The following is a 144179-nucleotide window of genomic DNA, read 5'->3' as shown; positions in this document are numbered from 1 at the left end:
AAGAAAGCTTTGAGTTGCCCGAGCAGGTTGAGTATTGATAGATAGTGTGTGTGTTTGAATAAAAGTTAAACTTAGTTTAAAATGAATTAGACAATGGTTTGTAATAAAGAGAGTTTGTGAGATTTTGAATGTTGGTTTATAATAAAAGTAGTTAGTGGTTCTTGTTTTCATACTTCAACCTAAAAAGATCCTGGTTAGTGTTAAAGGGGTTTAATTTCATTTCTTTATTAATTATTAATCAGATTGTACAGGTTTGGTGATTAGCTAGTAACCCCCAGACTTATACCCCGGGTCAGGAGGGCGTTACAGGTTTGGCATCAGAGCTGTAGGTTTGGTCCCTGAAAACAAGAACATTAGGATTAAGATAGGATAGGGAGATCACATAAGATAGGGATGGTCCAATTAGGAAGAATAGTGTTAGGATTTAGGTCAGATTAGAATAGGGAAGTATAAAATCTTAGGATTGTTAGTGACCTTTTCTTTTCTTTGGTACATTATCAGATGGCATCTTCTGGTTATTCTGCGTCTTCCGAGAGGACAGTCACTGGGCCAGCATCACCAGTTATACCTCCAGTATCTGAGTATATGTTTCCTCCTCTACCACCTCCACCACCATTGCCACAGAAGTCAGTACCACCAGTATAGGGGATAGTTCATGACCCCATAGAGATGTTTGATCCATTTGAGTTCCTTGAGCCGATGGTTCCTTTACAGTTGAGCATCAGTTTATACCGGGTATTGAGAAGGAGTTACCACCACCACCATTGTTACCTCCTATACCAGTGTATGCCCCATAGCCGGACATAGTTCAGATGATTCCAGTCGAGGGGATGGAAGAGCATAATGTGGATCTACCGTTAGGTTTACCACGATAGGGTGTAGGTATACCGAGGGTTCCTTCACAGGAGTCAGTAGGTCAGATTGTTCAGCCGTATATGGTACCATACCATGAGTATAGAGTTATGAAGGATGATGTGGAGTATTGGCGGGCACAGTGTCGAGAGATCATGCATCTGTTTGATCAGAGGGACAGAGGACCGTTAGCGGCCCTACAGCCGGATTACTATATGAGACAGCGATTACAGTCAGTGTTGATGAGTGCTACTTGGGAGCTTGATGATTTGACCCATGATGGACCACCTTCTTTCAAAGAGTTTTACAGGATATTCCGATTGGCACAGACTTTGGTCCAGGCACTTAGAGAGGAGCTTAGGCGTATTCCGCCTGGGTTTTGAGGCAGTGATAGTTTGAGACAGTGACTCCAGAGTACATGTGTATATAGAGGCATTATAGTATAACCTAGTGAGTAGTGTGTATGCGTGTATCAGTAGTTTAACTTGTAGTAGTAGTTTAACTTGTAGCGATAGTGTGACATGTAGTCGTAGTGATTACCAGTAGCCCGAGACTTTTTGTATCAAGCATTTACACCTGAAGCTGGTGTCACATATATATAAGATGAATTTTTTCAATTCCTTTTATTTAAATTTCAGTCTTTACAGTTTTACAGCATTTACTTTCATTTTATTGTTTTACAGCTTTTCATATTATAATTCTTGTTGAAAAAAAACAATCATTTTATTTAACTGTTTACATTTCCAGTTTTTATATTCAGTAACTGTTTTCTTTATATAAATCATGTTATTAATACAGGATAAATCATTTTACTTACATATTGTCAATTGTTCATTAAACTGTAAAGAAATATCACCTGTTTTATTATCAGAAGAAGATGGCACCAAAGAGAAAGACTAGGGCTGAGACCTCTAACAGCAATTCCGAACACCAGACTAATGAGACCATGAACCAAATGTTCCATCTGATGCAACAACAGATGGTAATGATGCAGCAGCAGATGCAGCATCAACAACAGCAGATACAATAATAAATGTTACAACAGCCACCTCGTCCTGAGCCCCAATTACCACAAGTATTACCTGTTGTTACTTTTAAGCAGCTTCAGTCAGTTAAACCTCCGGAATTTGAAGGGTCTACTGATCCTATTAAAGCTACCACCTGGTTAAAAAAGATAGAGAAAGCGTTTGCACTAGTGAAGATAGGTGAGGACCAGAAGACTGATTTTGCTAGTTATTTGTTGAAAGGAGAGGCCAATTATTGGTGGGAATCTAAAAAGGCTTTAGAGGGTGAAGATGTTATTGTGTGGGATAGGTTTAAAGAGTTGTTTTTAGAAAAGCATTTTCCTCGCTATGTGAAGAACCAAATGCAGATTAAGTTTCTAGAACTGAAGCAGGGAAATATGTCCGTGGCAGAATATGAAACCAAATTTACTGAGTTGGCTAGGTTTGTTCCAGAACAGGTTGACACTGAAGAGAAGCTAGTTCAAAGGTTTCAAGAAGGGTTACGACCATGGATTCGTGGCCAAGTTGCAGTTTTCGAATTGACAACGTATACCACCGTAGTTCAGAAAGCTCTCATTATAGAAGGGGAAAGTGAAAGATCTCAGCAAGACAAAGGACAGGGAAGTTTCCAAGATCGCTCCAGCAGAAAGCCGGGATTCCAAGCCCGGGCAAATTTGAATTTTAAAAGGATAGGACAAGGTCCACAGAAAGCAGGTAATCATTTCCAAACCTCCAGTCAGCAGGGAATGGTCAGAATTCCAGTGCCGTACTGCAAGATATGTAATCGAAAGCATACTGGTGTATGTATAAAAAGGGATGTAACGTGTTATTGGTGTAAACAGAAAGGGCATTATTCTAATGAAAGTCCAACCGGTAGAACAGCGGAAATAACTTGTTTCCAGTGTGGAAAGAAAGGATACATCGCCAGAAATTGCAAAGGACCAGCTATGGCAGCCAGTATTTCCAAGAGTGTTGGCTTTACCTCCGCCGCCGCCTAATCAACCCAAAGCAAGGACTTTTAACATGACAATAAAAGAAGCAGTGCAGGTCCAAGTGTGATTGCAGGTACGCTTTTGGTAAATTCTGTAAGTTCAAAAGTATTAATTAATTCTGGAGCTACTCGTTCATTTATTTCTGAAAAATTTCTTGATAAGTTACATTGTGGAATCGAATGGTTGGGCGAGACGTTAATTGTAAAATTAGCGAATGACAACCAAGTTCCAGTGGATCGAGTATGTCTTGCGTGTGATATAGAAATAGCCGGACACCATTTTTTGGTAGATTTAATTCATTTTAAGTTAGGAGAATTTGATGTCATTTTGGGAATGGATTGTTTAGCTTGTCATAATGCTCAGATAGATTGCGCGAATAAGAAAGTCAAATTGCGAACTGCGGAAAATGCAACGGTAATATTCAAAGGCGAAAAACAGCGGAAGAAATTTCTCACTGTGATGCAGACTAAACGATTGCTTCGACAAGGATGTGAGGCGTACATAACTTACGTGTTAGATACTGAAAAAGGAAGTCCTAGAATAGAAGACATTCCAGTGGTATGCGAGTTTCAAAACGTCTTTCCAGACGAGCTTCCAGGGTTACCGCCAGATCGAGAAAACGAGTTCACGATTGATCTAGCACCAGGCACAGAACCAGTTTCGAAAGCTCCATATCGAATGACTCCAGTTGAAATGAAGGAATTGTCCACACAACTGCAAGATCTTCTAGAACGAGGCATCATACGACCTAGTGTATCCTAATGGGGTGCACCAGTGTTATTCATAAAGAAGAAGGATGGCAGCATGTGATTGTGCATCGACTATCGGGAATTGAATAAGCTCACTATTAAGAACAATTATCCTTTACCGAGAATCGACGATTTGTTTGATCAGCTAAAGGGAGCAGCATGGTTTTCTAAGATAGATTTACGATCAGGCTATCATCAATTGAAGATTAAAGCTGAAGATATTCCCAAGACTGCGTTTCGCACGCGATATGGACATTACGAGTTTTTGGTAATGGCATTTGGTTTGACAAATGCGCCAACAGCATTCATGGATCTAATGAACATTGTATTCAAGAGATACTTGGACAAATTCGTAATTGTATTCATTGATGACATCTTGATTTATTCCAAGACGGAAGAAGTGCATGCGGAACACTTGAGGATAGCTTTGGAAATTCTGAGGAAAGAGCAACTATACGCAAAATTTTTGAAATGTGAATTCTGGTTAAGGGAAGTACAATTTCTAGGGCATATCATCAGTAGAGAAGGCATCCAAGTTGATCCAGCAAAGATTGAGGCTGTGTTAAATTGGGAAAGACCAAGGACGCCGACAGAAGTTCGAAGTTTCTTGGGATTGGCATGATACTATCGAAGGTTTGTCAAAGATTTTGCGAAAATAGCAACGCCGCTGACCAAGTTAACTCGAAAAAGTGAAAAGTTTGAATGGAATGATAAATATGAGGAAAGTTTTCAAGAGCTGAAGAATCGGTTAGTAACCGCACCGGTACTTGTATTACCAGACGAATATGGAAATTTCATCATTTACAGCGATGCTTCGTATCACGGGCTAGGATGTGTATTGATGCAACACGGTAACGTCATCGTATATGCTTCGAGAAAACTTAAACCTCATGAACAGAAATATCCCACTCATGACCTGGAATTAACAACGGTCGTATTTGCGTTGAAGCTTTGGAGACATTATCACTACGGTTAAAAATGTGAAATCTACACAGATCATAAAAGTCTGAAGTATATCTTTACGCAAAAGGAGCTGAACATGCGACAACGTCGATGGATGGAATTGATAAAGGATTACGATGTCATGATCAGTTATCATCCAGGAAAAGCAAATGTTGTAGCAGATGCGCTGAGCAGGAAAGAAAGATTGAATCGGTTAACTTCATATGAAGAATTAACCAAGGAATTCGACAAATTGGAAATCGAGATTCGTATTCCCAATGAATCTGCAGAAGCTATCTACGTTATGAGTTTCCAACCAGAGTTGCTCGAGAAGATTCGCCGCTATCAGGAAGAAGTAATGAGTCAAGATGATGACCTAACGGGAGAAGAGATCACCACTCAGAAAGATAATGAAGGAATTTTACGCTTTGCGTCGAGAATCTGGATCCCTAATGTGGCAGAATTAAAAGAAGAAATATTGCGAGATGCGCACAGTTCAAAGTATTCCATTCATCCAGGAAGCACAAAAATGTATCGAGGTTTGAAGGAAAACTTCTGGTGGCCGAACATGAAGAAGGAAATAGCAGAATGGGTGAGTAAATGCTACACATGGCAGTAAGTTAAGGCAGAACATCAACATCCGAGCGGATTATTACAACCGTTAGACATTCCAAAATGGAAATGGGAACATCTAGCAATGGATTTTGTAGTAGGACTACCGAGGACTAGGGAAAATCATGATGCGATATGGGTAATCATTGACAGACTCACAAAGTCAGCACATTTTCTACCAATTAATGAAAGATTTTCACTCGACAAACTAGTGCATCTATATCTCAAGGAAATTGTGATGCGACATGGAGTTCCAATATCTATCGTGTCTGATCGAGATCCTCGTTTCAACTCAAGATTTTGGAGACAATTTCAAGAATGTCTTGGAACTAAATTGAACATGAGTACCGCTTATCATCCGCAAACCGATGGGCAAAGTGAAAGAACTATCCAAACGATTGAAGACATGCTACGAGTTTGTGCGATCGATTTTGAAGGCAGTTGGGATGAACATCTACCTCTGGTGGAATTTTCTTATAATAACAGCTATCACGCCAGCATTGGAATGCCACCGTATGAAGCACTATACGGGAGAAAATTCAGATCACCAGTATATTGGGATGAAGTTGGAGAACGCAAAATTTTGGGTCCAGAATTAATTCAACAGACGAAAGAAAAGATTGAACTCATTCGAAAACGACTCAATGCAGCACAAGACAGGCACCGCAAATATGCAGATCAAGCCAGGAAAGATATGGACTATCAGGAAGGAGAAAATGTACTACTTAAAATATCGCCATGGAAAGGATTGACCATATTTGGCAATAAGAGTAAATTGAAACCACGATACGTCGGACCATTTGAAATTTTGAAGAAAGTGGGAAAAGTTGCGTACGAATTAGCTTTACCGCCTCATATGCAACATATTCATAAGGTGTTTCACGTGTCAATGCTTAAGTGATATAATCCTGATTTAGGCATGTAATAGAGTATGAGCCGATAGAAATCCAAGCTGATTTGTCTTTTGTAGAGTAGCCGGTAAGAATTTTAGATCGGCGAGAAAAAGTGTTGAGAAATAAGTCTGTATATTTAGTGTGAGTGTTGTGGAGAAATCCTATGGTTGAAGAATCAACCTGGGAACTTGAGAGCGAGATGTTAGAAAAATACCCTCATTTATTTTCATAGAAGATTCTGAGGACAGAATCCTATTAAGGGGGGAAGGATGTAACGACTGGGAAATTTACGTTTATATTATATCGGAATCATAATAAATAAGGTGTGTTAATATGTCATTTATGTGTGATTATCTGTTAAACCCTGTTTGTTATGTGTTACGTGCATTTTGTGTCATTTCTGTATTTTTAAGGTATTTTTCAGATATTTTATTATGCATTCATCGTTTTCATTTCAAACGTTTTATGACCCAAACAATGATTTTAAAGCCAGTATTTCAAATAAAATAATGGGCCTTATTTTTCATCAAATGGCTTTTACAATCGCATTATTCTGAACATCTAGATATTTTATAAATTTTCTCGTTTTACGAAAAATGACTTTTCCGGGCCCCATTGGGTGTCAAAAACCCCACAAAAATCATATTTTTATTTTTATAAAATTATAGGACTTTCATTTATATTATTTCTTTGCATTTTTGCATTATTCACAATTTTTGGGAAATTTTGGCATATATATTGTATATATAAAATATTTATAAATTAAATTTTAATACTCAAAAATTATAAAATTAGGGGCCTATTAATTTTAAAAAGTGTAGAATTAGGGCCTTAATTTTAATTAGGAGTATTATTTTTACTACTATAAATAGCCTAATTTTTATTTAATTAATTATAATTAATCATTAAAATCTGCAAAATTAACAAAATTCTCTGAAATCGGGTCGGGAAGAACCAAGTCGGGTCGAAGAATCAAACCGTGATTTCCAGCTGATTTCTGCATCAAATCTTGTGATTCGAGTATCCAAATTGAAGGTTTTGATCTGTTCTTTCCGTTTTTAGCATCAATTTCATGTTTTAATGCATCGTTTTTGATTTTCGATTTCTACGGTTTATGCTCGAATTATGACTTTTTGATTTTGGGGTTATTATGATGTTTTGATGATTGATATAGCTTTGTTAGATGATTTACAGTCGATTCATGGTATTTAATTGATCAGACGATACTCATATAGCAAAGTATGATTTCTAGGGTTTATACCGAATTTTTAAAACACAACTCGATGATTTCTGTGAATCTTTGGTTCCTGAAAGTTTAGGGCTTTGATTGTATGTATTCATAGCTTTAATTTGCACTATTAAACGTTAAGTTTCATGTACAAATGAATGATTTCATATTTTGGCCGGAGTTGAAGTCGGTTTTGACCGGAGATGGTGATTCCGTGATGTTTGTGGTTTGTTTTGGCCTGAGTCAGATTGGGGAAGTTGTTTTGAGTTGAAACCCTGTAAAAATCAGTACAAACAGTACTGATTTTGGCCTGAATCGTGGTTGCCGGAGTCCGGGGAACCCACCGGAATCTGGAAAATTTCCGGTGTGTTCATCCCGACCCGGATTGTTCTTGGCAACCCGGTTTCTGACCCAATTTCAACCCGCCTTTGTTACGTTTCTGACAGATTCTGGTTTTTGACAAATGTTTCTATAATTTATTTTATTTTTATTTTAATTATAAAATCTGTTTTATTTATTTTAGAAATTAATTAATTAATTGTTTAATTAATTGATTTATATTATAAATAATTCTGAATTATTTTCTAAAAATCAGATTATATTATTTTCTTAATTATTTATTATTTATTTATTATTTATTAATTATTTAAAAATGAGTAATTATTTTGATAATTAATCAAATAATTTTTAATAAATCATAATAAATTCATTTTAATTCCAAAAATTATGGAAAAATCATTTTAAATTCTGATTTTCTTAAATAATTATTTAAAAATTATTTTTGAGTTTTAAAAATTAGTAATAATTATTTATAGTGAATAATAATTGGAATTATCAGTGTTTAATTGATAATAATTCAACCGTTAGTCCGATTCGAGTGAAACGAAAGCCTGTTGACTCAGAAAAATGAATTCTCTTCATTAAAAATAATATCAAAGCTTAATTTCTTCTAAAAATTAGTTGATTTTGTTACTTGTTTGATTATCAGTCGTAATGCGTGCCGAGACGAGTCCGAAAAATTCCAGAAAAATAGGAAATGAGTCAGATAATGATCAGTTGAGCGATTAGCGAGTCGATTTTGGTTTCAAAAATTATTTTAACTATAAAAATGATTATGTGCCTATGTACTTATGTGTATTATGTGGTTAATTAAGTCTTAATTGCTAGTAAGTAATATATGAGTCAGTCATAAGCGCATGGGTAGATGTTAGGAACGGTGTGAAGTCGATTCAAGATACAAATGAAGTACGACGTGACTTAACCAGTCTGTTTTGCCAACAGAAGCTATGCCAGCCAGGCAAGTTGAGTCGGTATTAGTCCAAGGTGATAGACGAAAGTGATCTAATTGCAGTGAGTCGCGCAGAAGGCAAGTTTTTCCCCTATTCTATTTTCAGAATAGTGATATTGATTCCAATGCTTATCACATTTGCACTCTTTTGATTATTGTTCTTAATCACTGATACATACTTGCTATTCCTTTGTTCATATTTCATTTCGATTCTTGATTTCTCCATTTATTTGGATACTTGGTTCATATTCCATTGATGATATATTGAGATTGATATATTCTGGTGATTAGAATATGTCAAAGCATACCGATTGTTCCGGTTGCTAAGCGATGGACTGGATAATGATATTTTGGGATTGAGTGTGTCTTAATCCTGAGGACTGGGATGACTGGTGCCTCAACGTGGGCCGTAGTGCCTGGGTACCCGACTGGATCTATATATTGAGATATAGATCTGCATTATATTCTAACTGATCAGCAGAATATATATGCGAACTTGTGTCCAGTTTAACTCATTTGTACTCTCCAGTAATGGCCTTCTTTCTATTCTCGTGGGGTTATATCTTTGCAGATATACCTGGGATGACAGATTCATTTAAAATGCTTTAACACTGTTTATATTTTGTGGACTTGTTGAGCAATTTTTGGCTCACCCCTTTTGTTGTTATTCACCTTATTGTTTTCAGTTAAGAAGGAATATGAAACCCATCAGGACTCGAGTGGTAAAGAAGCGGGTCAAGCCTCGGGATCCTCTCATACCCAAGGTGTTGATCCCAATCCAGGAAGAAAGCTTTGAGTTGCCCGAGCAGGTGGAGTGTTGATAGATAGTGTGTGTGTTTGAATAAAAGTTGAACTTAGTTTAAAATGAATTAGACAATGGTTTGTAATGAAGAGAGTTTGTGAGATTTTGAATGTTGGTTTGTAATCAAAGTAGTTAGTGGTTCTTGTTTTCATACGTCAACCTAAAAAGATCCTGGTTAGTGTTAAAGGGGTTTAATTTCATTTCTTTATTAATTATTAATCAGATTGTACAGGTTTGGTGATTAGCTAGTAACCCCCAGACTTATACCCCGGGTCTGGAGGGCATTACAGGTTCAATGATAGGTGACACATGAGGAGTAGGCACTCTGTCTTGAGTAGTTTCTGGTTGAGCTGAAGGAAGTAATTCAATAACAATTGGTTCTGTTGGGATCAAAGATTCCTGACCCCCTTCCTTAGCTGCTTCCTTATCTTCTGATCCTGACTCAATTGTGTCCCTGTAAGCTCTTTGCTTTTTCTTTTTCTTCAAGGGTGGAGACATTGTAGGAGCTTTATCCCAGTTACAGTATCTTTCTGAGAAGAGATCTTCTCAGCTTCTACTCCAACAGGTTCAGACATGGGAACCTGTTCCTTAGTGTCTGACTTATCTCTCAGAACAAGTTTCCTTCTCTTCAGTTGAGTCTTAGGTACTATCTTAGTCCTCTTGGGTTTGGAAGATGAAGGCTTCACAGGATGTGCTAAAGGTTGAGATTGAGATGACTGTGATGGTTTGAAATATGTCCTGATTGAGGGTTGAGTAGGTTAAGGTTGAGAAGTTTGAGGTGTTTGTGTAGACGTGGTATGTTCTGATGGCTATTGTGGTGGCTAGGATGTGGGTTGAACATCAGGGTAAACAGATGTGTAGGTTTGAGGATCAGCATTTACCAGTATCTGTTTCACTAATTGAGGTATTTGTAAAGGTCTAACAATTTATTTCTTAATGTCAGCATTTAACAAATCATTAAAAGCCCTTTTTGCAAGCTTAAAGGGTGGAATTAAATCAGTGGTAGGTTGGGGTTCATCAGCACAACAAAAAGTATATATAAGCTGACAGAATCTAGAAAAGTACACTACATTCCTATCCTCTGCCATCCTATCCCCTATGAAACCTAGCACAACACTTGCAAAATGAAAGTGAGTTTGATGAATAAGAGCATACCCGATTTGCTGACTCATGATTGGAATAGCGTCAAAGTTGGAGCATTTATTGGCGAATGCCTTAGTGATGCAATCAAAAAAAAATTCCATTCTTTCCTGATATTTGCTCTTTTCAGCTGTCCAAGCTTTCCCAAACTTTTCTCATAACCCAAACTGGCCATAAGCTGCTGTAGAACAGGGTCCTCCACTGTTGAGAATGTACAGCCTTTTGGTAAGTGGAGAGCTTTGCGAACTGCCCCAGGAGTAACTACATGTTCAACATCATTTACTTTAAATACGATACTTGGAGTACCAGTAGAACCACCATCATCAAAAATCTCAGTTCGCCAAAACGTCAGTACTTGTTGGCTTGAAATGAGTTGAGGTTGGGTCAAAGCATACCCAATCTCACTATTTGCTAAGAAATCTTGCACAAAGTGCAAATCTGATGGAGCTTCAGCCTTGTTCAAGATTGCAGCATAGTTATTTGGTACAAACTTCGCTCCATCAATAATTAAATCCTTGGGCGCCATCAGAAATTAGTGAGAAACTTGTTTGCCTGAAAGGTGTTTGTTGAAATGTCTGTAGAGTGAACCGTCAGAAAATATGAGAGAATAAGAAAAGAGAGAGTGAAATAGAATTAAAAATATGAATAAAAGATTTAAAAATCTTTTATCTCTTTTACTTAGACAACCCACGTTACAGCAGTTAATGAGTAGTGGAACAGACCTTTACACCTGTCAAACATGCAGCAGTTAAGGCAAAAGTTAATGGGCACGGTAAATAAGCAATTATGACTTTGCACGTTCAGTTTTTTTAAAAAAACTGTTCCCACTAAACAAATGATTATTACTGCTTTATCTCACATAAACCAATATTCTAAAAAAAATGTGACCGTAGAGGTAATGACCAAAAATAAACCAAGTAAATAAGTACTGCCACGTCAGCATCAGAACTTGATTATTATCAAATTTTAAAAGTCATCAGAATATGGCTTCTTAACTCGAAAAGTGAATGTTTATTCCTGTAATTCTTCACACAAATACTGATATGGGTACATCAGAACTTAATCAATAGAAATTCCATCAGAACTTGTCCTCATAATTTATGCAACTAACACTTAAACAGTTCATCCAAAATAACATTTATCACCACAATAATTTTCATCATTCATATGGAGTGTATGTGTGTGCATTAAGCTAAATATCAGACAAAGAGTAAAGTCTGATTTACTTCAGTACATCTTAGAAATAAGGCATAACTAAGAACTTTGCTTAAAACCTGTCATTATTCTGAAGTCTACTATAGAATGAGTTCATGCATGAGTCCACCTCAACTGTTTTGTGCTCATTTTATGCATCTTTTGAAATTCCTTTTTTACAGTGTCTTCTCAGTGTAAGTGAGTCACAACTGTTTATCAGAATTTATACTATTATCAGAGTATTTTTCCAGTAATCATAGAGTGTGAAAAGTCACCAAGAAAATTTTATGTTGCTTTTCTAATGCATATAACTTAATACCAGCAATGCACTTGGGTCTTCCCTTCCACATTTTTACTCTAGATCTCAAAGGAGTACCTGATTTTTATTTCTTTTCTTTTTCTTTTGATAAGTGAGGCTTATCAGCACTTAGTTCATTCACCAGATTTACTAACATCAGAACTTAACAAATAAGAAGCACTAGTCTAGTTTTTGACTTAGTAATAAGATACACAAAGTAAACTTAACTAAGCTCAATATAAGAATTTACTTGTGTTAAGAGATTTCCACATAAACAATTACTTCAGACACGGGATCTTTAGTATATTAAAGACTACTAGTTCAACATCTAGCACAATTATCCTTATTGGATGAATAGTCACAGAAACATTCATATCACTATCAGAGTTTAGAGATTCACATCAGACAATAATCAGCATTTAAGAAAATTTTCAATTAAGGCACAGAATTCACAAAGATAGTAATATCTGTAAATACTGATCATAAAGTCTGATGTATCAGAACATAAACTAAGCAGATTTAGAAAAAGAACCTGAAACCATTCCAAGTTCATTTACCAATCTTGTAAAGGTTGCTTCACATAGTGGTTTTGTGAAGATATCTGCTAGTTGTTGATCTGTTGGAACAAAATGCAATTCCATTGTACCTTCATCCACATGTTCCCTGATGAAGTGGTACCTAATGCTAATGTGCTTTGTCATTGAGTGTTGAGCTGGATTACCTGTCATAGCAATAGCACTTTGATTATCACAGTAAATAGGAATTTTAGAATATGTTAACCCATAATCCAGTAACTGATTCTTCATCCAAAGAATCTATGCACAACAGCTTCCTGCAGCAATGTACTCTGCTTCTGCAGTTAATGTGGAAATTGACTTCTGTTTCTTACTAAACCAAGAAACTAATCTACCTCCAAGAAATTGGCAGCTTTCACTTGTGCTTTTCCTGTCAATTTTGCATCCTGCAAAATCTGTATATGAGTAACCAATTAGCTTAAAGTCTGATTCTCTAGGATACCACAATCCCAGATCAGCTGTACCCTTAAGGTATTTGAAAATTCTTTTCACAGCTGTTAAGTGAGGTTCTCTTGGATCTTCTTGAAATCTTGCACAAAGACAGGTAGCATATATGATATCAGGTCTACTTGCAGTTAGATACAGTAGTGAGCCAATCATACCTCTGTAATCAGTAATATCTACTGATGTACCAGTATCCTTATTCAATTTTGTTGCAGTGGCTATAGGAGTGGATGCACTTGAACAATCTTGCATTCCAAATTTCTTCAACAAATTTCTGGTGTACTTAATTGACAAATAAAAGTTCCTTCTTCATTCTTCTTGACTTGAAGGCCCAGAAAATAGCTAAGTTCTCCCATCATACTCATTTGATATCTTGACTGCATTAGCTTGGCAAACTTTTTACAAAGTCTGTCATTTGTAGAACCAAAAATGATATCATCAACATATATCTGCACTAAAAGTAAGTCCTTTCCATGGTTGAGATAAAACAGTGTTTTGTTAATAGTCCCTCTGTTAAATCCACTTTCTAGAAGAAACTGAGCTAATGTCTCATACCATGCTCTTGGAGCTTGCTTAAGGCCATAAAGTTCTTTGTCATGTCTGTAGACATGATTAGGAAATTTTGAATCTACAAAACCTGAAGGTTGTTCAACATATACTTTTTCTTCCAATTCTCCATTAAGAAAAGCACTTTTTACATCCATTTGAAAGACTGTAAACTTTTTGTGAGCAGCATAAGCCAAAAATATCCTTATGGCTTCCAATCTAGCAACTGGTGCAAATGTTTCATCATAATCAATTCCCTCTTGTTGAGAATATCCTTTTGCAACCAGGCTTGCTTTATTCCTTGTAATTATGCCATCACTATCAGTTTTATTTCTGAACACCCACTTTGTACCAACAACAGATCTGTTCTTTGGTCTTGGCACTAGGGTCCAAACTTTATTTCTTTCAAATTCATTTAACTCTTCCTGCATTGCTTGCACCCAATCAGCATCTTGAAGAGCTTCTTTCACTTTCTTTGGTTCAGTCTGAGAAAGAAAAGAGTGATAGAGACATTCATTTGATGTAGCTGTTCTAGTTCTGACACCTGCATCAGGATTTCCAATAATTAAGTCAGGTGTATGTGATTTAGTCCACTTCCTTGCAGATGGAAGATTTTCTCTAGAACTGGATGCTTCCCCATGATCCATGCTGTCTTCATCAACATTTTCTAATGCTCCCCCTGAAATTATGCTCTCTGAGTTGGATCCTTCAGAATTTGAGTTTCCAGAATTATCAGAACTTGGCCCATCAAAACTTGATGAATTAGAACTTGAAGAGCCTGTTGTAGGTTCTGATGCTTCTTGAGATGTGGTTGTATCTTCCGTATGCTCCCCCTGCACAGGTGCATCTTCCTTTGGCATAGTCACCACAATTTCAATAACATCAGAGTTTAATCCATCAGAATTTGCAGTATTAGGATTTAGACTGTCAGGATTTAGGCCGTCAGGATTTACAGTATCAGAATTTAAAACTTTATTCTGAAATCTCAATTGATCATGATCATTGAAATCTTCAAGTCCTGTAATCTTCTTATCATCAAAAGAGACATTGATAGATTCCATGACAACCCTTGTTCTTAAATTGTAGACTCTGAAGGCTTTTGTGGAAAGTGGATATCCAACAAAAATTCCTTCATCAGCTTTTAGATCAAATTTGGATAGCTGTTCAGGACGAGTCTTAAGAACAAAACACTTGCATCCAAATACATGAAAATACTTCAGATTTGGCTTCTTTTTCTTTACCATCTCATATGGTGTCTTTCCATGCTTGTTAATAAGTGTTGCATTTTGAGTAAAACAAGCAATCTGCACAGCTTCAGCCCAAAAATAGGTTGGTAACTTTGCTTCATCAAGCATAGTTCGTGCAGCTTTAATAAGAGTTCTATTCTTTCTTTCAACAACTCCATTTTGTTGTGGAGTTCCAGGAGCAGAAAATTCCTGCTTTATTCCATGGTCTTTGCAGAACTCTTCCATGATAAAATTCTTGAACTCAGTGCCATTATCACTTCTTATGATCTTCACAGAATCTTTGACCAATTTATCCAGTTGCTTGACATGATCAATCAAAATAGATGCAGTTTCACTTTTTGTGTGCAAGAAATACACCCATGTGTATCTGGTGAATTCATCCACTATGATATTCCTTACAAGTATATTTCTTCTTTGCAATAGACATGACATGACATTCACTGGACCAAATAGACATGACATTCACTAGACCAAATATATCAACATGTAGTAGGTGATAAGGCTCAAGAATTGAAGATTCAGTCTTGCTCTTGAATGAAGATTTTCTTTGTTTTGCCTTTTGACAGGAATCACAAAGGCCATCAGGAGAAAATACTAATTTTGGAAAACCTCTCACAAGATCTTTCTTGACTAGTTCATTTATATTGTTGAAATTTAAATGAGAGAGTTTCTTGTACCAATTCCAGCTTTCTTCAATTGATGCTCTACTTAACAGACAGATTGCAGAACCATCAGTACTTGTTGAAAGCTTGGCTTCATAAATGTTACCATGCCTGTATTCTTTCAGAACAACTTTGCCTGTAGATTTGCTTACAACTTAACAGTGTTCTTCATAGAAATCCACATGATAACCTCTATCACAGATTTGACTAACACTCAGCAAATTGTGTTTAAGTCCTGAGACTAGAGCTACTTTTTTAATGATGACATTCCCCAGATTGATATTGCCATATCCCAAAGTTTTTCCCATGTTGCCATCTCCATAAGAAACACTTGGGCCAGCTTTCTCCACAAAGTCTGATAGCAGGGCTTTATTTCCAGTCATATGTCCTGAACATCCACTGTCCAGAACTAGGATATTTTTCCTGTTGCCCTGCAATCACAAAGACCACTAATGATTAGTTTTAAGGACCCAGACTTGCTTGGATCCTTTGGCCTTATTAAGTTTGTTAACATTTGCAGCGGATTTAGCATCGTAATTTATGTTAACAGTTTTCTTATCAACATTTACAGTATCAGACGTTGCATCAGAACTTACACTAGAAGGAATAATGCTAACTTTCTTTAAAGAAGGTTTTATTTGATAATAATCATAGTACAAACTATGATATTCCTTACAAGTATAAATGGAATGCCATAAACTACCACAATGAAAACAAGGATTTTATGGCCTATATCTAACAGACTGACTCTTAACTCCTGACTTTGAAGGTAAGGAGTTTATGTTCTTATTTTTCCTGCAAAAAGAAGCCAGATGGTTAGAATTTCCACAGTTATAACATTTCTTTCTAGGAGCATTAGGAAAAGGCTTATAATCATTACTTTTATTCACACCTTCCTTTACATTCCTGTTTTTCCTAGGTGGCTTTACCCTGTTTACATTCTTAACATCTTCCAGCTTATGCTTAAGCTGCTTCTTTGTCATTAAGCCTATGTTTACTTCAGTTGGCTTACCCTGTTTTGGTTTGTCAGAAGTTAATTTCTCTTTAACTTCTGATTTATCAATATCAGACTTTACAGCTACAAACTTAACATGATTTACCTTTGGCTTTTGTTTAACAACTATAGGTCAATCTCTACAGTTCCCTTATCATTCTTATCATCTCCATAACCTAAGCCCTCTTTCCAGTTTCCACTACTAAGAATATCCTGAGTTGCTTTACCAGAGTTAGTCAAAGTCCTGATAATCTCTCTTTCCATTTCTAACTCAGTTTTAAGAGATTCATTCATTTTAAGTACTTCATCCCTAACATAGAAAGCATCATCTCTATCTTTCTGAGTTTGATGGAACATGACTAACTCTTTTTCTAAATAATCATTCCTCTTTTTATAAGCAAGATTTTCAGAAGTTAATCTTTTACATTTTAAAGTTTGATCTCTATAACTGATGAACATGGTTTTAAGATATCTTCTCAACTCAGTAATATCATCAGTATGAAAGGCATAAGTAGTTTGAGGTACCTTTAACTCAGCATTATCATAAATGCTATCAGCATTTGCCATCAGGGCATAGTTCACCTCACTTTCAGAATCTGAAATGGTTGTCCATCTTTTCTTCTTTGTGACAAGAGCCTTGCCTTTTTCACTCTTCACTTTCTTACAATCAGGAGATATGTGGCCTTTCTCACCACAGTTGTAGCATTTAACATTTGTGTATTCTCCTCTGTCAGACTTTCCTCCTTTGCCTTTAGATTTTCTGAAACTCTTCTTATCAGAACTTGCACCTTTCCTGGAAAACTTCTTTCCCATTCTGAATTTCCTGTATGCAATCCTTGTGATTCCTTTCACCATAAGAGCACATAGCTTCATCATCTCTTCATCAGGATCCATCTCAGGTAAGCTTTCAGTTTCTGAGTCATCATCGGTATCAGAACTTAATGATTCAGTATCAAACTTTGTGATGAGAGCTTTTCCCTTGCCTTTCCTTGAGGCAGCTGCTTTGGGGGATTCCTCATCAGCCTTAAGAGCAACTGTCCTTGACTTTCTTCCATTCCTCTTGCTTCTTTGTTTCATCTCAAGTTCATGAGTCTTGAGCATCCCATAAATTTCATCAAGAGTTATTTCTTTAAGAGCATAGTTGTCTCTTATAGTGGTGGCCTTCAAATCCCAACATTCAGGAAGAGCTAACAGGAATTTAAGATTTGAATCTTCAAGATCATATTCCTTGTCAACTAGTGATAAATCATTCAAGAGTTTGACAAATCTGTCATATAAACCAGTTAATGACTCATCGGGCTTTGAGTCAAAGTGTTCATACTCTTGAGTGAGTATAGTCTTCCTATTTTTCTTAATTGAATCAGTTCCCTGGCATCTTGTCTCCAAGGCATCCCATATCTCATTTGCAGTCTTGCAGTTAATTACCCTATTTGACATGACATTATCAATGGTACTATGCAGCAAGTGTCGTACCTTAGCATCCTTGGCAATCGATGAGATATCTTCAGCAGTGTAATCACTCTTCTCCTTTGAAACAGACTTTCCTGGTTCATTTGCAACTACAACAGAGAGTTTGGTTGGCTTGTATGGTCCTTCATTAATTCTGTCAAGGTATTTTGGATCTGTATCTTCCAGAAACATAGACATCCTCACCTTCCATATGGGATCTTCAGATGGTTTCAGTATGGCAACTCTAATAGTCTCATATCGACTATGGATTTGAGTCTTTGGAGGTTCTTCAATTTTGGTGGGCTTGGTTGGAGTTTGTTCTTCTTCAGACATGATTGTTTTTGGATCTTAAATTGTTGGTGTGTTAACAGATCTGCTCTGATACCACTTATTAGGTCACACATACTGTAGAAGGGGGTTGAATACAGTGTTCATCACAATCAAATCGAATATAAGAACACAAGCAACAGAAAACAGATTTTATTCAACACAATAAACTCTGTTACAATATGGAACTATCCTCTCTCAGTGATGAAGAACTTATCACGAGAGCTGCTAGGGTTATAATAAATAATAACTTCGATTATGATAACACATATAGTGTAAACCCTATTTCTGTGTTTATATACTACACAGTTACAAGATAAATTCTAATTGATATAGAATATGATTCTGCTTCCTAAAATATATCAACAAGTTATCTTTTCTTCCAAGTATTCTATTCTTCATAGAATTCCTTCTTCATGCATATCTCTTCTTGCGTTTTTCTTGATCTTCTTTCCTTTCAATCAGCCGCCTTCCTTATCTGAAAGTCTCCTTAAGTCCTGATATTATCTCCTGATAAATATCTCCTGATAACTTAAGTTCTGACAACTTAAGTTCTGATATCTTAAATTCTGACTTCAGTATAAGTACTGATTTCCAGTTAAGTACTAATTTGTCCTGTTAAGTAAGATCTGAAAAACTAAACATAAATCATATTAGTCATGACATTAGCAAATATATCTAACATTAAATTTATAGGTACCCCTTTGTCTTGAGGGTCATGGGGTTAGTACATCATATATAATATTTGATTTATGAAGGAATCTAGGCATGGTATAATCATCATTAGGCATATAAACATTTCTAGATGCATAAGGCCTAGTTTGAGGTTGATAATACCTAGAGCTATCATGAAATCTTGATGGAGCATGATAAACATTATATCTATTATTAGCATGTAAGTAGCATAAGCATTTCTACTAAGAGTTTGTTTTCTTCTAAATGCATTACCATTTACATGATATTGTGTGTTTCTATTTTGAAACATAGTTGGTTGATGAGACCATTGTTGCCTTGGATTCTTATATTCCATATTTTTATAAGGCACACGTTTATCATCTTTCTTGTATGATTCCTTACGAATCCATACATGCTTCCCCTTAATTTCACCATTCTTGAATTTGCAATATTTAATATTATGTCCCATTTTATTGCAAAAAGAGCATTTATAAGATGGTGATACGGGTGAAGTCTTTATTGGTGATACAAATCTCCGAGTGTTTCCTTTAGGAGGAGAGTTCTTATTATATCCCAAACATTCATGATTATATGAGGTTTTTGTATGCACCATTTGATCCAACATCTTATTGCCTTTTGTAAATCTTTGAATGACTTCTTCAAGATTTTCATTTTCTTTCTTTAAAGCATCAATCTTGTTGTTAAGGATTCTTTCTTGATCCTTAATTTGAGATATGAGTTTATAATTTTCTTCTTTTAGCCTTAGAGCTTCACATTTAAGCTCATTGGTTTCTAATAGCTCATTTTCTTTATCAAGATTGTTTTTATAAGATGTTTCTATATCTTGAACATTTGATTCATTTAGAATCTTTAAATTCAATAGATCAATGTGAAGTTTACAAATATTATCATTCAATTGTATCTTTCACGTTCCATCTCTTCGTCTTTGAGAATTAATGATATATTCTCTGTTTCAAGGTTGATTATATTTTCTTGAAGTTTATTTACTTCAACCTTGATGAGATGGTTTTGATCTTTTAGAGATGTAATCTCTTTTTCATCTTGGACTCTTGAGTCCATCATCCGAGTATACTCTTGATTTTGAGTATGATGTATTTCTTCTATTTTCATTTTCTCGGACCATACTAAGTGAAGCCTTTGATCAACATCTTTGTATTTACTTTTATATTCTACCACAAGTATAATTAAATCATGCTTATTCATGTCCATGAGTGATGAATTACATTCATCCAATAATGATTTAATTGAGACGTAGTTAGATGTTACCTCTTCATTTATATAGGAGATTTCCCTAGATATAGTTTCTTCTCCGAGAGCCATCAAGCATAGATTCACCACTTATTCACTAGCTTCCAGAGCTTCTTCATCTTCACTTAGTTCCCAACCATTTTCGGCCACGAGACTTCATCCCTTTGAAAGTTTATGACATTCTCTTTTATAATGACCGGGTTGTTTACACTCGAAACACACATCTTGTTTTTCCTCCGGAGATGGATCTTTAGGTTTTAGAGGAGTGTAAACAGGATGGTTTGTAGAGGCATTGGCACTACTATAGGTATTTATATTTTGATTGCCTTTGCCTTTATTGTAACTCGTTGATGGATAATTACTCTTATAGTTGGAAGAATAATTTTGAGAGTAATTTGGCCTTCCGTTAGAGTTAAAAACTCTTTGTTGATTATTTGATTTTAGGAAGCCTTTTCCGTATCTTTGAGCTTTGCTTTGAAGCACACGACGAAGTTGTCTCGTGAGTAGAGCAATTTCACTCTCATTGAGATTTTAGAGTTCCTCGTTTAACTCCTCGTCGTTTTCATCTTCATCAATTAATATGGCCTTTAGAGCCATATTTTTCTTTTTATCCTCCACCTTTGGAGCAACCTTTTCCGGAACATTATCTTCTTCGTAAGCACGAAGATTTCCAAATAGGTTATCAATCTTATACTCATTTAAGTTGTGCATCTCTTTTATAGTAGTGACTTTAACCTTCCAACTAGGAGGTAGAGATTTGAGCACTCTTCTATTCTTTTCATTTTGAATATAATTATTTCCATGTTGAGATAACTCATCGATAATACGAGTAAATCTTGTTTCCATATCGATGATATTTTCTCCTTCTTGGAGTTTAAAGTTCTCGTATTCTTGGATCAATGTATCCATCCGAGAGTCTTTTATATCAGTGGTTCCTTCATAGGTTACCACTAATTTGTTCCACGTTTCTTGTGCCGACTTGCAATTATTTACTCTTTTATATTCTTTTTCTGCAAGTGCACTTGTGAGAACCATTTCTGCCTTTGCGGCTATATTCATTGTGGCTTCTTCCTCTAAGTTGTATTCACTAACCTTTTTTTCGACGATGATGTCATCGATAGTTTTGGTAGGAATGCGAACACCGTCTTCGATAGCCATCCAAATTTTAACTCCTTGAGATCTGGCATTAATGCAAAACCTCATTTTCCATGTTGCAAAGTTGGTGCCATCAAATAGAGGAGGTCGTGAGCTAGATAGACCTTCACCACATCCAACGGGATTAATATACGACATTCCGGATCACTTTTTGTTATGCCTATAAATCTACAAATCACTTAACAAACACGTTAAAAAGCACTGCTCTGATACCAATTGTAAGGTCCCGTAAGAGGGCTATTTTAAGCTAGAAGGGGGGTTGAATAGCTTAATTACCAATTTCAAAAATTGTTGTGGCGTTTTAAAAATATTTTATCCCTTTTTAAAACTTTACCGAGTGGTTATGCAGTTTATATGTGCGGAAGATAAAGTGCCAGGAAAGAAAATACCACACGGTGATTTTATCCTGGTTCACGATGGCGCAACCTCTAATAGATTCGCTCACCCCTACTCCAGTCCCCGAGCTCCTCTCCCGGACTCGGGATTTTCCCTTATAATAAACTCGCTCCTTTAGTAGGCAAAGAAGCCTTTACACCCTTTACAAGTATTTATCTTGGTACGTAACACAAGGGTCACCACCTCAAAATAAATGTATTACCTATACAACTTATCTTAGGCAATAACTCCCTACTATTTCTTCAAAGTTATAGAGCCTTTGTGTGGACTTGGCTTCCTTAGATTTTGCCGGTCTTGGATCTTAGTGATCCGGTCTTGGGTATTTCCTCTTCTTCACGGTGCGAAGACTACTAACTTCCCGTTAGTACGTCTAGGACTTGGGTGTTAGAACGAGAATCACCTCACGTCACTTCACCTCACTACAAAACTAATAAGACAATCCACGAAATAAAACAAGTAGGAAAAGATTTGTTTTGAAGTAGTATGTTACTGTACTAGCCCACAAGTAGTATAATATCCAAATAAGAATATTAAAACTAATTAGTTATACTTGACTTAAAATAATACAAGATGGTCAAGTATATTTATAATTACTCCTTTATAGATTTAATAGAGTTGTGGAGTAATATGAGAAGTCCCTTTTTATATTAAGCACTATGGCTTATGACTTCTTTAGTATTCTTCTTCTTTCGATTAAGTATTTATGGATCGAAGAATACTTTAATTACAACCTCGGAGTTGTAATTTTACCTTTAAGTATATCAACTTAAGGTTTTAAGGTATACTTGTATATTGACGATTATTAGGTCACAGTATACTCTTTTAACTTCAAGCACGTTTATAAGATTTATGAGTCTTAGCCAAGATCCAATTAAATAAGTGCAAGTAATTGGCTTAAGATTGTGCTTTCGAAGTTTGGACGAATAATTACGAGTATTTTATAGATATCGTAGTATAACCCCACGGAACACTGAAAGATGTTAGAAGAGGCTTATACGATATGACTCGTAATTGTTTATATACACGATATGTGTTAGCCAAGATCCAATTAAATAGCGTAACTTAATTGGATAACTCGTGGATTTGATTCGTCCTTAATTTTAACGGATGATTACGAAGTAGTTTATATGGAACAAGCTATAATCCCCCGAAACATTAAAGATGTTAGAAGGGATTACACTTTTACTTCGTAATATTTTATATGTACGTTATTAGTTAGACAAGATCAAATTAAAGAGCGTTAAGTAATTATCTAACTCGTACGATCCGTTTTAAGATTTGACAAATTACGAAGTGTTTATATGAGACAAGTAATAATCCTCCGGAGAGCACTGAAGATGCTAGAAATGATTACACTTAAACTTCGTAATTATTTTATGAGCACGAATTAATGTTAGCCAAGATCCAATTAAAGTGCAAGAAATAATTGGCTAACTCGTACTTGTGTCAAATATAACCTCCCCTTGGAGATAAAGTACTTTTCTTTTTAGATCTTCTCGTTGGAATGATTTATGTGAAGATCAAGTACTTATTCGAATTCCGAGTTCGAATCTAAGTTCTCCCCGAAAACTTCCTTTATAAGAGAGCTTATATTAGAGCTTAAGATAAAGTAGACAAGTTAAGTACAAAGCTTAGTTACAAAGAACTCAAATAAGAAGCTAAAACTAACCACTTTTGAAAAACGGTCGGAAAAGTTTGCCGGAAAAATTCGCCGGAGGTTCGGCCGGATTTTGGCACTTTGGTCGAACTTGGGCAGCCCTTCGGGAGGCTGGGAAGTGGTAGTGGATGAGCTCACTTGGTGGGATAAAGCTTGGTTGGGTGAAGCTAAGCTTGGGTTTCAAAAACCTTGTATATATGTAAGTATATAGAAGAGAGAGAAGGTTTTTGAGAAGAAGTGTGTGTATAGAATTTGAAAGAGATGAAGAGAAGCACTTCTTGAAAAAATCCCAGCAACTTTATGGCTCTTTATCTTGAAGAAAATGGGTTGGGGTGGGGGTTTATTTATAGGAGAAGTTGGGTGGAATGAATGGTGGAGATTTAAGGAAAATGGATGGTGGATGGTGTATGTCACATGGATTGATGACATGGCAAGTAGGTTGTGTTTCTTTGCAAGTGGAAAGGAAGCACAAGCTAGTATTCATTCAAATCTTAGCTGATATATATATATATATATATATTAAATATATATTTTTCTTTTCTTTTAATCATTCTTTAATTACTTTAATTAAGGATTAAGCACCATTAATTATGACCACCCCAAAAACTCTTAAATAAATATCATAAAAAATATAATAATTACCTAAATATTATAAAATGATGTCCTGCAATTTTTGGTCAACTTTAGTCAATGGTAACTAGGTCAAACGTGGTCAACTGTGGGACCAACTGCCTCGATTTTTGTGCCAGGACAAAAATTCTTTAAATGCTACGAAATTTTTACCATACTTAAAAAATACCATTTAAATGATCCATACCAAATTTGAAGTCATTCTAGCATGTGGAAGTATTTTATCTAAAAATGAAACTGTTTTGTCAGCCTTTCTTCCGAGTAAAAATACCATTGGTCTTGAAATAAAGGAGATGGATCTTTTGACCAAATTTTTGACTTTTATAAATACTTAAAATATATTTCCTAATATATAAAATATATTTGGGTTATAGGAAATGTGTTTTAGTATTTTTGAATAATTTTCTCCGAGAAAAGCTGATTTACGAAACGAGAGAAAATTACTGTAAGTAGACAGGAATGAGTTGCAGAACTGGATATTAATATTCCAATCATGAATATTAATAATATTTGAATAAAAAATCTTTTGATATATGTAGAGATAAATTTTGGAGCGAAGAGTTAAATATTTTTGATATAGCACGAGACCTCTAAAGAATATTTCCGATATATTCCTTATTCGAGCTTACTGCCATATTCCTGTTGCAACACAGATCTAAGAAATATCATATCTTGATGTTTCTTCTTTGATCATATAGCCTTTAGAGATACATTCCATAAAGATATAGTTTAAAAATGGAATATCTCTTTTATCTGTTTAAAAGACACGATTTTGCTAGTTTGACTTTTTGACTCTTATTTGGATCAATAAATTCATGTCCTAATGGAGAGGATCTACGTGTTCTTAATTTTATGTTTAATCGTACAAATACCAAAATAAATAATATATCGAAGATATCCTTTCACTGTCCTCTCAGATGAACCTGAATATCCTGACGATGCCATCTGATAATATGCCAAAGAAAAGAAAGGTCATTAAATCATTCCTAGAACTAATAAATTCATATCATAATCTTATCTAAATCCTAACACTACTCTTCCTAGTTAACTATTCCTATCTTATGTGATCTCCCTATCTTATCCCAATCCTAATGTTCTTATTTTCAGGGACGAAACCTACAGCTCTGATGCGAAACCTGTAACGCCCTCCAGATCCGGGGTATAAGTCTGGGGGTTACTAGCTAATTACCAAACCTGTACAATCTGAATAACAATAATAATGAAATATATCTAAACCCCTTTAATACTAACCATGATCTTTTTAGGTTGAAGTATGAAAACAAGAACCACTAACTACTTTATTACAAACAACCTTAAAATCTTACACACTCTCTTCATTACAAACCATTGTCTAACCAGTTTTAAACTAATTTCATCTTTTATACAAGCACACATACTAACTATCTACACGCGACCTGCTTGGGCAACTCAAAGCTTTCTTCCTGGATTGGGATCAACACCTTGGGTATGAGAGGATCCCGAGGCTTAACCCGCTTCTTTACCACTCGAGTCCTGATGGATTTCATATTCCTTCTTAACTGAAAATAATAAGGTGAATAACAACAAAAAGGGGTGAGCCAAAAATTGCTCAACAAGTCCGTAAAATATAAACAGTATTAAAGCAGTTTAAATGAATCGGTAATTTGGGTACATCTGCAAAGATGTCACCCTGCGAGAATAGAAAGAAGGTCACTGCTGGCGAGTACAAATGAACTAAACTGGACACAAGTTCGCACCTATATCCTGCTGATCAGCCAGGATACAGTGCAGATCTATATCTCCCTATATAGATCCAGTCAGGTACCCAGGCCATACGACCCATCTCAAGAATCCGGTTATGTCCCGGTCCTTAGGATTAAGTAACACTTAATCCTCAAGATATCACTATCCAGTCCATGAAGTAGCAACCAGAAAAATCGGTATGCTTTGATACATTCTAATCACCAGAATATACCAATATGTGTGTGTAACAATTGGAATATAAATAAGGAATTCAAAGAAAAAAGAGAAATCAAGAATCGAAATGAAATATGAACAAGAGAATAACAAGTGTATATCAGTGTTTATGAACAAGAATCAAAAGAGTGCAAGCGTGATATGAATCTAAAGAAATATCACTATTCTAAAATTAGAATAGGGGAAAAACTTACCTTTTGCGCGACTCACTTCAAATATGTCACCTTCGTCTATCACCGGCTCAATCTGCCTCGCTGGCTTAACTTCTATTAGAGAAATAGACTGGTTTAGTCATTTCGTACTTCAATTGTGTCTTGAATCGACTTTACATCGTTCCTATTGCTTACCTATACGCTTATTATTGACTCACTTATTATTTATTGACAAGAAAGACTCGATTAACCATATAATACACATAAGTGCATAAGCCACATAATCATTTTTATAGTTAAAAATAATTTTTAGAATCAAAATCGACTCGCTGATCGCTTAACTGATCATTATCTGACTCGTTTCCTATTTTCTAGGATTTATCAGACTCGACTCGGCACGCGATTCGGCTTATACTAAAATAAATAACAAAGGTCAACTAATTTCTAGAATAAATTAGGTTTTAATATTATTTTTAATGAAAATAATTCATTTTTCTGAGTCTAAGGGCTTTGATTTCGCTCGAATCGGACTAACGGTCTAATTAATATCAAAAAAATACAGATAAATCAATCTATTATTCAATATAAATAATTATTACTAATTTTTAAACCCTAAAATAATTTTGATATAATTATTTAAGAAAAATCAGAACTAAAAAATAATTTTACCTTAATTTTTGGAATTGAAATGAATTTATTATGATTTATTGAAAATTATTTGATTAATTAATAATTAATTATAAATAATTAATCATAACTAAATAAACCTTAATTATATTTTAAATAATTATTTAAAATTCGTTGTATTTTAAATAATTAATCCTTAATTATTAGAATTAATTACAATTAATCACAATTTATTACTAATTATACAACTAAATTGATCATTTACGAATAATTATTCAATACGAATAACTATTACGACATTCTTTAAATAAATAGGCTAACGCTCGGATAATAATCCAATTTATCGGTCAACCACTTGTATAAATACGAGTTACTCATATTATTCGACTAATTATCGAATCATTAATCCTATTATTCAGTATATTTTTAACCTTATTTATTAATTAATTATTTAATTTTTGAATAATAAATAAATAAATAAATACATAAATACATAAATAAATAATTAAAAAAATTATCAATTTTTAATTTCTAAATTAATAAGATAATTTAGAAATTAATTATAATAATTTTCAGGATTTAAAACTAATTTTTATTTGATTTTTAGAATTAATAAAACTGATTTTCAATTTTATAAAATATAATTTAATAAAAAAAATCCAGAAACAGAAACATGAAACTGATTTGGGGCTTTTCAGGATCAAACCCGGGTCGTTTCCCGGGTCGACTCGGGTCGATGAAGAACAGGCCGGCTGGCTGCCCAGAACCCGGCACCGGCGGCTTTTCCGGCCAAAAATCGGGCGACCGAATTCCCCTCAGTCTTTCACAGTTTCGATCCTCCCTTCCACAATACCCCCATCAACACAACCTCTTTTTTCCCGTCGTTGCAACCGTAACTACGTCCAGGTGCTGCTCTAGCTTCTCCGGCCAATCGACGGCCCGCCGGCGGCGTTTTCCCGGCCAAACAACAATTTACCAACATCGTACACCAAACTTCAATATTAATACACCAAAACGCAGCTCGTAACCTGGGCAATCTAACCCCTATCGTATAACAAACCAACAATCAATCAACATACCACAACAATTAACATAAAATTCATGAAAACTTTGCTATTCGAATTACACTATACGGGTATCATTCGATGCTAATTCCAGTTGTAATCTACTATAACAATCCTCAGGAAACTATATCAAGTATCAAATTCAAGCAACAATCACAGGAATCAAAATACCTAAATTCGGGTATAAACCCTAAAAATTAAATTGAAAAATGATGCAATTAAACATGAAATTGATAGCAAAATCAGAGAATAGAGTTCAAGAGCTTTCGATTGACTACTTACATGAACGATTTGAGTAACAGAATCACGATGAAATCGCTGCTTGAATCCACGAACTCAAGAACCCTAATTCTAGAAATTTGGGAAAATTTCTGAATTTTTTTGATTTTTAATTAATTAATTAATAATAATCATGCTATTTATAGTAGTAAAATTAATAATCCTAATTAAAATTAAAGCCCTAATTCTACATCATTTAAAATTAATTGGCCCCTAATTTTATAATTTTTGAGTATTAAAATTTAATTTATAAATATTACATATATACAATATATATGCCAAAATTTCCGAAAAATTGTGAATAATGCAAAAATACAAAGAAATAGTATAAATGAAAGTCCTATAATTTTATAAAAATAAAAATGTGATTTTTGTGGGGTTTTTAAAATCCAATGGGGCCCGGAAAAGTCATTTTTCACAAAACGAGAAAATTTATAAAATAACTAGATGTTCAGAATAATGCGATGGTAAAAACCGTTTGATAAAAAATAAGGTCCATTATTTTATTGGAAATATCAGCTATAAAATCATGATTCGGGTCGTGTAACTTTTGATATGAAAGATATAAATGTAAAATAAAATATCTTAAAAATATCTTAAAAATACCTGGACGACACAGAGTCGCGTAACACATAGCAATTAGGGTTTTACAGCTAATTACACATAAATGACACATTAACACACATAATTTATTATAATTATGATATAATACAGACGTAATTTTCCCAAACGTTATAAGAAGTGTGGAAAATGTGGTTCTACAAATCATAACTCACCTTTGTAAAAAGGGTGTTAGTAAGCCAACAGAAGGAGCTTGCAAATACAATGAAGCAGATTTAAATGATCCCTACTCATTCTGTGATAAGTTTGACTACATCCCCTGCAACTTGAAAGTGATGAAGAGTTGCCACAAACTGAGAGTAGATCTTAAAGAATAAAAAATTGAGTCTACATCAGAAAGGGTTAGTGCACAACAATTATTGAATTCTATTTTATCTGAAATAAATCACTCTACTTCTACTAAATCTGTTAACAAGAAGAAAGTACCCAACACTGCTTGGGTCAGTAAAAAAACCTGAATCTCATTGTGTGCAGGGCAAAGTGAAGAAAGTCATATGGATCATTGACAGTGGATCTTCCAGACATATGACATGTGATAAGGCCCTACTATCACAGTTTGAGGAGAAAGCTGGCCCATTGGTGACCTTTGGAGACAACAACAAAGGATTCACAATAGGATATGGAAAGATTATTTCTGAAAATGTTATCATTGATGATGTAACACTAGTATCTGGTCTTGAGGTAAATCTTCTCAGTGTTAGCCAATTTGCAGACAAAGGCTTTGAAGTTTTATTCAACAAAGAAGAATGAACCTTTATCAGCAAGAAAACTGGTAAAATTGCTCTGAAAGGAGCAAAGAAAGGAAGCTTATTTATTGTAGACTTGGACTCAACAAATAAGGATGGTATTTGTTGCTTCTATACCAAGGAATCTGAAAAACAAATCAAGCTATGGTATAAGAAGTTGTCTCACTTGAATTTCAAGGCAATTAACAACTTAGTCAAAAAGGAGTTAGTGGGAGACATGCCCAAGCTGGAGTTTGCTCAAGTTGAAGTCTGTGAAGCTTGTCATAAAGGAAAGATGAAAAGATCTAATCACAAGTCAAAAACTGTGTATACCATTAGTGCACCCTTGCAGCTTATTCACATGGACTTGTTTGGGCCAGTAAGTGTCTTATCAATTTCAAGGAACAGATATGCACGTGTGATGGTGGATGATTTCTCAAGATACACTTGGGTAGAGTTCATGTACTCAAAATATGAAACTCCATATATCATAATTGAGCACAACAAGAAGATAGAAAAATAGGCTGAAGATTACAATTGTGTGAAAAGACTGAGAAGTGACAATGGAACAGAATTCAGAAATGCTACATTAAGTGAATTCTGCAAAGGCAAAGGCATTGTTCAAGAGTTCTAAGCTGCGAGGACACCTCAAGAAAATGGAGTAGTTGAGAGAAAGAACATAACATTGGTTGAAGCTACTAGAACAATGCTGCAAGATGCCAAATTGCCAACAAGTTTCTGGGAAGAGGCTGTCAATACTACATGCTATACTCAGAACAGATATCTCATTAATAAAGCATATGGCAAGTCACTGTACTCAATCATGTCCAAGAGAAAGCCTACTGTAAAGCATCGTCATGTGTTTGGAAGCAAGTGTTATATTTTGAAAGACAACTCTGAATATGTGGGAAAATTTGACTCAAAGGTCTTTGAAGCAATTTTTCTGGAATATTTACTGGAAAGAACAGCCTACAAAGTCTATGTGATTGATCAAAAGAAGATCATGGAAAGCACAGATGTGACATTTGATGATGACAAGTGTCCAGGCTTGGAATGCCTTGATGATAATGAAACTGAAGCCCTTGCATTTGAAAACCTCAACATTGATAGTGATTCTGATGGAGAAGTTGAAGTTAATGCACAACAAATGATGAATGAAGAGACTACTGAACAAGAAAATCATGGGAATGGAAGCTCATCTCAAACACCTGAATTTGATAGCACAAACTCAGGGGGAGAAAGAGAAGAAGGATCTACCAGTCACCCCAATAATGAAGAAAATGATGAAGACACAAGTCAACAAACTCACACAAGGAAGTGGGATAAAAGTCACTCCAGAGAAGCAATTATTGGTGATCCTACTGCTGGTGTGAGGACTAGAAGTGCAACTGCTAATGAGTGCCTACATGCATGTTTTTTGTCCCAAGTAGAGCCTAAGAAAATTGATGAAGCTCTATTGGATCTTGACTGGATATCTGCCATGCAGGAAGAGCTGAATCAGTTTGAAAGAAGCAAAGTCTGGAAGTTAGTTCCTGCACCAAAGAACATAAGCATTATTGGAACAAAATGGGTGTCAGGAACAAAATAGATGAAAATGGTATAGTAACCAGAAACAAAGCAAGGTTGGTTGCCAAAGGCTATTCACAAGAAGAAGGAATTGATTATGATGAAACTTTTGCTCTTGTTGCAAGACTTGAAGTTATACGAATTTTTCTAGCAGTTGCTGCACATTCAAATTTTAAAGTGTATCAAATGGATGTCAAAAGTGTCTTTCTGAATGGTGAGCTAGAAGAGGAAGTTTATGTGCAACAACCTCCTGGCTTTGAGGATCCAAAATTTCCAAATTTTGTGTATAAGTTACTCAAGGCTCTATATGGACTAAAACAGGCACCTAGAGCTTGGTATGACACACTATCAAATTTCCTATTGAAGCATGGTTTTACTAGAGGAACCATAGATAAGACTCTCGTCTACAAGAAACATTGTGAAGATATGATCCTAGTTCAGATCTATGTGGATGATATCATCTTTGGTTCTACTAATGAGAAGTTGTGCTAAAGATTCTCCAAGCTTATGCAAAGTGAATATGAAATGAGTATGATGGGGGAACTAAGTTACTTCCTTGGACTTCAAGTCAACCAAAGAAGTGATGGTATCTACATCAGTCAAACCAAATATGTCAAGGATCTTTTGAAAAAGTTTGGAATGGTTGATTGTTTACCTGCATCTACACTTATATCTACTGCAACAAAGTTGGATGAGGATAAAAAGGGCAAGAGTGTAGATATCTCAAGCTACAGAGGGATGATTGGATCATTGTTTTACTTAACAGCAAGTAGACCAGACATCATGTTTGCAACATGTCTATGTGCAAGATTTCAAGCCAATAAAAAAGAATCACATTTGATGGCTGTAAAGAGAATTTTCAGATACTTGAAGGGGACTCCTAACTTAGGATTATGGTATCCTAAGGGAACTGGTTTTGAAGCTGTTGGCTACACAGATGTAGATTTTTCTGGATGCAGGGTTGACAGAAAGAGTACCAGTCGAAGCTGTTAATTTCTTGGACAAATACTTGTATCTTGGTACAGCAAGAAACAACAATCGGTATCAACTTCTACAGCTGAAGCTGAATACATAGCTGCAGGAAGTTGCTGTGCTCAAGTGCTTTGGATTAGAAATCAGCTAATGGATTATGGCCTAGTGTTACACAAAATTCCTATCATGTGTGACAATACTAGTGCTATATCTATAGTATCTAATCCAGTAAATCATTCTAGGACAAAGCACATTGATGTGAGGTACCATTTTATTAGAGAACATGCTACTAATGGTACGATTGAGCTCATTTTTGTACCAACAGAAAAATAACTAGCTGACATTTTTACTAAACCCTTGGATGAAGCAACATTCACTAGACTTGTAAGTGAAATTGGAATGCTTAATTCTTCATCCTAAGGCAAGAACTCAGCTAATGTTTTGCAGCAGATTAATCTCCAGTAATTCAAAATTAATTTGATTATAAATATTTCAGAAATCTCTGCATATTTGTTTTTCAATTCAATTAACTTGGAATTTCTCAAATTCTGTGTAAACTGCTTAGTTGTTAATTTATATCCTTAATATGTAAAATTAACACAAGGCAGAATTACAATAATCAAAAGTATTTAGAAAGCTGAGTTCTCGATAAGTATAAAATTGACTTCTCGACAAGTCATTTTAGGACTTCTCGAGTGAGTCCTCGATGAGTCAATTTACTGACCTCTTGAGTGACTTCTCGATAGGTTTAAAATGACTTATCGATAAGTCCTTGTAGAGTTCTCTAACTGTGTTCATTCACAAAGTTCTCTACAAGTACAATTCTTGACTTATCAATAACTCAGAAATGAGATAATTTAAATTGATAAATTATTTTGGTAAACTACTTTTGGAAAATTTATTCTAATTTTACTTTGAATTTATTTAAATAAAAGTTAGAATTAATTCATCCACTTTTTGGACAAACTGGGTATTTATTTGACATTTCGATGAGTCATGTTTGAGTTCTCTATAAGAGTAATTTAAAATGACTTCTCGATATGTACTTCACTTATCTAAATGACTTCTCGATAGACAACTCCAAATGTCTATTTTTGAGTTCTCGACAAGTCATCTACTTTTACTATAAATACACAGACTTCTCGATTACTTTAACTTGGAATTTCTCGAAATTCTAAGCAAGCTGAATATTTATTGACTCATATTCTAACTATATGAAGTTAATAAATAACAGATCAAAAGAAGCATAAAGTATGAAAAACTGAAATAATTTAATTCATAAATTATGTTCAGCAACATACTTTTGACATACTTTGTCTATACTTACTCTGACTTATTGACACATTTATGTGCTTATATTTTTTTTTAGTCTAATGTAGGTAGACTAGTAAATTATATGTGATGTTTTGAGAATGTTGACAGTGGTTAAATTTATTTGACTGTATGCTGATAGGAGGAGTTACTTTTTGTGTAGGGAGTACTTGTTTATTTGCATGGGGAATAGTCATCCTTTAAAGTGAACTAATATTCGAGTACTTGTATGGGGAATAGTAACTAGTCATTTCTAACTGTCAAGTATGCTTATGTGATTATTACTCTTATTATCCGGGCAACTCAAGAGTCTATTGGTTTCTATCTTTACTCCCTCTATAAATTAAAACGCTTCACTCTTTATCATTCATCACTACTCCTATTCTCAACAAACATCTAATTCCAAACTCACCTCCTGTTCATCTCTCTCTCTCTCAAATGGATGCCCCGGTCTTTTACAGACTTATTCATGGAGCTTACCAGCCTGTCCATCCTCTAGATGAAGACCAAATTTACTTAGATCCTTTCGGACTATATGTCCATCTCAGGGGGGTTGTTTGCATTCCCTTTGATATTCCACGAGAGATCTTTGATGAACTCTCGTGGGATGATCAACTCAGCATTCTTTTTTTGAGATGAAAGTCTCTCCGGAGCAAGAGAGATGTGCCATGGTAGCTAAGCAGCAATGCATTGCTGCTTTGGAGTTGCAAGAGAGGATCATCTCTCTTGCATACTCCATGTCCAGAGCTTACCAGCGCAGGGAAAGAAGGTTGGACGCTGAGAAGAAGAAGCCTAAATTAGAGTATTTAGGATTAGGATTTACTTGATGTAATCTGAATTTTAATGTACTCTGTGGTTAATATTAATGAAAATGCTCTTCTTCTCTATCAATTTATTTTTGTTGCTTGAATGTTTATGTCATGATTGCCTTGTGTTTACAAATTAATTGGTTATTAGTTTTCCTGTCATAATGCTTGCAACTGTATGTCTCAATGCTTATGCCTAATCAAAATAGATAAATATGTTCAATGCATTACAGGTTCAACACAATCCACTCAGACAACAACAGGAAATTCAAATTTTCGATCAACAGGTATTTGTGTTAACATGCAGCTAAAACATCTATAAACCATACTGTAGTTCTCCCAGATACAGCAACTCAAACACAAACTCAAACACAATTCCACTCATGTGACTCTCAAAAGAAACCTGTTTTACAAAAGGACAGCAATTTCATTATATTCTTTAGAGTGTTTTGTTGATTGAGAAGAGAAACCACCAAACATGGAAAATTTATCAGTCTACTGATTATTCCATGAGAATTCCTAATGCACCTTCGTGTGCAAAACAGTCTTCACAGACTGCAAGGTTTGGGGGTAGTACTCCTGAGGGGGAGCTATCTAAATCCTCTCCAATTCAATTGGAGGTCCCTAAAAAAGGAACAACTCCCCTCATAACTCTAGCACGAGCTACTTTAGCAGTCAAAGCTAGAAGTATAATTGCCTATGACAATGTCATGAGAAGGGCAAGTATAGCACATTTATGTGTCAGTATGTTACAAGGCATACAAGGGTTTGAGGCTGGTGTATATGATAGTAACCTAGTCAAATCCCCTCCAATTCAATTGGAGGTTCCCACTATAAGTGAGGAACAACATACTATCAAAACCACAGAGCACTCTGTGAGTCAAACTGTGACCCTAGTCACAGGTGTTCTAAATGATTCATTCACCTTACAACTTCAAGTTAATATTCTCTTTTCCGATGAAATGAATATGATTAGACCTATATGGATTACTCTAATCATATGATCACAGACAACTCTTCTCATCCCCCTCTTATTTCTGTAAGTCAAACACAACAGAGCCTTTCATGTGAAAATAGGAGAAAAGATTGAGAGAAAAACATAAAATAAGAGAGGAAGGATCCTTCCTGGCAAAAGGAGAGGTAGATGACTATATGGATTTAGAAATCCTTGTGAGGGAACTCTGACTCTCAAAAGTCATGAGACTAGTGCAATGAGAAGTAGTGAGGCTACTTATTCAAAAGAACAAAGAGCTTATGATTTTTTTTCTGACAAACTCTTTCTGCAAAAATAAGTGGAACCTCTATTCTATTTGATAAATTCATCTCCACAAATCTCACCGGAGCTTGAAGCTGCAGACAGTTTTCTAACTGGATAATGACAGTAGCTTGAATAATGTGCATCTAGCTGGATCTTTCTACCTGGAGATAATGTCAAAAAGGGGGAGAATATATCTAAATGCCTGCGAAAAGAGCTGATGGATGTTGCCAGATAATAAAATATTTTATTCTTCACAGGGGGAGAGAAGAATAAATCTAAATGCAACTCAACAAAAGAAGATAAGATGAGAAGATTGGTTTCTGCATTTAGTTAAAGTTTTAACATCATCAATCAGAACTTGTGCATAATTTCATAATGAACAAGTTGGGGGAGATTTTAATATATAATAGATGACGTCAAAGATTACTGGAGCTAACAATGTCATTAGCATCTCTAATCATATTATGAAGCAAATCAAATGGACACCTGATCTAAGTAGAAGATTAATGAACAGTTATTTTCAGTAATCAGTTAAGCTTGGGGTCAACCCTAAGTAAGTTGTATTGTTATCTAAATTTGTATTTTGTACTTGTAACACTTAAAGTCTGTAAAAATGCAAAGGAGCGGGCTGGAGTCTTTTTCCTAAAACAGTATCAAGCCTAAGGATTCTATCTGGAAGAAGATCAAGAAGATCATGCCTCAAAAGAATTTTGAAGAAGCTTGGAGTTGAATAAATCTATTTGGAGAAAAATACTCTAAGTCAAGATCTCTACAAGTCACAGATTTAATGTTATAGAGAAGTCATTCGAGAACTCCAGAGAGTACCGACGGATAAGCAATATCTCTCGATGGATGAGCAATATCTACTCGCCGGATGAGCAATATCTACTCAACAGATGAGCTATATATCTACTCGACGGATGAGCTATATATCTACTCGACGGATGAGCGATATCCACCGGGAGTGAAGAAGTCAGGAAAGCTACTCGAAAACTCAAGAAGATATAGACGAGCCAATTTTAAAGAACTGAAGATTGGAGATATCGACAAGTCATTCCTTCACTAGAGAACTCCGAGTTATCGATAAGTCATAGTGAGGATGTGAAGACTAGAGATCTCGACAAACTGAAGACCTCTACAAGTCAAACTCAATATGGAATGTTAGAGATCTCGATAAGCCTATGTACTTATCGAGATTTCAAGTGTTCTATTAATTCAAACTGGAGATCTCGAAGTACAGTCTCAAAGTACATAATTGCAGATCAGTTTAATATCCAAGATAAACAATCAACAAACAATCCAACAGCTGGATTGACAAGTCTACAAAAAGTAGCTTGAAGAGTGTGCAAGATCAATGGCAAAGATTAACTGATAGAGGAAGATTAAAGTAAACAAGGGATGCTAAAGATATGCTAAGTCAGAAATGGAAGATCTGCTTTTCTATAAATAGAAATGACAAGTGACAGTTTAGAAAAGCTAATAGCATGTTTATTATCCACTGTGTAAACCAGAAGTTAACTGAGTTATAAAGTTAACACTGGTCCTCTAGTTAGATGTAACAATTTAGATTAAATCTCTTGTATCACTCTCAAGGAGAAGCTGAGCTCCTTAACATCAAAGATCTTAGAAATTTTGTAGCAAAACAGTCCTAATTTTTAATATAAAAATTAAGTGAGTTTTGAAGATTTGTGTTCTTTATTTTATGCAAGTTTAAATTCTGCATGAACACTTTTCTATACAAGATTTAATTTACTTTTTTCAACCATTAACTTTCAAGAAAAGCCTATAATCAGAAAAACATATTCACCCCCCCCCCCTCTGTGTGTGATTCATTACCTAACATTTAAGGTAAATGATATTGAATCAAATATGTTATGTAAATTCACTAAAGTGACTAAAATTGAGAATAGTTATTAACAATGATGATAGTTAAATATTTCACATAAAGCGTTTTACTTTATAAAAGTAATGAAAATTTTAAAATTGGAACATGGGGAGGGAAACAACTAACATGATAGTATATATAAGGGATCTTAAACAGTTTAGACATGGTGGTTCACAACATACTAATATACAAAGTTTGGAACATAATATAGTATGATTAATAAATTATATTTTTGTACTAATATATTATAAAAATCACTAGAGAATGTTTGAATGTCTAATCTTAATTTTATAAAAAAAATATAAATTAAAATGTTAATATAATCCTAATGTTGTGCACGAGTATTATGTTAGTATATATCCAAATGAGTTAATACCTGATTCTCAATGATTAATAAACTATAATATTACACTATCCAAAAATTAGTTTTTTAATGTATGGATGCCTAACCGTAAATCTGATAATAAAATTCTATATGGATAAAAAATAGTTATAATCATATTGTCGTGCACGAGGATTAAGTTAGAATATCGAAGGGGGTTAATTATCTAAATCTCAATAATTAATAAATTATAATTTTATACTATCGGAAAATTAGTTTTTTTGGTGTATCAATATGCCTAATCCTCAATTTTATAATAAAATTCTCTATGAATAAAAATAATAATTATAAATCTGTTAGGAATATGTTGTAGTCTTGATGATAATTCACCAAAACACCTACGTAGATTTATTAAGTATATTTTCTAGCCATCAAAGGATAACCACAGCTGTCTATCCGTTGATGGACTAGCTTATATCAATAAGTATGTAGCACATTTTGTACACTAAAATAGTTAAGGGGTTTGGGAGTTTTAGTATTTTCTAAGTCATGTTGACTACTAGCAAGATATACAAAATAGGTGGGTTAATTTTAAATATAAAATGCTTTGTAATTTTGTATAAGTGAATATCGAAGTGGGTTGATTATCTGAATCTCAATGATTAATAAATTATAATTTTATACTATCAAAAAATTAATTTTTTTGGTGTATCAATATGTCCCATCCTAAATTTGATAATAAAATTCTCTATGAATAAAAATAATGAATATATTTCTATTAGGAATATGTTGTAGTCTTGATGATAATTCACCAAAACACCTAAGTAGATTTATTAAGTGTCTTTTGTAGCCATCAACGGATAACCACAATTGTCCATCCATTGATGGAGTAGCTTATATCAATAAATATGTAGCACATTCTGTACACTAAAATAGCTAAGGAGTTTGGGAGTTTTAGTAGTTTTTAAGTCATGTTGACTACTAGCAAGATATATAAAATAGGTGGGTTAATTGTGAATATAAAATGCCTTGTAATTTTGTATAAATGAAAGAGTATCAACTGCTATGGAAACAACTTCAACCAGTAATCTACAAAGCTTAAATAGATGACTTTACAAGCTTTAATGTATAACTCATATGCCCTCAATGGATAAGCCAGTCAAGCCTTCAATAGATAACATATAAAGCTGTCAACGAATATTTTCAAGAAAGGTTCAACGGATGACACCATTACAGTGTCAATTGATAACATCATAGAAGCTTCAACGGATAATTAACAAGATAGTAGTTGAAAAGGACTTGACAGAAGCTGACAGAGTCACATGGGTTGATAGTGCACAAAAGGAAGTGGTAGCCTGATTGCAGGTGTTAGAAGAAAATGAAGCATTTCCATTTCCATGCAAGACAAGCTCGTTCAAAGATACTGTATCTAACTTGGATTGCATTGACAGCAAAATGAAGAAATATGTGAATTGGACATAGTTGATAAGAATATTATTTATCTTATTACACATGTAACTTGGTTATATATAAACCGTGTAGCAAGTATTTTAAATGTTAAGAATTACAAGATTTAGAACAATGGGAACAAGCAAGTTGTATTTTTAGTCTCTCAAGTTCTAAGTTGTACAATACTTATAAGCAGGTGTGTACATTCTTGCATCACATAGATTTTCTCAATATATACATCTCTGGTGGAAATACAAATCCACCAGAAAGTTTTTAAACTTGTGTTTATTTACTTTGTGTTATTTGAATACTTTCAAAGTCTTATTTGCATTCTTGCATATTCAAACACAATTTTATATTTAAGAAAGAATTTTTTTCAAAAAAGAAAAAAAAACCAAAATTCCATTCAAACCCCCTTCTGTAATTCTGTTGTTATATTGTTAGGGAATTACAATTGGTATTATAGCACGCTCTTGTTGGATTTTAAACGCAGCGGGGTCATGGTAAAACACTTTTACACATACAAAATCCAAATAAAAGCATATAAATCGTGAATAAAAATTCGAGGGATCGAATCTAACCTTTTAAAATAATTCGGAGACAACGATCAGAGATCCTTAGCAGTTGCTCCTCAAGTGTGAAGCACTCCACCGGTATCCACCAAGAAAACGATGTTAAGGAGGAGGAAGGAGGTGGAGAGAATTGGGTTTTCCAAACTTTTTGGGTTTTCGGGTTCGATGTGGGTTGGAATAAAATAGGGTCTATAATAGTGTATTTATAGGCAAAATTTTCAGCTGAAATTTTCCCATAAATAATATTATTATTATCCCATTTATTATTCTCATTAATAATTAAAACACCTTTTAATTATTAATCCTTTTTCTAAACACTTTAGAAATAATTCTCTCTCTTGATTTAATTTCCAAAAATTAAATCCTTTGATTAATAATATTAAGAACTTTTCTTAATTAATTTATAATCAATTAAATCTCATTTAATCAATTATTAAATTTGCCAATTAATTATTTATTTCATAAATAAATAATTATCAGCCATTATTAATTAATTCCTCCACCATTAAATCATTCTCTTTTATGGTGTGACCCTGTAGGTTCAATATTAAGCCGGTAGTAGAAATAAATAATAATAAAACTATTTTATCATTATTTATATAAATTCTCTAATTTATTAAATATGATTAATTAATTAATCACATTTATTCTACATCGTGAGGGATACTTCTCAGCATATCGCGACTATCCGGATAATATGAATTCACTGCTTAGAATACCAAGAACCTATTCAGTGAATAGTTACCGTACAATAAACTCCTTCTACCCTACAATGTCCCGATTAAATACAAGGCATGGATCTCGTGTCAAGCCTATCTAATTCAATCACTTTGCTTACCATTTACTATGCGTAGTTCTATGCAAATTAGAAACTCCTTTCTAATTTCATTTACTCTGGCCAGAGATTCCTGAACTAGCATAAGTGGATCAGCCTTGAACATTCGTTTCCTTCACTGGAAGGGGTAGATCCTTTATTGATCATACACTATCTTCATGTATAAATTCCTATACCCAGAAGAGCCCTAATAATTGTCCCTGGAGACTAAGAACTAAACCAAAGCATAGTTCAGTGTACACAAGATGACTATGATGACCTCAAGTCTAAGGATACTTGTACAACTATCACTATGTGAACAACTGCTGACACGTGAGTGAACTCCATCAGTTGTTCAGCTGTGCGAGTCATGTTCAGTGAACTTATTCCATAATAAGCACCTACATACTAGCTATAGTGTCACCACACAAATGTCTATGAGAACAGACATCCTTCATAATGAAGCAAGCATAGTATATACCGATCTTTGCGGATTATTAATTACCAGTTAGTAATCCTATAACCAGGAACTATTTAAGTTTAGAGTTATCATCTTTTTAGGTCTCACTATTATGATCTCATCATAATCCTTAAAAAGCTTTACTCTAAACTATGGTATATCTTATTTAAACACTTAAATAGATAAAGCCCGTAATAAAAACAAAACAAGTCTTTATTAATATCAATGAAATCAAAACAGATTACATAAAAGTTATTCCTAAATCCTAATACATGATTGGACTTAGGACATATTCCTTTCAGCTCTTAACACACAAAGAGTTTAAAGATCAAAGCAATCAAACAACATGAGCAAGAAGGAAGTTGGAGTAAAGATTCCAATTCCAGACAAAGACAACTATCATCACTGGAAAGTGAAGATGCGCCTGTATCTACTCTCTCAAGATAAAAGTTATGTCAACTGCATAGAGAATGGCCTCATGTTCCTCGCAGGGCTGCAACAGAAGCTGGTAAATCTACTGGCAATGAGCAAACAGTTCTAAAACCCAAATCAGAATGGACAGAGGAAGATATTGAAGCAGTTCACAAAGATAAAAAGGTCATGAATATTTTATTCAATGGTCTTGATCCAGACATGTTTGACAATGTCATAAGTTGTAAAACTGCTAAGGAAATTTGGGAAATTCAAGTGCTATGTGAGGATACTGAGCAAGTCAGAGAAAACAAGATGTAGCTTCTAATAGAAAAATAGAGCACTTCCACTTGGAAGATGGTGAGTCACTGAATGACACTTTCTGTAGATTTCAGAAGCTGTTAAATGAACTGAAGTTGAATGGAAGATCTACCAAACCAAGTATTCCAACCTAAAATTCTTAAGGTCCCTACCAAAGCAATGGAAACCAATGACGGTCTCACTTAGAAATTCACAAGAGTATAAAGACTTTACTCTTGAGTGACTATATGGTATTTTAAAGACCAATGAGCTTGAGCTGGAATAGGATGAGCTGATATGTTAGGCCCTTAATCAACTGTAGAGGGGGGTGAATGCAGTTAATATAATCAATTCGACAAAGTTTAACAAAATCAACAATTTTTATATTAACTGATAAAAACTTATTACAAATGTTCTCTCTCGAAAGGATGAACAAATATCCTTGAGAGCTGCTAGGTTATGCGAAAGATATAAAAATGTCGCAATGTTTATAGCATGAACCTAATTTGTGCTTTATATAGAGCACAACTAATAATGTATAAGGAATCTTATTCTATCAACAACAAGGAAACCTATATAATTGCTTCTGAGATAAAGTCCTTCACCGCCTTGAGTTCATGTTTCCTTTTCCTTCTCAAAGATCAACTGATGTGACAAATACTGATTTCATAATCCATTGACATCATCATCTGCCGATATCATTATTCGTCGATTATCAACATCCGTCGATGTCATCATCATCCATCGATGTAGTCATCATCCATTGATGTAGCCATCATCCGTTGAAGTAATCATCATCCATCGATGTAATCATCATCCATCGATGCTTCTTATATTTTCTACTTGATATCATCAATTGATCCTAACAATCTCCCCCAACTTGTTCATTATGGAAATATGGACAAGTTCCAATTGATGATGTCAAAACTATCTAAATGCAGGAATCAAGTATGCATATTCAATCTTGCTTCAGTGAATATCAGACTTTACTCTTCATCCTGAACTACTTCTTTAACTTGAGCAATATCGGAGGTTAATTCTAGTTCTTCAGCTCAAAATGCTTCAATAATCTTCTTTCTTCTTCTTTCCAACAGCTTTGGCTTTAGACTTTGAAAACTTTGACTTCTCTCCTATCTTTTCCTCTAAGCTTCATGTCAGCAGTTACTGTAACTTGTGATATGAGATCTTCTGCCTGAATGATTTCCCTCATAACTACACTTTTGGTTGGTCTGTAATAACCCCAAAATTTTGAACTTTTTTGTAACCCTTATGAATAGTGTTTTTGCTGATATTGCTGAATAAGAAAACTTTTCATGCCACACTATATAGGGGTTCTTTTATTGTTATTCTGAGATCTTAATAGCACTCTATATGATATATAAGTGTATGTAAAGATCGTCAGAATCCAAATTCAAACACTTTGATTTTTCCCGAAAATCCACCAGATACCGAAAGAATTGAGTATAAGGTAACAGGATAAAAAGGATTTAAATTCAAGGATTATAATAGAGGATCATAAAAGGAATATAATGTATTGAGAAAGGTTAAGGAAACCCAAGTAATAAGATCCCGGGTATGATCCCTCAAACGATAAACGAAAACGAAAGTTAAGCGAACCGTATAACAGATCAGCGGTCATTAGCCAAGTAATTAGAAGCTAATCAAAGAGGTTAGTGAGGATGATGTCATCAACCCAACAAGAAGAGGACAAGTTTGGGAGGATGACATAACATGATGACCTAAGCATGACCAAAGAAAAGGGTGTTGTTGGTTGATTGTGAACCATACAAAATTCACCATGGTTAAAAGTAATAAATCAAAACAAAAGCAAGCAACCAAGCAAAACAAATCACAAAATCACAAAAACACAAAGTTGACTTCATTTTCTTCAAGAAAGCTCTCGACCTTTCTCTTTTTTTCAAGAAGAAAAATCCAAAACCCAAGATCCAAGCCTTGTTAATTAGTGAGGTAATTATCTAATACTCCTTATGCATAGATATAGCTATCCTATAAGTTTGAGCTTCAAATTCCTTCACAATATCTTCCTAAAATTCATGGAAAAAGAGGGTGAATAGTGTTTTTCAAGAACTTAAAATTTTGTTCTTGAGTTTTTGTTTAGATTAAGCTTGGGTAAGGGCTTTCAAGGGTGATTCCAAGCTAATTAGTTACTCCCACTCACAAGGAAGGTATAATCTTTAACCTATCTTTGTTATTGAATGTTAAGAGCTTAATATGAGTATTATAGTTCATAAGAGGCTTGATTGTTGTGTATGTAGAGATTAGTTGGTTTTGTGATTTTTGGGAGTTGTAAATCTTGGTTATTAGTTAAAGAACTTAAGAATAGTTTTAGTTCATGTTTGAGATTAATATAAATTGGAAAAACTTGAGGTGTTGGAGCTGTTGTAGTGAGGTATTATAACACCCTCCAAATCCGGGGTATAGATTTGGGGCATTATTAACAACAATTACCAACTATACCTGCACAAGCGGAATATAAATATAATAATTACCCCGAACTATCACTACTCAGGATCTTTTAAGGTTTGAGTTTGAAAAACAAGAATCATGCACTACACTTTATTACAAACCCAACTAAATAAAACCTGTCTCAAGAACTCTCTTTATTACAAAACTTTATTCTATCTACAGTTTCCCTACATAATCTTTTATTCAAACTACACAAAACTTTTATTCAACCCAACATTACTACTTATCCTGCTACACCTGATCTGGCACTTCAAAACTCTCTTCGGGAATAGGAAGGAACACTCTTGGTATAAGAGGGTCCCGCTGCTTGACTCGCTTCTTGACTACGCGGGTCCTGATGGGTTTCATTCTCTACCTTAACTGTAAAACAATAGGAGTGACAATAAAAGAAATGAGCCAAAATTGCTCAACAAGCCTGCAAAAGTATATATATATGGTATAGAGAAAGAGAAATAAGAGAAACAATAAGCTGTTGGTTGTAACAACCATCTGTATCTGTATATGATAATAATTTGCCAATGATGGCGAGTGCCAAATGAACAAGACTGGAAACAAGAACCAACATATGCACTATAATCCGCTGATCAGTCAGAATATAGTGCGAATCTATACCCAACTGCATAGACCCAACCAACATTAGGAGTACTCAGGCAACTATGGCCTATTAATTAATGACCTGGGTAAAACCCAGCTCGTAAAGTAACCATCCAGTCCAAGGCTTAGCATCCGGAATAATCGGAATGCTATTGATATATCCTAACACCAGGATATACCAGACTATATGTAACAAGGGTAAAGGAATTGAAATATGAACAAGAATTCCATAAATTGGGTAAATCAAGAATTTAAATGAAATGGAACAAGTGATATAAATGGGTAACAGTGTATATGAACAATAATTATCAAAGAGAATTGATACGATAGAAAGGAATTATAAATCACTATTCTGAATTTAGAATAGGGGAAAAACTTGCATAATATAATTCGAAATGAACATCACTTGAACGATAAGTGAAGTTAGGGGTACTTGCCTTTCGTGTACTTAACCTGGTTTAACTCACTGCCTTCTGACTCTAGCTTGTTCTGCCTTGCTAACACTGAACAAATCATGGAAAGATAGGTGTTTAGATAATTTACTACATACGTGTATCTTGAATTGATATCACGCAGCCTTATCAGTCTACCCATGCGTTTCTATCTGACTCGCATATATATATATCTACATATATTTACACAACACATTTATACACATAATCACATATAACACGTAACACGTAAAGCACATAATTAATTTCTAGATTTATAATTATTTTTAGAATCAATTCTAGACTTATACCTGCATTACTAGTCGTATCTGATTTTATTATAATTTTTCGGGATTTATTCGGCTCAATTATATCCCTACTAGGACCTTCGAACTATCAATTATCACCAATCACTCTTTTTCAGAAGAAATTATAACCTACAATTATTTTTATTGGATTCGTCTCATTTTTCTGAGTCTAGGGGTTTTCGTTTCACTCAAATCGGACTAACGGTTAAATTGTTATGAATTAAACACTGATAATTCAATTTATTATTCATTATAAATAATTATTACAACCTTTTAAATCCTAAAATAATTTTTACATAATTATTTAAGAAAAAAAACAAAGTCAAAAATAATTTTTTTATAATTTTTGGAGTTAAAATGAAGAAGTTACGATTTATTGAAAATTATGTGATTAATTATTGAAATAATTAATCACTTAATAAATAAATAACTAATAAATAATTAATAGATGATTATTTACTAATTTAAAATAATTAATCCCTAATTATTAGGATTAATCACAATTTATTATAATATTTATAACTTATCGATATTTATTCGATTAGATCGATTATTTACAATTAATCAATCAACTTAATTAACTGATACGCTATTTATCGAATAGCTACGAATTATTCGAATTATAGATCACTTAACGATTAATCACTCGTATCCTCACGAGCCACTCGCAACTCCCGCATAATTATCGATCTATTAGATTATTATTGAAACTCGTACGATTCGTTAATTAATTAATTACGGATATCTAATTATACGATACGAATGATTATTACAATATTATTCAAATAACTAACACTCGAATAATAATTCAATTATCGAATCATTACTCGTACTATTAACTAATTATTAGATTATTAATCACATTACTTAATTATTTCTAATCCTTATTTACTAATTAATTACCTAATTATTAATTAATTACCCAATTATTAATTAATTAGATAATTAATAAATAATTAGATAAATAATTAAATAATTGATTAAATAAATAAATTCGAATTTATAATTTAATAAAATAAATCAGAAATTATAAATACTATTTTTCAGAATATAAAACTAAATTTTAATTAATTTCTAGAATTATTAAAACTGATTTTTAATTACTAAAATATAAATAAATAATTAATTTATTCAGAAACACAAAAACAGGAACAGGGGTTGGACTTTTAGGATCAAACCCGGGTCGTTTCCGGGTTGCAAACCGGGTCGAACCCGGGTCGCGAAGAACAGCCCACCGGCGTCGTTCCGGTGGGTTTTTCCGGCGAGTAAAAACGACAATCGAACGTTGCTTTCCATCCCGTTTCTCTGCGTGATCGTTCCTGGCCACCATATCAACCTCCTCCCACCTTCCTTCTTCTCCATTCGTCGACACCGTCATCGGAAAAACGAAGAACACCACCGTGGCGGCGGTTCTCCGACGAGGACGAAATCGACTCCAAAACCGACGAAACCGGTGCCGTTCAACTGTAAACTCGACGATCTAATCAACCCAATCAACAGAATCAACAAACAACAACTAGAAATTCAAACCCGAATTCGCAATTAAAACCCGAAAATACAAATTTAAATTCGATCCATCAAACATTAAAAACGATTGCATAATCGAAAACTACAATCAATCAGCTTCAAAACGGATACTTACATGACTGATTTGGTTAACAAAATCACGATCAAAATTGGCTTTGATTCCAAGAACTCCAAGAACCCTAATCCCCCTTTCTGAATTTTCTGAATTATTTTCTGATTTTTTTTATAATTAATTAATAGATAATTACTGAAAAATCAGATATTTATACTATGTAAAATAATACCCCTAAATAAAATTAAGGGGCTAATTACACTCCTAATAAAAATATTTGACCCCAATTTTTATAATTTTTGGGTATTAATAATTAATTTTTAAATATCCAATAAATACAAAATAAATGTTAAAAATTCCCAAAAATTGTGAAAAATACAAAAATACAAAGAAAAATGATATATGATAATTTCATGATCATATAAAAATAAAAATGTGATTTTTGTGGGGCTTTTGGTACCCGAAGGGGTCCGGAAAAGTCGTTTTTCGCGAAAAAGGTCAATTGGTAAAACGTCTAGGGGTTCAGAATAGCAATACGGTACAGGGCATTTTTAATAAAACAGAGCCAATGATTTTGTTTGAAATATGGGCTTTTAAAATACTGTTTGAGCTGTACGGGTTTTGATATAAAATATATAACTCGGGATAAAACACTCAATAATATCCAAAACATGTTCCGATCAAAACAGACAACACGTAGCACATAACAATTAGGGTTTAATGCCTCAACACAGTTAATCACATAATAATACACATAATTTATTATTATTATAATATAATGCAAGCGTAATTCCTCAGTCGTTACATTCTCCCCCCCTTAACAAGATTCTGTCCTCAGAATCTAATTATACAAATAACTGAGGATACTTTTCTAACATTTCACTCTCAAGCTCCCAGGTTGATTCTTCAACCACTGGGTTTCTCCATAAAACTCTCACTAATGACACAGACTTATTTCTTAATACTCTCTCTTGCCTATCTAGAATTCTTATTGGCTGTTCTACATATGACAAATCTGCCTGAAGTTCTACTGGTTCATACTCTATTACATGCCTTGTATCAGGATTATACTTCTTAAGCATAGATACATGAAATACGTTGTGAATGTGCTGCATATGGGGTGGTAGAGCTAACTCGTACGCAACCTTCCCAATTTTCTTCAAAATCTCAAATGGTCCAACGTATCGTGGCTTCAATTTCCCTTTATTGCCAAATCTGGTCAATCCTTTCCATGGCGATATTTTGAGCAATACGTGTTCTCCTTCCTGATAGTCCATATCCTTCCTGGCTTGGTTTGCATATCTGCTTTGTCTGTTTTGTGCTGCCTCGATTCGTTTTCGAATAAGATCAATCTTTTCTTTTGTCTGCTGAATTAATTCTGGACCCAAAATCTTGCGTTCTCCAACTTCATCCCAGTACACGGGTGATCTGCATTTCCTCCCATATAATGCTTCATACGGTGGCATTCCAATACTGGCGTGATAGCTATTATTATAAGAAAATTCCACTAGGGGTAAATGTTCATCCCAACTGCCTTCAAAATCGATCGCACAAACTCGTAACATGTCTTCAATGGTTTGAATTGTCCTTTCACTTTGGCCGTCAGTTTGCGGATGATAAGCTGTACTCATATTCAACTTCGTTCCTAGACATTCTTGAAATTGCCTCCAAAATCTTGAATTGAAACGAGGATCTCGATCCGATACAATTGATACTGGTACTCCATGACGCATCACAATTTCTTTGAGATACATGTGCACTAATTTGTCGAGTGAAAATCTTTCATTAATTGGTAGAAAATGTGCCGACTTCGTAAGTCTGTCAATGATAACCCATATCGCATCATGATTTGCCCTAGTCTTCGGTAGACCTACCACAAAATCCATCGCTAGATGTTCCCATTTCCATTCCGGAATGTCTAATGGTTGCAATAATCCACTCGGACGTTGGTGTTCTGCTTTAACTCGCTGGCATGTGTAGCATTTACTCACCCATTCTGCTATCTCCTTCTTCATATTCGGCCACCAAAAGTTTTCTTTCAAATCGCGATACATTTTCGTGCTTCCTGGATGAATGGAATACTTCGAATTGTGCACATCTCGCATAACTTCTTCTTTTAATTCTGCTACATTAGGGATCCAGATTCTTGACGCAAAACGTAAAATTCCCTCATTATCTTTCTGAGTTGTAATCTCTTCTCCTGTTAAGTTGTCGTCTTGGCTCATCACTTCTTCTTGACAACGGCGAATCTTTTCTAGCAATTCTGGTTGGAAAGTCATAGCGTAGATAGTTTCTGCAGATTCATCGGGAATACGAATTTCGATTTCCAACTTGTCGAATTCCTTGGCCAATTCTTCGCACGAAGTTAACCGATTTAACCTTTCTTTTCTGCTTAGCGCATCCGCTACAACATTTGCTTTTCCTGGATGATAACTAATTGTAACATCGTAATCTTTAATCAATTCCAGCCATCGACGTTGTCGCATGTTCAGTTCCTTTTGCGTGAAGATATACTTCAGACTTTTATGATCCGTGTAGATTTCACATTTTTCACCGTACAGATAATGTCTCCAAAGCTTCAATGCAAAAACAATTGCTGCTAGTTCCAGATCATGCGTAGGATATTTCTGTTCATGGGGTTTAAGTTGTCTCGACGCATATGCAATGACATTACCATGTTGCATCAATACACATCCTAAACCACGATATGAAGCGTCACTGTAGATAACAAAATTTCCTTGCTCGTCTGGCAATACCAATACTGGTGCCGTCACCAACCGATTCTTTAACTCTTGAAAACTTTCTTCACACTTACTATTCCATTCAAACTTTTCACTTTGTCGAGTTAACTTGGTCAACGGTGTAGCTATCTTCGCAAAATCTTTGACAAATCTTCGATAATATCCTGCCAAACCTAAGAAACTTCGAACCTCGGTCGGCGTCTTTGGTCTTTCCCAATTCAACACGGCTTCAATCTTTGCTGGATCAACTTGAATGCCTTCTCTGCTGATGATGTGCCCTAAAAACTGCACTTCTTTCAACCAAAATTCGCACTTGGAAAATTTTGCATAAAGCTGCTCCTTCCATAATAATTCCAATGTCGTTCTTAAATGCGCTGCATGCTCTTCTTCCGTCTTTGAATAGATCAAGATGTCATCAATAAATATAATAATAAACTTATCCAAATACTTCTTGAATATTCGATTCATCAAATCCATAAACGCTGCAGGTGCATTCGTCAATCCAAAAGCCATCACAAGAAATTCATAGTGTCCGTACCTTGTTCTAAACGCTGTTTTTGGAATATCTTCGGCCTTGATCTTTAACTGATGATAGCCTGATCGTAGATCGATTTTCGAAAACCATGCTGCTTCTTTTAGTTGATCAAATAAATCATCAATGCGAGGTAAAGGATATTTATTCTTGATAGTTAACTTGTTCAGCTCACGATAATCGATACACAGTCGCATACTACCATCCTTCTTTTTCACGAACAATACTGGCGCACCCCATGGGGATACACTTGGCCTTATAATTCCTTTGTCAAGAAGTTCTTGCAACTGCTTTGCTAATTCCCTCATTTCAACAGGTGCCATTCTATATGGAGCTTTTGAAATTGGTTCAGTCCCTGGCGGCAAGTCAATAGTGAACTCGATTTCTCGATCTGGTGGAAGTCCTGGTAATTCGTCCGGAAAAACATCAAGAAATTCACAAACTACAGGAATATCTTTAATCTTTAAATCTCCCTTATCAACATCCCGTACATAAGCTAAATAAGCTTGACATCCTTGACGTAGCAATCTTCTCGTCTGCATTATTGATAGGAATCTCTGCTTTTGCTTCTCACCTTTAAATATTACCGTTTCCTTTTCTTCAGTTTGCAATTTCACTCTCTTATTCGCACAGTCAATTTGAGCATTATTACTAGACAGCCAATCCATTCCTAAAATAATATCAAACTCCCCTAACCTAAAAGGTATCAAATCAACTGAAAAATGACATTTCCCTATCTCAATATCACAGCTCGGACATACTCGATCTACTGCAACTTGATCATTATTTGCTAATTTTATGACTAACACTTCATCCAACCACTGAATCTCACAATCTATCTTAGAGATAAAAGCTTCAGAAATAAAAGATCTAGTAGCTCCTGAATCAATCAATACCAAAGCATTTACGGAATTTACAGGAAGTGTACCTGCAACCACATTCGGATTCTGTACCGCTTCCTTCATTGACATGTTGAAAGTCCTTGCTCTGGGCTGATTTTGCTGTGGTAGTGGAGGTGGAGGTAATGCTAAAATTCTTGGAATACTGGCAGCCATTGCAATTCCTCTGCAGTCTTTGGCGATATGTCCTTTTCTCCCACATTGAAAACAAGTAACTTCTGCCTTTCCCATTGGACATTCTCCAGAATAGTGTCCCCTTTGCTTGCACTTGAAACACGTAACATTTAGCTTGTTGCAAACTCCTGTATGCTTTCTACCACACGTTCTGCAATCAGGTATAGGCGGTCGAATAAGCCTTTGCTGAGTTGGGGCAGGTAGTCGATTACCCATCCTCTGGTTGTTTTGCTCTGGCCTTCTGAAATGTACTTTTCCCCGAGCTTGAAATCCTGGCCTTTTGTTGAAACGATTCTGAAAATTCCCTGGTCCTCTCTCTTTCTGAGCTGCTTCGCTTTCTCCTTCAATAATCATAGCTTTCTGAACAACAGCCGTATAAGTTGTCAATTCAAACACAGCTACCCTGCTACGAATCCATGGTTTTAATCCTTGCTGAAATCTCTTGGCCCGCTTCTCGTCCGTGTCCACCTGCTCTGGAACAAACCTTGCCAATTCAGTAAACTTGGTTTCATAATCCGCAACCGATAAGTTATCTTGTTTCAGCTCCAGGAACTTGATCTCCATCTGGTTCTTCATAAAACGAGGAAAATATTTCTCCAAGAAAAGATCAGTGAATCTGTTCCAGTTCACCACACCTTCTTCCAAAGCTTTCTTTGATTCCCACCAGTAATTAGCTTCGCCTTTTAGGAAATAGCTAGCGAAATCTGTCTTCTGTTCTTCCTCGACCTTTGCCAACGAAAAAGCCTTTTCCATCTCTTTCAGCCAAGCTCTCGCTTTCGTAGGATCTGTGGAACCCATAAATTCCGGTGGCTTCACCGACTGAAATTGCTTGAAGGTAGTCGTAGGTGCTGCTGGTGGTATTGGATGTCCTGGATGAGCGGCTTGCTGTAACATCTGTTGCTGGAACTGCTGTTGCTGTTGCTGCATTTGTTGTTGCATCATCAACATCTGCTGTTGCATGAGATTAAACATCTGATCCATCTGTCTATTATTGTTTTGGCCCTCGGTGTTTCCATTCGATGAGTCGGGCTGCGCTTTTCTCTTAGGTGCCATTTTTCTGATAAATAAATAATGGACCTTATTTAATAACAGTATATTAAACATATATTAAAACAGTCGATTCAAGAAAATAACTTATTAAATAACTGAATAAATAAAACAGTATGATATGTTAAAAAAAAAAATTTTTTTTTTTTTTTTTTTTTTTTTACAACAAGATCGTAAATAAAACAACATTTGTAAATATGCAATGGTACTGAAATAAATGTAAATGCTTAAATGACTGGAAATAAAATAAAGAAAACGTGCAAAAGATTATCTCATATATATATATATAGGTAGAACACCAGCTACAGGTGTCAGTGCTTGATACAAAATCCTATGATATAACAGTCTACTGCTACTACTATCAGTCAGAGTCAGTAGCTACACTCATACAAACTGGTCATACAATACTATGCTGCCTCTATCTACAAAATATACATAATACAACACTCATCGCCCTGCTGGTCTCAAAATCCTGGTGGTACGTGGCTCAACTCCTCCTGCACTGCCTCTAGCACTGCCTCGGTAAGTCCCAATGCTCTGCGATATGCTGTCTCCGTACTAAGATCCTGCTGTCTCAAATCAGTAAGCTGCTGCGAGCTAACCCGGTGAATATGATGTAGTCTCTCTCTCAGTATATAATCCGGTCGTAATGCTCTGACAGGACCATCCGTCTGTGTCTCATACAATCCAAGGATCTCTCTACACTGGTTCTGCCATCTAATCCTCTCCTCCCTCTCTGCCTGAAAGCGCTGGTAAGTCACGGTATGATGCTCATGAAGATCAGTGCTGGAACCTCGAGAAGGTAATGGTCCATCTACCACGACCTCATCCATAAACTCCGGCTGAGGAAACTGATACACTCCTGGAACAGGTGCATAAATGGCTAATGGGGCAGGAAATAAGACAGGCTGCTCCATAGGCGCATACACAGGCGGCACTGCCTCTGGCTCCATCGGTGGCATCTCTGGAATCTCAACTGGTGGCATAGGAATCTGAGGCTCTAAATCCTCCCACTGCGGAAGATCAACCATATCAGGAATATCAAACATCGGAAAATCTAATGGTGGAATATCTGGTATCTCTGGCTCAACATATGGAAAATAATCTGCAAAACCTGGTACCTCCGGGGGAAGTGGTATCTCTGGTGCTGGCTCAGGTGGCAATGGAGGTAAAACCTGCTCTGACACTGGGGCTACTACCGGTGCATCCACTGGATCTGTCTCGGTCCTCTCCGTAGATGATGATAAAGAAGCCATCTAATATACATAAAAATAATAACACAAAAACAATCAAATCACAATCCTATAACTCATAACTTCTAATCACATAGACAAACAGTCCTAACACTCCCACTCTCATCCTATCTTATTTTCCTATCTTATCTCAATCCTAACATTCTTGTTTTCCAAGGTCAAAACTAAGCTCGGATACCAACTATAACACCCTCCAAATCCGGGGTATAGATTTGGGGCATTATTAACAACAATTACCAACTATACCTGCACAAGCGGAATATAAATATAATAATTACCCCGAACTATCACTACTCAGGATCTTTTAAGGTTTGAGTTTGAAAAACAAGAATCATGCACTACACTTTATTACAAACCCAACTAAATAAAACCTGTCTCAAGAACTCTCTTTATTACAAAACTTTATTCTATCTACAGTTTCCCTACATAATCTTTTATTCAAACTACACAAAACTTTTATTCAACCCAACATTACTACTTATCCTGCTACACCTGATCTGGCACTTCAAAACTCTCTTCGGGAATAGGAAGGAACACTCTTGGTATAAGAGGGTCCCGCTGCTTGACTCGCTTCTTGACTACGCGGGTCCTGATGGGTTTCATTCTCTACCTTAACTGTAAAACAATAGGAGTGACAATAAAAGAAATGAGCCAAAATTGCTCAACAAGCCTGCAAAAGTATATATATATGGTATAGAGAAAGAGAAATAAGAGAAACAATAAGCTGTTGGTTGTAACAACCATCTGTATCTGTATATGATAATAATTTGCCAATGATGGCGAGTGCCAAATGAACAAGACTGGAAACAAGAACCAACATATGCACTATAATCCGCTGATCAGTCAGAATATAGTGCGAATCTATACCCAACTGCATAGACCCAACCAACATTAGGAGTACTCAGGCAACTATGGCCTATTAATTAATGACCTGGGTAAAACCCAGCTCGTAAAGTAACCATCCAGTCCAAGGCTTAGCATCCGGAATAATCGGAATGCTATTGATATATCCTAACACCAGGATATACCAGACTATATGTAACAAGGGTAAAGGAATTGAAATATGAACAAGAATTCCATAAATTGGGTAAATCAAGAATTTAAATGAAATGGAACAAGTGATATAAATGGGTAACAGTGTATATGAACAATAATTATCAAAGAGAATTGATACGATAGAAAGGAATTATAAATCACTATTCTGAATTTAGAATAGGGGAAAAACTTGCATAATATAATTCGAAATGAACATCACTTGAACGATAAGTGAAGTTAGGGGTACTTGCCTTTCGTGTACTTAACCTGGTTTAACTCACTGCCTTCTGACTCTAGCTTGTTCTGCCTTGCTAACACTGAACAAATCATGGAAAGATAGGTGTTTAGATAATTTACTACATATGTGTATCTTGAATTGATATCACGCAGCCTTATCAGTCTACCCATGCGTTTCTATCTGACTCGCATATATATATATCTACATATATTTACACAACACATTTATACACATAATCACATATAACACGTAACACGTAAAGCACATAATTAATTTCTAGATTTATAATTATTTTTAGAATCAATTCTAGACTTATACCTGCATTACTAGTCGTATCTGATTTTATTATAATTTTTCGGGATTTATTCGGCTCAATTATATCCCTACTAGGACCTTCGAACTATCAATTATCACCAATCACTCTTTTTCAGAAGAAATTATAACCTACAATTATTTTTATTGGATTCGTCTCATTTTTCTGAGTCTAGGGGTTTTCGTTTCACTCAAATCGGACTAACGGTTAAATTGTTATGAATTAAACACTGATAATTCAATTTATTATTCATTATAAATAATTATTACAACCTTTTAAATCCTAAAATAATTTTTACATAATTATTTAAGAAAAAAAACAAAGTCAAAAATAATTTTTTTATAATTTTTGGAGTTAAAATGAAGAAGTTACGATTTATTGAAAATTATGTGATTAATTATTGAAATAATTAATCACTTAATAAATAAATAACTAATAAATAATTAATAGATGATTATTTACTAATTTAAAATAATTAATCCCTAATTATTAGGATTAATCACAATTTATTATAATATTTATAACTTATCGATATTTATTCGATTAGATCGATTATTTACAATTAATCAATCAACTTAATTAACTGATACGCTATTTATCGAATAGCTACGAATTATTCGAATTATAGATCACTTAACGATTAATCACTCGTATCCTCACGAGCCACTCGCAACTCCCGCATAATTATCGATCTATTAGATTATTATTGAAACTCGTACGATTCGTTAATTAATTAATTACGGATATCTAATTATACGATACGAATGATTATTACAATATTATTCAAATAACTAACACTCGAATAATAATTCAATTATCGAATCATTACTCGTACTATTAACTAATTATTAGATTATTAATCACATTACTTAATTATTTCTAATCCTTATTTACTAATTAATTACCTAATTATTAATTAATTACCCAATTATTAATTAATTAGATAATTAATAAATAATTAGATAAATAATTAAATAATTGATTAAATAAATAAATTCGAATTTATAATTTAATAAAATAAATCAGAAATTATAAATACTATTTTTCAGAATATAAAACTAAATTTTAATTAATTTCTAGAATTATTAAAACTGATTTTTAATTACTAAAATATAAATAAATAATTAATTTATTCAGAAACACAAAAACAGGAACAGGGGTTGGACTTTTAGGATCAAACCCGGGTCGTTTCCGGGTTGCAAACCGGGTCGAACCCGGGTCGCGAAGAACAGCCCACCGGCGTCGTTCCGGTGGGTTTTTCCGGCGAGTAAAAACGACAATCGAACGTTGCTTTCCATCCCGTTTCTCTGCGTGATCGTTCCTGGCCACCATATCAACCTCCTCCCACCTTCCTTCTTCTCCATTCGTCGACACCGTCATCGGAAAAACGAAGAACACCACCGTGGCGGCGGTTCTCCGACGAGGACGAAATCGACTCCAAAACCGACGAAACCGGTGCCGTTCAACTGTAAACTCGACGATCTAATCAACCCAATCAACAGAATCAACAAACAACAACTAGAAATTCAAACCCGAATTCGCAATTAAAACCCGAAAATACAAATTTAAATTCGATCCATCAAACATTAAAAACGATTGCATAATCGAAAACTACAATCAATCAGCTTCAAAACGGATACTTACATGACTGATTTGGTTAACAAAATCACGATCAAAATTGGCTTTGATTCCAAGAACTCCAAGAACCCTAATCCCCCTTTCTGAATTTTCTGAATTATTTTCTGATTTTTTTTATAATTAATTAATAGATAATTACTGAAAAATCAGATATTTATACTATGTAAAATAATACCCCTAAATAAAATTAAGGGGCTAATTACACTCCTAATAAAAATATTTGACCCCAATTTTTATAATTTTTGGGTATTAATAATTAATTTTTAAATATCCAATAAATACAAAATAAATGTTAAAAATTCCCAAAAATTGTGAAAAATACAAAAATACAAAGAAAAATGATATATGATAATTTCATGATCATATAAAAATAAAAATGTGATTTTTGTGGGGCTTTTGGTACCCGAAGGGGTCCGGAAAAGTCGTTTTTCGCGAAAAAGGTCAATTGGTAAAACGTCTAGGGGTTCAGAATAGCAATACGGTACAGGGCATTTTTAATAAAACAGAGCCAATGATTTTGTTTGAAATATGGGCTTTTAAAATACTGTTTGAGCTGTACGGGTTTTGATATAAAATATATAACTCGGGATAAAACACTCAATAATATCCAAAACATGTTCCGATCAAAACAGACAACACGTAGCACATAACAATTAGGGTTTAATGCCTCAACACAGTTAATCACATAATAATACACATAATTTATTATTATTATAATATAATGCAAGCGTAATTCCTCAGTCGTTACAGGTATGGATGGAGTTTGGTTGTATGGTTGAATTGTGGTTGGTTTTTGGTTGAATTGGAGTAGGATAAAAATTGGTAATCGCGTAAATATAGCCGTCATAATGTCCGATTTACTTTAGACTGTTTTGTTCTTAACATCAGGACCCGAGAACTCACTGTTAGGTTTTGACCATTGCTATGATTAGATAGTTCATGTTACGAGCTTCGTTTTGATATGTGGTTCGTTTGAATCCGATGTACGGTTTAGGAGAAACGACCGTTTTAAGTAACGGCGTTTCGCGAACGAACCATTACCCCTCGCCTTACTTTGAAACATTGGTTAAAGACCTTAAATGACTAATTGGAGTATGAAACATTTATGTAAAGTGTATTAGGCAGTTGGTAAGGCACTCGTGAAAGAATCTCCTTAAAACTCTTAATGGTTAATTTATTAAAAATGGTGGAGCCGAGGGTACTCGAGCGACTTAAGAGAATCATTAAGCGCAAAGCGAGCGTTAGAGTCTAATTGGTTAAAGTATAGATTCTTAAGCGACTTTGGTTTAATTCCAACTTACATGTGGTTTATAGGTTACCAGTCTCATCCCAGGATTTTACCACCCCTAGTCGCTCAGGCAAGTTTTCTACTCGTTATACTGTTGTTGTGATGTATACATATGTATATGCATTATCTTGTGATAAGTGCATGATTGTTATTAGCAAATCTTGCGATATATTGGAGCATGTTGATATGGTATATATGCATGTCTGTTTCGTAATCTTGCTATATAATTGTTGATTCAATTGCTTATAAGTTGCATAATACCTATGCTAGAGATAAGCAGAAGTTGCGTATACCCTTAGTATAGGGGACCCAAAGGTGAACATATTTTCTAAACCGGGAGACGATGTTCCCGAGTATTATATATATATATATATAAATAGTTTTCAAAACTATTATTCGAATAAGGTTTATTCGATAACTGTGGCGCCCTCCAAACCCGGGTCAGAAGTTTGGGGTCCACACACACACCTTAATTATAACCTGCTTATAACAATAATAAAGATAATAATAATATATGCAGTGACCCTACTTACCAACCACCACGGACCGCAACAGGTTAAAGTATGCACACAAGCCAAACACACTAATATATTACAAACCGTTCAAATCCCAACTATTCAAACTCAAACTGAGTATTAAACATTATTACAAACTTTTACAAACTTAAATTATTCCAAAAGAAGCCTACTAGCTCAGCTTTCTCAACCTGAACCCCTAGCTCTCGCGCTGGACTGGGGATCCTCTTTACCAACTGGTTCCTTTTTAATTGGAAAGAATATAAACAACATCGAACAAATGAGCTAACTAGCTCAGCAAGTCACAATGACAAAACTGAGAATAATGATCATCAGGTGAATATGTTTATGATATCAAGTGAACAATGGATTATGATTTAGTATTGGATATTATACTTTTAATTTAAAAACTAAGATTAGGCTGTTGATCAGTCACGCACTAACCTCGAGCAAGGCACACAGCATTGCTCTAACTACTAGATCCAAGGCACACATTGGCCTAACTTGACCATTATATGGTCTGACCACGAATCTGGTCCACAATTTTATAAAAACAATCCAATTCTAATATAATAACAGAATATGCAATAATAAGCAATAACCGAAATCATTAACAACAATAAATGTTTAACAATGAAAGGGTTTCAATCCTTGTAAGGATCAATAAGGTAATTTAAAAGCTTGGATGCTGGGTAATGAAAGAATTGGATAACAAAGGAATCAACGTTTCAAGGTTTCAAGGATTTGGTCTTTCAAAGTATAAGATACCATTGGTTGAGTATATAATAGTTCATTTCAGTGTCTGGTATTTAGTTTGTATGTATTTATGGAGTAGTATCGTAGGTTTGTGGTTCTTGTTTGGGTATACAATAATCAATGGATTAGAAAGAATATGATTCATAGCTCAAGGACAATAACTGAAATCATGATTTAGGTTTTTGTGCTTCAAAGCACTTGCAATATCACAGGATTATCAAGTACTATAATATCTCGAGAAAGTTCAGAACACTTGCCTGGTATTAGGTTATTACACTGCACTCGCTTCCAATCACAACCGTTTTACTCCTCAACTACCTGTTTCCCTTTCCTACATCTTGCCTCTTCTGCTCACATATCATAAGTATCTATCAATAATTTACTCATGGAATTCTATTCAACACATACTTCTATTTACCCTTCGTTTTACCCAAATCCGATTAACGGATTGAAAGTTATGCAATAATCAAGTAAACACCGAGTATATAGACCGATAGTCAATTAACAAGTCACATATAGCACATAATACATCACGTAATCAATGATATATTATTCATAAAGAAGTCTCGGGTCATAAATAGGCTTTCTGGTATTTAAAATGATTTTTAAAACATTTTTCGAAATTAAAACGGGTCGTTGGATCAATTTCGGGTTAATAAACAGGGTTCGGTTGGCCCATTATGGCTCCGAAATAATTTTAGAATAATTATCGAGCCTTGGAAATAATTTAGAATAATATTTTAAAGCTCGAAACTATTTTTCAGAATTTTTAAATCATTTTTAAATAATTAAATCTAATTAAATAATTAATTAAAATCAATTAACAATTAATTAAATCAATTAATCAATTAATTTTCGAATTAATTGACCAATTAATCAATTAAAAATTAACTGAAATTAATTAACTAATTAATTTAGATTTATTTGTGAATTAAAAATAATTTTCAGAATTAAAATAATAATTTTTAGAATTTTCAAAAATTAAAAACAAATTTTTATAATAAAAATAAATAGGAAATATGATTTTTAAATATTTTATAAACAGGAATCCTAAATTTGCAAAGTCTGGAAACTACAGGGACCAAACTGCATCGTTTTCAAAAATTGGGGTACTAAACTGTAATTTTTTACACCTCGTCGCCGGAAAACACAGAGGTGGCCGGAGAACACCTTCCCGGCGTCCTCACCCCACCAGCACCTCCAGATCACATCTACACAACATCAGGAACACAACCATGCAATCAATTCATCCTAACAATCCCTGAGTTGGCCGGAATTTGGCCGTGAAATTTCCCAGTTTCCGGCGAACATCGGAAAATTTCAAAACACAACTCCCTTCTCTACAGACCTCGTTGGTTCATGAAACTTATACGACTAGATTGCAAATTTCACAGAGAATACAACCCACTATAACACAACATCAATCTATCACAGAATAAGAAACCCCCAAATTTCAATTAAGAACATTCATACGGGTTATAAACCCTAATTTTGAAATTCGAAAATTAAACCCACTTTTGAGCATGTTATTGAACTCCAAATCAGACGTATGACATATGAAAATCATCAGGAAAAGAAGCTCTACAACATGCAATCATCAAATCATACTAACAATCATCCGAACAAAAATTCATATTTTTAATAAAATAAATTCGAAAATAAATAAATTTTTAGAAAAATAACCTTGATTTCTAGAGTGAAACAAAGCTCAGAATCTGATAGAACACTTCAAATCCTTCGTTTTGGTTACTCAAGCTTTGAAAACAGAGATCGGTAACGCCTTCGTTTTTCTGTTTGATTCTTAGAACAGTTTATGTAATTAGGGCTTTTCTCTGAAAATTATATAATTATCTGTCTACAAATGATTTTGATATGAAATAAAATACGGAAAAAGGCTATTTATAATTACGGAAAATTAGTATCCCGTTGGATCATTCCGGATATAAAACGATACGTTTATTTGTAAGAACTGATCCAAACGGTATCGGTTTTCGGGATAATTATCCAAATCAGTACAATTTGTACTGTGGTCTTGGTCTCAGCGCCTGGTTACACGTATTACGAAGTGATAATTGGGATAGTTTAATAAAAAGCTCCTGTTTATCGAAAATACGGGTTTTATTGATTTACCGAAACGAATATTGTATCGAAAATGTTGCGCCGGGACCCGCGCAGGACAAACCGTAAGCCGGATCGAAAAAGTCGAAACATGGAATATGCTCGGAATATTACGATTAGGTTAGGAAGGAGTTCTCGAAAGAGTTTCGGGTTCCAAAAACCTAACAACGGTTGACGTCGGTTGGTTCCCGTTTTTATAAAATAGATTTTAATTACCCGGAAAAAGATTTTAGAAATTTCATATGATTCTTATAAATCCATAAACCAACATAAAAATAATTAGGAAGATATGACAATTATCTATATTTTAGTTTGGACATATAAAAATCAAAATACTCAATTAATATTATTTTTGAATATTCAAGTACAGATAACACTTAACAATTAGCTCACATAATAGATACTGAACACACATAACAATTATATAATAGCAAAAATAATTACACGATATATCCCGGATATTACATCCTTCCCCCCTTAAAAGGATTCTGTCCTCAGAATCTCTAAGAAAACAAATGATGGTACTTTTCTCTCATATCACTTTCTAACTCCCAGGTTGACTCTTCAACCTTTGGGTTTCTCCACAATACTCTTACTAACTTTACCACTTTATTTCTCAATACTTTTTCTCTCTTTCCTCTAGAATCTCTATCGGACTCTCTACATAAGATAAATCTGCTTGAAGTTTTATTGGCTCATATACTGTTATATGCCTGGAGTCTGGATTATATTTCTTAAGCATTGATATGTAAAAAACATTGTGAATGTGCTCCATGTGCGGAGGTAACGCCAACTCGTAAGCTACCTTGCCAATACGCTTTAGGATTTCAAAAGGTCCGACATATCTTGGGTTTAGCTTCCCTTTCTTCCCAAACCTCGTTAGTCCTTTCCACGGTGATACTTTCAATAATACCAAGCTTCCTTCTTCAAATTCCATGTCTTTTCTTGACTGGTCTGCATATTTCCTTTGATGATCTTGTGCGGCTATTAATCTTTTCTGGATAATTTTAACAACTTCCTTTGTCTGCTGCACCAATTCAGGTCCGAGTATTTTGCGTTCTCCTACTTCGTCCCAATATATTGGAGATCTCCACTTGCGTCCATAAAGGGCTTCATAAGGTGGCATCCCAATACTGGCATGATAACTGTTGTTATAAGCAAACTTGACTAGGGGTAAATGCTCGTCCCAACTTCCTTTGAAATCAATAGCACAAACACGTAGCATGTCCTCGATTGTCTGGATCGTTCTTTCACTTTGGCCATCCATTTGGGGGTGATAGGCCGTACTCATATTCAATCTTGTTCCCAAACATTCTTGAAAACTCTTCCAAAATCTTGAATTAAATCTTGGATCTCGATCAGATACAATAGACACTGGAACTCCATGACGAACTACGATCTCTTTCAAGTACATATGAACTAACTTATCGAGCGAAAATCTTTCATTTATAGGCAGAAAATGAGCTGACTTGGTAAGTCTATCCACTATAACCCAAATGGCATCATGATTAGCCCTTGTCCTTGGTAATCCAACTATGAAATCCATGGCAATATGTTCCCACTTCCACTCTGGAATCTCCAATGGCTGTAGCAATCCGCTTGGTCTCTGATGCTCCGCTTTAACTTTCTGACAGGTATAGCATTTGCTAACCCATTCCGCAATTTCCCTCTTCATATTTGGCCACCAATAATTCTTCTTTAAATCTCTGTACATTTTGGTACTCCCTGGATGGATAGAATATCTTGAACTATGTGCCTCTTGTAAAATTTCATTTTTCAGCTCCGTTACTGGTGGAATCCAAATTCTTGAAGAAAACCTAAGAATACCTTGATCATCTTGTTGCGTGCATAATTCCTCACCTACCAAACTATTTATATCTTGATCCATTACCTCTTTCTGGCATTTCTTTCTTTTCTCCAATAACTCCGGTTGGAAAATCATACTGTACACTTTTGCTTCCTCAGGCTTGCAAATTCTAATCTCCAATTCCAATTTTTGAAATTCTTTATATATCTCTTCAGGTATGGATAATACATTTAACTTTTCCTTCCGACTTAACGCATCTGCTACAACGTTCGCTTTACCGGGATGATAATTAATCGAGCAATCATAATCTTTGATCAATTCTAACCATCTCCTTTGTCTCATATTAAGTTCCTTCTGGGTAAATATATATTTCAAACTTTTGTGATCCGTGAAAATCTCACATTTCTCTCCATACAAATAATGTCTCCAAATCTTCAAAGCGAAAACTATAGCTGCTAACTCCAAATCATGAGTAGGGTACTTCTGTTCGTGTGGTTTCAATTGCCTTGACGCATACGCAATCACCTTGTCGTGCTGCATAAGAACACATCCTAATCCTTTGTAAGAAGCATCACTATAAATTACGAAATTCCCTTGATCGTCTGGAAGTGACAAAACAGGTGCCGTGATTAATCTCCGTTTTAATTCCTGAAAACTTTTTTCGCACTTGTCATTCCATATAAACTTTTCATTCTTTCGTGTAAGCTTTGTCAATGGTGTTGCAATTCTTGAGAAATTCTGAACGAATCGTCGATAATATCCTGCCAATCCCAAGAAACTTCTTACCTCAGTGGGTGTTCTCGGTCTTTCCCAATTCGTAATTGCCTCGATCTTTGCTGGGTCCACTTTGATCCCTTCGTTACTGACTATGTGTCCTAAGAACTGAACTTCCTGTAGCCAAAACTCACACTTCGACAATTTAGCATATAACTTCTTTTTCTTTAAAATCTCCAAAGTTGTCCTTAAATGTTCCGCATGATCCTCCTCCGTCTTTGAATAGATCAAAATATCGTCTATAAATACTATAACGCACTTGTCCAAATATTCCTTGAAAATTATGTTCATCAGGTCCATAAATGCTGCTGGGGCGTTGGTTAATCCAAAAGACATCACTAAAAACTCGTAATGTCCATACCTTGTTCTGAAAGCTGTCTTTGGTATATCTTCTGGTTTGATTTTCAGTTGATGATATCCCGATCTTAAATCGATTTTGGAGAAATACTTGGCTCCCTTCAATTGGTCAAACAAATCATCAATTCTGGGTAACGGGTACTTATTCTTGATCGTCAACTTGTTGAGCTCCCTATAGTCGATGCACAGTCTCATGCTTCCATCCTTCTTCTTGACAAATAATACCGGTGCACCCCACGGGGATACGCTGGGTCTAATTACTCCTTTCTCTAACAGCTCTTGCAATTGCTTTGCTAACTCTTTCATCTCAACGGGCGCCATTCTATACGGGGCCTTGGATACTGGTTCGGTTCCAGGTGCTAAGTCAATTGCAAATTCAATTTCTCTATCTGGAGGAAGTCCTGGTAACTCGTCGGGAAATACATCTGGAAATTCATTTACAACTGGAATATCTTCAAGTTTTGCTGGCTCCTGACTTCTGTCAATCACATATGCTATGAAATGCTCACATCCTTGTCGTAGTAACTTCTTGGCTTGAATCATCGTTAAGAACTTCTTTACCTGCTTCTGTCCCTTGAACGTTACTATTCTTTCATCTGGCGTTTTCACCATTACTTTCTTATTTCGACAATCTATCTGAGCATCATGCTTAGATAACCAATCCATTCCTAATATAACGTCAAATTCTCCTAACTTAAATGGTATCAATTCTACACAAAACTTACGACCAGAAATCTCAATCTCACAATTCCCACAAACTTGGTTAACAGTTACACGTTCTTGATTTGCTAATTCCACCGTCATTATTTCATTTAAACACTCAACTGGACAATTTAACTTACTAACAAAATCTTGTGAAACAAACGATCGAGTTGCTCCCGAATCTATTAACACTTTGGCACATAAAGAGTTCACATTAAGCGTACCTGCCACGACATCCGTATCATGTATCGCATCCTTCACCGACATGTCAAAAACTCTAGCCCTCGGAGTCTCATTCACTGTTGGGGTAGATCCCATAATCCTTAATGCATTACTGACTGGGGCTGGTGTCTTGCAATCCCTGGCCATATGTCCTGGCTTCCCACATTTAAAACATGTAAATCCAATGACTGGAACTTTCACTGCTGGATTCCGGATAGGCTGATCCTTATTTGCTGGCTCTCTTGCTGGCTGATTTTGGCACTCCCTCGAGTAGTGCCCTTTCTGGTTGCATTTAAAATATACCACATTCAACTTGTTACAAACTCCTCCATGCTTCTTTCCACATACTTGACAATCTAGAAAAGTTAATCTCAACTGATTCGGCTGATTCACATTAGCTGAACGATTGCCCTGGCCTCCGTCTCCTACATTTTGTCTCCTGAAATTAAAATTTCTCCCTGGCTGAAACTTGCCCTTCTTAAAATTTGGAAACTTCCCTGTTTGTGACTGACCCTCACTTCCCTCAACTTTCCTTTTCTTGCTTTCCTTTTCTTTCTGGAACATCTCACTCTCTGTCTCTGCGATCATAGCTTTCTGTACAACCCCGGCATAGGTATCCAATTCAAAAATAGCTACCTTCCCTCTGATCCATGGCTTCAAGCCTTGCTGGAATCTCTTAGCTTTCTTTCTATCAGTATCAATATACGACGGCACATACCTTGACAATTCCTCAAACTTCCCCTCATAATCTGTTACCGACATGTTCCCTTGCTTTAATTCTAAAAACTTCAGCTCCATTTGATCCTGAACAAACTGAGGAAAATACTTTTCTAAAAACAATTCCTTAAACCTTTCCCAAGTAATAACATCTGTGCTTTCCAATGTTTTCACCATTTCCCACCAATAGGTGGCCTCATTCTTCAGATAGTAACTTGCAAATTCAACCTTCTGCTCCTCTTTCACTTTTACCAAGGCAAAAGCCTTCTCTATTTCCTTTAACCACACATTTGCTTCAATTGGCTCTAAGGAACCCTTGAATTCTGGTGGGTTTACTGCCTGAAAAGTTTTAAAAGTTACCTGGGGATTGGTCTGTCTCTGCTGTTGTTGTGCTAGGTGAACTATTTGTTGGGCCAAGATTTGAAGAATCTGGGCTATTGCTGGGTCCATGGGTCCTGGGTTCACATTCTGGTTTATATCATTTTGGTTATTATTGTTGGTTTCTTCATTTTGGGTGTTGGTGCGGGTATTTCTTCTGGGAGACATTTTCTGTAAAGAATCAATCAATTTATTTAGCTTTTGAATCAAATCTTTGTATAAAAGAAAAGTTTTATAAAATAGTAATATCTCTTTTTGAAAACAGTTGTAACTAAGTAAATTGTATGCTTCTTTACAGAATATAAACAGTTATGGAAAACAGGGTACATGGTATCACAGGGTGTACTGGTACAATAAATAAGGTAAAGTAAAACAGGTGCAATAAAGTAAATGACAATGTTGGAAAAGAAAAGGTACTGATATATGGATCAAAAGTTTTAGGTAGTACAAGCGTAAAGACGCTTCGAAAGTAAAATCAAAAAGGGTACAACAACCTACTCACTAGTCAGCATCGCTAGTCTATAAATATAACTCAAAAGTCTACTGATACACACTACACACTACTGTCCATACTACATAACCATAACAACACTGCTCAACATCTCCATTTCAAAATCTCTAACTTAGCTCCAAGGAAACTCTGGTCCAGCCAGCCTTTCAAAGTCCTCCATCACCTCAGTAGCCCAGCCCAGCAGTGCATCAGGGCCTCTGCCAGGGAGTGTAGCTCCATGTAGCCTAGCCTCAAGAACCCTCCGTGTCACATGAATCTCCTCTCGAAGCTCCTTCACACCACGATCAACATCTGTAGTCCTAATGATATGCTGTAACTCTCTAATCTGAGCCAACAAGGAATCACGCTCCAATAGAAGAGCCTCATGCCGGTAATAAGGAACTGGGGGCAATGTAGACTGGAATGGGGCACTCGCTACTGAATGCCCAGTGGAATTGAATCAGCTGGTGGGGGTCCTCTGACAGGTGGCCTCATGCATGGAGGTGGAATAGCCTGCAATGGTACGGGCTGCAACACCGGTGGAGGTAGAATAGCCAATGCTGGTGGAATAACAGGACGTGGATCCGATGCTGGTGCTCCAACTGAAGGCTCTGAGTGATCAGGTGATACAGAAATAAAAGAGTCGGCCATCTCTGCTATCTGAAATTATATCATAATATAAGAATCTCGTACCACGACGCAAACTATACTAATACCGGTTATACCATAACACTCAACCTCTCGACGTTCTATCATCCTATAGCTTACTTCTAATCCTATCCCTCTACCCATTCCCGTCAACCTAGGCTTGTGTCAGTGACTTATAACATGTAGCTCTGATACCAAACCTGTGGCGCCCTCCAAACCCGGGTCAGAAGTTTGGGGTCCACACACACACCTTAATTATAACTTGCTTATAATAATAATAAAGATAATAATAATATATGCAGTGACCCTACTTACCAACCACCACGGACCGCAACAGGTTAAAGTATGCACACAAGCCAAACACACTAATATATTACAAACCGTTCAAATCCCAACTATTCAAACTCAAACTGAGTATTAAACATTATTACAAACTTTTACAAACTTAAATTATTCCAAAAGAAGCCTACTAGCTCAGCTTTCTCAACCTGAACCCCTAGCTCTCGCGCTGGACTGGGGATCCTCTTTACCAACTGGTTCCTTTTTAACTGGAAAGAATATAAACAACATCGAACAAATGAGCTAACTAGCTCAGCAAGTCACAATGACAAAACTGAGAATAATGATCATCAGGTGAATATGTTTATGATATCAAATGAACAATGGATTATGATTTAGAATTGGATATTATATTTTTAATTTAAAAACCAAGGTTAGGCTGCTGATCAGTCACGCACTAACCTCGAGCAAGGCACACAGCATTGTTCTAACTACTGGATCCAAGGTACACATTGGCCTAACTTGACCATTATATGGTCTGACCACGAATCTGGTCCACAATTTTATAAAAACAATCCAATTCTAACATAATAACAGAATATGCAATAATAAGCAATAACCGAAATCATTAACAACAATAAATGTTTAACAATGAAAGGGTTTCAATCCTTGTAAGGATCAATAAGGTAATTTAAAAGCTTGGATGCTGGGTAATGAAAGAATTGGATAACAAAGGAATCAACATTTCAAGGTTTCAAGGATTTGGTCTTTCGAAGTATAAGATACCATGGGTTGAGTATATAATAGTTCATTTCAGTGTTTGGTATTTAGTTTGTATGTATTTGTGGAGTAGTATCGTAGGTTTGTGGTTCTTGTTTGGGTATACAATAATCAATGGATTAGAAAGAATATGATTCATGGCTCAAGGACAATAACTGAAATCATGATTTAGGTTTCTGTGCTTCAAAGCACTTGCAATATCACAGGATTATCAAGTACTATAATATCTCGAGAAAGTTCAGAACACTTGCCTGGTATTAGGTTATTACACTGCACTTGCTTTCAATCACAACCGTTTTACTCCTCAACTACCTGTTTCCCTTTCCTACGTCTTGCCTCTTCTGCTCACATATCATAAGTATCTATCAATAATTTACTCATGGAATTCTATTCAACACATACTTCTATTTATCCTTCGTTTTACCCAAATCCGATTAACGGATTGAAAGTTATGCAATAATCAAGTAAACACCGAGTATATAGACCGATAGTCAATTAACAAGTCACATATAGCACATAATACATCACGTAATCAATGATATATTATTTATAAAGAAGTCTCGGGTCATAAATAGGCTTTCTAGTATTTAAAATGATTTTTAAAACATTTTTCGAAATTAAAACGGGTTGTTGGATCAATTTCGGGTTAATAAACAGGGTTCGGTTGGCCCATTCTGGCTCCGAAATAATTTTAGAATAATTATCGAGCCTTGGAAATAATTTAGAATAATATTTTAAAGCTCGAAACTATTTTTCAGAATTTTTTAAATCATTTTTAAATAATAAAATCTAATTAAATAATTAATTAAAATCAATTAAAAATTAATTAAATCAATTAATCAATTAATTTTTGAATTAATTGACCAATTAATCAATTAGAAATTAACTGAAATTAATTATCTAATTAATTTAGATTTATTTGTGAATTAAAAATAATTTTCAGAATTAAAATAATAATTTTTAGAATTTTCAAAAATTAAAAACGAATTTTTATAATAAAAATAAATAGGAAATATGATTTTTAAATATTTTATAAACAGGAATCCTAAATTTGCAAAGTCTGGAAACTACAGGGACCAAACTGCATCGTTTTCAAAAGTTGGGGTACTAAACTGTAATTTTTTTACACCCCGCCGCCGGAAAACACAGAGGTGGTCGGAGAACACGTTCCCGGCGTCCTCACCCCACCAACACCTCCATATCACATCTACACAACATCAGGAACACAACCATGCAATCAATTCATCCTAACAATCCCTGAGTTGGCCGAAATTTGGCCGTGAAATTTCCCAGTTTCCGGCGAACATCGGAAAACTTCAAAACACAACTCCCTTCTCTACAGACCTCGTTGGTTCATGAAACTTATACGACTAGATTGCAAATTTCACAGAGAATACAACCCACTATAACACAACATCAATCTATCACAGAATAAGAAACCCCCAAATTTCAATTAAGAACATTCATACGGGTTATAAACCCTAATTTTGAAATTCGAAAATTAAACTCACTTTTGAGCATGTTATTGAACTCCAAATCAGACGTATGACATATGAAAATCATCAGGATAACAAGCTCTATAACATGCAATCATCAAATCATACTAACAATCATCCGAACAAAAATTCATATTTTTAATAAAATAAATTCGAAAATAAATAAATTTTTAGAAAAATAACCTTGATTTCTGCAGTGAAACAAAGCTCAGAATCTGATAGAACACTTCAAATCCTTCGTTTTGGTTACTCAAGCTTTGAAAACAGAGATCGGTAACGCCTTCGTTTTGCTGTTTGATTCTTTGAACAGTTTATGTAATTAGGGCTTTTCTCTGAAAATTATATAATTATCTGTCTGCAAATGATTTTGATACGAAATAAAATACGGAAAAAGGCTATTTATAATTACGGAAAATTAGTATCCCGTTGGATCATTCCGGATATAAAACGGTACGTTTATTTGTAATAACTGATCCAAACGGTATCGGTTTTCGGGATAATTATCCAAATCAGTACAATTTGTACTGCGGTCTTGGTCTCAGCGCCTGGTTACACGTATTACGAAGTGATAATTGGGATAGTTTAATAAAAAGCTCCCGTTTATCGAAAATACGGGTTTTATTAATTTACCAAAATGAATATTGTATCGAAAATGTTGCGCCGGGACCCGCGCAGGACAAACCGTAAGCCGGATCGAAAAAGTCGAAACATGGAATATGCTCGGAATATTACAATTAGGTTAGGAAGGAGTTCTCGGAAGAGTTTCGGGTTCCAAAAACGTAACAACGGTTGACGTCGGTTGGTTCCCGTTTTTATAAAATAGATTTTAATTACCCGGAAAAAGATTTTTGAAATTTTATATGATTCTTATAAATCCATAAACCAACAAAAAAATAATTAGGAAGCTATGACAATTATCTATATTTTATTTTGGACATATAAAAATTAAAGTACTCAATTAATATTATTTTTGAATATTCAAGTACAGATAACACTTAACAATTAGCTCACAGAATAGATACTGAACACACATAACAATTATATAATAGCAAAAATAATTACACGATATATCCCGGATATTACAATAACTTTATTTCACCTAATGAATATTATTTTGAATATTCATTCGAGGACTTATGACTCCGCTTATTTTATTTAATGAATATTGTTTTGAATATTCATTCGAGGACTTATGACTCCGCTTATTTTATTAAATAATATTCTTTATTTTATTAAAGAATAATGTTTCGATAATCAAACTTATTTTCGATTATTCAAATAAAGATCGTACTTTCGTATAAGTATATCTTTGGTTATTTATTATTCATTTCAAGTATGAGTTTTAAAACTTCTACTTCAATTATTTTTATAAAGATTATTCTTTATGGGAATATTATTTAAATAATAATATTAAGATATTTTCTAATACATTGGGACTGATTTATTTTATTAAATCAGCATTACTCCAAACATTCTTAAAAATGTTTTCGAACCTTCAAAATGATTTTTAAAGGTTAGGGCGGATACCAAAACTCATTTTTTTATATTTAAGATCTTCCTTTCGAAGGGGATTTAAATACTCGCTCAAAACCTGAGGGATCCGGCTCTGTGGTGTATTTTATTTTCGCAACAAGGTTGCTGTTTTGATAAAAGAGTTTTTGATTACTTACCCAACACTCGGGAAGTAAAATTCTTGGAACAAGTTAATCCATTAATAGGCACCGCCTGGGAAACATCGGTGAGTTTTCCTTTCCAACTAGATATGACTTCTTGGTGGAGCCGTATTAACAAGTTTCTACTTGGGGAAAGGGGGGACGAGCTTTACGTTTCAGAGTTATGGATTTCATCTGAACTAGGAGTGGCGTAAGTGGTCGAGTGGCGCCGGCCCAGCCTTATTATATTGGCCCAAATGGCCTGGAAGTTCCGCTAAGACGGTCCATTCCTTAGGAGTCCAGGGTTCGGTTGACAAGTAAATCCGACTGTTCTCCTCTACATGTAGAAAATGGTGGGGTTGCACTACTACGACTGATCATCGTAAGTGGTCTTCCTGGCGCGGCAAACTCCCGTAATGAGTTCATCATCAAAATGGGATATTTCTGCAACACTACCCAGAGCACTTCGATAGAAAGGCTACGGTTGGGCGATTGTTGAGTGTTGGCAGGGTCGAGTTTTCAAAATGATGTTTGCATCAAATGAAGTATCTCGTAACTTTATTTTATTTTTGATGATATTTTAAAGATTGATTCTATACAAGTTTTATCTTGTAGCTTAATCTATGGGATGAACTATTTATACATTGAACAGTGGTAGTTCAAGTAGTATTCGGAAAAGATATAAGTATATTGGAGTATCTTGTAACTTTATCTTTTAAACTTATATCTAGTAAATGATTATCTTGTGCATGTCAAAGATTTTCAGAAAAACGTTGAGACAAGGTTAGATATATGAGATCACCTTACAACGATATTTTTATACAGTTATTGTGGCGCCCTCGAAACCCGGGTCAGAAGTTTGGGGTCCACACACACACCTTCTTTATAACCTGCTTATAACAATAATAAATATAATAATAATATATACAGTGACCCTACTTACCAATCACCACGGACCGCAACAGGTTAAAGTATGCACACAAGGCAAACACACTAATATATTACAAACCGTTCAAATCCCAATCATTCAAACTCAAACCCCCTAGCTCTCGCACTGGACTGGGGATCCGCGGTACCAACTGGTTCCTTCTTAACTGGAAAAGAACAGAAACAATATCGCACAAATGAGCTAACTAGCTTAGCAAGTCACAATGACAAAACTGAGAATAATGATCATCAGGTGAACATGATTATGATATCAAGTGAACAATGGATTATGATTTAGAATTGGATATTATACTTTTAATTTAAAAACCAAGGTTAGGCTGCTGATCAGTCACGCACTAACCCTGAGCAAGGCATACAACATTGCTCTAACTTCTGGATCCAAGGCATAAATTGGCCTAACTTGACCATTATATGGTCTGACCACGAATCTGGTCCACAATTTTATAAAAACAATCCAATTCTAACATAATAACAGAATAAGAAATAATAAACAATAACCAGAATCATTAACAATAATAAGTGTTTAACAATGAAAGGGTTTCAATCCTTGTAAAGATCAATAAGATAATTTCAAAGCTTGGATGCTGGGTAATGAAAGAATTGGATAACAAAGAAATCAACATTTCAGGGTTTCAAGATTTGGGCTTTCAAAGCATAGGATACAATGTTTGAGTATATAAGTAATTCAGTTCAGTGTTTGGGATTTTGTTTGCATGTATTTGTGGAGTAGTATCGTGTACTTGAAGTTCGTGTTCGGGTATACAGCAATCAATGGTCTTGAAAGAATCAGGTTATGGCTCAAGATCAATAACTGGAATTAAGGTTTCGGGTACAGTGCTTTAAAATACTTGCAATATCAACAAGACTATCAAGTACTACAATATCTCGAGAAAGTTCAGAACACTTGCCTGGTATTAGCTTACTACACTGCACTCGCTTCCAGTCACAACCGTTTTACTCCTCAATATAACACCCTCCAAATCCGGGGTATAGATTTGGGGCATTATTAACAACAATTACCAACTATACCGGCACAAGCGGAATATTAATATAATAATTACCCCGAACTATCACTACTCAGGATCTTTTAAGGGTTGAGGTTGGAAACAAGAATCATGCACTACACTTTATTACAAACCCAACTAAATAAAAACCTGTCTCAAGAACTCTCTTTATTACAAAACTTTATTCTATCTACAGTTTCACTACGCAATCTTTTATTCAAACTACACAAAACTTTTATTCAACCCAACATCACTACTTATCCTGCTACACCTGATCTGGCAATTCAAAGCTCTCTTCGGGAATAGGAAGGAACACTCTTGGTATAAGAGGGTCCCGCTGCTTGACTCGCTTCTTGACTATACGGGTCCTGATGGGTTTCATTCTCTACCTTAACTGTAAAACAATAGGAGTGATAATAAAAGAAATGAGCCAAAATTGCTCAACAAGCCTGCAACAATTTATATATATATATTATAAAGAGAGAGAAATAAAGAGAAATAAATAAACCAATAAGCTGCTGGTTTGAACAACCATCTGTATCTGTATATGATAATAATTTGCCAATGATGGCGAGTGCCAAATGAACAAGACTGGAAACAAGAACCAACATATGCACTATAATCTGCTGATCAGTCAGAATATAGTACGGATCTATACCCAACTGCATAGACCCAACCAACATAAGGAGTACTCAGGCAACTATGGCCTATTAATTAATGGTCTGGGAAAAACCCAACCTTTATAGTAACCATCCAGTCCAAGGCTGAGCATCCGGAACAATCGGTATGCTATTGATATATCCCAACACCAGGATATACCAGAATATATGTAACAAGGGTAAAGGAATTGAAATATGAACAGGGAATTCAATAAATTGGGTAAATCAAGAATTGAAATGAAATGGAACAAGTGATAATAAATGGGTAACAGTGTATATGAACAATAATTATCAAAGAGAATTGATACGATAGAAAGGAAATATAAATCACTATTCTGAATTTAGAATAGGGGAAAAACTTGCCTTGCGCGTACTTAACCTGGTTTAACTTACTGCCTTCTGACCCTAGCTTGCTCTGCCTTGCTAACACTGAACAAATCATGGAAAGATAGGTGTTTAGATAATTTACTATATACGTGTATCTTGAATTGATATCACGCAACCTTATCAGTCTACCCATGCGTTTCTATCTGACTCGCATATATATATATATATATATATATATATATATATATATATATTTACACAACACATTTATGCACATAATCATATATAACACGTAACACATAAAGCACATAATTAATTTCTAGATTTATAATTATTTTTAGAATCAATTCTAGGCTTATACCTGCATTACTAGTCTTATCTGATTTTATTATAATTTTTCGGGATTTATTCGGCTCAATTATATCCCTACTAGGACCTACGAACTATCAGTTATCACCAAACCACTCTTTTTCAGAATAAATTATAACTTACAACTATTTTTATTGGATTCGTCTCATTTTTCTGAGTCTAGGGGTCTTCGTTTCACTTAAATCGGACTAACGGTTGAATTGTTATGAATTAAACACTGATAATTCAATTTATTATTCAATATAGATAATTATTACAACCTTTTAAATCCTAAAATAATTTTTAAATAATTATTTAAGAAAAATCAAAGTCAAAAATAATTTTTTTATAATTTTTGGAGTTAAAATGAAGAAGTTACGATTTATTGAAAATTATGTGATTAATTATTGAAATAATTAATCACTTAATAAATAAATAACTAATAAATAATTAATAGATAATTATTTACTAATTTAAAATAATTAATCCCTAATTATTAGGATTAATCACAATTTATTATAATATTTATAACTTATCGATATTTATTCGATTAGATCGATTATTTACAAATAATCAATCGATTTTATTAACGGATACGCTATTTATCGAATATCTACTATGTGCTCAAATTATAATCTAACTCAACGATTAATTACTCGTATAAATACGAGCTACTCGCAATCCTCATATAATTATCGAACTTATTACATTATTACTGAAACTTATACGATTCGTTAATCAATTAATTATCGGTATTTAATTATACGATACAAATAATTACTACAATATTATTCGAATAACTATCGCTCGAATAATAATTCTCATTATCGAATCATTACTCGTAATAATAACTAATTATCGAATTATTAATCATATTATTTAATTATTTTTAATCCTTATTTATTAATTAATTACCTAATTATTAATTACCTAATTATTAATTAATTAGATAACTAATAAATAATTAGATAAATAATTAAATAATTAAATTTGAATTTATAAATTAATAAAATAATTTAGAAATTAATAATACTATTTTTCAGAATTTAGAACTAATTTTTAATTAATTATTAGAATTTTTAAAATCTGATTTTGATTTACTAAAATATAAATAAATAATTAATAAATCAAAAACACAATTCAGGGAATTGGTTTCAGGTTTTGGGGATCAAACCCGGGTCGTTTCCGGGTTGCAAACCGGGTCGACCTCGGGTTATCGGGTCACGAAGAACAGCCGTCACCGTCCCAGAATCCGGCGACGGCGACGGGTTCCGGCGAGGCGAAAAACGAGCCTCCTGGTCATCGTTTCTCCTCCTTTTTGACTCCGTTCGATTCCCTAGAGTTTCAGCCGTCGCCCCACAGCGTCACCACCATCAGAGAATCCCCCCTCCGCCATCTCCGACCACAAGTCGAAGTTCTCCGATGAACTTCATCGGAAAACCGAGTTCCTCCAAACGTTAACCAAATTTGACGAAACTGGTGTCAATCGACTCCAAAATCAACGATCTAAACGACTCTAACAACCAAAACATCAAACAACACACAGAAAATCAAACCCGAATTCGCGATTAAAACCCGAAAATAACAACTTTCAATTCGATCAATCAAACGTTAAAAAGAATCACATAATTGAAAACTACAGATCATAAGCTTCAAAACGAATACTCACACGCTCGATTTGGACTCCGGAATCACGATCAAAATCGCCTTTGATCCTCCTGCTCTGTTCTTCACAAACCCTAACCCTAATTCCCTTTTCTGATTTTCTTTTTATTTTCTGATTTTTAAGTATAATTAACTGATTTAATTAATAGTAATTCAGGTATTTATATTTATGAAAATAATACCCCTAAGTAAAATTAAGGGTCTAATTACACTCCTAATAAAAATATTTGGCCCCAATTTTTATAATTTTTGGGTATTAATAATAAATTTTTAAATATCCAATAAATACAAAATAAATACTAAAAATTCCCAAAAATTGTGAAAAATACTAAAATACAAAGAAAAACGATATATGATAATTTCATAATCATATAAAAATAAGAATGTGATTTTTGTGGGGTTTTTGGTACCCGAAGGGGTCCGGAAAAGTCATTTTTCGCGAAAAAGATCAATTTGTAAAACGTCTAGGGGTTCAGAATAGCGATACGGTATAGGGCATTTTTGGAAAAATAGGGCCAATGATTTTGTTTGAAATACGGGCTTTTAAAACATAGTTTTGAGCTGTACAGGTTTTGATATAATATATATAACTGACGATAGAACACTCAATAAATATCCAAAACACGTTTGGATCAAAACAACCAACACATAACACATAGCAGTTAGGGTTCAACGACTTAACACATTTAATCACATAATAATACTCATAATTATTATTATTATAATATAATACAAGCGTAATTCCTCGGTCGTTACATTCTCCCCCCCTTAACAAGATTCTGTCCTCAGAATCTAATTATGCAAATAACTGAGGATACTTTTCTAGCATTTCACTTTCAAGCTCCCATGTTGATTCTTCAACCACTGGGTTTCTCCATAAAACTCTCACTAATGACACAGACTTATTTCTTAATACCCTCTCTTGCCTATCTAGAATTCTTATTGGCTGTTCTACATATGACAAATCTACCTGAAGTTCTACTGGTTCATACTCTATTACATGCCTTGTATCAGGATTATACCTCTTAAGCATAGATACATGAAATACGTTATGAATGTGCTGCATATGGGGTGGTAGAGCTAACTCGTACGCAACCTTCCCAATTTTCTTCAAAATCTCAAATGGTCCAACGTATCGTGGCTTCAATTTCCCTTTATTGCCAAATCTGGTCAATCCTTTCCATGGCGATATTTTGAGCAATACGTGTTCTCCTTCCTGATAGTCCATATCCTTCCTGGCTTGGTTTGCATATCTGCTTTGTCTGTTTTGTGCTGCTTCGATTCGTTTTCGAATAAGATTAATCTTTTCTTTTGTCTGCTGAATTAATTCTGAACCTAAAATCTTGCGTTCTCCAACTTCATATTCGGCCACCAAAAGTTTTCCTTCAAATCGCGATACATTTTCGTGCTTCCTGGATGAATGGAATACTTCGAATTGTGCGCATCTCGCATAATTTCTTCTTTTAATTCTGCCACGTTAGGGATCCAGATTCTTGACGCAAAACGTAAAATTCCTTCATTATCTTTCTGAGTTGTAATCTCTTCTCCTGTTAAGTTATCGTCTTGACTCATCACTTCTTCTTCTTGACAACGGCGAATTTCCAGCAATTCTGGTTGGAAAGTCATAGCGTAGATAGTTTCTGCAGATTCATTAGGAATACGAATTTCGATTTCCAATTTGTCGAATTCCCTGGCCAATTCTTCGCATGAAGTCAACCGATTCAATTTTTCTTTTCTGCTTAGCGCATCTGCTACAACATTTGCTTTTCCTGGATGATAACTGATTGTAACATCGTAATCTTTAATCAATTCCAGCCATCGACGTTGTCGCATGTTTAGTTCCTTTTGCGTGAAGATATACTTCAGACTTTTATGATCCGAGTAGATTTCACATTTTTCACCGTACAGATAATGTCTCCACAGTTTCAATGCAAATACAATTGCTGCCAATTCCAGATCATGCGTAGGATATTTCTGTTCATGAGGTTTAATTTGTCTCGACGCATATGCAATGACGTTACCATGTTGCATCAACACACATCCTAAACCACGATATGAAGCATCACTGTAAATAACAAAATTTCCTTGCTCGTCTGGCAGTACTAATACTGGTGCCGTCACCAACCGATTCTTCAACTCTTGAAAACTTTCTTCACACTTACTATTCCAGTCGAACTTTTCACTTTGTCGAGTTAACTTGGTCAGCGGTGTAGCTATCTTCGCAAAATCTTTGACAAATCTTCGATAATATCCTGCCAAACCTAAGAAACTTCGAACCTCTGTCGGCGTCTTTGGTATTTCCCAATTCAACACAGCTTCAATCTTTGCTGGATCAACTTGAATGCCTTCTCTGCTGATGATGTGCCCTAAAAACTGCACTTCTTTCAACCAAAATTCGCATTTGGAAAATTTTGCATAAAGCTGCTCCTTCCGTAATATTTCCAATGTCGTTCTTAATTGCGCTGCATGCTATTCTTCCGTCTTTGAATAGATCAAGATGTCATCAATAAATATAATGATAAACTTATCCAAATACTTCTTGAATATTCGATTCATCAAATCCATAAATGCTGCAGGTGCATTCGTCAATCCAAAAGCCATCACAAGAAATTCGTAGTGTCTGTATCTTGTTCTAAACGCTGTCTTTGGAATATCTTCGGCCTTGATCTTTAACTGATGATAGCCTTATCGTAAGTCGATTTTCGAAAACCATGCTGCTCCTTTTAGTTGATCAAATAAATCATCAATGCGAGGTAAAGGATATTTATTCTTGATAGTTAACTTGTTCAGCTCACGATAATCAATACACAGTCGCATACTACCATCCTTTTTTTTCACGAACAATACTGGCGCACCCCATGGGGATACACTTGGCCTTATAATTCCTTTGTCAAAAAGTTCTTGCAACTGCTTTGCTAATTCCCTCATTTCAATAGGTGCCATTCGATATGGAGCTTTCGAAATTGGTCCAGTCCCTGGCGTCAAGTCAATAGTGAATTCGATTTCTCGATCTGGTGGAAGTCCTGGTAATTCGTCCGGAAAAACATCAAGAAATTCACAAACTACAAAAATATCTTCAATCTTCAAATTTCCCTTATCAACATTCCGTACATAGGCTAAATAAGCTTGACATCCTTGACGTAGCAATCTTCTCGTCTGCATTATTGATAGGAATTTCTGCTTTTGCTTCTCACCTTTAAATATTACCGTTTCATTTTCTTCAGTTTGCAATTTCACTCTCTTATTCGCACAGTCAATTTGAGCATTATTACTAGACAGCCAATCCATTCCTAAAATAATATCAAACTCCCCTAATCTAAAAGGTATCAAATCAACTGAAAAATGACATCTCCCTATCTCAATATCACAGCTCGGACATACTCAATCTACTGCAACCTGATCATTATTCGCTAATTTTATAACTAACACTTCATCCAACCACTGAATCTCACAATCTATCTTAGAAATAAAGGCTTCAGAAATAAAAGATCTAGTAGCTCCTGAATCAATCAATACTAAAGCATTTACGGAATTTACAGGAAGTGTACCTGCAACCACATTCGGACTCTGTACCGCTTCCTTCATTGACATGTTGAAAGTCCTTGCTCTGGGCTGATTTTGCTGTGGTAGTGGAGGTGGAGGTAATGCTAAAATTCTTGGAATACTGGCAGCCATTGCAATTCCTCTGCAATCTTTGGCGATATGTCCTTTTCTCCCACATTGGAAACAAGTAACTTCTGCTTTTCCCATTGGACATTCTCCAGAATAGTGTCCCCTTTGCTTGCACTTGAAACACGTAACATTTAGCTTGTTGCAAACTCCTGTATGCTTTCTACCACACGTTCTGCAATCAGGTATAGGCGGTCGAATAAGCCTTTGCTGAGTTGGGGCAGGTAGTCGATTTCCCATCCTCTGATTGTTCTGCTCTGGCCTTTTGAAATTTACTTTTCCCCGAGCTTGAAATCCCGGCCTTTTGTTGAAACGATTCTGAAAATTTCTTGGTCCTTTCTCTTTCTGAGCTGCTTCGCTTTCTCCTTCAATAATCATAGCCTTCTGAACAACAGCCGTATAAGTTGTCAATTCAAACACAGCTACCCTGCTACGAATCCATGGTTTTAGTCCTTGCTGAAATCTCTTGGCCCGCTTCTCGTCCGTATCCACCTGCTCTGGAACAAACCTTGCCAATTCAGTAAACTTAGTCTCATAATCCGCAACCGATAAGTTGTCTTGTTTCAGCTCCAGGAACTTGATCTCCATCTGGTTCTTCATAAAACGAGGAAAATATTTCTCCAAGAAAAGATCAGTGAATCTGTTCCAGGTCACCACACCTTCTTCCAAAGCTTTCTTCGATTCCCACCAGTAATTAGCTTCACCTTTTAGAAAATAGCTAGCGAAATCTGTCTTCTGCTCTTCCTCAACCTTTACCAACGAAAAAGCCTTTTCCATCTCTTTCAGCCAAGCTCTCGCTTTTGTAGGATCTGTGGAACCCATAAATTCCGGTGGCTTCACCGACTGAAATTGCTTGAAAGTAGTCGTAGGTGCTGCTGGTGGTATTTGATGTCCTGGATGAGCGGCTTGCTGTAACATCTGTTGCTGGAACTGTTGTTGCTGCTGCTGCATTTGTTGTTGCATCATCAACATCTGCTGTTGCATGAGATTAAACATCTGATCCATCTGTTTATTATTGTTTTGGCCCTCGGTGTTTCCATTCGATGAGTCGGGCTGCGCTTTTCTCTTAGGTGCCATTTTTCTGATAAATAAATAATGGACCTTATTTAATAACAGTATATTAAACATATATTAAAACAGTCGATTCGAGAAATAAAATAACTTATTAAATAACTGAATAGATAAAACAGTATGATAGTTTTAAAAATTTTTTTTTTTTTTTTTTTTTTTACAACATGATCGTGAATAAAACTACATTTGTAAATATGCAATGGTACTGAAATAAATGTAAATGCTTAAATGACTGGAAATAAAATAAAGAAAACATGTAAAAGATTATCTCATATATATATATAGGTAGAACACCAGCTACAGGTGTTAGTGCTTGATACAAAACCCTATGATATAACAGTCGTACTGCTACTACTATCAGTCAGAGTCAGTAGCTACACTCATACAAACTAGTATACAATACTATGCTGCCTCTATCTACAAAATATACATAATACAACACTCATCGATCTGCTGGTCTCAAAATCCTGGTGGTACGTGGCTCAACTCCTCCTGCACTGCCTCTAGCACTGCCTCGGTAAGTCCCAATGCTCTGCGATATGCTGTCTCCGTACTAAGATCCTGCTGTCTCAAATCAGTAAGCTGCTGCGAACTAACCCGGTGAATATGATGTAGTCTCTCTCTCAGTATATAATCTGGTCGTAATGCTCTGATAGGACCATCCGTCTGTGTCTCATACAATCCAAGGATCTCTCTACACTGGTTCTGCCATCTAATCCTCTCCTCCCTCTCTGCCTGAAAGTGCTGGTAAGTCACGGTATGATGCTCATGAAGATCAGTGCTGGAACCTCGAGAAGGTAATGGTCCATCTACCACGATCTCATCCATAAACTCTGGCTGAGGAAACTGATACACTCCTGGAACAGGTGCATAAATGGCTAATGGGGCAGGAAATAAGACAGGCTGCTCCATAGGCGCATACACAGGCGGCTCTGCCTCTGGCTCCATCGGTGGCATCTCTGGAATCTCAACTGGTGGCATAGGAATCTGAGGCTCTAAATCCTCCCACTGCGGAAGATCAACCATATCAGGAATATCAAACATCGGAAACTCTAATGGTGGAATATCTGGTATCTCTGGCTCAACGTATGGAAAATAATCTGCAAAACCTGGTACCTCCGGGGGAAGTGGTATCTCTGGTGCTGGCTCAGGTGGCAATGGAGGTAAGATCTGCTCTGACACTGGGGCTACTACCTGTGCATCCACTGGATCTGTCTCGGTCCTCTCCGTAGATGATGATAAAGAAGCCATCTAATATACATAAAAATAATAACACAAAATAATTAAATCACAATCCTATAACTCATAACTTCTAATCACATAGACAAACAATCTTAACACTCTTACCCTCATCCTATCTTATTTTCCTATCTTATCTTAACCCTAACATTCTTGTTTTCCAAGGTCAATCCTAAGCTCTGATGCCAACTATAACACCCTCCAAATCCGGGGTATAGATTTGGGGCATTATTAACAACAATTACCAACTATACCGGCACAAGCGGAATATTAATATAATAATTACCCCGAACTATCACTACTCAGGATCTTTTAAGGGTTGAGGTTGGAAACAAGAATCATGCACTACACTTTATTACAAACCCAACTAAATAAAAACCTGTCTCAAGAACTCTCTTTATTACAAAACTTTATTCTATCTACAGTTTCACTACACAATCTTTTATTCAAACTACACAAAACTTTTATTCAACCCAACATCACTACTTATCCTGCTACACCTGATCTGGCAATTCAAAGCTCTCTTCGGGAATAGGAAGGAACACTCTTGGTATAAGAGGGTCCCGCTGCTTGACTCGCTTCTTGACTATGCGGGTCCTGATGGGTTTCATTCTCTACCTTAACTGTAAAACAATAGGAGTGACAATAAAAGAAATGAGCCAAAATTGCTCAACAAGCCTGCAACAATTTATATATATATATATTATAAAGAGAGAGAAATAAAGAGAAATAAATAAACCAATAAGCTGCTGGTTTGAACAACCATCTGTATCTATATATGATAATAATTTGCCAATGATGGCGAGTGCCAAATGAACAAGACTGGAAACAAGAACCAACATATGCACTATAATCTGCTAATCAGTCAGAATATAGTACGGATCTATACCCAACTGCATAGACCCAACCAACATAAGGAGTACTCAGGCAACTATGGCCTATTAATTAATGGTCTGGGAAAAACCCAACCTTTATAGTAACCATCCAGTCCAAGACTGAGCATCCGGAACAATCGGTATGCTATTGATATATCCCAACACCAGGATATACCAGAATATATGTAACAAGGGTAAAGGAATTGAAATATGAACAGGGAATTCAATAAATTGGGTAAATCAAGAATTGAAATGAAATGGAACAAGTGATAATAAATGGGTAACAGTGTATATGAACAATAATTATCAAAGAGAATTGATACGATAGAAAGGAAATATAAATCACTATTCTGAATTTAGAATAGGGGAAAAACTTGCCTTGCGCGTACTTAACCTGGTTTAACTTACTGCCTTCTGACCCTAGCTTGCTCTGCCTTGCTAACACTGAACAAATCATGGAAAGATAGGTGTTTAGATAATTTACTATATACGTGTATCTTGAATTGATATCACGCAACCTTATCAGTCTACCCATGCGTTTCTATCTGACTCGCATATATATATATATATTTACACAACACATTTATGCACATAATCACATATAACACGTAACACATAAAGCACATAATTAATTTCTAGATTTATAATTATTTTTAGAATCAATTCTAGGCTTATACCTGCATTACTAGTCTTATCTGATTTTATTATAACTTTTCGGGATTTATTCGGCTCAATTATATCCCTACTAGGACCTACGAACTATCAGTTATCACCAAACCACTCTTTTTCAGAATAAATTATAACTTACAACTATTTTTATTGGATTCGTCTCATTTTTCTGAGTCTAGGGGTCTTCGTTTCACTTAAATCGGACTAACGGTTGAATTGTTATGAATTAAACACTGATAATTCAATTTATTATTTAATATAGATAATTATTACAACCTTTTAAATCCTAAAATAATTTTTAAATAATTATTTAAGAAAAATCAAAGTCAAAAATAATTTTTTTATAATTTTTGGAGTTAAAATGAAGAAGTTACGATTTATTGAAAATTATGTGATTAATTATTGAAATAATTAATCACTTAATAAATAAATAACTAATAAATAATTAATAGATAATTATTTACTAATTTAAAATAATTAATCCCTAATTATTAGGATTAATCACAATTTATTATAATATTTATAACTTATCGATATTTATTCGATTAGATCGATTATTTACAAATAATCAATCGATTTTATTAACGGATACGCTATTTATCGAATATCTACTATGTGCTCGAATTATAATCTAACTCAACGATTAATTACTCGTATAAATACGAGCTACTCGCAATCCTCATATAATTATCGAACTTATTACATTATTACTGAAACTTATACGATTCGTTAATCAATTAATTATCGGTATTTAATTATACGATACAAATAATTACTACAATATTATCCGAATAACTATTGCTCAAATAATAATTCTCATTATCGAATCATTACTCGTAATAATAACTAATTATCGAATTATTAATCATATTATTTAATTATTTTTAATCCTTATTTATTAATTAATTACCTAATTATTAATTACCTAATTATTAATTAATTAGATAACTAATAAATAATTAGATAAATAATTAAATAATTAATTAAATAATTAAATTCGAATTTATAAATTAATAAAATAATTTAGAAATTAATAATACTATTTTTCAGAATTTAGAACTAATTTTTAATTAATTATTAGAATTTTTAAAATCTGATTTTGATTTACTAAAATATAAATAAATAATTAATAAATCAAAAACATAATTCAGGGAATTGGTTTCAGGTTTTGGGGATCAAACCCGGGTCGTTTCCGGGTTGCAAACCGGGTCGACCTCGGGTTATCGGGTCACGAAGAACAGCCGTCACCGTCCCAGAATCCGGCGACGGCGACGGGTTGCGGCGAGGCGAAAAACGAGCCTCCTGATCATCGTTTCTCCTCCTTTTTGACTCCGTTCGATTCCCTAGAGTTTCAGCCGTCGCCCCACAGCGTCACCACCATCAGAGAATCCCCCCTCCGCCATCTCCGACCACAAGTCGAAGTTCTCCGATGAACTTCATCGGAAAACCGAGTTCCTCCAAACGTTAACCAAATTTGATGAAACTGGTGTCAATCGACTCCAAAATCAACGATCTAAACGACTCTAACAACCAAAACATCAAACAACACACAGAAAATCAAACCCGAATTCGCGATTAAAACCCGAAAATAACAACTTTCAATTCGATCAATCAAACGTTAAAAAGAATCACATAATTGAAAACTACAGATCATAAGCTTCAAAACGAATACTCACACGCTCGATTTGGACTCCGGAATCACGATCAAAATCGCCTTTGATCCTCCTGCTCTGTTCTTCACAAACCCTAACCCTAATTCCCTTTTCTGATTTTCTTTTTATTTTCTGATTTTTAAGTATAATTAAATGATTTAATTAATAGTAATTCAGATATTTATATTTATGAAAATAATACCCCTAAGTAAAATTAAGGGTCTAATTACACTCCTAATAAAAATATTTGGCCCCAATTTTTATAATTTTTGGGTATTAATAATGAATTTTTAAATATCCAATAAATACAAAATAAATACTAAAAATTCCCAAAAATTGTGAAAAATACAAAAATACAAAGAAAAATGATATATGATAATTTCATAATCATATAAAAATAAGAATGTGATTTTTGTGGGGTTTTTGGTACCCGAAGGGGTCCGGAAAAGTCGTTTTTCGCGAAAAAGATCAATTTGTAAAACGTCTAGGGGTTCAGAATAGCGATACGGTATAGGGCATTTTTGGCAAAATAGGGCCAATGATTTTGTTTGAAATACGGGCTTTTAAAACATAGTTTTGAGCTGTACAGGTTTTGATATAATATATATAACTGACGATAGAACGCTCAATAAATATCCAAAACACGTTTGGATCAAAACAACCAACACATAACACATAGCAGTTAGGGTTCAACGACTTAACATATTTAATCACATAATAATACTCATAATTATTATTATTATAATATAATACAAGCGTAATTCCTCGGTCGTTACACTCAACTACTTGTTTCCCTTTCCTACGCCTTGCCTCTTCTGCTCACATATCATAAGCATCTATCAATAATCGACTTATAGAGTTCTATTCAACACATACTTTTATCTACCCTTCGTTTTACCCAAATCCGATTAACGGATTGAAAGTTATGCAATAATCAAGTAAACACCGAATATATAGACCGATAGTCAATCAACAAGTCACGTCTAACACATAATACATCACGTAATCAATGATATATCATTTATAAAGAATTCTCGGGTCATAAATAGGCTTTCTGATATTTAAAATGATTTTTAAAACATTTTTCGGAATTAAAACGGGTCATTGGATCAATTTCGGGTAAATAAACAGGGTTCGGTTGGCCAATTCTGGTTCCGAAACAATTTTATAATAATTATTGAGCCTTGGAAATAATTTAGAATAATATTTTAAAGCTCGAAACTATTTTTCGGAATTTTTAAATCATTTTTAAATAATTAAATCTAATTAAATAATTAATTAAAATCAATTAATAATTAATTAAATCAATTAATCAATTAATTTTCGAATTAATTGACCAATTAATCAATTAGAATTCAACTGAAATTAATTAACTAATTAATTCATATTTATTTTTTGAATTAAAAATAATTTTCGAAATTAAAATAATAATTTTCATAATTTTCAGATATTTTATAAACAGGAATCCTATTTTTGAAAAATTTGCAAACTACAGGGACTAAACTTCACCATCTTCAAAAATACAGGGACTAAACTGCAATTTTGCAGTTCCAGTCGCCGGAAAATCGAGGGTGGCCAGAGAACTCACTTCCGGCATCCTCCCACCACCATCACCTCCAGAATTAAACTACAGATTATCAGGAACATATCCATGCAAACAAATCATTCTAATCATCCCTGTTCTGGCCGGAAATTGGCCAAGAACATCGCAGGTTTCCGGCGAACATCGGGAATTTTAAAAACACAACTCCCTACGATTCAAGCATCCTCTGTTAACGAGCTATATATCAATCGATTGCAAATTTCATAAGGAACACAACCCACTATAAATCAACAGTTAATAACCCCTGAATCAAAAACCCCCAAATTTCAATTGAAAACATTCATACGGGTTATAAACCCTAATTTTGAAATTCGAAAATTAAACCCACTTTTGAGCATGTTATTGAACTCCAAATCAGACGTATGACATATGAAAATCATCAGGAAAACAAGCTCTATAATATCCAATCATCAAATCATACAAACAATCATCCGAACAAAAATTCATATTTTTAATAAAATAAATTCGAAAATAAATAAATTTCCAGAAAATAAACCTTTGATTCTGCAGGTATATGGATTACAGATTCTGATAGAACTTTTCAAGACCTTCAAATCCAGTACTCGAGCTTTTCAAACAAAGATCAATAACACCTTCAAAAGTTTATTTGATTCTTGGAACAGTTTATGAATATATGATTTTTCTCTGTAAAATTATATATTTATCTGTCTGCAAATAATTTTGATACGAAATAAAATACGGTAGAAGGCTATTTATATTTATAGAAAATTAGTATCCCGTTGGATCAAAACGGTACGTTTATTTATAAAAATCGATCCAAACGGTATCGGTTTTCGGGATAATTATCCAAACCAGTACAATTTGTACTGCAGTCTTGGTCTCAGCGCCTGGTTACACGTATTACGAAGTGATAATTGGGATAGTTTAATAAAAAGCTCCTGTTTATCGAAAATACGGGTTTTATTGATTTACCGAAACGAATATTGTATCGAAAATGTTTTACCGGGACCCGCGCAGAACAAACCGTACGCCGGATCGAAAAAGTCGAAACATGGAATATGCTCGGAATATTACAATTGGGTTAGGAAGGAGTTCTCGGAAGAGTTTCGGGTTCCAAAAACATAACAACGGGTGACGTCGGTTGGTTCCCGTTTTTATAGAATAAATTTTAATTACCCGGAAAAAGATTTTAGAAATTTCATATGATTCTTATAAATCCATAAATCAACATCAAAATCATTAGGAAGATATGACAATTATCTATATTTTATTTTGGACATATAAAAATTAAAATACTCAATTAATATTATTTTTGAATATCCAAGTACAGATAACACTTAACAATTATCTCACAGAATAGATACTGAACACACATAATAATTATTTAATAGCAAAAATAATTACACGATATATCCCGGATATTACATTCTTCCCCCCTTAAAAGGATTCTGTCCTTAGAATCTCCTAAAAAAACAATTGAGGGTACTTTTCTCTCATATCACTTTCTAACTCCCAGGTTGACTCTTCAACATTTGGATTTCTCCACAATACTCTTACTAACTTTATCACTTTATTTCTCAATACTTTCTCTCTCTCCTCTAGAATCTCTATCGGACTCTCTATATATGACAAATCTGCCTGAAGCTCTATTGGCTCATATTCTATTACATGCCTGGAGTCTGGATTATATTTCTTGAGCATCGATACGTGAAAAATATTGTGAATATGCTCCATATGCGGTGGTGATGCCAACTCGTAAGCTACTTTGCCAACACACTTTAGGATCTCAAAAGGTCCGACATATCTTGGACTCAGCTTTCCTTTCTTTCCAAACCTCGTTAGTCCTTTCCATGGTGATACTTTCAGTAATATCAAGCTTCCTTCTTCAAATTCCATGTCTTTCCTTGACTGATCTGCATATTTCCTCTGACGATCTTGCGCGGCTATCAATCTCTTGTGGATAATTTCAACAATTCCCTTTGTCTGTTGTACCAGTTCAGGTCCAAATATCTTGCGTTCTCCTACTTCGTCCCAATATATTGGAGATCTACATTTGCGTCCATAAAGGGCTTCATAGGGTGGCATCCCAATGCTGGCATGATAACTGTTGTTGTAAGCAAACTCTACCAGAGGTAAATGTTCGTCCCAACTTTCTTTGAAATCAATAGCACAAACAGGTAACATGTCCTCGATTGTCTGGATCGTTCTTTCACTTTGGCCATCCGTCTGGGGGTGATAGGCCGTACTCATATTTAGTTTTGTTCCCAAACATTCTTGAAAATTCTTCCAAAATCTTGAATTAAACCTTGGGTCTCGATCAGATACAATATACACAGGAACTCCATGACGAACTACAATTTCCTTCAAGTACATATGGACCAGCTTGTCGAGCAAAAATCTTTCATTTATAGGCAGAAAATGAGCTGACTTGGTAAGTCTATCCACTATAACCCAAATGGCATCATGATTAGCCCTTGTCCTTGGTAATCCAACTATGAAATCCATGGTAATATGTTCTCACTTCCACTCTGGAATCTCCAATGGCTGTAACAATCCACTTGGTCTCTGATGCTCTGCTTTAACTCTCTGACAAGTATAACATTTGCTAACCCATTCCGCAATTTCCTTCTTCATGTCTGGCCACCAATAATTCTTCTTTTAATCTCTGTACATTTTGGTACTCCTTGGATGGATAGAATATCTTGAACTATGTGCCTCTTGTAAAATTTCATTCTTCAGCTCCGTTACTGGTGGAATCCAAATTCTTGAAGAAAACCTAAGAATACCTTGATCATCCTTCTGCGTGCATAATTCCTCACCTACCAAACGATTTATATCTTGATCTATTACATTTTCCTGACACTTCTTTATTTTCTCCAACAACTCCGGCTGGAAAGTCATACTGTATACTTTCGCTTCCTCAGGCTTACAAACTCTAATTTCCAATTCCAATTTCTGAAATTCCTTATATATATCTTCGGGTACTGATAATATATTCAACCTTTCCTTCCGACTCAATGCGTCTGCCACAACGTTAGCCTTACCAGGATGATAATTAATCGAGCAATCATAGTCTTTGATCAACTCTAACCATCTCATTTGCCTCATATTAAGTTCCTTCTGTGTGAATAGGTACTTTAAGCTTTTGTGATCCGTGAAAATCTCACACTTTTCTCCATACAAATAATGTCTCCAAATCTTCAAAGCGAAAACTATGGCTGCTAGCTCCAAATCATGAGTAGGATACTTTTGTTCGTGTGGTTTTAATTGCCTTGACGCATACGCAATCACCTTTTCGTGCTGCATTAAAACACATCCTAGTCCTTTGTGAGAAGCATCGCTATAAATTACGAAATTCCATTGATCGTCTGGAAGTGATAAAACAGGTGCTATGATTAATCTCCGCTTCAACTTCTGAAAACTTTCTTCGCACTTGTCGTTCCATATAAACTTTTCATTCTTGCGTGTAAGCTTTGTCAATGGTGTTGCAATCCTTGAGAAATTCTGAACGAATCATCGATAATATCCTGCCAATCCCAAGAAACTTCTTACCTCAGTGGGTGTTCTCGGTCTCTCCCAATTCGTAATTGCCTCGATCTTTGCCGGGTCCACTTTGATCCCTTCGTTACTGACTATGTGTCCTAAGAACTGAACTTCCTGTAGCCAAAACTCACACTTCGAGAATTTAGCGTATAATTTCTTTTTCCTTAAAATCTCCAAAGCCGTTCTCACATGTTCCGCATGATCCTCTTCCGTCTTTGAATAGATTAAAATATCATCTATAAACATAATAACAAACTTATCCAAATACTCCTTGAAAATTCTATTCATCAGGTCCATAAACGCTGCCGGGGCATTGGTCAACCGAAAAGACATCACTAAAAATTCGTAATGTCCATACCTTGTTCTGAAAGCTGTCTTTGGTATATCTTCTGGCTTGATCTTTAGTTGATGATATCCTGATCTTAAATCAATTTTGGAGAAATACTTGGCTCCTTTCAACTGATCGAACAGATCGTCAATTCTGGGTAACGGATACTTGTTCTTGATCGTAAGCTTGTTGAGCTCCCTGTAGTCGATACACAGTCTCATGCTTCCATCTTTCTTCTTGACAAATAATACCGGGACTCCCCACGGGGATACACTGGGTCTGATTACTCCTTTCTCTAACAACTCCTGCAATTGCTTTGCTAGCTCATTCATCTCGACGGGCGCCATTCTATACGGGGCCTTGGATACTGGTTCTGTTCCAGGTGCTAAGTCGATCGCAAATTCAATTTCTCTATCTGGAGGAAGTCCTAGTAATTCGTCGGGAAATACGTCTGGAAATTCATTCACAACTGGAATATCTTCAAGTTTTGTTGGTTCTTGACTTCTGGCAATCACATATGCCATGAAATGCTCACATCCTTGTCGTATTAACTTCTTGGCTTGAATCATCGTTAAGAACTTCTTTACTTGTTTTTGACCCTTGAACGTTACTATCCTTTCGTCTGGCGTTTTCACCATTACCTTCTTATTTCGACAATCTATCTGGGCATCGTGCCTAGATAACCAATCCATCCCTAATATAACATCAAATTCTCCTAACTTAAATGGTATCAAATCTACACAAAACTTACTACCAGAAATCTCAACCTCACAATTCCCACAAACTTAATTCACAGATACACGTTCTTGATTTGCTAATTCCACAGTCATTATTTCATTTAAACATTCAACTGGACAATTTAACTTACTAACAAAATCTTGTGAATCAAATGATCGAGTTTCTCCCGAATCTATTAACACTTTGGCACATAAAGAATTCACATTAAGCGTACCTGCCACGACATCCGTATCCTGGATCACATCCTTCACCGACATGTCAAAAACTCTAGCCCTTGAAGTCTCATTCACTGTTGGGGTAGATCCCATAATCCTTAATGCATTACTGACTGGGGCTGATGTCTTGCAATGCCTGGCCATATGTCCTGGCTTTCCACATTTAAAGCACATAAATCCTATGGCTGGAACCTTTACTGCTGGATTCCGGATAGGCTGATCCTTACTTGCTGGTTCTCTTGCTGGCTGATTTCGGCACTCCCTCGAATAGTGCCCTTTCTGATTGCATTTGAAACATACCACATTCAACTTGTTACAAACTCCTCCATGCTTCTTTCCACATACTTGACAATCTGGAAAAGTTAATCTCAATTGATTCGGCCGATTCGCATTAACTGGACGGTTGCCCTGGCCTCCGTCTCCTGCATTCTGTTTCCTGAAATTAAAATTTCTCCCTGGCTGAAACTTGCCCTTCTTAAAATTTGGAAACTTCCCTGGTTGTGACTGACCCTCACTTCCCTCAACTTTCCTTTTCTTGCTTTCTTTCTCCTTCTGGAACATCTCACTCTCTGTCTCTGCGATCCTAGCCTTTTGTACCACTCCTGCATAGGTATCTAATTCAAAAAAGGCTACCTTCCCTCTGATCCATGGTTTCAAACCTTGCTGGAATCTTTTAGCCTTCTTCCTATCAGTATCAACATACGACGACACATACCTTGACAATTCTTCAAACTTACCCTCATAATCTGTTACCGACATGTTCCCTTGCTTTAATTCTAAAAACTTCAGCTCCATTTGATCTTGAACAAACTGAGGAAAATACTTTTCTAAAAACAATTCCTTAAACCTTTCCCAAGTAATAATATCTATACCTTCCAATGTCTTCACCATCTCCCACCAATAGGTGGCCTCATTCTTCAGATAGTAACTTGCAAACTCAACCTTCTGTTCTTCCTTTACTTTCACTAAGGCAAATGCCTTCTCTATTTCCTTTAACCAAACATTTGCTTCAATTGGCTCTAAGGAACCCTTAAATTCTGGTGGGTTTACTGCTTAAAAAGTTTTAAAAGTTACCTGGGGTTGGTCTATCTTTGTTGTTGTTGTGCCAAGTGAACTGTTTGTTGGGCCAAGATTTGAAGAATCTGGGCTATTGCTGGGTCCATGGGTCCTGGGTTCACATTCGGGTTTGTATCATCTTGGTTGTTGTTATTGTTGGTTTCTTCATTCTGGGTGTTGGTGCGGGTATTTCTTCTGGGAGGCATTTTCTGTAAAGAATCAATCAACTTATTTAGCTTTTGAATCAATCTTTTACATAAAAGAATAGTTTTGCAAAACAGAAATATCTCTTTTTGAAAATAGTTGTAACTAAGTAAATTGCATGCTTCTTTACAGAATATAAACAGTTATGGAAAACAGGGTATATGGTATCGCAAGGGTATAACTGGTGCAATAAATAAGGTAAGGTAACACAGGTGCAATAAAGTAAATGACAGTAATGGAAAGGAAAAGGTGCTGATATATATAGATCAAAAGTTTTAGGTAGTACAAGCGTAAAGATGCTTCGGAAGTAAAAACAAAAGGGTACAACAACCTACTCACTAGTCAGCATAGCTAGTCTATAAAGATAACTCAAAAGTCTACTGGTACATACTACACACCACTGTACATACTACATAACCATAACAACACTGCTCGGCATCTCCCTCTCTGAATCTCTGACTCAACTCCAAGGAAACTCTGGTCCTGCCAGCCTCTCAAAGTCCTCCATTAACTCACTAGCCAACCCATCAGTACATCAGGGCCTCTGCCAGGTAGTGTAGCTCCATGTAGCCTAGCCTCAAGAACCCTCCGTGTCACATGAATCTCCTTTCGAAGCTTCCTCACACCACGATTAACATCTGTAGTCCTAATGATATGATGTAGCTCTCTGATCTGGGCCAACAAGGAATCACACTCCAATAGAAGAGCCTCATACCGGTAATAAGGAACCGGGGGCAATGTAGACTGGAATGGGGCACTCGCAACTGAATGCCCAGTGGAATCCGAATCAGCTGGTGGGGGTCCTCTGATAAGTGGCCTTATACCTGGAGGTGGAATAGCCTGCAATGGTATGGGCTGCAACACAGGTGGAGGTAGTATAGCTAACACTGGTGGAACAACAGGACGTGGATCCGAAGACGGCACTCCAACTGAAGGCTCTGAGTGATCAGCTGATACGGGAATAAAAGAGTCGGCCATCGCTGCTATCTGAAATTATATCGCAATATAAGAATCTCGAACCACGACGCGAATTATACTACTACTGGTTATACCGTAACACTCAACCTCTCGACGTTCTATCATTCTATTCCTTACTTCTAATCCTAACCCTCTACCCATTCCCGTCAACCTAGGCTTGTGTCAGTGACTTATAACCTGTAGCTCTGATATCAAACCTGTGGCGCCCTCCAAACCCGGGTCAGAAGTTTGGGGTCCACACACACACCTTCTTTATAACCTGCTTATAATAATAATAAAGATAATAATAATATATGCAGTGACCCCTACTTACCAATCACCACGGACCGGAACAGGTTAAAGTATGCACAAAAGCCAAACACACTAATATATTACAAACCGTTCAAATCCCAATCATTCAAACTCAAACTGAGTATTAAACTTTATTACAACTTTTACAAACTTAAACTATCCCAAAAGAAGCCTACTAACTCCGCTCAATCAACCTGAACTCCTAGCTCTCGCACTGGACTGGGGATCCGCGGTACCAACTGGTTCCTTCTTAACTGGAAAAGAACAGAAACAATATCGCACAAATGAGCTAACTAGCTCAGCAAGTCATAATGACAAAACTGAGAATAATGATCATCAGGTGGACATGATTATGATATCAAGTGAACAATGGATTATGATTTAGAATTGGATATTATACTTTTAATTTAAAAACCAAGGTTAGGCTGCTGATCAGTCACGCACTAACCCTGAGCAAGGCACACAACATTGCTCTAACTACTGGATCCAAGGCACACATTGGCCTAACTTGACCAATTATATGGTCTGACCACGAATCTAGTCCATAATTTTATAAAAACAATCCAATTCTAACATAATAACAGAATAAGAAATAATAAACAATAACCAGATTCATTAACAACAATAAGTGTTTAACAATGAAAGGGTTTCAATCCTTGTAAAGATCAATAAGATAATTTCAAAGCTTGGATGCTGGGTAATGAAAGAATTGGATAACAAAGGAATCAACATTTCAGGGTTTCAAGATTTGGGCTTTCAAAGCATAGGATACAATGTTTGAGTATATAAGTAATTCAGTTCAGTGTTTAGGATTTTGTTTGCATGTATTTGTGGAGTAGTATTGTGTACTTGAAGTTCGTGTTCGGGTATACAACAATCAATGGTCTAGAAAGAATCAGGTTACGGCTCAAGATCAATAACTGGAATTAAGGTTTAGGGTACAGTGCTTCAAAGCACTTGCAATATCAACAAGACTATCAAGTACTACAATATCTCGAGAAAGTTCAGAACACTTGCCTGGTATTAGCTTACTACACTGCACTCGCTTCCAATCACAACCGTTTTACTCCTCAACTACCTGTTTCCCTTTCCTACGCCATGCCTCTTCTGCTCACATATCATAAGCATCTATCAATAATCGACTCATAGAGTTCTATTCAACACAAACTTCTATCTACCCTTCGTTTTACCCAAATCCGATTAACGGATTGAAAGTTATGCAATAATCAAGTAAACATCGAATATATAGACCAATAGTCAATCAACAAGTCACGTCTAACACATAATACATCACGTAATCAATGACATATCATTTATAAAGAAGTCTCGGGTCATAAATAGGCTTTCTGATATTTAAAATGATTTTTAAAACATTTTTTGGAATTAAAACGGGTTGTTGGATCAATATCGGGTAAAGAAACAGGGTTCGGTTGGCCAATTCTGGTTCCGAAACAATTTTATAATAATTATTGAGCCTTGGAAATAATTTAGAATAATATTTTAAAGCTCGAAACTATTTTTCAGAATTTTTAAATCATTTTTAAATAATTAAATCTAATTAAATAATTAACTAAAATCAATTAATAATTAATTAAATCAATTAATCAATTAATTTTCGAATTAATTGACCAATTAATCAATTAGTAATCAACTGAAGTTAATTAACTAACTAATTCAGATTTATTTTTTGAATTAAAAATAATTTTCGGAATTAAAATAATAATTTTCAGAATTTTCAGAAATTAAAAATGAATTCTTATAATAAAAATAAATAGGAAATATGATTTTTAAACATTTTATAAACAGGAATCCTATTTTTGAAAACTTTGCAAACTACAGGGACTAAACTTCACCATCTTCAAAAATACAGGGACTAAACTGCAATTTTGCAGTTCCAGTCGCCGGAAAATCGGGGTGGCCGGAGAACTCACTTCCGGCATCCTCCCACCACCATCACCTCCAGAATTAAACTACAGATTACCAGGAACATATCCATGCAAACAAATCATTCTAATCATCCCTGTTCTGGCCGGAAATTGGCCAAAAACATCTCCGGTTTCCGGCGAACATCGGGAATTTTAAAAACACAACTCCCTACGATTCAAGCATCCTCTGTTAACGAGCTATATATCAATCGATTGAAAATTTCATAAGGAACACAACCCACTATAAATCAATAGTTAATAACCCCTGAATCAAAAACCCCCAAATTTCAATTGAAAACATTCATACGGGTTATAAACCCTAATTTTGAAATTCGAAAATTAAACCCACTTTTGAGCATGTTATTGAACTCCAAATCAGACGTATGACATATGAAAATCATCAGGAAAACAAGCTCTACAACAAGCAATCATCAAATCATACAAACAATCATCCGAACAAAAATTCATATTATTAATAAAATAAATTCAAAAATAAATAAATTTCCAGAAAATAAACCTTTGATTCGGCGGGTATATGGATTACAGATTCTGATAGAACTTTTCAAGACCTTCAAATCCAGTACTCGAGCTTTTCAAACAAAGATCAATAACACCTTCAAAAGTTTATTTGATTCTTGGAACAGTTTATGAATATATGATTTTTCTCTATAAAATTATATATTTATCTGTCTGCAAATGATTTTGATACGAAATAAAATACGGTAGAAGGCTATTTATATTTATAGAAAATTAGTATCCCGTTGGATCAAAACGGTACGTTTATTTATAAAAACTGATCCAAACGGTATCGGTTTTCGGGATAATTATCCAAACCAGTACAATTTGTACTGCGGTCTTGGTCTCAGCGCCTGGCTACACGTATTACGAAGTGATAATTGGGATAGTTTAATAAAAACCTCCTGTTTATCGAAAATACGGGTTTTATTGATTTACCGAAATGAATATTGTATCGAAAATGTTGCGCCGGGACCCGCGCAGAACAAACCGTACGCCGGATCGAAAAAGTCAAAACATGGAATATGCTCGGAATATTACAATTAGGTTAGGAAGGAGTTCTCGAAAGAGTTTCGGGTTCCAAAAACGTAACAACGGGTGACGTCGGTTGGTTCCCGTTTTTAAAGAATAGATTTTAATTACCCGGAAAAAGATTTTAGAAATTTCATATGATTCTTATAAATCCATAAATCAACATCAAAATCATTAGGAAGATATGACAATTATCTATATTTTATTTTGGACATATAAAAATTAAAATACTCAATTAATATTATTTTTGAATATCCAAGTACAGATAACACTTAACAATTATCTCACAGAATAGATACTGAACACACATAATAATTATTTAATAGCAAAAATAATTACACGATATATCCCGGATATTACAGCTATAAACTGGAACTCTGTATATATTATACATGTCAGAGGATTTCAAAGATTGTGAAATGTTTATATGTATATATATATACTGAATATTTTGCGACTTGGTCGCGTTAAGATATCAGCTTGGTTCATTTCTTCTTGACCAAGACTTTCATGAGTACTATGAGAATGCTCATATATTGTTAATTATTATACATATTATTTCGGTGGGCTTGTTGCTCACCCTTGCTTTCTTCTTTCATCACACAACAACAGATAGAAAAGATGAATAGGACCAAGCTTCCAATTCGCAAGCTGTTAGGAAACGTTCTGCAGTTTTCTGGAAGCGTTGATGCCGCTGTAGCTGAGGTAGAAATTACCAATAGGCTAGACTTTCAACTTCTGATGTACCAAGACTTATGTATCTATATGAATTGTAATAATGGAAAAGAAATATAAATTTATTCAGAAACCCTTTTAAGGTGTAACGGTTTATAATTGTGGAATAAAATGACTTGTGTTATTTTTGCTATTCATCTCTGAGACTATAACTTGTGGTGTGTGTGTGTGTGTATATTGTGGGGTCACAGTACTCAGTAGTTGGTTGACTGTTAAGATTAAGTATTGATAAGGGAAATGGAACTCGTGACAACCCGAATCCCCGACCCCGGATTTGGGGGTGTTACAGAAATGGTATCAGAGCTAAGCGTTATAAACCTCAGAGATGATATAGCGTTATGATAATAAGTTCACTAAGATAATAAGAACTCTTTCCAAGTTCATAGTCAGGCTACCTAATGTAGTACTGAAAGTTAAAACCCTTATGGGAACCCTTATAAATATCGTGGTAGTAACATAGTTCGTTATCATATAGGGCAGTGGGGCACCGAACCCTGAGGTTCAGGAGCATCGGCATGAGGATGTTTTATTACATGTTGGATATCAAATTGTGAATCCGATAGAGTACCCTAGCGAGGGACTGGATGAGATTCATGTTGGGAATGTTGCAGTTGAGGATGTTATCCCAGAAGGGATTGTTGCTGAGGAGGATCTCGTAGAGGGTCCTGACGGGAATAAAGAGAGGACTACTGAGGAATTGATGACCGTAGTCATGGCGACTACCAGAGCTAGAATGGCCGCGAGGGTGGCACTAGAGGATGAAGAGTTACCAAGGGCACCGAGGATAATGAGGGCAGAAGAAGTGGGACCTTCCACGGCACCGGTTATACTAGTATCGGACCCTCTTCCAGAGGTTCCTGTAGACATCCATGAGGTTCCACCAATTCCTGTTCCCTCCCCTGTACAGAGCCCAGCACCTATTGAGGAAATGCCACCTTTATCTCTTGCACCATTGTCACCTGATACCGTGCTTGGTTATCCATTTGGATCTCCTGGGTCTGCACCACCTGCACCCCATGGACTGCTAGATGCTACCACTCAGGCTTCTCTTATCGCCAATTATCATATGACTTGGGGTGGCCTGTCTGAGGCCCGTAATGTTAGAAGTGATCTGTTGGACCGACTTATTGCACCACGAATTGAGGGCGGGGTACTTCCGGAAGGATTAGCTTATAGCATGGAAAGGATTGAGGCTACCACCCGAATTATAGCTAGAGGCCATCTTGAGGGTCAGATTGATCCAGCTCTACTTGCGACTATCTTAGACCTCATCACCGCCTTAATGGAGCAGGTTAGGGATGTCGTGTGTGCCCGCATTTCTTGATCCATAATAGTGTGCAGGGTCTGGGCAATCAGACAAGGGCTTCATGTAGCACCGCTTTTGGAGGATTAGCCTAAGTTATGAATGATTAGTTTTGATGACTAGATGATTATCTATGGTAGTACTTTTGGGATAGAAGCGATCAGATCAAATGATGTAATTCTCTGTAATGTGTTTAGTTGTTGTACCCTCGAACAAATGGTTATGTATATATTCGTTAATTTCAGTTCAGATCAGTTGTTTGTGATAAGTTTATATTGTTAATTGCATTATTAACACTTAAGAGAGTGTCGCGAAGTTTATAGAACTTGAGTATTCATAATTTGCAATCATGCAAGGATTGAACGAGGGAAAGACTTAAGCAAAGTAAGTAAGACAAATATCCAGAGATTCTCAAAAATTTTCCAAGCATTATGCCCCCACGAGGAATAAGATTAGGGGCAAACCTTGAATGTGATAATCAGGGAGGTCGCAATTAAGATATAAGGAACCCTGAATATAATGAAGTGGAAAACAGGGATTTTAACGTATAAGATAACTCCAAGTATGGGAGAAGGATGAAACATTTCATACTAAGGAAATAGAAGGTCGAGTAAGGAAAGGAGACCCGATATGGTACTCCTATATGGCAAATCATGGACCTTCCTAAACAAAACTTATACTTTTACCCCAACCACCACCCTGAGGAAACAATGCAGTCGGAAATTCTTTTAGGACCTTTAAGTCGCTAAGCTCTCAGAGTCCAAGGAACAAGCTGACCCAGTCGAGGCAAGAGCCTGGCTAAAGGAAATAGTGGAATAATTTGAGATTCTAAATGATTGACGAAGTACAAAAGACTGTTTTTGTCACTTACCCTCCTAAGAGATAGACCACCCGCTGGTGAAAGACCAAGAAAGGCACGGAGCAAGAGGTTATGATAAACTGATTAAAGTTCAATCAATTATTTTTGAGAAAGTAAATCCCAAGATTATGGAGATAGTGTAAAAGCTTTAAGAGCCAGAACAAAGGCGGACGAATATGATGAATTACAAATCTAAGATTGTAAAAGTTGTCAAGATTCGTCTAGAGGACAAGAATCCCAGAACGACGTGATGTTTGAAGTCAATGATTAGTGGGTTCGTGAAATGATTGTAAGAGAAAGGAAAATAAAAAGAAAATGGAGTAGAAAGGAGCATAAAGGCAATAGAGTTTGAGGAATGATAAGGGAGTTGGGTATGAGGAAACCCTAAATACTCGTAGTAATAGAAATAGAAAAGTATATGATCGTCAGGATGAGGATGATTCACCATGAGTTAAAGTTGATGGTTGAAGGCATAAGAGATATATATATTGTACACCCTTTAAGTTGGAAGGATTCGAGGAAACCTTGAGATAGTTTGAAGGATAAATTATGAGATGCGGATAGACTGAAGAGACAAGAAAGTAAGAAATTAGGAAAATTGGATGAAGGAAGTGACCTTCAAGAATGTGAAGTGTAAGACCGGTGGCATGATACCCAGAAAGGGAGACGCCAGGTATGAAAGATATCCCAATATTGAGATGACTGTTGAGATAAACAACAAAGGTAAATGAGGATTTATTAAGAAGATTTTCACGTTGAACATGACCAATATCTTCCAGAACATCCATGTTATCATTACCAAATCAGGAAAGAAAAGCAGATAACCATTGTTATCTTTTGGAGGTCATATGGATTGACCTCAATTTGAATAAGGATGCTATTATGAAATTAGGTATAGACTATCGAGGTGGGAATGATGAATAAGATAATCTATCAAGGATATATGACTTGATTTATCCATGGAAGGATGCAAGTACCTATTTAAAGGTGGAATTAAGGGTATAACTTCGATAACTTGAGATGAATCCTAGGGGAATGCATAAAGGTTGGCATTCCACCCTTAATAGGGACAGCATGAGTTTTGACAGTATGAATTGGAAAGGATCAAGGTAACAACAACCTTTAAAGATCAGTGGAGAAAGTTTTCAGAACTATATAGACAATGATTCTGGTATTAGTAAATGGTATCTTGATATGCCCTGTACCTAGGGTGTACCTGATGAAGGATTTAAGGATAACCTTAGAGGTTTTACAAGGAGAAAGGTAGTATTCAAAGTTCTCAAGCATAGAAATTTTGATAAAGGAAATATGACGTAATTATAATAATGCCAGGTGGGGCACGTGTTGAACCATAAGAAAGTATAGATCGATCAAATGAGGGTCGAGATTGGTGAAAACAAGAAGGACCCAAGATAAGAGATGTCCTAAGTATGATCGAGAGTCAGTCGTGACAATGATTAACCTCTAAAGACTGAGGTAATAACTTATGGAAAAATGGTGATATTTTTGTTTTCTCTCATCAGATTTTAAGGAAAACATCTTCACACAAGCAGTGATTGGAAATGAGGTAGAAAATTTAGTGAAAGTGGTTAAACTGACATTGATTGTAAGGAAATATTACTATCAAGAAAGGCGAAAGAGGTGGCCGACACTTTAAGTGTGAGAGGACAATTATAGGCGCTCGTGCCAGAGGAATATAGTGATAATGGTTAAGGTCGTGAAGGTTGTATTATGGTGTGGAAGATTGACATTCCTTCTGATGATTGTGCGATACTCAACCGTGATAGTAGTTGGGTAAAGATTAATTTTTGTAATCACCGTGAGCGGGCTATCTATCTTAGAGGGTCATATCTTAAGATAAGCCAGGACCATGTTACGAAAGGACTAAATGAACCTTTGAGCTTCATGTCTCCTAATAAAGATATATGGTTAATAATGGTATTAACCTGCTATCGTTGCTTTCATTGAAACTCTTCTGCAATTTTATCTGCTTCATGTCATATGTACGTCAAATTCAGGAGTGTTCTTCATGAATCATAAACGGTGATCATGTTACCTCCTTAAAAGAATTCGATACGATATGTATGGACTCCGTATGGTTAGCTATTAAGACTTCATGGAAAACGAATGACTACAGTAGGTCAACGGTGGACCACAGTAATGCAGGAATGATTCTACGAGTAATGAGCCGATTACTTACAACTGTGAAAGTTGTATTGGAATGGATGTTGAGATTGAGTACCACTAATCAGGTCGTGGTAGGGTGTAAGTTATCATTGATAGACTAATTAAGTAGAGTATCTACCTATTGAATTATTATTCCCTCTTATGAAAAGAGAGTCGTATTACTATATGAGGAAGGTTGCGGTGCAAGCATAGAATTCTAGTAACGATGATGTCTAGAATGAAATCCCAGATTCGATTTTCGATGTCGAGGGAGTTTCAAAGGTGATTGTGTATAAGCTCGAGCAAGAGCATGGGTCCATAGAATGATGGACAGAATATCAAAAATATTTAGGCATGTGAAATACGATGTTATAATACCTGATGTTGATATATATACGTATATGTTTTGTTCTCCTATGATAAACCTCTATAGTTCAGAGGTAGATTCCAAGCCAGATATTTTGTGGCAGTATATTTTATATATATATATAATTCTCTTCAATTCGTTCTTTTCTCTCCTTTTCATTTCATATAAGCTGAGAAGAACAACCCTTCCAGAAGGGGAGGTATTGCCGAATGACTATCTATCTGTGTGATAGAAGCCTAGTAGGATACCACATGTTGTTTAATTGCTTGTCAAGTACTAAAGGCTGGCCACCTTCTGTAGTAACTATGCAATAGAACAAGTGTTCATGATCATAATGATCTCTCAACAAATTCCTTTACTTCTATACGATGGATCAAGCTTTCAAAGATAGAAGCAGCTAGAAAGGAGTACTATCAGTGCAGTGGTATTCTGATTCTAAGGCGTTTGTGATACTAAGGTTGACGCGATTATTAAAAGGTTATAGAACGCTAACAAGCAAAAGTATAATCAGTATAAAATTTGCTACGGAAGGTAGTAACGATTACGAACTGGAAAAGAATGGGTATTGAGAAGCAAAAGCTATAATGCTAGAAGCTATGATGAGAGTCGGTGCAATAGACTTGAAAGAATTTGGAATGATCACTTAACGCGGATTAAGTTTTCTCACGATAATCGATCGTATGTCAGTATCGAGGTATCGCCTTATGAGATCCTTGAGGGAAGACAATGTCGATCTCCCTTATGTTAGGATGAAGATTGTAGAGCGCAAGATGCTCGGACCCGCAGTAGTCCAAAGGACCAAGGATATAATAGATCTAATCAGAGGAGGGCTGGTAGTAGCCCAAGATGGACATAAGAAGTATGTTGATTTGACACGAAAGGACAAATAATAGGAAGTAGGGGACCTAGTGCTGTTATAGGTATTCCCTTGGAAAAGATGGATGTGGTTCGGAAAGAAAGGAAAGCTAAGCCCACGAATTGTTGGACCCTTGGATATATTAAGAAGTATTGGGAAGTTAGTATATGAGCTATCCCTACCCCCGAACATGTAGCAAGTTCATAACGTGTTCCACGTATCAATGTTAAGGAAGTGTAATTCGGATGCCAGACAAATAGGGGCATATGAGCGCATAGACATGCAACCAGACGTAACCTATATGGAGAAACCCAAGTAATAAGATCCCGGGTATGATCCCTCAAACGATAAACGAAAATGAAAGTTAAGCGAACCGTATAACAGATAAGCGGTCATTAGCCAAGTAATTAGAAGCTAATCAAAGAGGTTAGTGAGGATGATGTCATCAAACCAACAAGAAGAGGACAAGTGTGGGAGGATGACATAACATGATGACCTAAGCATGACCAAAGAAAAGGGTGTTGTTGGTTGATTGTGAACCACACAAAATTCACCATGGTTAAAAGTAATAAATCAAAACAAAAGCAAGCAACCAAGCAAAACAAATCAAAAAATCACAAAAACACAAAGTTGACTTCATTTTCTTCAAGAAAGCTCTCGGCCTTTCTCTTTTTTTCAAGAAGAAAAATCCAAAATCCTAGATCCAAACCTTGTTAATTAGTGAGGTAATTATCTAATACTCCTTATGCATAGATATAGCTATCCTATAAGTTTGAGCTTCAAATTTCTTCACAATATATTCCTAAAAATTCATGGAAGAAGAGGGTGAATAGTGTTTTTCAAGAACTTAAAATTTTGTTCTTGAGTTTTTGTTTAGATTAAGCTTGGGTAAGGACTTTCAAGGGTGATTCCAAGCTAATTAGTTACTCCCACTCACAAGGAAGGTATAATCTCTTAACCTAGCTTTTTTATTGAATGTTAAGAGCTTAATATGAGTATTATAGTTCACAAGAGGCTTGATTGTTGTGTATGTAGAGATTAGTTGGTTTTGTGATGTTTTTGGAGTTGTAAATCTTTGTTATTAGTTAAAGAACTTAAGAATAGTTTTAGTTCATGTTTGAGATTAATATAAATTGGAAAAACTTGAGGTTTTGGGGCTGTTGTAGTGAGGTATGGATGGATTTTGGTTGTATGGTTGAATTGTGGTTGATTTGTGGTTGAATTGGAGTAGGATAAAAATTGGTAATCGCGTAAATATAGTCGTCGTAATGTCCGATTTACTTTAGACTGTTTTGTTCTTAACATCAGGACCCGAGAACTCACTGTTAGGTTTTGACCATTGCTATGATTAGATAGTTCATGTTACGAGCTTCATTTTGATATGTGGTTCATTTGAATCCGATGTACGGTTTAGGAGAAACGACCGTTTTAAGTAACGGGGTTTCGCGAATGAACCATTACCCCTCGTCTTACTTTGAAACATTGGTTAAAGACCTTAAATGACTAATTGGAGCATGAAACATTTATGTAAAGTGTATTAGGCAGTTGGTAAGGCACTCACTAAATAATCGCCTTAAAACTCTTAATGGTTAATTTATTAAAAATGGCGGAGCCGAGGGTACTCGAGCGACTTAAGAGAATCATTAAGCGCAAAGCGAGCGTTAGAGTCTAATTGGTTTAAGTATAGATTCTTAAGCGACTTTGGTTTAATTCCAACTTATATGTGTTTTATAGGTTACCAGACTCATCCCAGGACTTTTACCACCCCCAGTCGCTCAGGCAAGTTTTCTACCCGTTATACTGTTGTTGTGATGTATACATATGTATATGCATTATCTTGTGATAAGTGCATGATTGTTATTAGCAAATCTTGCGATATATTGGAGCATGCTGATATGGTATATATGCATGTCTATTTCGTAATCTTGATATCTAATTGTTGATTCAATTGCTTATAAGTTGCATAATACCTATGCTAGAGATAAGCAGAAGTTGCGTATACCCTTAGTATAGGGGACCCAAAGGTGAACATATTTTCTAAACCGGGAGATGATGTTCCCGAGTATATTATATATATATATCTATATATATATATAAATACTTTTCAAAACTATTATTCGAATAAGGTTTATTCGATAACTTTATTTCACTTAATGAATATTATTTTGAATATTCATTCGAGGACTTATGACTCCGCTTATTTTATTTAATGAATATTGTTTTGAATATTCATTCGAGGACTTATGACTCCGCTTATTTTATTAAATAATATTCTTTATTTTATTAAAGAATAATGTTTCGATAATCAAACTTATTTTCTATTATTCAAATAAAGATTGTACTTTCGTATAAGTATATCTTTGGTTATTTATTATTCATTTCTAGTATGAGTTTTAAAACTTCTACTTCAATTATTTTTATAAAGATTATTCTTTATGGGAATATTATTTAAATAATAATATTCGGATATTTTCTAATACATTGGGACTGATTTATTTTATTAAATCAGCATTACTCCAAACATTCTTAAAAATGTTTTCGAGTCTTCAAAATGATTTTTAAAGGTTAGGGCGGATCCCAAAACTCATTTTTTTATATTTAAGATCTTCCTTTCGAAGGGGATTTAAATACTCGCTCAAAACCTGAGGGATCCGGCTCTGTGGTGTATTTTATATTTGTAACAAGGTTGTTGTTTTGATAAAAGAGTTTTTGATTACTTACCCAACACTCGGGAAGTAAAATTCTTGGAACAAGTTAATCCATTAACAGGCACCGCCTGGGAAATATCGGTGAGTTTTCCTTTCCAACTAGATACGACATCTTGGTGGAGCCATATCAACAAGTTTCTACTTGGGGAAAGGGGGGACGAGCTTTACGTTTTAGAGTCATGGATTTCATCTGAACTAGGAGTGGCGTAAGTGGTTGAGTGGCGCCGGCCCGACCTTATTATATTGGCCCAAATGGCCTGGAAGTTCCGCTAAGACGGTCCATTCCTTAGGAGTCCAGGGTTCGGTTGACAAGTAAATCCGACTGTTCTCCTCTACATGTAAAAAAATGGTGGGGTTGCACTACTACGACTGATCATCGTAAGTGGTCTTCCTAGCGCGGTAAACTCCCGTAATGAGTTCATCATCCAAATGGGATATTTCTGCAACATTACCCAGAGCACTTCGATAGAAAGGCTACGGTTGGGCGATTGTTAAGTGTTGGCGGGGTCGAGTTTTCAAATGATGTTTGCATCAAATGAAGTATCTTGTAACTTCATTTTATTTTGATGATATTTTAAAGATTGATTCTATACAAGTTTTGTCTTGTATCTTAATCTATGGGATGAACTATTTATACATTGAACGGTGGTAGTTCAAGTAGTATTCGGAAAAGATATAAGTATATTGGAGTACCTTGTAACTTCATCTTTTAAACTTATATCTAGTAAATGATTATCTTGTGCATGTCAAAGATTTTCAGAAAAACGTTGAGACAAGGTTAGATATATGAGATCACCTTGCAACAATATTTTTATACAGTTATAAACTGGAACTCTGTGTATATTATACATGTCAGAGGATTTCAAAGATTGTGAAAAGTATATATGCATATATATACTGAATATTTTGTGACTTGGTCGCATTAAGATATCAGCTTGGTTCATTTCTTCTTTACCAAGACTTTTATGAATACTATGAGAATGCTCATATATTGTTAATTATTATACATATTATTTCGGTGGGCTTGTTGCTCACCCTTGCTTTCTTCTTTCATCACACAATAATAGATAGAAAAGATGAATAGGACCAAGCTTCCAATTCGCAAGCGGTTAGGAAACGTTCCGCAGTTTTCTGGAAGCGTTGATGCCGTTGTAGCTGAGGTAGAAATTACCAATAGGCTAGACTTTCAACTTCTGATGTACCAAGACTTATGTATCTATATGAATTATAAAATTATAATAATGGCAAAGAAATGTAAATTTATTCAGAAACCCTTTTAAGGTGTAACGGTTTATAATTGTGGAATAAAATGACTTGTGTTATTTTTGGTATTCATCTCTGAGACTGTAACTTGTGGTGTGTGTGTGTGTATATTATGGGGTCACAGTACTCAGTAGTTGGTTGACTGTTAAGATTAAGTATTGATAAGGGAAATGGAACTCGTGACAACCCGAATCCCCGACCCCGGATTTGGGGGTGTTACATGGTCTGTTAAAAAGGATCGTCTTCATAAAGTACTTGAGAAATAACAGCAATATCAGCATTTGATGTCTTCATGGAATTCTCGAAGTCTTCCTCAATTTGCCGTAGTTGTTCAAGATCAACTCTTGGATTTTCTTTTGCACATATTCCTCTACTCTCCTCGGAATCAAATAACTGAATCTTTGGATCTTTGTAGAACAGAGTTGTCTTTCAGAGATTGAAGAAATTGACTTGCTTTAGCACCAGCTTCTATCTCCAGAATGCATTGATCTTCATCAGCAACAATTGTGACTTGTGAAGATTTTTACATTTTTGTAGTCATGGTCAAATCTTCAACTCTTCTCGCCTTTTCTCCTTTTGTTATCCTTCTTCCCCCCTTTTTACCTCCATCATAATTTTCATCATCAGTACTTGTCAATGATAGTTGTTTGCATTTAGATGTAATAATATTCTCCCCCTTTTTGGCATCATCGCCAAGGAGTAGAGAAAGAATCAGCTCCATTGAATTATGTACTTCTGTAAGTTGAGCAAACATTTGATCTTGTTTAGCTTCCATTCTAGCTTGACTGGATTCAATTGTAGTTTTTCTGGAAACTATTGATGAAATTTGTTTCTGAATTTCCTGATGAGTAGTCAGCTTTGAAGCAATCAAAGATTCTTTAATCCTATTGATTTGAGTAGTAGTTGCTTCATGAGCTGTGTGTAAGGATCTGACAACTAAAGTTGATGCTTTCAGATGATTCAGTATATCAGGATTTGTAATTTTTCATTCTGATGTTTCCAGATGTACAACAGCTTGTGTTCGAGAAATAGGATATGTATTATCTTTCCAATGAGCATTCTAGAGATTATCAGAATAATCCTTTTCTTTCATAGCATCTAACTCTTTCCGAATGTGTTGTCTCACATGCATAGGCATATCTTCAGGGAAGAAAAGATCATCCTCATGATCTATAATAGCATTAGAAACATTAGCCTCTTCACCATCATTAGATTCTTCAACAGTAATCGGATTTTGCACTAATTGCTGAACTTTATCATCAGCTTCAGCATATAGAATAGAATTAGAAATTTGTGCAGTTTGTGATCCAGTTGCTTCAGAAGCTTCCATACCTTCAGCAATTAACTCCACATCTTCAAGTATCGTAGATAAATGAATTGGAGCTTCGAGATTAACTTCTAGAACCTCATTTCCTGTAACATGCTGTAGTGATTCATGTGATGAAATGAATGAAACTTTATGAATGGACTTCTGTGCTACTCCATCTTCAGCAACAACATAGATTTCCTCAGGTGAATGTAAAGTAGAGTAAATGGACTATTTTTCAACAAAAATAGGGATTGTACCATGTGGTGGAATAGTAGAATGTTTGGACTGCAAGAAAGTATCAGTACTTAGAATTGCAGGGAGATTAATAGCCCTTAGTGTATCAGAGTGTTCTTGATGTTCTTGATGTTCAACAGACTATTTTTCAGCATCTGTTTCTTTAGTACTCTAAGCACCTACAAACATATATCAGATAAAACTTAATCTCTCTATTCTTTTAAAGTAGTCTCACTACTCCTCACACCACACATCTCATGACTTTTAATAGTAAGAGCTTCCTCACAAGGATTACTAAATTATATCTCTCATCTACCTCTTCTTTTGCCAGGAAGGATCCTGCCTCTCTAAATTCTATTTTTCTCTCAATCTTTTCACACATCTCACAGAAAAAGGCTCAGAAAGATTGTCCTACAGAAATAAGAGGTGGCTAAAGAAGGGTGATCAGTGGTCATACAACTAGAGGTATTCCTTAAATAAGGTTTAGGAGTAATCATACTGATAGGATTTATATCATGAAAAATGTAATAAATAGTGAAAGAACCAGATCAGTATTTAAAATAAATGTTGATAAAGTAATAACAGTATTTATACCTTGTGAATCCGAGGATGCAGATTATGTGCGAACATTCAATTGTGGTACTGACAAAATATCAACAGATAATTGAGACGGATGAACTCTACCTTCAGCATCAATAATAAGAGTCACTGCATCGGGAGTAAGGCTTGCATTGCAACTTTGATGCAATGGTTCTTGTGTAGCTGGAGAATCAGGAGTTGCTGGATGACTTTGACAACCAGGTTCTTGTGTACTCTTCTCCATAATTGCAATAATAGACTCCTGAGCAGCTTCAATCAGAGGCTCTTGTGCTTCAATATATGGTGTACCACTTTGAGGTGCACGTTCTTGTGTGACTGGATTAGAAGATGTAGCTGCTGTAGCCCTTTGAGATGCAGGTTCTTTTGTGCTTGATCCAGGAAAAAGTCCTTTCTCTTGCAGCCTCTTGACACTAGCTTCTACTTGCTCATGAGAGACTTCCCTTGCTCTCTTGTAATATTGCATGACTGGAGTTTCAGATAATTCTACAAGTTCCTCAGCAGTAGAATGGATGTCAGAATTTGGATTTGATGCATTATGTGTCTTGTTATTCCCAAATAATCTAAACAAGAATTACAAAAGGGGGGTTGAATGTAATTCTGGCTTCTTTTCAATTTTTAAGAACAGTTCTTCAATAAATATATATAGTTGTGTTTGATTTAGCAATGGTGCGGAATAAAAGAAGTATAGAAATCAAAACATAAAGTATTTAAATAAAAGTACTTAAAAACTTTATGGTGGATTGAACTTTTCCACTAGAGATATATTTTTAGTAGAGAACTCTGTGTTACAAAATTGTACACAGCTGCTTACAAGTTGAATCTGCAAAATCCAGAGAAGTTCTTTACAAATTATGCCTTATCTATTTATCTGGTAATTTTCTTTCTAACTTGGATACACTTCAACTTCCTACTCTTGGTTTATATATCACCAAGTTACATGATAAGAAGACACACAAATAAGATAAATTATTTCTAGTCCAACTTCATGCTTCTTCACTTCTTTTTCCAGCATCTTTGAATATCTTCAATTTAGCATGGAAATGGAAATGCTTCTTTGTTCTCTAAAACCTGAATTAGGCTGCCACATTCCATTTGCATACAACTAACATATGTGACTGTCAAGTCACTATTAACTGCTTTTTTGAATTTGATCATCCATTAAAACTCACATTGATCATCCATTGAAACTCAGGTTAATCATCTGTCGAGACTTAAGTTGATCATCCGTTGAAACTTTTTGAATCATCCGTTGAGGCTGTCTTCTTGGCATTTGACTCTATTTCATTTACACAAGATTACAAGGTATCTAATATTTACACTTAACCAATCTATCTTGCATATCAATCTAGTAGTCAACATGACAAAAACATTCTACAACATCTAGTTAACTAAGTTATTTAAGTATGCAGAAATGTGCTACTGGTCTTATTGTTATATAAACTACTCTTTCAACGGATGTTGAATTGATCATCCGTTGAGAGCTACAACTTCACTTAAATAATATCTACTAAGTGTTTTATTCAATTTATCATCAAGTACACAACAAATTCCTAACAATCTCCCTCAATTTATGTCTACTGGAATTGTAGCCATAAATTAAGAGAAACTTGATGATAAGAAAATACTCTATGAATACCAAATGAAATAAAGTAGATTAAAATTTACAAGTGCTGCAGTTTATTGAGAATTCTCACAAAGAAGGATTTGTAGAGTGTCTTACAGATCATTTTCAAGGTGCTCCTTTAGACTGAGCAAATTTAGATCATTTCCTTGATTGCCTTGACTTATTTCCGAGCTTCAGATTGTTTTCCTCAATTTAATTTTGGAGTTTCCTGTAAAATTCTGATTCATCCTCATTTGACTGATCCAGCTTTTCTTGCATCTCCTTGAGAGTTTCATTGTTTGCACTCTTTAGTTGATCTTCCAATCTGAAGAATCTTCTGATGTATTTTTCATCTTTGAACTCCAATATCCAATAAGGCCTCAAATGCACCCTATCTTCAGTGAAAGGAATTGTCAATACTCTTGGTAGTGCATTTGGTCATCTCCAGCTATTCCTTATCTCCTCAATCTTGTTTAGTACCATTTTCTTGGCAACTATATTAAATCCAAAGTTTTTCTTGATTGCAGAGAAGATGGTAACCAAAGTGGAATAATCTTCATTGAGAATTCTGTGAAATGGCCATGTAATCTCTTTATCACCCTTGTACCTGAAGACTAGTCTCTCTGGAAGGTGCTTGTAGGCATGAATAGCTCTAACTTCTTCTAGCTCATCCAGATAGAGATTTATGTCTAAAAATTCTTTGATGTCACATATGTAGAGTTGATATCCCTTGTTGACATTAGGATTGGATTTGGCCACTTGCTTGGATTGAAGCTTGACAGGCTTGACTATTTTGACTACTCTTTTCTTTGCCTTCCTTTGTTTGGAACAGATTGGAAGATTTAGATCAGAAAAAGGCAAGTTGTCCCAATCTATAGGCTCATCCTTAGAAATTGCAGGATTACCATGAAAGGTGATGTTAGGATCAACCTTGAACTCAGCCTCCTTCAATATAGGTATGGCTGGTTGACTTGAAATTGTAAATTGGTTTGGCATGTAGTCTTCCTTATCTTCATTGAAATCTATCTTCCTCTTTGCATGGATTTTGTATCTAAACTTCCTCTTAGTCTGCTTTGGTTCTTCTTTCTTTCCTTCATTCAGATCTTCAGTTGTCACAACAGGCAATGTAACTTCAGTGGTTGCAGGCTTCTTGGTTAGGTTCTTGGCTTCTAAAGCAGCTTGATTTTGTTGTTGTTTAAGCCTCACCTTTTCTTCTTTTGTAGCCTCTGCAAACTGTGGATGTCCAGCCACTACACAGGTTAGTTTACCATTCCTGTAGATCTTAACTATTCTGTTCTTTGACACTGTGTCTCTGGGATCTTTGGATAAGGAAATAGACCTTGCAAGCAGCTTCTTTTCATCTGGCCTAGGGGTTTCATTGGATAAGTCCAGTGGATTTTTGTCTGAATTCTTTGGATAATTTCTTTTTGGCTTTAAAATCACACTGGCCTTTGGAGACTTGATTGATAAGGTTTGACCCCCTTTCCATGTTCCCCAGGCTCATTTCATTAACTGAAATTTATCTCAATTGAGAGAAGTGAGAAAAGACCTTGTCTTGCTTCCCAATTGGACCAAATTTCTTCTTGATATTTTCATCAAGCTTCTTCCATTTTGCATCTAGCTCTTGCTCAACTGCTGCAAAATCAAGCTTTTTAAATTTTTCATTTGATTCCAACTTAGCAGCTGCTATCTTGATCAGATCAATGATGTCCAAGGCTAGTGGCTTTATGAAAGTAACTGCTGGAATAATCACTTTGCTTACTTGAATATTGAGCACTTTCTCCCCCTCACTTGTTGACTCCCCCTGGCTAACTGGAATGATAGAGTCTTTCTCCCCCTTTTTGTTAGCATCAAGTTGAGTGGAGGTTGAGGTTTGTGCTGCCACCAGTTTCTGAAGTAGTAGAGTTTGTTGAGCTTGGTGTAGATGGATTTGAGTAATTGAGGTTTCCAGGGTCCTGAGCCTGGCGTCCAAGGAGTCAAATTTGGTGGCTAGATCAGAATTTTTCCTTAGTTGTCTAGTGACATCCAACAGTGTTGAGGCAGGTAGCATGGACTCTAATCTCTCAGTAATGTCTTTCTTGACCTGTCCAATCTCATTCTTGATTTCAGACACATCTTGATTTTGTTTGAGAGATTGGATCTTGTGTAACTGAAGAGATTCAAGGTGTTCTTGGAGAAGAGACTTGGGGTTGACATCTAAAGTGGCTTGAATAGCTTTCTGAGTTTGTTGAATTAAGTTGAAGAGAGTGGATTTAAAGTGATGTGTATCACAGTCCTTACTAAACATCCAAGATGAAGTGTTTGTGATTAAGCTAGTCCTTGTGTCTCCCCATGTGTGCATGAAGTCATCTTCATCATCTTCATCCCCAAACTCCTTAGAACCACCAGATGGATAGGTAAAGTCATTACCAGTTATGGAAAGCATGGCAGTGATTGCATCATTTGCCCTGTGCATAGATTCAGTAGTGTGCACCAAGTTCAATATCTTCTCAGCAGCCATATTATCATGTTCAGCTAAAATTTGATAAGCTGGAATAGGGTGAGTAAATGCCTTAGCTTCATAAGAAATAGAGTCTAAGACAGCTTAATATTCTTGCTGAAGTAGTTGTTTCTTTTCAGCCTCATTGACATCCATTAACTCACTAATAATGGGCTCTTCCCATTCTTCTGTACCTTCTTTTCTTTCATTTTCTCTCTGTTTTTGCATCAAGGGCTCCCCTTGGCTTCCCACCCTCACCTTCACCTACTAAGGTGGGACTCCACTCACTCACTTTTTCCAAGCTAGAAGAAATAGCTTGCAGAGTTTCACTCGTTTCCTCTCCTTTTGCCTGAGAGCAACTCAACCTCTCACTCCGTTCACTCCCTTCCCTCAATATTAAGAGTGATTGTACAACCACTAGATCATCTGCACTTTTAATTGTAGTTGAAATTTGGAGGGGTGCAGTGATATTCAACGGATGAGGAACATTCATCGAAATAGTAGTTGAGAGTTTCAACGGATGACTATTGTTTAGCACATCCGTCGAGATACAGTCACTAGTAGAAAGATGAACAATATCCATCGAGTTAGTAGAAATGACAGAGCTTGGAGTAGAGACTAATGTAGAATCTGTGGAGATTGATTTGAGATTTTGCACAGTATTCTCAATAGAATCAGAAAGGAATGGCAAGTGAGCCAACAAATCATCTAAAAGATGATGCTCACTGATAAGTGGCATTTTATACCACTTAGAGCGTCTTAAAATGGCTTAAATTGGTGTCTTGAAATCAAGTGTATTTGATGCGTTTTTCTAGTGTTTATGCATTTCAGGGTTTTAGTTGCATTTCGGGGGAGGAATCATCAAGAATAAGCCTTGGCATGTGTTCACCATTGCGAGAGGAAAGAAACGGGCAGATTACGGCGAAGAAACGGAGCAAAATCAGAATTTTTCCAGTAGAGGTCTGAGCGCCCGCTCAGCATTGCTGAGCGGCCGCGCAGCAAGCTGAGCGCCCGCTCAGCTAGGCTGAGCGGCCGCGCAGGGTCGGGAAAAAAGACAAATTATTTTAGGACTTCTACTTCTGTTTGGTTTCCACTTCTATGTAATCTGAGTTTTATGGGACTATTATATAAGTAGATTTGAGACGTTTTCACAAGTGTGGATTGAAGAAGATTGTATTTTTACGCAAGGAGCGAAGGGATAAGGAAGAAGACCGATTTAGCACATCGCAACGAAGAGGAAGCATATCTTCTTGTGATTCTTGTTTCGTTGTAACGTTGGATGCTAGTTTTCTTGCTTTGAACTTATTTACTCTTGTGACGTACTCTGTTTTAATATAATTAGTTTAGTTATTATTCTCTTATGTTTGTTTATCATGATTTCATATGAACCCATGATGACGATAAGTGCTATTGTGGGCTAATCGTGATCATGGGGTTGCAACGGATTTATTATGGAATTCTTTAGTTAATTGTTTAATACTTTAGTGTGTGATGATTGCATGATATCTAGTATTGGTTGTGCGTATTCGTCTTATGTGCGTCGCGAACATATAAGATAGGGTGTTAATCTCTTGTGAAGCGACGGTGGATCTTGAGATTTAGAACTTGCCATGCTAGCATAGGTTCATGTACGTTGTGCATGATTAGTGGGTAACTCTAACAGTTTTATTTGCCCTATGTAATCAAAAGGAATAACTTGTGCTCAAATCATTGTGTTGTCAATTTCTGTAGACATATGGGAACTCAACATAATTGATGACTATTCAACTTCTATCTTAATTGTGGATGCTTGGTAGAATGGTATTAGTACAATGAAAGTTGGCTTTTATCAGTTTCGTGTTATTCGATTAATATCATCACTGTCACATGCTAAAGGTAATAACAATGGCTATAGAAAGAAGTAATAATGAAGTTGTGATCTCATGAGTGTTTTATTATTGATAAATTGAAGTGTTAGTTAAGTGATTAATTAAGTAGTTAATTATAGTTAATATTTAATCAACAATTTTAAGTGTTAGTATCTTAACATTGAGAAGTAATCATACATTGGTGAGTGAGTTTAATTAGACAATAATTTAGTCTGAGTCTCTGAGGGAACGAACTAGAAAGTATTCTATATTACTTGCGAACGCGTATACTTGCGTGAATATTAGCGCGTGTTTTCGCCCTAACAAGTTTTTGGCGCCGCTGCCGGGGACTCGGCGTATTTGTTTAGTTTATGTACTTACCATCATTGGTCATTAGGACTCGGTGATTAGGACGTAGTAGTTACTTATTTCTTCCGGTTGTGTTTCAGGTACTTTAGCAAGCGTTAATGCAAACTCGTTCTCGTGCTCGCAAGAGGACTTTAGATACAGCTGAGGAGACAGACGAAGTTCTTGATATTCCGGAGAAGTTAGATTTTGAGGATTCGGATTCAGGAACTGAGCAGAAAAAACCAGTAAACATGGGAGATCGTATTGTTCAAGCTGATCCAGCTCTTATGGATTTTTCTCGGCCTAAAATTGATGACATTCAGTCAAGCATCCTTCATCCGGCTATTCAAGCTAACACCTTTGAAATCAAGCTAGGCACTATTCAGATGGTGCAGAATTCTATTTCTTTTGGAGGAGCGACAACTGAAGACCCCAACATGCACATAAGGAATTTTGTCGAGATCTGCAGCACTTTTAAGTATAATGGCGTGACTGATGAGGCTATCAAGTTGAGGCTTTTCCCATTTTCACTGAGGGACAAGGCTAAAGACTGGTTACATTCTGAACCGGCTGGGTCCATCACTACGTGGCAAGATCTTGTGCAAAAGTTTCTGGTGAAGTTTTATCCGATGGCAAAGACTGCTGCTATGAGGAGTGCTCTTACTCAGTTTGCGCAGCAACCTACAGAATCTATGTGCGAGGCTTGGGAACGCTACAAGGAAATGTTGAGAAAATGTCCACATCATGGAATGCCGGATTGGATGGTGATCACTGGTTTCTATAATGGTTTGGGGGCCCAATCTCGGCCCATGCTCGATGCAGCAGCTGGAGGCGCCTTATGGGCTAAAAGCTATACTGAGGCGTATAATCTTATAGAGATGATGGCCGCAAATGAGCATCAAAACCCAACTCAGAGGATGACGTCAGGCAAGGTAGCAGGTATTCTGGAAGTTGATGCAGCCACCGCTATTGCAGCCCAGCTCCAAGCGCTATCAATGAAGGTTGATTCTCTGGCTACGTATGGAGTTAATCAAATAGCTATGGTTTGTGAGCTTTGTGCAGGTTCTCATGCTACGGATCAGTGTTCTATTGTCAACGAATCTGTTCAGTATGTGAATAATTATCAGCGACAACAGCAGCTTGTGCCAGCGACCTATCATCCTAACAACAGAAATCATCCAAATTTCAGCTGGGGGAATAATCAGAATGCTATTCAGCCACCATATCAGCAAGGAGTGAGTAAACAGTTTAACCCACCTGGATTCCAGCAACCACAGCAGTATGCTACAAGGCAATCATATCCTCAACAGGGAAGTGCAGCTGCACCTACTAGTGCTGATTTTGAGGAACTTAAGCTGTTGTGCAAGAGTCAGGCGGTTTTTATCAAGACCTTGGAAAATCAAATCGGTCAATTAGCCAATGCAGTGCTCAATCGTCAACCTGGCACTCTTCCCAGTGACACGGAAGTACCAGGTAGGAAGGAAGCTAAAGAGCACGTCAAGGCTATTACCTTAAGGTCTGGAAAAGTAGCTGATGCTGAAAAGGCAAAAGAAGTAGAAGCTGAAATTAGAGGTGAAGAATCTAATCAAAAGGAGAAAGTGGCGGAACCAAGGAAGACTACTGTTGAACATACTCTGCCTGAGGCTAATACAGGGGAGAAACAACTCTATCCTCCACCACCTTTTCCTAAGAGATTGCAGCAACAAAAGCTGGATAGACAGTTCGGGAAGTTTCTGGAGGTGTTCAAGAAACTTCACATCAATATACCTTTCGCTGAGGCTCTGGAATAAATGCCCAGTTATGCGAAGTTTATGAAGACTATTCTTTCAAGGAAGGTGAAACTGGATGACCTTGAAACCGTTGCTCTCACGGAAGAATGCAGCGCTGTTCTGCAGCAAAAGTTACCACCAAAACTGAAAGATCCAGGAAGCTTCACCATTCCTTGCACCATTGGCAATCTGACTTTTGACAAGTGCCTTTCTGATTTGGGAGCAAGCATTAATCTGATGCCGTTGTCGATCTTTAAAAAGCTGGATCTGCCTGATCCAAAACCCACATACATGTCGCTACAATTGGCTGACTGTTCCATTACTTACCCAAGGGGCATAGTTGAGGATGTGCTCGTCAAGGTGGATAAGCTCTTCTTTCCAGCAGATTTTTTTATTCTGGATTTTGAGGAAGATAAGAAGATTCCCATAATCTTGGGAAGGCCTTTCTTGGCTACTGGCCGTACCTTGATAGATGTGCAAAAAGGGGAACTTACTATGCGGGTCCAAGATCAGGATGTCACCTTCAACGTATTCAAGGCAATGAAATTCCCTACAGAAGATGAGGAGTGTTTAAAATTGGATATGATTGATTCTGCGGTTACTTCGGAACTCGATCACATGCTAATGTCTGATGCATTGGAAAAGGCCTTAGTGGGGGATTTTGAAAGCGATGATGAAGATAGCAACGAGCAATTACAATATCTGAACGCTTCTCCCTGGAAGCGAAAGCTGGACATACCATTTGAATCTCTTGGTACTTCTGACCTTAAGAACGCTGAAGGGAAGCTCAAACCATCAATAGAGGAAGCACCTACCTTGGAGCTCAAGCCATTACCTGAGCACTTGAGGTATGTTTTTTTAGGTGATTCATCTACGTTACCTGTTATTATTTCATCTGACCTTTCAGGTAGTGAGGAAGACAAGCTCTTAAGGATTTTGAGAGAATTCAAATCGGCTATAGGATGGACCATAGCAGACATCAAGGGGATAAGTCCTTCATATTGTATGCATAAAATTCTGCTAGAGGAAGGTAGTAAGCCAACTGTGGAACAGCAGCGAAGACTGAATCCCATCATGAAGGAGGTGGTGAAGAAAGAAATTCTGAAATGGCTAGATGCAGGCATCATTTATCCTATTTCTGACAGCTCGTGGGTGAGCCCCATACAATGTGTACCTAAGAAGGGAGGTATCACTGTGGTCGCAAATGAAAAGAATGAGCTCATCCCTACTCGAACAGTTACAGGATGGAGAGTATGCATGGATTATAGAAAATTGAACAAAGCCACAAGGAAGGATCACTTCCCTCTTCCATTTATTGATCAGATGCTTGACAGATTGGCGGGTCATGAGTATTTTTGTCTTCTGGATGGTTATTCCGGGTATAATCAGATTTGTATTGCACCAGAGGATCAGGAAAAGACTACCTTCACTTGTCCATTTGGCACGTTTGCTTTTCGCAGAGTTTCGTTTGGGTTATGTGGCGCCCCAGCCACCTTTCAGAGATGTATGATGGCTATATTCTCTGACATGATTGGAAATAACGTCGAAGTGTTCATGGATGACTTCTCAGTCTTTGGACACTCATATGATGAATGTTTGAATAATCTGCGCGCCGTACTCAAAAGATGCGTGGAAACTAATTTGGTGCTCAATTGGGAGAAATGTCATTTTATGGTGCGTGAAGGCATTATCCTTGGGCATAAGGTCTCTAGCAAGGGTCTGGAGGTGGACAAGGCCAAGGTGGGAGTCATTGAAAATCTTCCCCCACCTAATGCTGTGAAAGGAATCCGTAGTTTTCTTGGTCATGCGGGTTTTTATCGGCGATTCATCAAGGACTTTTCAAAGATATCTAAGCCGTTGTGCAATTTGCTTGAGAAAGATGTGCCTTTCAAATTTGATAATGAATGTTTGGCAGCATTCGAGACTCTCAAGAAGAGTTTGATCACTGCACCAGTTATTACAGCACCAGATTGGACAGAACCATTTGAGATGATGTGTGATGCAAGTGATTATGCGGTAGGTGCAGTTCTGGGACAGCGCAAGAAAAATCTCTTCCATGTGGTCTACTATGCGAGTAAGACCTTAAATGGTGCCCAATTGAACTACACCACTACTGAGAAGGAACTTTTGGCTATAGTCTTTGGTTTTGAGAAATTTCGATCTTATCTGCTTGGTACGAAAGTAACAGTATTCACTGATCTTGCAGCTATTCGCTATCTGGTTTCCAAGAAGGATTCGAAGCCGAGACTCATTCGTTGGGTGCTTTTACTTCAGGAATTTGAGTTAGAGATCAAGGATAGAAAAGGTATTGAGAATCAAGTAGATGACCATCTCTCTAGGTTGGAGAATCCCGATTCTACTTCACAAGATAGGACGTTAATCAATAAATCTTTTTCGGATGAGCAGTTGTTTGCAATTCAGGAGGAAGAACCATGGTTTGCAGATATTGTAAACTATCTCGTCAGCAATATAATGCCTCCTAATTTGACATCCGCTCAAAAGAAGAAGTTTCTGCATGAGGTGAAGTGGTATATGTGGGATGAACCATATTTGTTTAGACAGGGAGCTGACCAGATCATCAGGAGATGTATCCCGTTCTATGAGACGGAGGGGATATTACGAGACTGCCATTCCACGGTTTATGGTGGACACTATGGTGGTGAGAAGACGGCAGCTCGTATTCTGCAAGCAGGCTTTTTCTGGCCTACTTTGTTCAAGGATGCTCATCAGTTTGTTTTAAGGTGTGATCGTTGCCAAAGAGTGGGAAATTTGTCAAGGAAGGATGAGATGCCATTAAATGTGATACTTGAAGTCGAGGTCTTTGATATGTGGGGAATCGATTTCATGGGGCCTTTTATCTCATCTTGCAATAATCAGTACATCTTGCTGGCAGTCGATTATGTCTCAAAATGGGTCGAAGTTAAAGCTTTACCGACAAATGATGCAAAGGCAGTGCTAAATTTTCTTCATAAACAAATTTTCACAAGGTTTGGAACACCTCGGGTAATCATAAGTGATGAAGGATCGCATTTTTGCAACCGTAAGTTCACTTCTATGATGCAGCGTTATAATGTGAATCATCGAGTAGCTACTGCCTATCATCCGCAAATAAATGGTCAAGCGGAAGTGTCTAACAGAGAGATAAAGCGCATTCTAGAGATGGTTGTTTGTCCGTCAAGGAAGGATTGGTCTTTAAAGCTCGATGAAGCTGTTTGGGCTTACAGAACAGCATACAAAACTCCACTTGGGATGTCACCATTTTAGTTGGTGTATGGTAAGGGATGTCATCTACCTGCGGAGCTTGAGCATAAGGCCTACTGGGCATTGAAGAAGTTGAACCTGGATTTAGATGCAGCTGGTAAGAAAAGAATGCTTCAGCTTAATGAACTTGATGAATTTCGACTTCAAGCCTACGAAAATAACAAAATGTATAAGGAAAAGGTGAAGAGGTGGCACGATAGGAAGCTACATCCAAAGTTATTTGTGCCAAGGTAACAAGTTCTCTTATTCAACTCTCGGTTCCGACTTTTTCCTGGGAAGTTGAAATCAAAGTGGTCTGGACCTTTTATTGTCAAAACTGTGTTTCCACATGGAGCGGTGGAAATTTTTGAGAATGATCCGGACCAAACATTCAAGGTTAACGGTCAGCGGTTGAAGCACTACTATGGGGACATGGCAAACCGAGAAGTGGTTAGTGCCATTTTGTTGACTACTTGAGAAGGGTACGAAACGTCAAGCTAATGACGAAAAAGAAGCGCTGCGTGGGAGGCAACCCATGAATTGTTGTTACAAGAACCCTTAGAAGTTAATAACCTATCCAAAAACACAAAAAAAAATCAGAAAATAGGGGCTGAAAAAAGAAATTCCAGTGACCCCCTGAGCGCCCGCTCAGCTTTGCTGAGCGACCGCGCAGCAAGCTGAGCGCCCGCTCAGCTTTGCTGAGCGACCGCTCAGGGGTCGAGTACCAGAATTATTTTTTTTACAGTTCAGAAAAAAAAAACACACGAAAACAGTTTTAGCCCATAAACCCACGATTTGTTCCCACTACCCCATCATGTTACCCCTTAATTTCCAAACCCTAATCTAATCCACACCCTATATATACATACACCTATCCTACATATCTCCCACAAAACTTCCTACACTTACACCCTCTCACAAACATCAAAAATCAGTTCTTACACACTTTTATTCACGAATCAATGGCACCCAAGAGACCACGCACTATTGACAGCAGCAGCACAGTTCCTACTGCTGATTCATCGAGGGGTACTGCTGTAAGGCCTCGGTTAACTGACAGAGCCGCGGAGGAGGAGTACACTAGGCTATTGGGGAAGCCGATTCTGAAGGAGAGGGGGTTTTTACCATCGGGGAGGGATGGTGAGTTGCTGCCCATGATTGCAGAGAAGGGGTGGATAGCTTTTTGTGAGTCACCCGAAGCGGTACCGATGAGCGTTGTTCGCGAGTTCTACGCGAACGCGAAGGCCGAAAAGAATGGGTTTTCTGTGGTCCGAGGGCTGACGGTTGATTATCATCCTGCGGTGATTCGCCGTATGATTGGACAGCGAGAGAGGAAGCCCGAGGAGGAGAACTGGAATGAAAAGACTGCTGAGGATTTTGACCTGGATTTGATTTGTGCGACTCTCTGTCGACCAGGCACAGTTTGGACCTGCAGGACCGGCACTAATGAGTATCGTCACTTTCCGGCGATCACCATAAACAGGTATGCCCGTGCATGGAATGCATTTATTTGTGCTAATATTTTGCCTTCTTCGCATGCACATGAGGTCACAGTTGAGAGAGCACAGTTGTTGTGGGGAATCCTGAATGAGAAATACTATGTGGACCTTGGTGAGTTTATCTACCAAGGAATTCTGAAGTTTTTGAGGGGAGCGAAGCATATGAACATCCCTTATGCATCTACGGTTACGAAGCTATGTCGAGCAATGGGAGTGAACTGGCCGGCTCATGAGCAGTTGCAGTTGCCAGCAGCTCCGATTGATTCTGGCACTCTGAATGGGATGTAGGAGTGAACCGGTGGTGAGCCTGAGGAGCATGGGCTGGGTTATCGTCTTCCAGGAGGGCGTCCAGCACGAGGTGCTACTATGGCTAGGCCAGGGCGTGATGAGGCTGGTTCTTCGAGAGCTCAGGAGGGTGCTGGGATGGTTGACGCCCAGTATAGGAGGCTTTCACGGCGGATGGATGCCATGTATGAGACGCAGAGCAGGTTTGCTCAGGAACTCACCCTTGCGTTAGGGACTGCTTTTCGAGGCCTTGGAGCTGATATCCAGTGGCCAGTTTTTGGTGAGGACTCTGCATACCCGCCGCCTGATACTCCACCCACTGAGGGTGATGATGATGATGACTCCGAGTAGGTATACCCTGTGTTCCTTTCTACTACTTTCACTGAGGACAGTGAAGATTTTTAGTTTGGGGGTGGTAGTTAAGGAATATTGTGTGTGTGTCATTTAGTTGCATATTCATGATAGTTTAGTTCATATAGTTGCATAATTTATGCCATATAGTTTTTTTTTGTTATGAATGTCATGTAGCTCATGCATTTACCATGATCCCTTTTGCAATGATTTATCGACTGAATTGTGATATTGATGCGAGTGGAGTGATAGCATTAAAGTGATATTAAGTTGTGTAGGTTGATATGCATGCTAGAAACAATTGTAAGTCCACTAAGTCTTAGAGAATGCGTAAGGGATAGATTGTTGTTATGATTTGGTTGTTTTCAAGGTCAATCTATTTATTATGCTTAGAATTAGATTATAGGTTCTTAGTGATAAAGGCATGAAAAAGAAAAAATTTTGGAGAAAAAAAATATGGAAGTTGTTGCTAGTTGTGGCTAGGCGTCAAATGGCTAGTAGCCGGCTCGCATATGGTGCGAGTAGTCTAGGGTTGAGCAAGATGGAGCAAAACGCACTTGCTCAGAAGTTAAAAAAAAAATTTTGCATAATTGATCAAGAGTGGGCTCTTTGGTATTCGAGTTATTAAGTTCTTAGGGGACTTTGTGCCTAGTGACCTAAGGCTTTTAGAGTCTGGGATCCGCTAACCTAACGCTCGTTACATGGATACCATTGTATAAGTCTTTTGTGGACCTCACTCATTGCACGGTAAATAAGCATTTGAGTTGTAAATAAAAAGCACGATTCCGTAGTAAGCTCCAGAGTTCTTGTAGTGTTGTATATCACTTTGTGCCTAGAATTTTTTATTCTTTGTATAATCGTAGGATTGCCTTGAGGATAGTCTAGTCATAGTAATTGGTCTAGTTCCGAAGCATATCTGTTAAGCATTTGCACACATCACGTTTCTGGCTGTATGTCCGTTTGCATGAGTTTATTGATCTTTAGTTGTCTAACTGCATTCGTTGGGATGTGGCAATTTGGTTGATTAACTGTAGTAAGGGGGATCGCTGCATTTTCATATAGATTGCATTCATGCATGTTTTTATTTGTTTCTAAGTCTGTGACGCTTGAGGACAAGCATCGACTTAAGTTTGGGGGTGTGATAAGTGGCATTTTATACCACTTAGAGCGTCTTAAATGGCTTAAATTGGTGTCTTGAAATCAAGTATTTTGTGTATTTGATGCATTTTTCTAGTGTTTATGCATTTCAGGGTTTTAGTTGCATTTCAGGGGAGGAATCATCAAGAATAAGCCTTGGCATGTGTTCACCATTGCGAGAGGAAAGAAACGGGCAGATTACGGCGAAGAAACGGAGCAAAATCAGAATTTTTCCAGTAGAGGTCTGAGCGCCCGCTCAGCATTACTGAGCGGCCGCGCAGCAAGCTGAGCGCCCGCTCAGCTAGGCTGAGCGGCCGCGCAGGGTCGGGAAAAAAGACAAATTATTTTAGGACTTCTACTTCTGTTTGGTTTCCACTTCTATGTAATCTGAGTTTTATGGGACTATTATATAAGTAGATTTGAGACGTTTTCACAAGTGTGGATTGAAGAAGATTGTGTTTTTACGCAAGGAGCGAAGGAGATAAGGAAGAAGACCGATTTAGCACATCGCAACGAAGAGGAAGCATATCTTTTTGTGATTCTTGTTTCGTTGTAACGTTGTATGCTAGTTTTCTTGCTTTGAACTTATTTACTCTTGTAACGTACTCTGTTTTAATATAATTAGTTTAGTTATTATTCTCTTGTGTTTGTTTATCATGATTTCATATGAACCCATGATGACGATAAGTGCTATTGTGGGCTAATCATGATCATGGGGTTGCAACGGATTTATTATGGAATTCTTTAGTTAATTGTTTAATACTTTAGTGTGTGATGATTGCATGATATCTAGTATTGGTTGTGCGTATTCGTCTTATGTGTGTCGCGAACATATAAGATAGGGTGTTAATCTCTTGTGAAGCGACGGTGGATCTTGAGATTTAGAACTTGCCATGCTAGCATAGGTTCATGTACGTTGTGCATGATTAGTGGGTAACTCTAACAGTTTTATTTGCCCTATGTAATCAAAAGGAATAACTTATGCTCAAATCGTTGTGTTGTCAATTTCTGTAGACATATGGGAACTCAACATAATTGATGACTATTCAACTTCTATCTTAATTGTGGATGCTTGGTAGAATGGTATTAGTACAATGAAAGTTGGCTTTTATCAGTTTCGTGTTATTCGATTAATATCATCACTGTCACATGCTAAAGGTAATAACAATGGCTATAGAAGGAAGTAATAATGAAGTTGTGATCTCATGAGTGTTTTATTATTGATAAATTGAAGTGTTAGTTAAGTGATTAATTAAGTAGTTAATTATAGTTAATATTTAATCAACAATTTTAAGTGTTAGTATCTTAACATTGAGAAGTAATCATACATTGGTGAGTGAGTTTAATTAGACAATAATTTAGTCTGAGTCTCTGAGGGAACGAACTAGAAAGAATTCTATATTACTTGCGAACGTGTATACTTGCGTGAATATTAGCGCGTGTTTTCGCCCTAACACTCACTTGCTTGAGATTTTGGCTTCTCAATGAGAGTTAAAGATGGAGAATCAGGAATCGATATGCGAATTATGTCCACATCCAGAGAATTTATGGATGAGTTTTGAGTGTGAGGTGCTTCTATAACTAAAGATTTTGGCTGTGAATCCACATTTATTGGAGCCACATCAATCTGACTTTGAAAAAGTGCATGAACTGAGACTTTGACTGCAGTAGGCACAGTGTGTGCACCCTGTGTATCCCTAATGGTTTTTGATTTTTGCTTTCTAACATAAGTCTGGGGTGAGCTCATGTCCCTAATCCTCTTGGCCTGTGCTCTTGGATGAGAGAGTTGTTCAATAGTCACATCCTTTTGGGAGGATGCAGCTAGCAATGAGCTTATATCCTTGTTAAGCACTACAGTTTATTGGGAAACTGTAGTGTGGCTAGGCTGGGATGCACTCACATCTTCATCCTTATTCTTAGGGATTCTTTGATGTTCACCCTGTCCCTCACCAGTCTCACTTCCCTTCATACTCCCCTCTTGGCTTTTAGTGGATTTTAGAACTAGTCTCTTTTGAGAGAAACTAGAGGGGGCTTTCTTTGACTTGGATTTGGAAACTGTTGGTTTGGTGGCTTGGGTAGGCACCTGTTTGGTCACTGTCACTGGTACCATAGCCATATTTGATTGCAAAGAAGTAATAGGTTGGGAAGTAGTAGGGACATAAATGTTTACCTCACTTACCTGAGGTTGTTCCATGATTGGCATGTACACAAGGGGAACATCCTTGTGGCGATTTGTCCTGTTTAGATCAGCAATAATTCTTCTCTCTTGGACCCAACAATCTAACTTGTTTGTTGGGTTCTCAATTGAGAGATTCTCATAAACAAAATTAGTCCCAAATGAATTGGCTTATTCGAAAAAAGCCTATCATCATGAAGAATCTAGCATAATAAATATTCTTAGACCTCTTCTTAATATATCCTAATTTACTCCCTAACTCATACATAACAGAAGTGCTAAAATTGAAGTACTTATCACTAAGGAGCATATAAAGCATGTGAACAAGTGAGTAAGATACAACATCAAAATTGCTAATTTTTCCAGAAAACACTTTAATGAATGAATCACACAGAAAACTCCATTCCTTTCTAAGACCCATTCTCCTGACATCACCTAATTTAGTGACATCAAGAGCATAGCCCATAGAAACTAGCATATTACTCACATCAGTGTCTGTGTGTGAAGCAAGTGTGTTATTTTCAGGCAATTTAAAGCATTTTTCAAGAGCATCACAGTTAACACAAAGTTCATTACCTTTGAGAGTAAAGGTACTAGTTTTGTCCTTAGAGTTGAACACTGCTATAGTCCAAATTTCCTCGACAACTTCACAGTAGATGGTTGGAGACTCAAGCATGGCATAACTCAATTTGCAGTTCAGTATGAAGTTCATCATCTTGTGATATTATATTCAAATACCGGAATTTGCTTGTTCACCAGAGCCACAAAGTTGTTCTTTTTATAGTTAAATCCAGTTGATGACATGATTTTGACTACGGGTGCCATTTCTGTGATTAGAGTTAGTTGCAGAAAGAAAGTATTTGCTTTGGGAAGAAGAGAGTTGGATAAATTGCTTGAGAATGATAAAAGTGAAAAATAGAAATGAAATTAGCTTTTATACTTACTCAGAAATAAGCTGTCAAAAATTAAAAAGTAAATAAAGTAACCAATCAAATTAGCCCAAAATATCCGTTTCAAAAATAAAGAAAACTATTAAAATTCTAAGATTATCCATTGAAATATACATACAAGTTGTAAGTAAATTCGACGAATGATGCTTAAAATTAACGGCAAAGATTGAGTGCAATTCGACGGATAATGATAAAAGTACCCAGAGTGATAATTGATATTTCTACGAATAATAAAATTCAATGGATGTTCATTTTCAACGGATAATGAACATCCGTCGAGATGTAAATTCTGACTTAGCCACAATTTATATTTTTGACAAGAAATATCAAATGTTATTCAGGCTGCAATTCAAACTACTTAGACATCAAAACATATTATGACTAATTAAGCATACTTAACTCAATTACCAACCTAGTGAAGGTGGATTCATCAAGTAGCTTGGTAAAGATGTCTGCAAGTTGCTTCTCATATGGCGCCCCAAAATCCAGGGTCAGGAGTCTCGGAAGCCACGCCATCTAAGCTCTTACAACCACACAACTCACACTACAATATATAAATACTCACGCTTCACGACCCCACACTTATCACACACTCACACTTACAGGTTATTGTCTTGGAAACAAACCTTCATAACTAGAGTAATTTTATTACAACCCAAATGTAATTAGTCTTACCGGGGAGTGACCTTTAGGTAAGGCTAGTCCACCGGCCAAATATACGTTTCTTGTTTCTTACCTTACATAAGTCATACTTATAAATAAGCCGAACTATAAACAACTGAAAACTAATCCAGCTTATTCTGACTACCTGTGGTACATCACCAAACAATCTACGGAACAGCTGGCCATTTCCTACCCGTTTCCTGGTTGTGATTCTCATGGAAGGCATCTTGATTCACTGTTGTGTTGTGTCAATTTAAGAAAACAAGTGTGAGCTATAATGCCCAGCATAATAATGTACAGTATGAAAATGACTGTATGATAACATCATATATGATATTTATGTTTTATTCAAAAATAGTTTTCCTTGGTGATACACACCTTCTTATGAAAATAATTCTTTAAGGGATTTTAATATACTGCGAATACCTTAATAGTAATCCCAGCACCTAGGCTTGGGTTACGGTATTGCATCACAATTCCAATTGGAAGAATTAGGACAATCGTTGGAGCCACCGTATACGATGATCAGTCATAATACGATAATAGTAACCTTTTCTACTAGTAGAAGGACGACACCTTCGTATCCCGGTTATCACCCTAGTCGCATTCGGGCTATATGTCCCATTTTCGGGTATACACATACTTCACAAGTTCCTGAGTACACTGAGTACCTTCACCTGCGGTACCTTTGGTAGTCCATCTAGCACACATAGTACCAGAGTTTACCCCTCCCTTATCCTTTAAAAGAATTCTATCAATCTCGAGAACTCGAACCACATCGAAGTTCCCCAAGCATTTTGCTTGTTGATAGAAACAGCTTACCTCTCTAAGATATAAGTGTATATATATGTATATACGTACTTCCGAGAATTTCGGAGGAAGTACTAAGGATATGAGTTGACCGTTGTCAACAGATAATTAATAAGGGGGAAAAGTTTCTCTTTGAAACTATATTCAAAATATTAAATAAGTCGGGATAATATTCACCGACGATCTGAAATTATTCGAATGATATTCTGAAATAAGAAGTATATTTTAAATTAGGATCTATGATTTTTAAATCAATAATAAACCCTTTAATAAATAATAAACAATTAAATGATAATCGATAAATAACTAAACCTCTTATATATATTTCTAAACTCTGATAAGTGATATGTCTGTTTAAGTAACTATTCAATCCTATGAGGATAACTGTGCTAGATGCTGACCTAGTAGTCTTCAATAAACAAATGATCCCATATAAGAAGTAATTATTTCTGTGGAAATCTAATGACACAAGCAAATTCTGATAATTGAGCTTAGTTGAGTTTACTTTGTTTATCTTATTACTAAGTCACAAATTAGAATAATGTTACTCATCTGTTAAGTTCTGATACTAGTAAATCTGCTGAATGCACTAAGTGCTGATAAACCTCACTTTTCAAAAGAAAAAGCAAAAGGATCAAAGAATAAAATCAGGTACTCCTTTGAGATCTAGAGTAAAAATGCGGAAGGGACGACCCAAGTGCATTGCTGGTATTAAGTAACTATGCATTAGAAAAGCAAAATATTTTCTTGGTGACTTTTCACACTCTATGATTACTGGAGAAATACTCTGATAATAGCATAAATTCTGATAAGCAGTCGTGACTCACTTACACTGAGAAGCCACTGTGAAATGGAATTTAAAAAGATGCATAAAATTAGCACAAAATAGTTGAGGTGGACTCAAGCATGAACTTATTCAACAGTAGGTTTCAGAATAATGACAGCTCTTTAGCCCTTTAATCGAATGGGTTTACTCTCTAAAAGAATATTTAAAATAATATTCCTCAACTAGTTTGTGTCTGCATAATTAATAATCTATAGTGATTAATCGGGTTTGAAATAAATAAATGTTGGAGTATACTGTTCCCATAAAAAGGAATAAGTATATAGTGTTTATTATTCGAACCATAAAATATAGTTGAGGGAATATGATCGTTGGGAAATCGTTTTAATAAAAGTTCGAGGTGTTTTAAAGTTTCGTAAGTGGACGATGAGTCCCTTTAAAAATGTACTACTATGGACTTATAACTGTCCTATAATATCACCGGAATGATTTCCGGGTTTTATCTTAAATCCTGACCGACTCTCGGTCTTATATAATACGTCACGCTTAAAGCGAAATAACATTTCACGATATATACTTATCGTAAAACATCGCTATATTATACGAAAATTCAACAACTACGTATCATGGAAAACATGGTATTTATGCAATGATAATAAAACCATTCTTTCACAACACAACAGTAAAAATGGAGTTGGGTTCGTAAACTTGCCTGGGTATCTCGAGGTGGAGGATGTTCTAGGTTCCGCTCGGAAATCTATAACTATAACACAATTCATTTCGTTAGGTTTCGTTCTAATTTACGGCAACTCGCACTTATGCGCTACTTATTATGCACCCTCTCAACTTATACTACCCTTATCATTTCTTTAAGTCATATCCACATTATGGTCACTTCATTTTCCTAAGTATCTTAGGTTCATTCTTATTATCGTCATCGGCTCCGCTTATGGATTCTTACGGTTTCTACTCGCGCGGTCTCGGCTCCGACATTTTTATAAAATTGGAATTTCACTATTTTCACTTGAAATTTTTATGGAAGTTAGAAAACTCAATATATTACTCTCTGTAGAAATTTCATGATTTATGAACACTTTTAAGTCTATCCTTTATATTTTTAAAGTTCGTAATTTGTAGCAGTTTTTGTCGCGTAAATCACTTTTAGTAAAACGACCATAACGTTTGATCCGTAAATCAGAATCAAGTGATTCAAGCGCCTAAACGGTCCTTATAACATTGTCTATCCTAAACAAGGGTTAGTTTTCAAGAAAATACAGTTTACAACTTCAGGACTTTCTGCAGAAACTTAAAGTTACGATTTGTTGGTTTTACGAAGTTACGTTCACGATCGGGGTTTCGTTTACGCCCTAACTCTTAACACAACCACCAACAATCATCATATCATCATCAACACATAAACTCTTCTCAATAACATCATGTTCTTGAGGCAACAACAACCAACCTTAAATCTATTTAACTTAATCATCAGATTTCACCAATAACACTCATTATACTAGGTTTACTACCACATACTAAATGGATCTTAAAAATGAACCTTAAATAAAGTTGGGCCAAAGATTTTTACCTTTATTGAAAGCTTGAGATGCGTTCTTGAGGATGGTGGAGGCTTGGAAGTGCTTGGTATGATTTTTAAAACCTAAAACCTCCATTGAAATCAAGAAACCAAAGAGAGGTTACTATTCATACTATTCACTAGTGAGTTTCTTGAATTTATTCCACCCATCAAACCTTGATAAAAAGAGATGAAAGAATTTTATTACCTTAGTTTAGTTGCTAGGAGGCTTGAGAATTAATTGGGTGATATTACAAGAGCTAGAACTTGGAGTTTTTGAATTGGATTTCCCTTTTTTCTTCAATATTGCCGAATGGAACAAAGTGATGGGGGTATTTATACTCCTCTTGGTTGCTTCTCTTGGATGCTTGTTAGGTTGCTTCTAGGAAGATGAGGTGATATCTTTGAAATTGATTTTATTCTCCTAGTATAGCATTCTAGGTTGATTCTTGGTTGCATATCTTAGGGACAAATCATAATAGCTTACTCGGTTACAAGCTAAACTACGAGGTTAGCTTCCTTAGCATATTATTTTACTAGCTAGCTTGATCATCCTATGGTTAGCTCACTATTTGATGAAGTAACCATAGTTACTTCCTTACCATGGTTTAGTTAGTGCGTTACGTTTATTTAATCGTTTACGCGTTCGCTCGGTTACTTAAACATTCTCCGTAATACTTACTCGTAATTGGTTTGCGAAGTAATTTCTTTCGTATTTATTCCTTATATTTTTATTTATCCTACTTGAATATAAATCCGTAGGATTTTAATCTCGTGATTATATTGTGATTCCCGTAATCGTCGATAAGTCATAAATACGGTCGTTTTTCAAAGTTCGTTTTCTTCGAAAACTAATAGCGTTTACATACACTCATTTGGTACGTATAGTCGTAATATCAACTCCAAAACTCATTTTCTCATGCACTACATAGTGTGGGCTCAAAAAAAATTCCTGTCTGTCTGGGTTACTATTCATTTAAACGTTTTACAAGGTCTCTAAAATTCGAGTTATTACAGTCTTCCCCTCTAACAAGGATTCTGTCCCGGAATCAATTAGAAAATAAGTGGGGATATCTATTCCTCATTGCGTCTTCAGGTTCCCAAGTTGATTCCTCAACATTTTGATTTCTCCATAAGATCCTAACCAGCTTCACAGTTTTGTTCCTCAGCACTTGTTCTTTCTGGTCCATTATTCTTACTGGTTGTTCGATGTAGGTCAGGTCTGATTGTAAATCTACCTGCTCGTACTCTATTACATGTCGTGCATCTGCATGGTACTTCCTTAACATGTACACGTGGAACACGTTATGCACTTGTTGCAAATTAGGAGGCAAGGCGAGCTCTCAAGCTAGAGGTCCTATTCTCCTTAAAATTTCAAAGGGTCATATAAATCTGGGACTCAGCTTCCCTTTCTTTCTAAATCTCATCACTCCTTTCCACGGAGATACCTTCAATACCACAGAATCTCCTACTTCATATTCCCTATCCTTTCTGGTCTGGTCGGCGTACTTCTTTTGTCTGTCCTGGGCTGCTACCAGTCTTTTCCTGATGAGTCCTACCATTTCTCTGGTTTGCTGGACTAACTATGGTCCTAATATCTTGTGTTCTCCAACTTCATCCCAACACAGGGAAGAGCGACATCTTCTTCCGTATAGGGCTTCATACGGGGGCATTCCTATGCTAGCGTGATGGCTATTGTTGTAAGCAAATTCGATCAGGGGTAAGTGGTCATCCCAATTTCCTTTGAAATCAATGGCACACACTTGTAGCATATCTTCTAGGGTCTGAATAGTCCTTTCGCTTTGCCCATCAGTCTGGGGGTGGTAAGCGGTACTCATGTTTAGTCTGGTGCCTACGCATTCCTGGAAGCTTCTCCAAAATCGGGAATTAAACCTCGGGTCACTATCTGACACTATGGCTACCGGAACGCCGTGTTTAACTACTATTTCCTTCAAGTAAATATCCACCAACTTGTCTACAGTGTATCTTTCGTTGATTGGTAGGAAGTGTGCGGACTTGGTCAATCTATCTATGATAACCCATATGGCATCGTGATTGGACTTTGTCCTTGGTAAGCCTGTCACAAAATCCATGGCTATATGCTCCCATTTCTATTCCGGAATCTCTAGGGGTCGTAGTCCACTAGGCCGCTGATGTTCAGCCTTCACTCTCTGGCATGTCAAGCACTTACTGACCCACTTTGCTACTTCTCTCTTCATATTAGGCCACCAATAATATTCCTTAAGGTCACGGTACATTTTCGTACTTCCTGGGTGGATTGAATATCTAGAGTTGTGCCCTTCGTGCAGCAGCTCATCCTTTAACTCTTACACATTTGGAATCCAAATTCGGGACGCATACCTCATGATCCCCTTCTCATCCTTCTCGCATCTTACTTCTTCACCGGTCAACATTCCTCTTTCCTCACTCATCTTCTTTTCCTGACATACTCGTATCTTTTCAGTCAGCTCTGGCACTAGCTTAATCTCAAATAATCCTTCTGTTCCTCTACCGGTCATCCTTACGTCAATTTCCATCTTCTCAAATTCCCTAATTAATTCCTCCGATGTCATTATCATCTTGAGTCTTTCCTTCCTACTAAGGGCGTCAGCCACCACATTGGCTTTATCCGGGTGATACAAAATTTCACAGTCATAGTCTTTTATCAACTCTAACCATCTCCTCTGTCTCATGTTCAGTTCCTTTTGAGTAAAAATATATTTGAAGCTTTTATGGTCAGTGTAGATCTCGCATTTCTCACCGTATAGGTAGTGTCTCCAAATTTTTAGGGCAAACATTATGGCTGCTAATTCTAGATCATGCGTAGGGTATCTGCTTTTTATATTCCTTCAATTGCCGAGAGGCATACGCTATAACTTTGTCGTGCTGCATCAGTACACATCCTAATCCTTTAAGCGATGCGTCGTTGTATATCACAAACTCTCCCTTTCCGTCGGGAAGAGCGAGCACTGGTGCTGACACCGGCCTACTTTTCAGTTCTTGGAGACTCTCCTCACATTTCTCTGTCCATACAAACTTTTCTGTCTTCCGGGTAAGTCTAGTCAGTGGACCGGCTATCTTAGCAAAATCTTGCACGAATCTTCGGTAATATCCTGCTAAACCCACAAAACTCCTAACCTCCGTTGGGGTAGTTGGTCTTTCTCAATTGGATACCGCCTCTATCTTGGCAGGGTCAACTAAAACTCCTATGCAACTCACCACATGTCCTAGAAACTGAACTTCTCTCAACCAAAACTCGCACTTCGAGAACTTGGCATACAATTTCTCATTCCTCAAGATTTCTAAGACTATCCTCAAATGTTCTGCGTGTTCTTGCTCTGTCTTTGAGTAGATCAGAATATCGTCTATAAAAACTATCACACATATATCCAGGTAATTTTTGAGCACTCTGTTCATCAAATCCATAAAGGTTGCGGGTGCATTGGTTAACCCAAACGACATAACTTAGAACTCATAATGCCCATACCTAGTACGAAAAGCAGTCTTCGGTATATCTTCCGGTTTGATTTTCAACTGGTGGTATCCTGTTCTCAAATCTATTTTGGAAAAATGTACAGCTCCTTTGAGTTGGTCGAATAGGTCATCAATCCTGGGGAGAAGGTACCTATTCTTAATAGTCAGCTTATTCAGCTCTCGATAGTCTATGCATAATCTCATATTGCCGTCCTTTTTATTTACGAACAGTACTGGCGCTCCCCATGGTGACACACTGGGCCTTATCATTCCATTATCTAATAACTCTTGCAGTTGAGAAGCTAGTTCCTTCATCTCAACTGGGGCTAGCCTATATGGGGCCTTGTATACTTGTGTCGTTCCTGGTGCTAATTCTATAGCGAACTCTATTTCTCGGTCAGGTGGCAATCCTGGTAAGTTTTCTGGAAATACATCCTCGAATTCATTTACTACGGGTATGTCCTGTATATTAGGGACTTCCTTCTTGGTATCTATCACATAAGCCAAAAAGGCCTCGTTACCTTTTCGTAACAATCTTTTCGCCTGTAGCATGGTTGGAAATTTCTGATCTGTCGTTGACCTTTAAACACTACTTCTTTTTCATTATGTACTCTTATCTTTACTTTCTTCCGTTCACAATCTATTTGTGCTCTGTTACTGGATAACCAATCCATTCCTAAGATTACATCAAATTCTCCTAACGCGAAAGGGATTAGGTCAACCTCGAAGATCTTCCCTTCTAATTTCAACTTGCACTTAAGGTGTACTTGATTTACAGGAATTATTTCTTTGTTTGCTATTTCCACTCGTAATATCTCACGTAAGGGTATGGCATTAAGTTTTAACTTTTTAGCAAAATCTTGAGATATAAAAGACTTGGTTACTCCAGAATCAAATAAGACATTTGCATGTTCAGAATTTAACAAAAGGGTACCTACTATCATGCCAGTGTTTTGGACAGCATCATGAACAGTCATGTTGAAGGTCCTAGCAGCTGGTGGTCGGTTAGATGCAGCTTTGCTCATTCCTGAGGCTGGGGGCTTCAACGTTAGGAAATCCATTCTCATGTGTCCTACCTTTCCACATTGGAAACACGTTACATTGGGTCGGGTGCAATTGTTGGCAAGGTGTCCGATTTGGTCACACCGGTAACATCTCATAGGGGCTCTTATCTGGGTACACACTCCAAGGTGTCTCTTCTTACAGGTTTGACATTCTGGTATTGGGGCACGTGGTTGGATATAAAATGTTGCCCTAGATTGTCCGTCGCCCTGGCCAACACTCTCACTTGGGGCCTTTCTGAATTCGGGGCCTCGTGCAGGTTGGGATACCGCTCCCCTGATGAACCTGCTCGGAAGGCTCCTGTTCCCGGTTCCTATTCCTTGGCTTCCTATCTTCCTTTTCCTATTTTCCTTTTCCTTCACACTCTGCTCACTTCCAGCTTCAACAATCGAGGTTTTCTGCACTAAGGTGGCATAGTCTGTCAGCTCTAACACTGCCACTCAGTTTTGTATCCACTATTTTAGACCAAGTTGAAACCTTCACGCTTTCTTTTCTTCGGTATTCACAAACTCAGGCACAAATCTTGACAACTCAGTAAACTTGGCCTCATATTCTGCCACAGTCATCTTATCCTGTTTCAACTCCAGAAACTTAATCTTTATCTGGGTCTCCATAAACCTAGGGAAATACTTGTCTAAGAACAGTCGGGTAAATCTATCCCATGGAATCACAGCATCAGTTTCTAGGTTTCGTTTGGACTCCCACCAGTAGTTAGCTTCTCCTTTCAGCATGTAAAAAGCGAAAATGGTCTTATGTCATTCCTCAACACCTAGTATCTCGAAGGACTTTTCTATTTCTTTGAGTCAGGCACGTGCTTCAAAGGGGTCGGCAGATCCTAGAAATTCTGGGGGTTTGAGAGATTTGAAGGCTCTAAAGGCAGTAGCTACAGTCTGTTGGGCAGCATGTGGCTGTGGTGGAATAGGCTGTTGGTTCAGATTTACTCTTAGCAGTTCCATGAATTCATTCATGGGGTTCCCTCCCTGATGGGTATCCTCAGCCTCTTCCTCTATATATTCTTCCTCATCATATTTGTTATAGTCTAGGTCTTCTTCACTTTCCTCATTCATTACATGGTCAGGTTCACCTCGTTGTTGGTTAACAGATTCTGCGGGCTGTGCCCTGTTCCTCTTCTACGGGGTGGCATTGTTCTGATATTGAAAATTGGTCAACATAGTTGTAATTATAACAGTCAGATTATTTTATTCGTATGTAAGCATGTCATTTATTATCTAGTAGGGTTTTATAAAGTGCAATAATATAGACATCAATTTCTTAGTAACTGCTTAGATATATATTAATAAGATCTCCCACTTATATCTTAGGGATGAAACAACAAGCCGAGTTTATACATACCTTATTACAATCTATCACTACTAGTTCTGAATACTGAAATGAAAATACATAATCCGTGTACCTTGAAGGGCTAGGAACGCTATCTACTACTAGATATCCTACCAAAATTGGTGACAAGTCACCCAGCCTTCTTCAAGGCCCATATCTAGTCACTAGTCTCTCAGTCACTATCACTGCGAGTGAGGTCACGCACCCTGCTCATCGCTCCTGCAATCATCGGCTCTGCATCAACTACCCGGATGTATCCTCCCACTGATGTTATCCTCATCTGAACCCTGGTATGGAGCTCGATCCCATCAATCTCTCTGTGGGCTATGGCTGGGGAAGCAGCTCTGAAATCTCCTAGGTATCCTAGTCGGGTGGCTCTCTTAGCTGTCAGTGCCTGGCGTAACTCCGCAATGTGAGCAGATGCCGTAGTGATCTCAACGTTAAACTGACCCACTATCCAGTCGTGTACGGCTACATGCATGGTCGCCGATGGTGGTAGATGTGAATCTGGGTCGCTAGAGGATATGTCATGTGCACGTATCGCCTCCTCCTCATCATCATTAGTATAGGGCATAGGGCTCTGGATCCCTGGGGGTGGTGTAGGAGAGCGAATAGCCTGGTAAGGGTACATCTCTACATCTCTCCAGACTACGCCATTAGCTATGGGGACAGGAAGCTTAGTCTCCTCCTCTAGGACATCCTCAGTAGGGTCATCATCTGAATCATCAATGGGTGGGCTCTCTGGATCGGGAATATGGTCACGCTCAGGAATCATGACATCATCAACAGGATCAACCTCCCTCCAAGGCTCCACTGGTACCTGACACAATAGGCAAGGTGTTACTAACTTAGAGTTGGAATTCCTTTGAGGGTAAAACGGTCAAGACTACCCATGTAGCCCGACGACGAACTCGACTTGAGCTCTAATTGATTATTTTATTATTCGTATGTCTACGTATTTTATGTCCTATCTTTTCCAAGATTTGATAACCTAAGGCTCTGATACCATTTCTGTGGCGCCCCAAAACCCGGGGTCAGGAGTCTCGGAGGCCACGCCATCTAAGCTCTTACAACCACACAACTCACACTACAATATATAAATACTCACGCTTCACGACCCCACACTTATCACACACTCACACTTACAGGTTATTGTCTTGGAAACAAACCATCATAACTAGAGTAATTTTATTACAACCCTAATGTAATTAGTCTTACCGGGGAGTGACCTTTAAGTAAGGCTAGTCCGCCGGCCAAATATATTTTTCTTATTTCTTACCTTACATAAGTCATACTTATAAATAAGCCGAACTATAAACAACTGAAAACTAATCCAGCTTATTCTGACTACCTGTGGTACAATACCAAACAATCTACGGAATAGCTGGCCATTTCCTACCCGTTTTCTGGCTGTGATTCTCATGGCAGGCATCTTGATTCACTGTTGTGTTGTGTCAATTTAAGAAAACAAGTGTGAGCTATAATGCCCAGCATAATAATGTACAGTATGAAAATGACTGTATGATAACATCATATATGATATTTATGTTTTATTCGAAAATAGTTTTCCTTGGTGATACACACCTTCTTACGAAAACAATTCTTTAAGGGATTTTAATATCCTGCGAATACCTTAATAGTAATCCCAGAACCTAGGCTTGGGTTACGGTATTGTATCACAATTCCAATTGGAAGAATTAGGACACTCGTTGGAGCCACCGTATACGATGATCAGTCATAATACGATAATAGTAACCTTTTTTACTAGTAGAAGGACGACACCTTCGTATCCCGGTTATCACCCTGGCCGCATTCGGACATACTTCACAAGTTCCTGAGTACACTGAGTACCTTCGCCTGTGGTACCTTTGGTAGTCCATCTAGCACACATAGTACCAGAGTCTACCCCTCCCTTATCCTTTAAAAGAATTCTATCAATCTCGAGAACTCGAACCACATTGAAGTTCCCCAAGCATTTTTCTTGTTGATAAAAATAGCTTACCTCTCTAAGATATAAGTGTATATATATGTATATACATACTTCCGAGAATTTCGGAGGAAGTACTAAGGATGTGAGTTGACCGTTGTCAACAGATAATTAATAAGGGGGAAAAGTTTCTCTTTGAAACTATATTCAAAATATTAAATAAGTCGGGATAATATTCACCGACGATCTGAAATTATTCGAATGATATTCTGAAATAAGAAGTATATTTTAAATTAGGATCTATGATTTTTAAATCAATAATAAACCCTTTAATAAATAATAAATAAATAAATGATAATCGATAAATAATTAAACCTCGAATGGGTTTACTCTCTAAAAGAATATTTAAAATAATACTCCTCAACTAGTTTGTGTCTCCATAATTAATAATCTATAGTGATTAATCGGGTTTGAAATAAATAAATGTTGGAGTATACTTTTCCCATAATAAGGAATAAGTATATAATGTTTATTATTCGAACCATAAAATATAGTTGAGGGAATATGATCGTTGGGAAATCGTTTTAATAAAAGTTTGAGGTGTTTTAATGTTTCGTAAGTGGACGATGAGTCCCTTTAAAAACATACTAATATGGACTTATAACTGTCCTATAATATCACCGGAATGATTTCCGGGTTTTATCTTAAATCCCGACCGACTCTCGGTCTTATATAATACGTCACGCTTAAAGCGAAATAACATTTCACGATACATACTTATCGTATAACATCGCTATATTATGCAAAAATTCAACAACTACGTATCATGGCAAACATGGTATTTATGCAATGATAATAAATCCATTCTTTCACAACACAACAGTAAAAATGGAGTTGGGTTCGTAAACTTTCCTGGGTATCTCGAGGTGGAGGATGCTCTAGGTTCCGCTTGGAAATCTATAACCATAACACAATTCATTTCGTTAGGTTCCGTTCTAATTTACGGCAACTCGCACTCATGCGCTAATTATTATGTACCCTCTCAACTTATACTACCCTTATCATTCCTTTAAGTCATATCCACATTATAGTCACTTCATTTTCCTAAGTATCTTAGGTTCATTCTTATTATCGCCGTCGGCTCCGCTTATGGATTTTTACGGTTTCTACTCGCGCGGTATCGGCTCCGACATTTTTATAAAATTAGAAAATCATTATTTTCACTTGAAATTTTATTTCCGTTAGGAAACTCAATATGTTACTCTCTGTAAAAATTTCATGATATATGAACACTTTTAAGTCTATCCTTTATATTTTTAAAGTTCATAATTCATAGCAGTTTTTGTCGCGTAAATCACTTTTAGTAAAACGACCATAACGTTTGATCCGTAAATGGGAATCAAGCGATTCAAGGGCCTAAACGATCCTTATAACATTGTCTATCCTAAAAAAGTGTTATTTTTCAATAAAATAAAGCTAAAACTTCGGGACTTTCTGCAGAAACTTAAAGTTACGATTTGTTGGTTTTACGAAGTTACGTTTACGATCGGGGTTTCGTTTACACCCTAACTCTTAACACAGCCACCAACATTCATCATATCATCATCAACACACAAACTCCTCTCAATAGAATCATGTTCTTTAGGCAACAACAACCAACCTTAAATCTATTTAACTTAATCATCAAGATTTCACCAATAACACACATTATACTAGGTTTACTACCACATACTAAATGGATCTTAAAAATGAACCTTAAATAAAGTTGGGCCAAATATTTTTACCTTTATTGAAAGATTGAGATGTTTCTTGAGGATGGTAGAGGCTTGGAAGTGCTTGGTATGATTTTTAGAACCTAAAACCACCATTGAAATCAAGAAACCAAAGAGAGGTTACTATTCATACTATTCACTAGTGAGTTTCTTGAATTTATTCCACCCATCAAACCTTGATAAAAAGAGATGAAAGAATTTTATTAACTTATTTTAGTTTCTAGGAGGCATGAGAATTAATTGGGTGATTTTACAAGAGCTAGAACTTGGAGTTTTTGAATTGGATTTCCCCTTTTTCTTCAATATTGCTGAATGGAACAAACTGATGAGGGGGGTATTTATACTCCTCTTGGTTTCTTCTCTTGGATTCTTTGTTAGGTTGTTTCTAGGAAGATGAGGTGATATCTTTGCAATTGATTTTATTCTCCTAGTATAGCATTCTAGGTTGATTCTTGGTTGCATATCTTAGGGACAAATCCTAATAGCTTACTAGGTTGCAAGCTAAACTACAAGGTTAGCTTCCTTAGCACACTATTTTGCTAGCTAGCTTGATCATCCTATGGTTAGCTCACTATTTGATGAAGTAACCATGGTTACTTCCTTACCATGGTTTAGTTAGTGTGTTACGTTTATTTAATCGTTTACGCGTTCGCTCGCTTACTTAAACGTTCTCCGTAATACTTACTCGTAATTGGTTTGCGAAGTAATTTCTTTCGTATTATTCCTTATATTTTTATTTATCCTACTTGAATATAAATTCGTAGGATTTTAATCTCGTGATTATATTATGATTCCCGTAATCCTCGATAAGTCGTAAATACGGTCGTTTTTCAAAGTTCGTTTTCTTCGAAAACTAATAGCGTTTACATACACTCATTTGGTACGTATAGTCGTAATATCAACTCCGAAACTCATTTTCTCATGCACTACATAGTGTGGGCTCAAAAGTTTTTCCCGTCTGTCAGGGTTACTATTCATTTAAACATTTTAGAAGGTCTCAAAAATTCGAGTTATTACATCTCACTTGGAACAAAATGAAGTTCCACAGTACCATTCATAACATGCTCTCTAATGAAGTGGTACTTGATGTCAATGTGCTTGGTCCTTGATTGTTGTACTGGATTTTTAGTAATTGCAATGGCACTTGTGTTGTCACCGAAAATAGGAATCCTATTCACCTATAGACCATAGTCCAATAGTTGATTTTTTATCCTTAAAATTTGAGCACAACAACTACTAGCAGCAATATATTCAGCTTCAGCTATAGAAGTAGAGACTGAATTTTGCTTTTTACTGAACCAGGATTCTAGCTTATTTCCCAGAAATTGACAGGTTCCTGTTGTACTTTTTCTATCAATTTTACAACCTGCATAATCTGCATCTGAATAGCCAGTTAGATAAAAACCAGAATCTCTAGGATACCAAATGCCAAGTTTTGGTGTTCCTTTGAGACATCTGAAAATTCTCTTAATAGCTATTAAATGAGATTCTCTAGGATCAGCCTGAAATCTAGCACAAAGACATGTAGCAAACATTATATCTGGCCTACTGACTGTTAAATATAAAAGTGAGCCAACCATGGCTCTTTAACTTGAAATTATCACAGACTTTTCAGTATTATTTAATTCAAGTTTAGTTGCAGTGGCCATGGGAGTTTTTGCAGATGTGCAATCCATTAAGTCAAACTTCTTCAAAAGATCATAAATGTATTTAGTTTGACTAATGAATATTCCATCACTAACTTGCTTAACTTGTAATCCAAGAAATTAAGTTAGTTCTCCCATCATGCTCATTTCATATTTACTTTGTATTAGTTTGGCAAACTTTTTACAAAGTTTTTCATCTGTAGAACCAAATATAATATCATCTACTTAGATTTGAACAAGTATACTAGAGCCATTAACATTTCTAAAGAACAGAGTTTTGTCAACAGTACCTCTTGTGAAGTGATTTTTTAAGAGAAACTTTGACAAAGTATCATACCAGGCTCTAGGTGCTTGCTTCAATCCATAAAGTGCTTTCAAAATATGTAGACATAATCTGGAAAATTTGAGTCTTCAAATCCAGGAGGCTGACTGACATAGACTTCCTCCTCCAAATCTCCATTTAGAAAAGCACTTTTGACATCCATTTGATAGACCTTGAAATTGGTATGGGTTGCATAGGCTAAGAAGATTCTGATGGCTTCAAGTCTTGCAACAGGAGTAAAGGTTTCATCAAAATCAATTCCTTCCTGTTGACAATAGCCCTTAGCAACCAATCTAGCTTTGTTCCTAACTACTATGCTATTTTCATCCATCTTGTTTCTGAATACCCACTTAGTGTCAATAGGATTCTTTCCTTTAGACTTAGGTACCGGCTTCCAAACTTTATTCCTTTCAAATTGGTTTAGCTCCTCCTGCATAGCTAAAACCCAATCAGGATCCAACAGAGCTTCCTCTACCTTTTTAGGATCTTCCTGAGATAGAAAGCTGCTATATAGACATTCCTCTTGAGTTGCTTTTCTTGTCTACACTCTAGAAGATACATCACCAATAATTAGTTTAAATGGGTGATCTCTAGTCCACTTTCTCTGTTGTGGTAGATTAGCTCTAGATGAAGAGGCCTCATTGTTGTCTTGATGTGTTTCAGAGTTTTGATTAGAAGAAACTCCCCCTGAGTTTGTGGATTTTTGACTTGTAGTTGAGGTCCTTTCTAATTGTGATCTGTATTGGCCCTCAATTTCTATTGACGGTTAACGGATGTTGAGTTTTGCCTTTCGACAGATGATACAGATTGTCTTTTAATAGATGATGCACTTAAACTTTTGACGAATGTTGAGTTATGTGCTTCATTGGTTGTAGACTTTTCTGCATT

At 36.1% G+C, this 144179-nt stretch overlaps 1 protein-coding gene and 1 non-coding gene across 2 annotated transcripts; both read right to left on the bottom strand.

Annotated features, from left to right (window-relative positions):
• Positions 1 to 27578: 27578 nt before the first annotated feature.
• Positions 27579 to 114336, bottom strand: LOC141690484 (uncharacterized). Its single transcript, XM_074495282.1, has 7 exons — positions 113867 to 114336; positions 110447 to 110793; positions 65040 to 65164; positions 63141 to 65009; positions 56432 to 56683; positions 46603 to 46870; positions 27579 to 27799 (listed from the first exon to the last, which is right to left on the bottom strand). The coding sequence occupies exons 1-7, from the start codon at positions 114334 to 114336 to the stop codon at positions 27579 to 27581; spliced, it is 3552 nt and encodes a 1183-aa protein (XP_074351383.1).
• A 2818-nt stretch (positions 114337 to 117154) lies between these two features.
• Positions 117155 to 117261, bottom strand: LOC141709483 (small nucleolar RNA R71). The gene has a single exon (XR_012570057.1). It is a non-coding gene; the product is annotated as a small nucleolar RNA R71 (small nucleolar RNA).
• Between the last annotated feature and the right edge of the window lie 26918 nt (positions 117262 to 144179).

Source organism: Apium graveolens, chromosome 2 (assembly GCF_009905375.1).
Source record: "Apium graveolens cultivar Ventura chromosome 2, ASM990537v1, whole genome shotgun sequence".
Lineage (NCBI taxonomy): Eukaryota > Viridiplantae > Streptophyta > Magnoliopsida > Apiales > Apiaceae > Apium > Apium graveolens.
This window is presented reverse-complemented; position numbering and strand designations above follow the sequence as displayed.

Excerpts from the sequence above, each read along its gene's own strand:
- LOC141690484 (XM_074495282.1), bottom strand. The coding sequence starts at position 114,336 with ATGGCTGCTGAGAAGATATTGAACTTGGTGCACACTACTGAATCTATG. Across the intron at positions 65,165-110,446 it reads TATTGCAATTATGGAGAAGA|AATTGATACCATTTAAGTTA; the intron begins GTACACAAGAAC and ends AGTTTTGTGTAG. Across the intron at positions 27,800-46,602 it reads GGCTGTTCTTCGCGACCCGG|GGGTTAGATTGCCCAGGTTA; the intron begins GTTCGACCCGGT and ends GTTATACGATAG.